This window comes from Lichenostomus cassidix, chromosome 8 (genome assembly GCF_008360975.1).
Source record: "Lichenostomus cassidix isolate B80296 chromosome 8, HeHo_3.0, whole genome shotgun sequence".
NCBI lineage: Eukaryota > Metazoa > Chordata > Aves > Passeriformes > Meliphagidae > Lichenostomus > Lichenostomus cassidix.
In genome coordinates, this window is record NC_139489.1 from 22866753 (window position 1) to 22989465 (window position 122713).

General features: G+C 40.6%; 5 protein-coding genes and 1 long non-coding RNA gene across 11 annotated transcripts; 1 reads left to right on the forward strand and 5 right to left on the reverse strand.

Annotated features, from left to right (window-relative positions):
- Nucleotides 1–4201: 4201 nt before the first annotated feature.
- Nucleotides 4202–7140, reverse strand: RGS2 (regulator of G protein signaling 2). The gene is made up of 5 exons (XM_085068355.1): nucleotides 6978–7140; nucleotides 6744–6845; nucleotides 6581–6642; nucleotides 5561–5727; nucleotides 4202–5174 (listed from the first exon to the last, which is right to left on the reverse strand). The coding sequence occupies exons 1-5, from the start codon at nucleotides 7085–7087 to the stop codon at nucleotides 4980–4982; spliced, it is 636 nt and encodes a 211-aa protein (XP_084924481.1). The 5' UTR covers nucleotides 7088–7140; the 3' UTR covers nucleotides 4202–4979.
- A 19827-nt stretch (nucleotides 7141–26967) lies between these two features.
- LOC146434062 (uncharacterized) lies at nucleotides 26968–86688 on the forward strand. 2 transcript variants are annotated; one of them, XR_014853833.1, is made up of 3 exons: nucleotides 26968–27581; nucleotides 28535–28581; nucleotides 85375–86688. It is a non-coding gene; the product is annotated as an uncharacterized LOC146434062 (long non-coding RNA). The 2 variants fall into 2 exon arrangements; XR_014853834.1 differs by lacking the exon at nucleotides 85375–86688 and adding an exon at nucleotides 85117–85347.
- Nucleotides 43906–51779, reverse strand: RGS13 (regulator of G protein signaling 13). Its single transcript, XM_085068358.1, has 5 exons — nucleotides 51640–51779; nucleotides 49168–49236; nucleotides 46759–46820; nucleotides 45267–45433; nucleotides 43906–44163 (listed from the first exon to the last, which is right to left on the reverse strand). The coding sequence occupies exons 2-5, from the start codon at nucleotides 49230–49232 to the stop codon at nucleotides 43966–43968; spliced, it is 492 nt and encodes a 163-aa protein (XP_084924484.1). The 5' UTR covers nucleotides 49233–49236; nucleotides 51640–51779; the 3' UTR covers nucleotides 43906–43965.
- On the reverse strand, nucleotides 59899–63324 carry RGS1 (regulator of G protein signaling 1). 2 transcript variants are annotated; one of them, XM_085068356.1, is made up of 5 exons: nucleotides 63109–63320; nucleotides 62650–62733; nucleotides 62116–62177; nucleotides 61389–61552; nucleotides 59899–60742 (listed from the first exon to the last, which is right to left on the reverse strand). In XM_085068356.1, the coding sequence occupies exons 1-5, from the start codon at nucleotides 63210–63212 to the stop codon at nucleotides 60557–60559; spliced, it is 600 nt and encodes a 199-aa protein (XP_084924482.1). In that variant the 5' UTR covers nucleotides 63213–63320; the 3' UTR covers nucleotides 59899–60556. The 2 variants fall into 2 exon arrangements, with proteins under 2 accessions (XP_084924482.1, XP_084924483.1); XM_085068357.1 differs by lacking the exon at nucleotides 62650–62733 and having other exon boundaries at nucleotides 63109–63324.
- A 3104-nt stretch (nucleotides 86689–89792) lies between the features above and the next one.
- LOC146434065 (regulator of G-protein signaling 21-like) lies at nucleotides 89793–102098 on the reverse strand. Of its 3 annotated transcripts, XM_085068363.1 has the most exons (7): nucleotides 98263–102098; nucleotides 96717–96801; nucleotides 96002–96084; nucleotides 94574–94650; nucleotides 93281–93447; nucleotides 92093–92323; nucleotides 89793–90673 (listed from the first exon to the last, which is right to left on the reverse strand). In XM_085068363.1, exons 3-6 carry the CDS (start codon nucleotides 96010–96012, stop codon nucleotides 92120–92122), a joined length of 459 nt encoding a protein of 152 aa, XP_084924489.1. In that variant the 5' UTR covers nucleotides 96013–96084; nucleotides 96717–96801; nucleotides 98263–102098; the 3' UTR covers nucleotides 89793–90673; nucleotides 92093–92119. The 3 variants fall into 3 exon arrangements, with proteins under 3 accessions (XP_084924489.1, XP_084924490.1, XP_084924488.1); XM_085068364.1 differs by lacking the exon at nucleotides 89793–90673 and having other exon boundaries at nucleotides 91762–92323; nucleotides 94574–94635; XM_085068362.1 differs by lacking the exon at nucleotides 89793–90673 and having other exon boundaries at nucleotides 91762–92323.
- Nucleotides 102099–102223: 125 nt separating this feature from the next.
- RGS18 (regulator of G protein signaling 18) lies at nucleotides 102224–110614 on the reverse strand. Of its 2 annotated transcripts, none has more exons than XM_085068360.1 (5): nucleotides 110307–110614; nucleotides 109523–109624; nucleotides 106873–106934; nucleotides 105649–105815; nucleotides 102224–103828 (listed from the first exon to the last, which is right to left on the reverse strand). In XM_085068360.1, exons 1-5 carry the CDS (start codon nucleotides 110423–110425, stop codon nucleotides 103574–103576), a joined length of 705 nt encoding a protein of 234 aa, XP_084924486.1. In that variant the 5' UTR covers nucleotides 110426–110614; the 3' UTR covers nucleotides 102224–103573. The 2 variants fall into 2 exon arrangements, with proteins under 2 accessions (XP_084924486.1, XP_084924485.1); XM_085068359.1 differs by having other exon boundaries at nucleotides 106873–106937.
- Nucleotides 110615–122713: the final 12099 nt, after the last annotated feature.

The window sequence follows — 122713 nt, forward strand, 5'->3', positions numbered from 1 at the left end:
GTCAGCTTTGGGATCGTGAGCTGATGGGCTCATGGGGATGCTGAAAACAGGCTGCCTGAAACAGAGGCCAAGACAAATAAGGAGTATAAAAAGCGGACAAATTTATTTGAGGCCTTCAAGGTACATTCGGGCAAGCAAAGTCCCCCTTGAGGGGACTACACCCAAAATGTCACCCAAAATGGGCCACAAGCCCTTCACCTTTTATAGATTCTGTCCTATTAGCATATTGGTCCCTAATTCTCCAATCACACCCTCAGGCAATGATGTTGACCACCCCAGGCCTGCTCCCCCCTTTCACCATTGTTTACATATTTTTGGGCCCTAGAGCAACGAATATGTCCTTGAATCTCTGTCCAGAGAGCTTTGTTTTGGCTGAAGGTGCTGGGAACAGAGGTTTTCAGCATTTTGTAAGCACAGAACTACACCAAGTTACCAATACATTAAGAGAAAAAAACCCAGAAATCATGAGGACATCAATGGGGACAGCAGGGGAGCCCTCAGAAAAGCACTGTCCGTATTTGTGTGAGGGCCTGAGGGCACTGATGGGCCTGACTGCCCTGACCAGTCCCACCTGTGCCCCACCTGTGCCCATTGGCCAGGGCTGCATTTAAACTCAGCCTCGAGTTACTTCTCTTTCTGCTTGAATGCTGTTGTGGGTAATAGCTGCCATACAGCCCTGGCTCCCAGCTGGATCAGCACCCTGCACTGCAGGTAAGTCTGTCACCAGCCCTGTTCCTGGCCTGTCTCTGGGGTGCACCTTGGACTGATGTAAAGCTGTGCTGGTGGGATAATGAGGAGTCATTGGGAGCGTTTTGCCACCTGAAGGAAGTTGAATTTGGGATGCTATCCCAGCTTCTGACCAGTTTTTCCCTCTTGAATTGCAGTAAGTTAAATCTGGAGGGAAGGGGGGAATCTATGAGGGTCCTAAAATGACTTCTAAAGGTCACGTTTCTGCTTTATGCAAGTGGCCAAATTATGAAGTCTTATCCAAGAAACCGTTCCACACACATACATGCATGCATGCCTGTACAACCCTTTAAATCATCATTAGTGTTCTCTTTTCCAAAGGGAGAGCTGCAATTTCAAGTGGAAAAGCAGATTGATTGTATTTATAGTCTGGTTTTATCTTTCACCCACAATACACAAAGCCATGGAGCAAGGGCCCTGCGCTGCCATTTGTTTACTGCATGAGTTGCTTTCCCATTCTCTGGGAGTGAGGAATCATCGTCACTGCTGAGCTCCCCCTGCTCTCAGAGGCCTCTCCAGTCTCTGGGCCACACAGTGTTTGATGAAGGTCAGCTGCCTTGGTAATGTGTTTTAGGAGGTTAATTTACATGTTGCCTCTTGGCAGCATGGAGGATTCTCCTTCAGCTTGCCCTATGCTGTGGTGTCAGGGCAAGCCCTTCAAAACCCAAATTGTTGCTGGATGTGGTCAGTTGAAACTCCTGACCTAGTTTCCCAAAATCATGTGGTTGGCTTAGAAAATTAAGTTTTTTTCTTAATGAATGTGTATTCTTTCACTAAGTTCTGGTTTGGGGAATTACTAGAGATACTCCAGTTGCAATTTTGAATTTTTCTTCATTACCATAAAGGTGATACAAAAATAGGGAAATGGTTTGCCTCTAGCAGCTATGAAAAACACTAAATATTGTGAGACTGTGGTTTAAAAACAGTGATATGGTCAAGGGTTAGAAGTTGCTGTTATTCCAGATTTGCTGGGGTGTTTCAGCAATTCCAGATGCTCAGACCTACATGCAGGTATCAGGTGTTCTAGGAGGGCAGGAGCTGGCAGTGCCTTGCTTGGGGTCAGCCAGGGCTCGCTAGGTGGCTGGAGGCTGCACAGAGCAGTTTTATAACCTGATGGAAGCTAAAACAGGGAGGATGCTCTGGCCAGCAGCACCTGCAGCTTGTCCTGCAGGCCCCCAGCCGTTCCCATGCCAGTCCTTTCCCTGGCATGGTGGTGTGTTTGGCTGTGGCAGCCCAGTGGGACAAGGGTGTGTGTGAATGTGGATGGGCTCTGGAGGAAGGAGCAGTTTATTAGTTGTTGCCATTGGATACTGATAGCAGAGTACCAATTTTAACTGCAGCTGTAAGACTGCCCAGAGATCAGAACCAGCATCTCTTAAAGCAATTGTTGAGGTTTTATTTCCCCAGGAAATGTTCATAGCAATCTCTTGGGTTGCAGCACTCCCAATGTGCCTGTAGCATCTTTTTTCTGATGGACCTTACTCCTAGCAGTTGGGAAAACAGGGCTCTGATTAAAAATGGAAAAGCAGCAATTGGAAGGAATGTTGTGTTTTGTATTATACTAAAAAGATTGGGGGGTTTTGTGTCTTTTTCTTTCTTTTTTTGTTTCGTTTGGGTTTTTTTGGGTTTTTGTTGGTTTTTTTTTTTTTTTGCTGTTGATAGACCAGGGTGTTTTGCTGCACAACTTGGCCTTGGAGCCAGGACTCTCTGGTGCTGCAGACAGACTGTGTCAGGGACTCAGTAGGGCTTGGCTGCTTTACCACCCTGGTGGCTCACTCTGTGGCAGCTGCAGAGCTGCCTGCATGGCCTTCCTAAAGCTCAATGTTCATGATTCCAATTTTACAGTACTCCAGGGCAGCCTCAGGCAGGGATGCCAGGCCTAACAGCCCCACTTAATTTCCCCTACATACTGTGCTTTAAGTAGTTCAGGCACCTGCTGAAACTAGAAATATTTCTTCCCTTAAAACCAGACACCAGCAGTGGTTAATTACCACATCCCAAATGGGCACAGCTGAAGCTTAATGGAATTATTCCTGCCCCAGGTGAGAGCCTTTAATAGGTATGCTTCTAGCTATTTTTATTATTTTTTATATTACAAAAGCAATTATCAGCTCAAATCTGGTTTTCCTTGTTAGTAAAAAACCTCTGTTGCAGGAAATTGTTGGGCTGAGTTTTTCTTGTGCTTGCTTTTTGTGCATTTAACTGATCAGCAAATGTAGCTGCATGAGAGGCAGCTCTCACAGCCCCACAAATGGGGCTATGGCCAGGTGGGGACTGTACCAAATTAATTTCTGTGCATAGAGTCAGTGTAACAGATATGTATTCCTATATGTATGAATGTCTGCACTCTGCTGTACATAGAATCCTCATATAATCATAGAATGATTTGGGTTGGAAGGAACCTTAAAGATGACCTAGTTCCAGCCCTGCTACTCTGGGCAGGGAAACTTTCACTATCCCAGGTTGCTGAAAGCCCTGTCCAACCTGGCCTTGAACACTTCCAGGGATGGAGCATCCACAGCTTCTCTGGGCAACCTGGTCCAGTTGTCTCACCACCCTCACAGCAAAGAACTTCTTCCTAATATTTAATCTAACCTACTCTCTGTTTGAATCCATTCCCCTCTTTCCTCTCACTCCATGCTCTTCTAAAAAGTCCCTCTCTGTCTTTCTTGTGGGCTCCCCTCCTGCAATGTATATATACAGACCTGAAGAATTTGCTTTTGGATGTGTTATTGAAGTAGAAACTCCTATAGTTAGAATTTTCTGGATGCTTGGAAGAGTGGGCTGTTATAGAAGTGTCTGCTGTGGATATACGTGAACTAAGCAATTAAAGCTGTGAACTGAGCATTGGAGTCAAAATAGCTGGAGCCAGGATGTTAGAAGATCTGAAATGCAGGTGCCACAAAGCTAACTAGGGACTGGTTTGAGATTAAAAAAAAAATTTAAAAATCATGGAATAACAATGACCAGTAACTTTCCCCCAGTAAACTGCCATTTAGTTGGGAGTGAAATGCCTTTATGGTCCTACTGCCTGTCCTGACTATGCACAGGTTTTGCAGCCTGATGCTAAAGTCGTCCTAAACCCTTTCTGAAGCAGAGGTCTTGGGCAGGATCCTAATGGCATCCTGTGACCTGCAGCAGCACTGCCGCGTTGTTTGATCTGTCATTGTGTGGAGCTGCGTGCATGCCTTGTACTGCCTTAGAGATTGGTTTCAGACATGTTGAGACAGAGGATATGGTTGAACATGTCTCCCTGTTAAGCTTTCAAGCTCTGAAGGTTTTTATTCTATTGAAACCTCCCCCCCCAAAAAAAGTCACTTCACAGATTGAGAACTAACTGCTTTAAAATTAGCCCCGTTAAGGTCTCACCCAGGACCCACAGTCCCCACACTGTGGAGTCCAGTGCCCACAGTGTGTATCTCTGTGTACAACACAAATTAGGCAACAAAAGAAGTTTTGTATCAAAATAGTTTATTAAAAACAATAAAACTTCACTGAAGCTTGCTGTCTTCAAGACAGAATGATGACATTGCAGCATTCAACACAATCATTATCCACATATAAATATAATACTATACAGCTCCTGTTCGCCTTGGCCAAGTTCTGCCCTCAGTCTGGCCCCACGCAGCCCTGCTGACAACCCAGCCCTGCATGCTTTAGCTGCAGAACCTGTTCCTCTGGGAACTGAGTTATTCTATCCCTTCCTCCCTTCACAGGGCTGGTACTGTGAGGAGGTTGCACAGAAACCCAGCGCAGCTCTTGGCAGCTCGAGGCAGTAACAGAACCGGTGTGAGCACCCCGAGCCACCCACAACAGAAACGCCAGGCAATGTTTAGGAAAAATAAATAGGCAACCAATTAGTCAAGTTCCCAGCAGTGCCCGAGTGCAGAGAGCAGCTTCTGTTCCCAAGAAGGAGGCTCTGTCTGGACCTGCAGCATCGCTCCTCAGCTGGGACAGAAGGGCTCCTGCACAGCATGCTGCAGTCTAAAGCACTCTCAGGCAGAGAAGGGCAGTGCCTGCAGCTGGCTGGCACTCTCCTGCCATCACCCTGAACAACCTCCAACAGCGTCACTCAGGGCCAGCAGCTCTGCACCAAAGTCAGTGATTGTCCTTGTAGGTGGCAAACAGACTGAGTGCTCAGTGCCTCAGCCTTTTGGGGCAGGATGCTGCTCATGAGCTGTGGCTTGGCTTCCTCACCAGCCCAGGGGCTGCTTCTCGCTCCTCTGCCTCACTCATGTCCCCTGGGCTGTTCTGCTGATAGGTGTCTTCTTGCACAGTTCCTGGTAGAATTCAGATTCCAAAAACCGCGGGTAGGAGTTATTCTCCATCAAGCTGTAAACTCTCTTCTGTGCCGCGCTGAAGCAGGTGTGGGTGGCTTCCTGAATGTTCTGTGCAATCATGTTCTTGGTCTGGAAGTCTATGTTTATCTGAAATACAGAAAGAGGGACATTACTATTGAGAACTGAATTCAACAAAGTGTAATATACAGCATAACTTCTGAAGAGGTAAAAAAGGGAAGATCCTGTCACTGTGGGGTTAAATTAATGGAGAATTTTCTTTAAGAAAATTCTTCTTTTACACAAAACTAGAAGTAATTCAGGTATGTCTTTTCTCAGTTAAAATTCAAAATCTCTGCACCACTGCTTGTGCCATTTTCCAGGCTGATGAAAAGGCAGTTGCATTCAGACCCAGACATTAACAGTGAGGCATGTACAATGCAGTTTGATGTGTGCATCTTAACATGAGTTCAAAGAAATAACGGCTGCAAGAACTCATACAACAGAGCATTTATGTTTGACCAGGTTTTCTTTACCTCTTTGGGAGCCTCCTTTTCAATGAAGTCATTGTAGATTTTCTTTGCTTTCGATGTCAGCTTCTGGGGGGACTTTGTCTTCTTGAAGTCCTCACAGGCCAACCAGAACTCTATGTTCTCTTCACAGAATTCGGACTTCAGGAAAGCTCGGAAAGCAGCAAGGCCATCTAGGGAAAGGGGGAAAAAAAAAGCAAAACTCAATTAACTATTTCGAGAATCTTGATTTTATCTATTGGTCACATCAGTTTCTACCAAAATGTTTTGCTGTAGGTCTGTTATTTTCAGCGATATCATGGCAATAAAAAATTTCCATAATTTGTATTTGCAAGTAAGTTAATGCTTTAATGGTTTGGCAGGTTTCACTTTGAGTTTGCCATTTCTTAGGCAAACACAAAAATTGAAACCATTTCTAGTTGATACATTTCCTCCTGTGATGCCTGTGAATACACTAAAATACCCACTTATCTAGATAAGATCTCCTCTGTTAACCTTTACACTGCAGTAAATGTGACTGCTACAGTACTCTGGAATATTTTTTCAATGGAAAGGATGACTCAAGCTCAAAGAGCAAACAGTAGTATTATTTGTCTTTTTGCTTTGCTGTTGAATGCTGCTTCTTGCAGAGCTACAGTAAAACCCTGAGATCACTGAACCTGTGGTGCAGAATCCTTCCCACATTACTGGAAAGCATTTGTCTTGGTTATGCAGTGAGCTCAGAGGAGCAAATGCCCTTTTTCCACTTGGCAAAGCCAAGCTGATAGGTATGATTTTAGCTACAAGGGTTATGGGGGAAAAAAAAATCTACTACAATGATGTGTTCTCTGTTCTGCTATTAGTTTGCAATTAAAAAAAAAATTCTATGTATTTTGGCTTTGAACTGTTAAAAACATTTAAGTTACAGAACCAGAATCAAAGCTCTTTACATGAGAGGTACAATGCTGACATGGAAGAAAACTCTTACAGACTATAAACTTCTCCATCCCTTTGCTCCCAAATGTTACTTTTTGAAGACAAACTTACATTTGTTAGCAAGAAGTTCATCAAAGGCTTCTGACCACAGCTGGGCTTCTTCAGGGGAAGGTCTGCAGAAAGAGAGGGAGAACATCAGACTATACCGCTCCAGCTTTACTGCTTTTGTAGAACACTTGAGTTATTTAAACAAAGTCCCTTTCTCATAACTCACCTGAAGTAGTTGCGGTGTTTCCCTGCCTTCTTAGATTTCCTTTTATTAGAGTTGGAAGAGTTCTGCAGGAAGTAGCTCAGTCTCGTTTTCCAATCTTTAATGCTGCAAGAAAGAAGAGGGAGATGCTCGTTAAAAACGACGGCTCGCAGAGCCAGCAGCGCTTTCCTCGAGGCGGCTCCCGCAGCAGGAGTCACCCATAGCCCCCGAAGGCAAGCGAAACGGGGGGGGACTCACATGGTTCTCTTCATCCTGCCCTTGTCGGCCTCCTCGGGCTCGCTGCGGCGGCGGCTGCCCCGCTCCGTGCGCCCGCCGTGCCGCACCGCCAGGAACAGCGCGCTCTGCATCTCGACCTGTGCTGTGCCGTGCCGTGCTGTGCTGAGCCCGCAGCGAGCGCTGCCGCTCTTATAGCCCCGCGGCCGGGCGGGACCGCAAGGGGCGGGACGGGCTGGGCTGGGCTGGGCGGCACCGAGCACGCACGCCTGCCTGCCTTTCCCACTGGAGACAAGCTTGCCTCCCCCCGGCATCACGGCTCTTTTCCCCCTTTAGTTTGTTTTTTTTTTTCCCTTACTTCTTGGAAATCTGTTGGCGTGTCACACCGGCAAAGGGTTGGCTTTCCTGGCTGTGCTTTCCATCGGTCCAAAATGTACCCCGCTCTTCTGGAGGTGTTTGTTTTAAGGTTGTTCGGATTTTTGAGCTTGGCCAGTAGGCGAAAAAGGAAGGACTCAGCCATATTTCTTCAGCAAATGAAGTAACTCTATTTGAACGTGAAGTGCTTTTGGTTTCGCCCCTCAGCTAAGCCAGGCTGTGGATCCCTTCAGCCCCCTGTCTGCACGGGGTTTAGCTCTGTGCAGTGTTGCCACCTACCAGTGAATCGTGTAAATTACTCCCAGCCCTGGAAGCTGAAGCTGTACTGCCTTACGCGAGTCCTCGGCTTGTTGCAAAGGCCATGTGGTCCTTCTCAGCAGTGTCCAGCTGGAGGGTATCACATCCAAAGAATTTGGATTTAGGAACCAAGTGAGTTTCTCTTTAGCCTCTCTCTGCTTTTCTGCCCTTTTCTGTGCATTTTCTCTTCCTCTCCAGAGTATCCTGGAGCATGTCTTTCTTGCCACAAAAAGCAGTGTTCAGAGAAACTGATTCCCAAAACACCAGCTGACTTCAACACAATCATGTATCATAAATGTCTGATCCTTTTAGGTAATCACTGTATTCTTACAATTTCTGCTTGCTGAATGCTCACAAAGATGCACGGAGGCATTTTGCTTTAAAAGATGTCTGGGGGAAAGGAATGCTATTTAATTTGTGGCAGCATTTAAATAACTTTCCAGTGCTGCTGGTTTTAAGTACTTTGCAGTATACATTGATGATCTGATAGGAAAATAAAGTTCCATCCTATAAGTTTTACCAAATCACTCTAAATGGTTTTTGCAACAGGTAGATCTTCGTCCTGTGTATGGTGCACATTTCTTAAAGGGAAATTATTGTGAAGGTGGTTACCATGGGAGAAAGTATGGAAAAAGTAAGGCTCTAAGTGCTGTAAAAGCATCAGTTCCAGAAACTTTACGGGGTGAAGTTGCCAAAGCAAAGAGCAGGGCAGGCAGTGCCTGGCTGATGGATGGGCGTGTGCTGACTGCCTTCCAGGCGCTTCCATCATCCCTGGAGCGCCAGGCCAGGCGAGCCGTGCAGCTGAGAGCCCACCAGGGGCTGCGGGACAGCCTGGGACACACGGCAGCACGGAACACTCCCCGCACGTGCGGACCTGGCACAGGCTGTCTTGGAACAACGCAGGGAAACCCAGCCCTTGAGGCTCTGCAAAGGATCAAATGCTCGGCAAAGGAGAACAGCACGTCCCCACCTGCCGCCCGACTTGCAGATTTCCTCAGTTTGGATGCTGGTTTCGAGTTTCTTTCACCTGATTCTCAAAATTAAATGTGCCAGCTATTGGGAAGTGGAAAACTGCAGAGTCTAGTAAGCTACAGTAAGGTTTGGTTAAGCAATTTTATTTTGGGAGCTTATCCATTGCAGACCAGAGATCCTGCAGATGTTTGAAGCCTGACAAAATGTTTTCTTGTTGGTCCTAGAGGAGGCTTGCAGGGCAGAGCTGGGATATTCCCAGCATCTGCCAAGTTGTAAAGTTGGCAGTAGTCAGCATATGGAAAATTGCAGCATGAATCATATATTCATCTGATACTTTCTATTTCAAACTTTTTAATTGCTTCTTTCAGAAACCCATTAAATGGAAGTGCGAGTTAAGGAAGGCAGTTACAACTTGTGTAATATCTTTCAAGAGTGGAAAAAAAACAGGTAAAAAAATAAGCTGAATTGTGACGCTAGATGACCTCATAAAATATTCTTATTTTAACACTTGGTTTAAAAACAATTTAGATTAAAATTCAATTTTATCAGCTGCATTAGGGTATATTTCTGTTTATATATTTATTATACTTTTAAAGCATGGATATTGCTGTTTGTTTCAGTAAAAGAGAAACTTTACAAAATGCTTTCTTGCTTCGCCATGGTGCATTTTCTGGCTGGGACACTTACGTTTGCCAGGACATCAATTACACATCTGCGTGATAATACATGTTTTCCATTTGTGTTTAAAGACCAATTTCTCATTTTTCAAAGCAAGATGGCAAGATGGCTTGGGTTGTTATCTCACCTTTCTGGAGGGGGATCTGTTTCACAACAGTGCTGCCATACATTGAATGGGCAAAGGAGATTTGGCATCTCAACCCTGTCTCTTGCAACAGTATATTGAAAATTTCAGGAAAGCTAGGAATTGTGGTTTTAAAGAAAATTGGGTTGCAACTGCAGGACAGGCTCAGGTGTGTTAGTGCAGCACAGTGCATAACTGCTGGAAAATAAGTGCCTCCGAGTTGTGAGTCCTTTAATTGGGAATGGAGCTGAGTGGTCCAAGCAGTGTCCAGAGCAACACTCCAGATGGGTGTGCTGACCTCTGCCCTTTTGGAGCAGGGAAGCTCCTGGTGGCTGAGGACAAACGCAAACAGAGTGCCCAAGCTTTTCCTTTACGTCCTCCTTAAAGCTTCCGTCTATTTCTGTCCCACTAATCTCATTGGCAAGGGGCAAGGCCAAGGGAAAGTGGTGGGAGGAGGGAGTCTGGAGCCCAAAGTTTGCTATTGAAGTGGTGACAAATTTGCCATTGCCTGCAGCGAAATCTGATGTCAGACGTTTAATGGCACAAGCGCTCACCCTGGAGATCACACTTCACTTTTCAGAGGTTTCTTGAGAATGTTCTGTTCTTTTTCTGCTTATACAATTCCTACGGGCACCAGGGATGGCTGGATATACAGGGGACTGTAACATAGTCAATAAACAGCCTAGGGAGAAGATTAGGTTTTTCCATCTCTGTTACATCCTATGTCGCAATAGCTACGCTGATCTTTTGAAGTCCCCAGTGAGTTGTTCTCACTGAATGATACTTATATCCATGCCTGCATTTTGTGAAATGCCAACCCTTGTTTCTTTCTCTTACTTGGCTGGTAGGACACAGGAAAAGTGTGAGCTCAGTTTCATAAAGCCACGAGGACAGAACATGCTTTTCTATGGTAGCTCAAACCATGCACTGCAATTGTTTGAGGGATGTCTTATTGAGCCCTCAGCTATGACTAGCTGAAATATCATCTTCAAAAGAAGGAAAAAGATGTTGAGTGATGTCTTTTTGTTTTGTAATGCAAATTGCAAATGTCACAGGTAAACGTTCCTGTATTTTTATTGTTCTTGAATGTACAGCTGTACAATCCTGTGCTGTGTCTGTGAGGTGATTCATGAGAGCTTCAGAACAGGAGATCAGCAAAGCACAGCACTCTGACCCTCTGTTCCCACCTCTCTTTTGGTCTGTGTGCTGTCTGAAGTGCAGAGACTGATGTGCATCAGTACAAAGGAGCACAGAGGTGCCCAGCTATGGGTGCCAACGAATGCTTTGTGCTGTGCATTGCTAAAAAACAGCAGCCCAGCATGAGCTCTGTGGTAGGGCACTAATTTCTAGATTAATATTATGATTATGAGTATTAAAACTGCCACTCTGATTTTTTTGTATAAATGAAGGAGTTTACTCAAACCTTTAGTCTGATACTAATCCTCTTCATGGTATTCTGCCTTTCTAGTCCCTGTCAGAATTTCTATTACATGTAGTAGGGGGTGTTGTTTTCTTCAGATTTTTTGATGGTTGTTTATTTTGGGTTGAGTTTTTAATGCATTTTCCGTTTGTTTGGGTTTTTTTAATTGCTTGAAGCATGCTGAAGGCAAGTTGTTGCATTCTCTGACTTTGGCCATGCAGGCTGTGCCTGGCAGGCTGTTGTACTTCCCCCAGTATTATTTTCCAGTCATAAAGCTCAATACGTGCAAATCACCAGACGCCATTTCTGGATCTAAATTTAGCACTACTATGGATTAACACTAACCTGGGCCAATTAAATGCTTGGTCTTTCCTAAATAAAAAATTAAATATATCTCATTACAAATGGATCTTCTTTCACTTAACAGCAAAATCCTGAGTAACGTCTAAACCAGACAGAGCTCTCTGAGAACTCATCATTCCCAGCCCTCAGCCACCTTGTTTTACATAAACACTGACATTAGTTTATAGAAGTTCTAATAATAGAGCTGAAATTTGTCAAGTGGCTCAGCTGGGACTGTATGTCTGCTTACAGGGGTGCTGTTGTGTGGATGTGCACATCTCTGTTTTAGTGATGCTGTGAAAAGAATATTAATTTAGGCATTGAGCCGGAATTGTGATTCCCCCTCTGCCCATGGACTTTTGGAAATGTTGGTGTTGAAGGGGAGATGTGAACAGTGTAGTGATGGAGTGGGAACAGCAGGTTCCCTGGGAAGCAGGGATGGCTGTGCTGCTCATGGCAGATCAGCTTTATCCCTTCTGCAAAGACAAGCTGAAAGCAGACCTGTTCATACAGTCTGCATTCTAAAGGACAGGACATTCTCATATTCTTTGTGCCTTCTGTCAATACAGAAAGCAAACAGCTTAGCAAGAAGCAGGGTATTTTTAACAATGAAATTTTCTTAGCTGGGTTACACCACCTCAGGTGAAGAGAGATGATTAATCTTGTTTGAGGTGAGCCAGGTGATGCAGAACACGGGCTCCAAGTTCTGTTCGGTTGCAGCCTATTTTCTCCCCACCTCCCCAAAGGCTGTATTTGTTAACCTGGGTGTGCAAAGGGACATTAAACAATCAAATATGTTAAATCTGGATGAGGGCACCATCTTTATCATATTATCTGCATGTAACACAGTCAACACCCAGCCCTTCTGATGACTATTTAATCCATGTTAATGGAAGTCTCTGTTAATACCTGAATGGTGTTAGTCAGACATTGATTCAGAAAGTCTCCATGGCTTGGAGAATCAATCCCTTTTATTGCTCCTACAGGTGAATTCTGTCAGGAGCACAACAGCAAGAAACCTAAAGATTAGAGAGGAATATAAGCACTTTTGCACCACCTTAAAGTTCAAATTAAAATAAGCCTTGAAAATAATATCTGAAAAGTAGCATTTCCTTTAAAGTGGAGATAGGTCTGCCTTACTTTGTGATGGGCAAAAACTTTAAATAAAACCACTTGTTGGAACACCCTGATCTCCCTGTTGCATAGAACTAGCAGAGGTTTAATTAGACTTTCTTTGCAGAAAACAAAAACAGTAGCAAAATACCAAATTTGTCCATGGAAATTTTTTCATTTCTTCAAAGTTATTTCAGAGTGGTATTTTCTTTTTATCACTTTTGGTGTTATAGTATAAGCTTTTTGATGAAGAGTAGAAAGGCGATGGATGTTATCACTTTCAGTGTTGCAGTGTAGGCTTTTTGATGAAGAGTAGAAAGGTAATGGATGTCTGTCAGATGTAGTAAAGGCTGCGTGGTAATGGTGAGGAGAAAAAGCATTTTCTGAGAAAATCTCCTTATCAAAGTCAGGAGACATCTCAGAAAGGTCAGCCTTACACCCTTTGTAGTCATCATACTGACAAAAACTATTCCTATGTTTGTGAGTTAAACTCTCTGGAGTTAGAAAAGGCCAGAATGAAGGTTTCTTCTGCAATATTATTAACCCCATGGTTTTCCAGTGGCACCCTGGACTACTCCCAGAGTGAAGGCTGGGTGAGAGATGAAGGACAGGGTGAAATTTGTCTGTCCTCATCAAAGTGTGGAACTTCCCTCCTGGCTGTTTGAAGAGTGCACTGAGGAGACCAGACCATAACCAGGGTGTGTCTTGGGCAGTCTGGAAGAGAGACAAAGCCAAGCAGCTTGGCAGATTAATCATTCCCTTAATGACAAGTGTTGCAAAATGATGTTTCCATCCTCCGAGCACTGTAGGCAGGTGCATTGTTCCCCTAGAACGTTTTGCTATTAGTTCAGCATTCAAACAAGCCTTCAGAGCAGAGAAATTCATTGCTGACTTTAGGCAATGAATACTAAATCCTTCCATGTGGAAAATAGCAGTCCAAACTTACAAAAATATATGGAGAGAATGATGCTGTCATTTCTTGCATTTGAATGTACATTAAACAGGTAAAACTCCACAAAAATTCATAAAGTTCTATCTGCTGATATTGCAGAGCTAGATATATTCAGAGCATTTATTGTCATAAGAAAAAACAGTGACAGATGATTTTGCATTAAAGAAATGTTTTCTGGGGTTCTTGCAGTGCTAAGAAAGGTCGGAGCAGGACTGGACATTACTGTGGGTTACACTCAGAACTTTGAGAGGCTGCAGAGAACTCATTGACTGTTCTGGTAAGCTCCTTTTCAGAGAGACTGTAGTTAGTGCCACTCTGTGCCACAGCCTCCAGGCAGGAGCTGTGATGAAACCTCTACAGTAGCTACTTGGTATTTCTCAAAGATGCTCTTCAAGGATTGCTCGTTGCATCACTGAGAATTGAGAGCAAGAAACCTGAATTAACAAAAGAATCAACAAAAAATCACAATTTCTTCACTGGCTATAAGTACTAAAATGTACCAAATAGATAATTTAAAGGGGGGAAAAAAGGAAGTCTTGCCAGTTCTGAAAGGATGGGGCAGGTTAATTTGAGGTGGCAGAGAGGAGAGTTGAACGTGTCTGTTCATCTTTTCTGAGATGAGCTCCTGCAGAGGAGGGGCTGCTCTGTGAAGTTGGCTGTGATTTCACCTGTTCTTTCCAGGATGCTTCTCTGAACTCTTTTAGAAACGAAACCAACTGTGTGACAGTTTGTAAACACACACTTCAAAACAGGATCCTTCAGTGCTTTTTCTGATGCATGTTGCTCTGAGGGGTGACACGTGAGCTGCAGTTTGAGCTCTGGAACAGTGAACTTATTTCACATTTAACATTAAACTGCTGTTTAGTTGCTATGGATTTTTTATTTTTTAATTCAAGTTGTTTATTCAATGTCTTTCTTTTAAGTAAGTTTGTTTTTCTGGTAGTTTTCCAACAAAAACTGTTATTTGAAGACTGGGACAACCTTCCTGGCTAGTTTAAGACTGAGAATAAAACCAAGGCATGAGATGGCTCACATCAGCTCTCTGGGATATATGTGAACATATTAGGAGGAATCATGGGATGCATAGGTAAATTGGAATGGGTAATGGGAAGAAAAACAAAAATTATCTGAAGGAAATGACTTTCTGCTGGGCCATATACCAATATCCACTGAATAACCAATGCCCACTGTATTGATTATCTTCTGCTTGCTTTGGCCACAGGAGAAGTGAGGACCATTTTTCCCCATGTATTATGGACTTATTCCTTCTTTGCATGGTGTATTTTCTTTATTTCAGGCAAACACTCCAATCCATACACAGTATGAAGCGAAGAGAGGTTTGGAACTGGGCACAGATTAAATACATGGAAAGCTTGTTGAAGCTAGAGGGTATTTTTGGATTGACAGTTTTTCTACATGTAGTTTGCAAGTAAATGGAGAGAGTAAAAAGGACGTGGTGATGTTTTCTGCTGTGCTTTCGGGTTTTTAACAGGGTTTTCACAACTGCCCTGTGTGCATCAAGCAGGCATGGTACTTTGAATATTATTTATTCAATCTTCTGTCTGCCAGTATTTTTAATTTGCATTTATTAAAACAAATTGAAGCAAGAGATTAGTTTGTTACAACTCAAAGTGTCTGAGCTGCTTTTGTTTTCTTTGCCAGTTTGCATTTACATTTATATAATGCGTTCCTAGCCAGCTCATTTTCTCTATTAATGGACTTTTTTTCTAGTTATAAGTACAGCTGAGAAAGCAACAGGTTTTTATCAAACTACATCCATTTTTTTTTTCTCCCTCATGGGAGGAAATCTGGTCAGACTGGGTTTTGCTTGTGGGTCTGCTTGCTTTTTGAGATTCTGACTGAAGAATCAACAGATGTTTATAGCATGATTACAGTGAGTCCTTTCTGAACTGGGGGAAGTGGATAAGATGCAGTCAGACCCATGGGGTTTTCCTGCTGTCTCATCGATGGAGCTGGGTTCCCATGATGGCTGTGGCAGGGAAAAGCAGCATTTCTCAGCTGTGGCACACATGGTGCTGAGGCTTTCCTGCTGGATCTGCCTGACATGCAGCCAGCTGGCACCTCTGGCACAGCACCTGTGAGATGGCTGAGTCTCTCTGAGCAAAGCAGCCTTCAGGAGTGGACAGGTTGTTCCTCGTTCTCCCTGAAGCTCCATTTCCCCCAGCATGACCGAAAACCTACGTCGCAAATGTATGTTCAGACACGTTCATGGCCAGAAAGGGGAGCGATTGTATGGAGGGCTGAGAAAGGAGCATTTGCCATTCTGTGCATGTGCTGAGTGCTGTTTATCTGCTCCTGAAGGCAGCCCAAGAGCAGGGTTTGTGTGAAACTGCCTGGTGCTCATGTCCCACGCAGCTGTGCTGAGTCCCAGTGATGCCTGATGATTTTTGCCTTCTCTTTTTATATGCCTTTTTTGTATTTTCTGTACCCTTTATACATTCTTTGTACCCTTAGCCCACATGCTTGTAATTTTTGTAGTCTGATATTCTAACTTAGTTTTGGAGTTTTGCAAGGCAGAAAGACCAAACATTCACAATAAGAGGGCAGAGAGCCCTCTACTATCTCAAAACTCGAGATTTCAACCTTGGTTGGAAGTTTCTCTCTGAAACATATTTTGTAAACTGAGCTCTAGCCTCATTTGGAAGGGGGGATTCTTAGAACAGGGAGATATTAGGATGCTACTTCATTCATTAAGTATCTTATTGGAAAATTTCAAACAAATATGCTAATTTGCAAAGCCCATTAGATTATATACATGTTATACAGTAGAGAGTGTACATCTCAGTGTGTTCCACCTTCGAAGAGCTGTGCACCTAAGATCCTATTAAAATACTGAGGTAAAACCCTTTTACCCCTTTAACTGTGTCTGCCTCATAATTCTAAGACCAGCCGAAAAACAACAGCAGCAGCTGTGCCTTGGCTTGGATTGGCAGCCCTGGCTGCAGCTTCTCTTGTCACAGCTGGCTGTCACCTGGCACAGGCTGTGTCAGCCTGCAGGGCTGGCAGCTCCCTTGGGCCCCTGTCCCATCCCCACACAGGTGTGCACTCACTGCTCCTCCTCTCTAGAGAAATCCAGCTGTGCCTCTTCCCTCCTGTGCTCAGCAAGCCCTTTGAAGTGATGCTGGCAGCTGCAAAGTGCCTTCTGAATAATAAGGCTGAAAGTTTTTCTTGTTCTCTATTTTTATTATTTTACTTTTCATGGGTTTTTTCTCCACTCTGAGAACTGTGTGTTCTGTGCTGCTGTGATTGTAATTCTTTTTTCTTTTTTCCAAACCCTCAGTGAAATAGCAGTACTGGCCCAATGTCTGAAGCTTTTAAAAGCAGCAGGTTATTACCATTTGCAATGGCTCAAGTTTAAGAGCATATTTATTTATAAATATTTACCCAAAGGATAATGAGACGAGAAACTGAGAATGTTTTCCCCAATCCCCTATACTGACTTGGTCATGTGGTACCATTTAGCAGATTTACAGCAATTTTCCAGCTCTGTGAGCTCTCCTAGGTAAGAAAGCTGCCAATGAGCAGCTCCCAGATTTCCCTTTGGCCAGGGAATACACTGGGGAAAATGGGAAGGTCTGAAGCATCCTGAAAATTTCTGGGTGCCTGTTTTGGTTATTCTAACCTGTGCCATAGGTTTGTCCTCTTTGCTCATACTTCATGTAGCTGAAAGTATGCTCTGAGGACTGGATAAGTAAGATTAAATAGTAATTGAGATTTAATTACATGAACAAATGATATACTGCTTGGCAAGGGTTTAAAAAGTAGATAATGTAAATGCCAGCAGATATTCTTTTTGCAAAAAAAAAATTAACATTAAAGACATTCTTCTTTGCAGACTCTGAGTTAAAATAGCTCTGTCTGGAATGTAACCTCTCCTGGAGTACATAGTGGAGAGTTGAGTCAGGTTTCTCCTTTTTTATTTAAGAAATCTAAAAGAAATTGTTATCTGGAAAGCATCCTGTTATTTTTGCAGTAACAGGGGACTGTTAGATTTTGCAATCTCAGAAGTTTCTATATTGGCCTGTATTTTGCCCTGCTGTTAGTCACCACCTTCCTCGAGGGTAGTGATTAGCTTTGACTTAAACCACAGAGTGCTGGGATGCATTTGAGAAACACAATGAAGTTTTAAACTCACTCTGAACAGAGCAGAAGAAATTGAATTGTACTAAACTTATGCAGCTGCCTTGACTTGCATCACCTCTCAGAGACGTAGTGGTTGCCCTCTGTCTTTTGTCTGTTTTTGTCATTAATTACCAAGAGTTTTCATGCTCAGGGACTTCTTTTCCTTAAGATACATGAAACTTTGGAATGTTTGCAGCCAGCAATATAATTACCTGAGCTTCCTTATTGATCTACTTGAGGGTTTTAAATCGCTCTATTTTTTTAAAACAACCTTTTCACAAAGCAGACTTAAATGCATGTGAAATTATCCTCATCTACATCCAAGTTCAATTGGAACAGGAATGTTCTCAGAGTGTGATAACAGCATTTTGTTCTCTCTGGAATTTTGGGTAATTTTAGAGAGGGAGAGATTGAGAGCTCCAATGATCCTTTTTCTGAAACCATTTTGAGGTGAAATCCTCTCTAGGTAGAGATATCCATTAGTGTTGTTTACTTTGCCACAGTCAGCCTTTGTTCAGTCATTACCAGCTTGGGTTTTCATCAGCTCTCGGATAAATTGCGCTTCTTTTCTGCTAGCTCCTTAGTTACTCCAGTGCCATTTTCAGGGCTGCACAAGGCACTCTCCATTTTCTAGGCATGCATTTTGTGAACTACTGCAACATTACGTCTGCTCCTCTTGCCTTTTTCCATTTTTCCCAAGCAGATTTTAGTCAGTAGTTAAATGCGGATGAGCTCAAGGAATGTTGCGAGTGCTCAAGATGCAAAACAAAGACATTACTAAGTAATTAGTGATTCATGCTTAATTGCTGCCCTTTTTGGAATGTCATGTTCAGAGCCACTAGAAAAATGCGGTGATGGTAAATCTTCCTTAATTTTTTGTTGCTTCATGCATTATGTCTTGCTGGGAGCAAGGTGGGATGTTCATGGGCAATGAATCTGTAAATGGCTACTAAAGGGCAGTTTGGGGCTTGACTGGCAGGAGCAAGGAGATAGAGAAAGCAAAGAAGGGAAATTAAAATGACCAAAGGGATGAAACTTCACTTCATACAAGCAGTAGGAGACCAGCTAGAATAAAAGCAAACCTGTTCTCAGGCAGCAGGGAGTGACCGCCTGGAATTTGCTTCCACAGGAGGCTGTGGAGATGGGGCAGTCACTGGGATCAAAGTTAAGGAAATTCATGGACAGCAGATCCACAAATGGATGCTGAATAGGATGGGGATGCTCTAAAATCCCTATTGTAATAGTTGGGAATGCTGAGCAACTGTGAGGGGAACAGGGCAAGAAAAGAGTTGGATTTTTGTACTTTTCTCTTTAGTTACTTCACCACCTATGGAGACTGACTGCAGGGAAGGACAAGGCAGTGCTCTGCCCCACGGTGGCATTTTCTATGCCCTTACAAGTTTTATTTATTGCTCAGACCACCACACAACTGGGACTTAAAGCATTTACCCCTGAAAACTCTACAAGAAAGGACCTTGTATGTATGCAAGATTCTGCTACACTCGGGTCTTATACTTTATTTGGTTAAACAGGACCACGAACATTTACACAGCTATATAAATAATCACATCCAGTTAGTCCTGACAGCCGAGCCAAAATAGAGATTTTAAGTGCCAAGGACTGAGAACATCTCTTTCTAATTTTACCCTGGCTCAAAGTATGTTTAGAAGATGAGGTATAGATAAAATCTGATAAGCAAAATTATTTAGTATCCTGTCACTTGTAAAATGTTTATCAGTTAAAAATAAAAGAGGTGAGAAAAATAAGTTAATCTTTTACAAGAGACAAAAACACATCTAATGGCTGGGTTAGGAGCCAGTGTTTAATAAGCAGCAGGGGATGATTACAAACAGTCCCGAGAGACTGCTGACAGACATCCTGTTTTTGGCAGTTTGTGCACAGCTCACGAAGAGATGCTACCTGGAGAGGTAGCCAATCTCCATGTGTTCTCTTAGCTGGAGCTAATTAGCTGGAAGATGGGTAGAAAAACATGAATGACTCAACTGGATAGCAGAGCTGTTTGGAGATGTTCCAGCTGATTGGTTTTCTGGTAGAAAACGCTGGTTCTTTCAAAGGAAAACGTCTTGCTGGGCTGTGTAATCTCAATAGGAATGTCTTTTGTGCTCTGCCCAGACTATTCCCCCACTTTGCCAGGCTCTCTGGCAGTCTCCAGGTAGGTGGCACAGAGGTGAGCTCTCCCCCTCTTCCTCTGCTGGATTTGTAGCTCCTCCTGGCTGGTCTTGCAGCCAGGGAACAAATCTGTCCTTACAGCCTCATCAGCTGACTCTGTTGGCTGTCCAAGTCCACCAATGCAGATGATGTTTTTTCATATGTTTGAAATATTTTGCAGGCTGCAAAATTGAAAAATCTTCCAGGCAGCTGCATTGATATACAAAGACCCTGGAGGCAAGAGAAGCCCTTAGAGAAAATACAGCAGATGCTTTTTTTTTCTCCTGCAAGAAAAATGTCAGGAGGTTCTTGTTTATTGATTTGGAAATCAGGAGGGATTTTTAGTATTTTTCTGAAATATTTCCAACTGACACTGGGTTATTCCTGCCCCTAGCAGTGCAATAATATCTCATGGCATATGCTAAGTTTCACCCTTAATTATGAAACAGGACTTGTGGCACAAAGGATGCTGAGAAAGTTTCCTATGCAAAAAAATTTATCAGTGGGTTTCGTACCTTTTGGCATACATCAAATCTAATGATTCATGCTACTTTTGGGGAGACTGGGGAAGAAAAGAGAAAATGAAAAGCCTCAGCAGCCATCTGAGAAGAGGAAAAAGCACTGCCATGGCACTTCAGTGACAGCAGTGCAAACAGAGACCTTCCAGGAAGGTTCCTTGCTACACCAGGCTGCTGCATTCCCTCTTTGCCAAGTCTGTTCATCTCTTTCAACATCTCTTTTCATATCAAACACTCCTTTTAAAAAATCATTGGATCGTCCCTAAAGGCCTGTCATAAGTTTGGATGATTTTGAGTGTTTTCTCAACGTAAAATGTCACTTTAATTGAGTGTTTTACTGCTTTTGCAACCATGAGTATCGCTGGAATGACACAAACAACTGTGTGTTCCTCTTGACTGGGAAACAGTTCCCTATTTCAGTTATAATACTTGTATCTTTTTTTGGCTCCGAGGTGTGCAGGTTCTCCATCAGAAGGATTTATTTTGTGCTTGGTAATTTATATCTTTGTGTCACAGATGTCAAAACTTTGCAACACACAAGGCAATGAAAGTGTTGAGCTCAGCAAGTCATATTCCAGGAAGAAGATTGGAAGAAATATCAGCCATTGACTTGCCCTTCCTGGAAGGCAAGACAAGGTTTTACCTCAAGGTGACACAAAGAAGTCACTCAGGTTTGTTTATCACAGTGTGAGGACTAACTTATCCTGAGGGTGGGAAGTTCAGATTCATCTTCGTCTTTTCTATATGAAAACTACTAATAAGGAAGAAAGGAAAAAGAAAAATGGGGCAATTGCTAGACAATTAATTCTGGCAAAAGAGAAAAAATATGTTTACAGAACAATGTTTATATTATGGGATGAAACAACCATTAGTGACTTTAAACATGATCCATTTCAGCCTCTATAACTCCCAGATGTTTCTACTGGAATAGACTGGTGCTTTTGTCCCTTTCCCAGTCACTGGATCTGACAGGAGAGAAATCGTGGGAGGAGGGTGCAGGGTAAAGCTCCTGTCACTGCTTCTTTATGTCCTGCACTGCCTTGGCTGGATGACATTATACCCTAAGAAATGTGGAGATTGCTCCTCTGCAAATTCCTTGCCTGGAGTTTGGGACACTGACAAAAGGATATTCTGAGGGACAGACATTTAGAGGGAGAAATAGGTATTTTGTGGATCAAATATCACCTCCTTTTTGGTGATACCTGGTGAAATAAGGATGAAGCCAGTTTTTAGAAGTGTGTGTTGTAACAACATAAAACAGGGTTGGGTTGAAAGACTGGAGGTGGTCCCATGGCACAATGTTTAATCTGCATCAGGAATCATGACTCTTCCTCTTGTTTTCCTTGGGACTCTGTAATTAGTAAAAGAAAATAAAAGTCCAACACAGCAGCTAGATTAAGCAAAACGTTTAAAAAACTTCCCTGCCCTGTGAAACATTTCCTTTTAACCCTGAGCTGATGGACACTGGAGAAGCAAGTTATTATTCCTTTCCTTCACAAGCAGAAAACACCAGCCTCTCCATATTTCTGATCAGCAGATTTCACCATGGATACAGATGACATAAAATACTTTTTTCCTTTTCATTATGTGCACCATTAAAATACACTTGGCACAGTTCAGAGCACTTGTGAGATGGCCAGGTTTTAACCTTCAAATAAAAATACACCCATGCTTTCTGATTTATTGTCCTATTTATTGACTTTTTTTCTTTTCTTCAAGTTAAAAAAAACAGCTCTTGGGAATGAAGCAACACGTGAGAAATGCTGTGGCAGGAATCCCATTGCAGTGCAGCCTGTCCAGATGTTCCAGGAGCAGCTGTGAGCTTTCAGCTGGTGCTGAGCAGAGGGCTCAGCACAGGCAGGCTCACAGCACTGCTGAAATGGAGCCTGGCTGGCCAGCAAAGCTGCGAGAGCAGGTGGTGCTGGTGACCTCAGCTGGGTTTTATTGATAGATGGAGCTGGAAATATTATTGATGGGCTTAGCATGGCCCAAAGGCTTGGCTAAAAGGACCCAATAAGACAGGAATGTTTCTGTGTCTGTGTTATAGGGACTGAGCACTGCAGACAGCATTGCAGATCCATTTCAGAAAGCAGGTGCTTTAGCATCACATCCCATCACCAATGCAGGGTTGCAGCTTGGGATGGCTCCTGCTGTGCTCAGGCTGTAGTGGCAGTGGCTGAGTTTTAGTGCTGGTTTAGTACAATGTTCATCATCCACAAGGCACAGCAAGTTGTGTTTGGGGTGCTGGTTAAAAATAAAAGCAACTCACTTGTGCAGTGAAGAGTCCAGTTCTGAAGTTCTCACATTCCTCCAGTCCCTGGGAAGGAACAGAAGAGGTACGAGCTCCATGAGGCAAGAACATCTTGCATTTTTAGAAGGTACTTTTGAGAACATTAGTATTATTTTAATTGCATGCATTCCAAAATCAAAAAGAGATAAGGAGTCTCACTGCAGGAAGATGCTAAAATAATCCAATCTCATATTTAAAAAGTGGAAAAAAAACGTTCCCAGTATGTTATTTAAAGGCTCTTAAGGCTGCTTGTATTAAATGTTCCTGTCTCTTGCAGTGCAGTATCAAAAGAACTGACCTTCTCAGGACCACAGGTAGATTTAAAATAGCAGAGAAAGGATGACTGCCAGAGCTCCTTTTCCAGCAAACTTTCTTCTTGTGAGTTTGCTGGGAAAGAAGCAAGAAATAATAACAAGAGTGTTGTTTTAGCTCCTTTTCTCCAAATATATTCTAAGAATGACCTGAAAAATATTTCTTCTCTCACCAGGCAGTGAGTGTGCTCTTGCCTCTCCAGGCTCACTCTAACAGTGTGAGAATTGCTACAACAGGAATAAGGTCAGCTCCCTGTCTGGGTTTTTTTAAACTAGAAATTGATTGTTAAAAGAACAGATCAACACCAAACCTGCTACCTAATATTTTGGGGAAGTGCCAGCTTTGCAGGATGTGTGTGAAAGTTGTAAGAATATGAAGGTCTCAACAACTTGCAGACACTGATACAAGGAAAGTTTTCAGAGCCTACAAGAGTGTAAACAGCACTATATAATCTGGTTTCCACTGACTGTGTATTTTGGCTTGGCTTTGGTGGTACAAACATTGCAGTTTTGGTTGGTTTGCTGTAAATGGATGTCATGGGCATGCTGAAAATTCAAAATTGCTCTATTTCTGTTGTGTGTCATTTTCTTCTCATTGTGTAGGGTCACTAACAGTCACCTTTTTTACTGCATAGCTTTGCTGCTTGGAGTTAATTACATATTAGTGGTGAAGTTGCTTAAGGAGTTCAGGAGGGATTTCTCCTAACGGGAGCCAATCTCAAGGACCGGATTTCCAGTTCTCAGGAAAAGATCTCTCTTGTCTCATTTCCAAAACATTTGTCTTCCATTTCCCTTCTAATTGCATGATACTTCTAGGAGACACTCTGTCCTAAGCCTCAGCTCTTCTCATAACCAAGCAGAAGAGCCTTTCTAAAAGCCTCTTCCAGAGGGATGTTTTTTGAACAACAGCTCTCTGATACTGGAGCAAAGTTGAAAACTAAATGCATTGTTTAGTTTAATTTATTTTTGGAGAGTTGTTTAAGATGGGAAGTTCATCCACTTTTGTGCAAAATCACCGTGTTGGGCCAGAAGATTTAGATGGTGCCACTTAACATCAGTGTGGATTGTCTGTAAATAGGGGAAGTAAGGGAAGAATTATGAGGAGTCACTGGCTTGTTTTCTTCATGCAACTCTAGGCTCAGTGCCAGGGAGGTCTTCCTTTCTGAAAGGACCCAGGGAAGGCTTTTTGGGCATGAAGCACATCACGATGACCGGAGAAAAGAGAATTCTCTGATATAAACTCAGAAAATTCAGAAGTGCCAGGTGGGCTAGAGAAGATGACACACTTGGGGTGCATTAAGAAAAATAAAACTTTCACCAGAAATAAGCCCGATTCAAGGAATTGGCCATCAAGATTAAAAAAAAAAAACCAAAAAACAACAGCAAAAAACCAAGCCAAAAAAACCCCAAAAAACAACAGCAAAAAACCAAGCCAAAACAAAACCAAATTAAACAAACCAACCAAATGAGAAAAGAACAGGATGGTTTGCAGGCAGGAGATATTTTTCTGTACTGGAGGAGGCTGGAAAGGGTGGATGTGACAAACATTCTTCTGTCTTCATGAGAGTAAACATTCCCAATTTATCATTGTCCAGGGTGAGAATTGCTTGTACACCCAGCAATAAATAAAAGCATATTTAAGAATAGTAATAAGCAAGGTGGGATTTGTTATTTTAGCAAGAACAGCCTCTCAGGCATGACCTCACCAGGCTGGTCAGGGCTGGCTGGAGGTCCCACTAAAGACATTTAAAAACTTCTTCAGTCCGAAGGCCAGGGGCAGCAGGAACTGTAAGGAACTAATTCTGGGAAGACCATCTCATTACAGCCCTCTACTTGTCCAATTGCAGTTCCATTATTCCTGAAGCCAGAAAAGTCAAAGAATGAGTCAGAGGACTTGTTTAACCCATAAAATATAACAACTTTTTCCTGTTTGTGATTTCCTGCCTTTATCTTGCTAGTCGCGGTGTAAACATTGGACATTATTTCCAGGTAAACTTATCTGGTAAGTGTTACATTGCATAAAATAATATTTTACATTATTAACCGCAATATTTATTTAGTCCTCAATTCAGAGGGGTGAGGCTGGAAGTCTTACCCAGAAAGAGACAGTCCAGGTCTGAGTGACTTCCTCTAGCATTTGTGTTAGCTTATGACAAGCTTTAATAGCAAACTCATGACAAAAACACGGAACTACTGCAATCCTGTAAAATTCTGTGAAAAAAAGTCCATAAAATTTAGCTGTAGAACAGAAACTTCATTCTCTGGATGAATACAGCAGTCCCTGCCTTCAGCTGTCTGCAGGGATGAGAGCTCATCTGCCAGAACCTGACACCCTGTCAAGATTTGCAGCATGTCAGGTCAAGAGAAACTAAAATTGCTGGTTTAGGCTGTGAGGTTTTAGCAGTTGTTCCATTATCAGCTCAGCCATCCCTGCAACAGGAAAGGAAATCTGAAAGAGTAAGTTAGGTAACTGGATACAAACTGTCCTTTCCTCTAATAGGGGAAAGATAAAATTTGGAGGTAATTTATTTGGAGAACATAAGTGCAGAACAGCAGAATGGTAGTAAAGTTGTAAGAGGTAGGAAAAGAGGCATTGAGAAGAGCAGAAATTATACTGGTTGAGACGTGGGTTGCAGAGGGCCATAACCTCTTGCTTTCAAGTGTGCCTGTTTATAGGGGAATAGGAAATGGGAGGCCAGTTTTGGAACACTAAATTTGGCAAGCAGCTCCTCAGAGGATGAATTTGTTGGTTTCATAATGGCCCTGCTCACAGGCAGGGTTTGCTGCATAGGATTGAACTATATGTACAAAAGGAGGCCTGTAGGGATTAGTGGGCTCTTGCAAAAAAATTTCTTTTTTTTCTCAACAGAAACATTTTCCCTACCTTCTGTTAGAGAAAAGGAAACTTAAGGAATAGGGGCAGTGTTTGTGGATTGCACCAAATATTAGAAATATTACAAATACTGGAGGCTGGACTAAGTAAAAGATAAGCAGGAGAAAATATTCAAAATTCTGTTTATCCATCTCCATGAGCTTGGGGAGCTCACACTGTAGGTGAGACAGTTCCTTTGCGTAGGATATGCTGAGCTGAGCTGAAATTGCAATAAATCTGAAAAAGCTGCAGTACAAACTGAATGTACTGAACCACGAAATTTATGAAAATTAGTCTTATCTCATGTTCTCGTGTAAGTTCAGACTGTTTCTTAGCCTGATGCCAGAATTTAGTCAACGAGGCATTTTTTAAAGGCTAATTGAATTTGGAAAGAAAATATTTTCATGGGTATCAGATGCGCTTTTTGTTCCATCCTCTCTCTCAAACCGATACTGGGGATGTGCTACTATTACTGGAAATTAATACACCATTTTTGGACAAAGCTATACTACTATTTGGCAAGACATACTGTAGCAGTCATGTGTGATGTGAAAATCACAGCAGCTCTGAAAAATCAGTTTATTACCAGTACTGCCTTGGCCATGAGCACAATTGTCAGTTACCTGCTAAACTCCAATCCTTTGGCAAATGAAAAATGGTGGTGAAATGATTTCTTATGCTGCCTTGGGGGTTCGTTATCTGTTACTAGCTTGGGAAGGTTTATATATTTGACTTTGCCTCCCTAAAGTTTCCAACTGTGTGTATAAGCATGAAAGGAAATGGCTGGAATTCAGGAAAGGGCAGAGTGACCAAATATCTAATTAAAACCTTGCGCAGTTGGGATTCCAACCTCCAAACTAAAATCCTCTGGAGCTAATCAAATGTGGGTCACACAACTATAAACACAGACAAGAATCTAACTTTTGGCTGCTGGTTTTTGGAGAAGTTTGGCACAGATTTCTTGAAGTGAAGTGTATAAGCCATTGCTACTTGATGGATTCTCCAGACAGGAGCCATGATAGTTGTCCTGTGATGAAACTTGTCTAAAGAAAACAAGGACAGCCTCCGATCATCACATTTTAATCTCCTGCTCTGTATTCTCTATGAACTGAGAAGGAATTTGACCAGGGCTCTCCATGGGTCCATCGTTACTGGAAATTTGTGCTGAATTAATTGGCAGGCTCTGCAAAGCTTTTCTACTTTTGCTGATAGTGATTACAGATCAGGAGAGAAGTGAACTACAAATCAGTGCAAGAGTGACCGAGAGATTACAATTGCTCAGCTGCTTTACTGGAAGAGCAGAGAGCTGCTCTGTGTTCTCCTGGGGGCAGAGACTGCAAGCAGAAAGTTTTCCTTTAGTTCATGATCCTTCATGGCAGGGCTGCTTGATGTTCCTCTATCATTCCAAGTATGTGGTTATGTCAAGGGGTCTTGCAAATCCAAGTTTAACACCGTGTTTTCTTTGCATGCCAAGGATATGTTCTTGCAAATGAAATGCAGTGCTTCAAGGTAGACAGAAATGTGTTTCAGAGAGCACCATAGGCAGGAAATACCAGGAAATAATAGGCCCTACTTTTGGGTGGATATAATGACATCTAAAATTAGCTGTGTAGGTCGTTTGAGTCAGAGTAGCTTGATGTGGACCAAGTAGCAATTCCTGCCCTACAGTAGGTGGGGGTTAACAACTCATTTAGCAGCTGCTGCTGCTCACAGTCTTCATCCCCTGTCAGTTTACCTAAATGGTAAACAGGTGATTTGATAACTGCTAATTGAGCAGTTAACTGCTGTTATATAAAGATGCTGAAGGTGCAGGATGCTAGGAGGAGGGCATGGATTTGGGAAAGATGAAACTTTGTAAGTTTTAATGTAAAGGGTTTATTTTAAGACATTGATGAAAAATATATAGTGGAGTGTTTTAACATTTGGAAGCTAGGCTGAATTAATTTTTTAGTTCACTAAGAGAATAATTGCATCAAATAATCTGAGCAGCTGAGTCTAGAACATTCCTCCAGGAAGCTCTTCCAGTACAGGACACTGGATGTACAACTACAGGTCAGTTCCATGGAATTCTAGTGCCCTGGCTTTAAGTAAACATGTTAAGCAGTAAAATATAGTTGAAGTAAGTAGGTCAAGTAGGTGATCAATTGAATAATCACTCATAAATTCCCTGCACTGTGGGCTTGAATCCCTTCAGGGAGAAGAAAAAAAAAAGGCTAAGGTATGTCCAGACAGAGTATGCAAAAGAGATGGCTTTTAAGAGTTCTCTTTCTATATTCGTATTCTCTTTTAATTAAGTTTTTAATGTAATATTTCTCATAACCACTGAGAAATTAATTTGGTGGGCAGGAGTACAGATTTGGGCTGCTACCAGGGAGACAGAAAGTACTCACTGCTGGTAACTTATGGTCAGTTAATAAGTTAATTAACTAGTTAATTAAGCTCTGCAGAGTTTATAAAGCCAATGCTTCGAGTCTGACCAGCAGCATTTTCCAGCACTACACAGACCTGCTTTAAACCTGTCTTTGTGCTGTTTCTGGGGAAAGAGCTTTTAGCCAAATTCTTCACTTTGTTCCTTAGCACTTTGTGAGCTGCACTGGCTGCTTACCCATGGCAGGCCTTATGTTCCTGAAGCTGTTTACCCATACCCTGTCAAAAATAGTAATAACAGAAAATAAAACCAGGGAAAATATTGGTGCTTTACTTTTATCATCTAATATATTTTCAGAATCTAATGCAGAACGTGGGAATGTCTCACTTAAGAGCTGTAGCACTTTGATTGCATCATAGTCTATATGCAGTGATGTCTGACATAAAATGCAACACCTTCTTTAGACTGGATTTAGGGATGAGTTTGCTACTGATAGCACTAAACTCATCACAAGGAAATGGGAATGTTATTTTGTTGTGAGAGCTGTTATTTCTGCAGCTACTTAGCACAATACAGTCATAGGAGCCTCTGCCTTTGGTGAGAATACTATTAATATTCCTGTTTCTTACATTTGCAGCTCTGATTTCCAGGCTTGGTTGTCTTCAAATCCATGCATCACAACAGGTAGGTCAGTTTTTCCACTGAAATAAATCATATTTATACAAAAAACTCACTACCTGTAGATGTGTGCAAGCCATGTTATGTGTTCTTTTTGTCCTCCTTTGTGTTTAAGGTTTGCATTTTGTAGCTATAAAGAAGGAGAGGGGAGAAGGAAAAGAGACCAGGTTACATCACATGTGTTCTTGCATAAAAATTAGGTTGTGAATGACTTTTAAAATCCTTTCACAGATTACAGGGTTAAAAAAATTCATTGGGATATACTATTTAAAAGTATGAGGGCTTTTAGTAATGGAAACTCACCGATGAGAATATTGAAATTGTCACTCTATGTTTTCTTCTTGAAGAAAACTGATGTTGGAGCACATTTCTCTATTTTAATCGGAAATATTATCATGGAAACAGAGAAAGTGGATGTAGATGAAATGTTTTTGATACTGCAAATGTTACAAAATGATGTCATGTTTGTTTGAGGTCACAGAAACCTAGCTGGGCTTAGTCAATTACCCCTTCTCATTAGCATTCCTTGAGGTAATTTGGTACTTGTTTTATTAGTTAAGGTTTTGCATAATTATGGCTTTTAATATATCGCTACTGAATTGGAGAAGATAATATATGTAAAAAAATACAGGGCAGAAAAATAAGTATCACAGAGGATTAATGTCCCAGTTGTAAATTTGCAAGCAAATTTGAACAGTCTGTTCTAAACTATTTTGTACTTCTGGCATAGACAGAAAAGCAAAGTTGGTAAGCTGGAGCAAGTTTTGTGTTTGTGGGATTTTTTTGTGTGTTAAGTCTGGCAAGATCTCTGTGGACTGAAGTCAGCACAGCTTGCTTGTCAGGACCAGGTCACTGGGAACATAATTTCTTTAATTAGGCCTTTAATTTCTTTGCAACATAGGGCCAAAGTATCCTTAATCTGCAAGAAACCTGGAAGGAGTAGGCAAAAAGTTCCACAGCAGAGTTTTTCCTGAGGCTGCAATGTTGGTGTAGGGTGGAGTGTGATTTTTACATCATCAATACTACTGTATTAATTTCCATGTTATTGCAACAGCTCCCCTTTTGTTTCCTGCTGCTGGGCTGTGGTTCCTATCCCTGCTGAGAGGTTTTCTGAATGGACAAGCCTGGTGGATCTCCCCAGGTAGCAAATGCTCTTTCTCCTGCAGTGGGAATTCCAAAGTCCAGGCTTCAGGACAGGCAGAAAAGCCAATCAGAAAACCTGAGAGGGATCACACGGATGGTCACCTGAAGACACCCCGAATAAATGTTTGTGACAGAGACAGTTCTCTAAATGTGCAGTGCTTTTCCAAGTACTCTGGAAGGAAGTATGCCTCATTGGCTGGGGACATTCATGGTTCCACTGAAAGATGGAAGAATGAATAAATAATGCTTTATTTAAACAAACAAAAAAAGAGAAAAAAGTAAAACGCACCTCCCGGCAACCAGAGGCTGTTTGCTTTGATCCTTTATTTGCACAGTAGGGAGACATTTTCATCTCTCTTATTCCAATTACAGTGGCAAGTACATGTTGCCCATTTCACTTTTGTTGTTGGGTTTCCTGTTCCAAGTATTGTAATTCATGTAGGATTGCCTGGAAATGCCAAGTTTGTTCTTGATTTAAATAACTTTGCTTCCAGTTGCTTTTGAGTAGGGTTTTGGCTCATATCTGGTGGCAAGGATAGAACAGCCCCATGGTGAGGAAATAACTGGGGCAATCTTTACATCTCATCTAAGCCTCTGGTTGAGGATTCTTGTACTTCAGCATCCCTGACTTTTAACCTGTGAAAGGATGGATATATTTTAATTACACCTGGAATCTGATCTGTGCTTCTAAATGAGTGTGATGATTCCATGTAGCAATGGTGCTTTTTCTTCCCCACTTTGGGGGGACTCAATGACAAAAGGAATTTGAACCTTGACATAAAGGAGCTGAAGCTTAGCATGAAACAATTCAGCAGATCCATGTGATAAGTAATGGAACATTTTACTGAGGGCAAATATCTCTTGGAGATTGGTGACAGTTAGAGATGTACCTGATGAACCTCAGCTTTCTTGCCTTTCCCTTCTCTTCCTGGTCTCATACCCTGCTAAAAACCAAGTTTGGGTTCCTGTGTTATTCCAATTCTCAGGCATAAACACATCCACAAGCCAAAGGCAAAATTCATGTGGATGTCTCAGTTACTTGCTTGCATTCTTTATCAGAAATGAAAGTTTTTGCACAGCTGAGCTCTTCAGTTGCCCTGGCTACAGGCACTTTGTATATTCATGTTTTCTCCTTATCAGAACCTGTCAGTAGCTTTCTTTGAAAGAAGAAAATTACAATTTCACTACTCTTTTTGTTTTGATAAAAATCAGTGGTATATGAGCTGCTGCCGGCAAAGATTTCTTAGCTCTTGTGGTGCAATTTGTTTTCTGGAGTTGAAAGGAAAACACTTTAAAAACCTATCGCCTGGACACTGAGGTGGCTTAAAACCCTCAAATCCTCCATTTGTTATTCAAAGGCCTGTCTAAAGCAGCAGATTCCTGACTGACCCTGGCTGAGATGATTTTGAAAAAGCTGATTTTTTTTTTTTTTTTTTGAGGCTACCGAAAAGCTCTGCTTTGTAAATGCAAGTTTGTTTGTCTGATGCTAATATATTGGAACTGTGTCTTGGATTATTGCCTAATAGACCATGGCTTTGGAGCCAGTGTATCATAACAAATTAATTGAGGCATCTGCTTTATAATAGCCACACTTTTGTTCTTGGATTGATGAGCTATCGCTATGCGATTTCAATTTATTTCAGGATATATTACCATTTAGTGCTTTGATAACTTGCCAAGCATTAGGTGACTGAGTTTTCCAGCAGCATTAGCACGTGAAACTCTGAATTCCTTGGTTTTGTTCCTTTGAAGTGTTACTCCATGTCACCAGCACACTGAGTCACCCAGTACACTTCAGCTATTTGGTAATATTCCTGGAAGACTGTATAAAACAGTTTATTTGGAGAAGTTACAAACTAACAGTGACATATTCTTACTCAGCAGACCAACTTCTTTTACTCACTCCAGCTTATTCCAGCTGGCACCAGAGGCCACACACCTCTTCCTTTGTTTTTTGTTGCTGGGAAATTTTTGGTCAAATTTGTCAATTCTCCAGACTGTGGTATCAGCACGTCTCTCAGGAGGTGCTGTCAATTCCCTGCACAATTTCTTGTGGAAAATCTGTGCTGCTCAGATATCTGCATGAGGAAAGAGAGCTTTGGTGGCAGTGAAGCAAAGTTTAACCTTCTTACCCAAAACTGCAGTGTGTTTGTGCACACGTAGAGAGTTGAGGATGAAAAATGAGACTTATGAGATTGTGGCTGCATTAGAAGAAAGTGAAGCATTTCAAATATAGAAAAGTCCACCATATTTACTGACACAGATCCCAGCTATGTGTAGACAGACCAACAAGGAATGCTTTCAGTTTTACAAGCAGATACTGGCTGGGTTTTTATCCTGTCCCTGCTTCCTGTGAGCAATGCAAGAGTGATTTGATGCCTAAAGGCAACAATTGACTATGCAAAATGTTATGGAGTGGGAATTCCTCTGATGAAAATTGTTTGGTGGTAACAACTTTTGCCAAAATAGACCCCTGAGTTTTATATACCCTCTGAAGTGATATTTAAATACCTCCCTTTAAATCATAACCAGCATATTGTGGTAGAGGAAGGTATTATTTAGATTGGCTAGTTCTGAACTTGTGTGATTTTTGGAGGAGATGTAACCTCTGGGAAGGAAAGGATCACTTCTGAAAATACCTCTAAGTCTGCTATCAGGAAAGAAATGTGCTTCCAGGCTCCTTGCCAAGCCTCAGGGTTGCATCTGTCCTTTTAGAGTATGCTTTGTTAACGCTAGGGAGACGGTGTGCTCTCGGACGTGTTGTCTCTTCTAACTGGAGTAAGAGAAGTGACCTTTCACAGGATAATTAATTGCATTTTCCTTCCTATTTTGTTTGTTGGTTTCCTACTGAACCTAAGCTGTAAGCTCAGAGATCTGCTGGCTCTGTCCAACTGTACCTTCACTGAATCTCCTCGAGGCAGCAAATTATAAAGTTCTAATATCTATTGAGATTGAAAGAAGGGCTCAGTGGGAAGTTAATTTGCCAAAATTCCTAGGTATCATACACATGTGGAGAAGCTTTTAACAAACCTTTAACTGCAGAATTTCTGTACTCTGTGTATAATCAGGCAATAGCAAAGCCTGAAGGCCCGCTTTCAGATCATGTCAATGTGGGGGTTTTTTTCTTCCTTGTTTATACTGGCAGCAGTGGATGGGATTGGGGAAAGGCCAAGAATCCAGGTTTCATTCCAGGCACTAAAATATGCTTTCCCATATGATGATGGAGCAGGCTGTTTTTTGTGGTGGGTAATTGGAGCACTTTGGTAAGCAAGCAGTCAGTGGTGGGAGTGCCCAGAGGAGCTGGGAATTCACCTTTGGTGCCACACTGCAGGAGCAGCAACCAGGTGGGAGGTGCTGGAAAAGGTCAGAAACATGGACCTTTGTGGGGGTGGAAATGGGCACAACTGTCATGCAAGTAATAATTGGAAGAAAAATCCACATAATGTTGGGGCTGATAAGTGATCCAAGTGAGAATGATAATGATCATGTAAAGAAGGTGCTAAACATCTAGGGAACTTGCAGGGGAATTTTGAGAAGTCCACTTCCAGGTTCCTCCCTTCAAATATGGGCCCTAAATTGTTGTAATATGGTGATCAGTTTGGGGTGATATTTCGTTTTGATGCTGCCATTTTCTATATGATTTTTCAGTTTCTTCAGAGAGTCAAGGAAATGTATCAATACTCCGTGGAGGGGCAGAATTTCAATTTGTGTTTATATAAAATGTCACTGTATGCTCTTTGGACACAACACTGCTCTGACTCTCCTTGAGCTTGTTAGAGTTCATGCTTGAACTTAAAAGTTTTTCCCTTCTTTTGCACATATATATCAGTACTAATACATTTATTCAGGAGGAATAGCTGGCAAGTTTCCAGAATGTAGAAGCCTCTGAAGAAATGTAATGCAGAGTCACATTTCCTCTGGCAGTGGGAAGGCAGAAATGAGGTGCACTTCTGATAACAGCATCTTTTCAAGGAATTACTGGAGGAGAACAACACAAGTGACACATCTTAGTATTTATGAATGTGTTAGAACTGAGTGAGGTGCTTGCTTGGTGCTGAGCATCCTGCAATGTGTCCCCATTAGGGTTTGGGTAATGTCCGCTCTGAGCTACGTCACCTTCCCCTTGTTAAACAAACTCGCTGCAATCTTCTCAAAGTGGAGGTAAACACGAGTTTCACTCTAAACAGGTTGGTCTGGCTGCCTTATATGGACTAAACTGAGACAGGACCAACGACAAGCAGAGCTTTTGGCAGCATTACAGTCTCAGTGGGAATAAGACAAGAAAGAATTTGGCTTATAAGAGAGTTTTAATAGAACATTATTAATTATTGGGAAGAATTCCTATAAGGAAGATGTGGAGGTTTAACAAATTTGAGGTCTTCAATGTGAGTCTGTGGGCAAGTCTAAGAATTAGACGTAGAGAATCACTTGGAGTATCTCCCAACTTTTTTGGCTTGGTTCATTAACTGAGCTCTGCACAACCCTCCCACTTCAATTAAAAACAGACAAATCAAACGTGGCTATCATATTTGAAGTCTTCTGTTATGCAGAATATTGTGTAGTTGTAACAAAATGCAGACCACTCCCCATGCTTTTCTTGCTTAACAGAAATATTTGTGCAGTCTCTGTATAATAAATATATATAAATATTGTGGGTATTGAAAATCAATCCTCCCTAACAATGCCTAGCAGCTCTCAGCCACTCTTTGAAGACTGACAGTTAATAGTCTATTATTTAATCAGCACTAGCATCATCTTAGCATGCTGAAGCCTTCTTATGTGCTACATACCTGGAATAACAAATAAACCTGAACTGATCCCCAAAACTGGATGGCAGTGATAAATGGTCTCTCTTGAAATTTAGGCATTGTATAAAATATCAGATTTGTCTCAAAGCAGGTAGAAGTAACTTAAGGAAATTAAGGCAAAACATGTGACTACTCATGTTGAGAATCTAGCGAGGCATGTACAGCAACAAATCAGTGTAAATTAGCTTGAATTAACTGGGCTATTCAGGAATTTTGCCAAAGCCACATGCTTCTAATACTGGGGAGTAGTAAAACCGAAACAGAAAACAAAAACCTTCCCCTGGGTCCTTGAGAATGTACTGGTCGAGGGAGAAGTTGATGCAGTGAGAATTTGAAAGGTAAAGGAAGTGTGTGGGCTTGCTGTTTGGTTTTTTTGTTTGTTTGTTTTGTTTTTAATTTGTTTTTTCCCCTCTTCTCCACAGACAGTACCTATCATATCTTCCCATTCTGAACACAGTTCTGGGAATGACATCATCTTCACTAGATAGAATTATTTTCTTGCTTTAGCATGCTGTATTACCCTCAGGAACAGGAAAAAGGGTTACAGCAGCAGGCTGTGCAGATGTGGTGTGGTTGTGAAGATGCAACTATACTTGAAGTAAAACTTCAAGTTTAGGGAGTTGTAATTAAACAAGGAATATTGCATATTTCTGAATATGATATGTAACAGAGAATGAGAAGGGAAACAAGAAAATTGAGTAACAACAAGCACAGAAGCAAATAACAGTTTAAGAAACAAATAACTGTTTATCTAAGCCAACTACATCTTTTTATACACCAAAAAGGCTATGATTTTTGTTGACACTTTTGGTGAGTTACTCATTTTGGGAGTCCAGTTGGGGTTTTGGGGTTTTTTTGTGTGTGAGATCAGCCACATGTTCCCTGGGAACTGCTGTGACAACTGTAGTCCTGCTTTGAGCAGTGTTGGGTAATTTCTTTCTTGCTGGGAGCTGATGAAGCCTTCCAAGAGTCTTTGGGGGTGCTCAAGCAGATGTCTGACAGGAGTGCTGCTTTCAAAAGCATGAATTAGAAAGGGAGGGAAGCACAGGACCTACAGCTTCATGACAGAAGTCATCAGCTGTATCCAGCTGTTGGCTCTCCCTTCTCTCTGGGCAGTTTGGGCACAATAGCAATGATGGCAGCAATGGTTCCAACTGGGCTTCACATTAAAGACACTGAGTGACAGAACTCGTCCTTTTTGCATGTTGAAATCAATGCAGCTTTGGAGAGGCTGGAAAAGAGAACTGTGGAAAGGCATAACTTGCGTGTTTCCCCATCATTTCCTTAAATGGTGTTCTCTTTGTGAAGTACCTTTGAAATCTCACTTCTGTGTCACAGGGAAACTTCTTTTGCTCCCTCAGTTCATGTCCAGGTGCAGCTTCTAGTTCATCACCTTTCCTGATCACTGTGGATCAGTACCAAGCAGGACAAGAATAAAATATAGATATAGTAATCATAAAATTACTACAATATATAAAATATGAGTAATATAAAAATCAATTACTTTATATGAAAGGTATTCACTTTGTATTTGGCTTTTAAAGCACCACTCTTTGGGGGTTTTTGTTCTTTTTTGGCTGATGTTTTAGACATAGCCACATCCCTCTTGTGAGGCTGCATTTCTTGTTTCTCACTTACCTGAGAATCCATCTGGGATTAATTCTGCACTGGATAGTGTGGTTGCATCTGCCATCTCATTTGCCATGCTGCACTGAAGCAGAGTACACCTTGTGCTTTTAGCCTCAGTGAGCTTTATCGCTTATTAATTGTCACAGACCTTACTAATTTGCTGATGTAAATTCTTTTCAAGTCTTGCACTTCACATTGGAGAGGTTAATGGCAAGCAGCTGAATTTGAATGACAAAACTAATGATGCAATTGTTTCCTGATAGACGAGGGGCTGTAACAATTGCCATTTCCTGAATGAGTTTGGGGACCATATTTTCATTGTCACCTGAGACAAAGCTCTGCTCTGTCTGTCCAGGCAGGTCTGCTTTGTACATCTATCAACAGAGCTGTTTGGCCAAAGAAAAAAGAGAAGAATGGTGCTCCAAACAAAATAAAAATAGCAACAGTGGAAAACTAACCAAAAGCCATTTTAATTCATTGAAAACCAAAGGAATGTTGAGTTTCTATAATGGTATTTCCCATTGGATTCAAATTTCCCCCTTTACAGCATTGGTCACAAATACCTTTTTCATTGCCTCAGTAATATTATTGCACATCTGGACTAAATATGATCAGTCTTGGATATTGCTGGTGCATGTGTAGGAATGGACTGTGCACAAGTTGGGAGGAAGAAGAAAACTTCTGATCTTCTCCACATGTGGTGGATTTTAAATTGTTTGTGAGGGTTTGAGAAAGTTTTATGTTATGCTAGATGGGAAGCCAGAGTCTTTTTATAGTTTTGTTTCTCTGCTTTCCTAGCTCTTGTTATTTCTGGTCTTGCAGGAGTGGTGTCCTAATTAAAACATTCTGCCTTCTGAGGCCTGTTGAACATATGTCAATTGTGTTTTTAAATGAAAAAAAAGGTCAAATAAAATGGAATGAGAAAAGACTGTTGGAAACTTTAATTTTCTGATTTATGTTTAGATGTTTGGTGCAGTTTGCTTCTCTAAATGCCTCTGTGTAATTAAATGATTATGAGTAACTGTTTTGTGGGTTTTTAAGCTGTACATATTAAAAATAATTTTCTAGTATAAAAATACAGAATTATGCACTCTTACTGAAATAGAAGCAGTAATTTAAGATGTCTTGATGTGGTAATATGGATATTCTGTCTTTAGTTGGAAATCTTTGAAGACTGTGTCCTAATAAAGAGCTGAGGTTTATTTATATGTCCTAATTTTTAACCCTGTTTCTTTGAATATTAAAAATTAGTATTAATATCATGTTAGCAACCCCTCCAGTGTTCCTGCAGCTGATAGATTCACTAAGTGACACTTAGGTAACCCTTTTTTTTTGTGTGTGTGCAGTATTTCTCTGGTTGGTTATAGCAGGTAAAGAATCCCCAGGCTGCTGTAGTTTTCCCATTTCCATTCTCTTGTGAGGCAGAGCCTGTGCTGATGGAAACTCCTCCAGTTCTCCTACAGCTCCTGGGATATCTGCAGGGACCCTTCCCAAGGGTTTGCTGTGGCTGGGACTGGGCTGGCTAAAGGTGTGGCCCTGGAGAAAAAGGAAGGTGGAGGCAAGGTCAGGTTGGGGTGAGCTGCCCACTCCTGGCTCCTTTCTGCTGCATGTTTTCTCTGGGGCAAAATTCCCCCAGGAATCCTGGGGTGCCCCTGGCTCCCATTGTTTCTTACCTCTCTGCTACTGCTTCACGTGTGTTTTTCTAAGGCAGCATGTGCTAAAGCCCCGGGGCTTTCCATGAGGACTACCAGCATTAGCAAAATGTAAATATACGACTGTCAAGGCCTCTCTGCCCAGAAATGCTTCCAAGTTACATCACTACTAAAGCCTAGCAGCCTCAGAGTCATGAGGGTTTTTACCAAAGCAGCTTCTCAGCAATGGTTATAAACTTGTGCTAGGGGGGTCAGGTGGCTCTTGGCACTGGAAATGATCTTTCTTCTGCTTATGTGAAGTGCAGATGGAGCAGATTAACACCTTTCTACCAGTGTGGGTGTACTGCAGCAGGCTGGCTTCACTTGTAAATCACTGGATGCTGGGGGGAAAAGCTACTTTTACAGTCAAAATGGCTGGCAGGTCCAGTGCAGGTACAGAAATTGAAAGAATTCTTTCAAAAAGCTGTGGAAGAACTGTCTGGATCCTTTAGACAATGAGCTTCATGCACCACTGCACAGTAATCAGGAAGTCCAGGCTAAACTGCTAAAGGCAAAATTATTAGCTTAATCTGTTGGACATTTACCTATTAAAACAGATAAAATCTTTGCTAGATTTCATCTTCACTCATTTGGATCTCATTTCTGATCACGCTTATAAAAGCCCTCTTTGAAGTTCTTGCAATGCTGTATTTTTCAAGTTTTTAGAGAAGCAGAGCTAGACAGAATATAATTATCTTAGTAATTCTTTGCAATTTATCACTTCTATAATTGACACTAGAGGTAAATTCTTCCCTAATCCAAATTTTAAATTTAAATTTCCCACTTTAATTTGGTTGGAGGAAGTGTGGAACTGTGGGCTTTGCTATGCACCGATGTTTTAGTGGTGCTTTGGTACAGGTTATCCAGGCTGATTATGAGGAGAATGTGGTGATGTTGGAAGGATCAGTAGGGATAGAGTGGAGAGAGATCTTTAAAGCAGCATCAGGTTACTCCTGAGAGAGTATGAACTCATCCAAAAGAGCTGGGATAGATGTTAATCTGGAATTAATGCCATGTACACAAAACAAACATCAAACCCTTTAAAATCCTGAAATCTGTGAGTGCTAAATATGCTTTAAAAGAAGAAAAGTCAGTATTGAATGTAAAAAAATATGGAAGGTAGATAGAAAGGAAAGGCATTTGTGGAGCTGCTGATTAAAATGTATAAAGAAAATATGTTCCAGGAAATAAGAGCAGGATGTCTACCAGCAGAAACTGTGGCAAAGATACAGCTAAAATGAAAAGTAGCGAGAGTGCGAAGAAGATAATGAGGAATGAACAAGTAATTTCTGCATTGATGTCTGAACTGAAATGAGATTACATGTATTAGTTATAGAATTTTCTTTCATTATTAAAAGATTATTTCAGCAACAGACACAATTATGAGTGAGGAAACACGGGCAATGGTTCACAGGCTAGGTATTTCTTCCTTTTGTATTTTTTTCATTAAATGGAGATTTTTTAAAATTACATTAAAAACTACATACGTAATTGTTGGTAGAATAATTAATAGAAAACATTGGTGGTTACTGCTGTTGAGAATTAATGTAATCTGCCATGGTCCTGAAAGATTCATTAATAACTGACTGAGTCATGTGTTGGGAATGATAAATCTTTAGAATTGCAAATATCAGAAAGCTACTTTTACAACTTTTGGGACCACTTTCCTTGTGAATTTTTGCAGGTGAAGTTACAGTTCTGTCCTCTTTTTTCCTAACAAAAGTTAAAGCAGATCATGACATAGCAGGAAGGAAACCAGAAAGAAAAAACATTTATTCAGGGGGGAAAAAGAATCTTGTTCTTATTTACTCACCTGTTTGTTTCAGAGGTGATTACTGGAATCAACACTTGCACGTGAGGAGTGTGGGAGAAAAAACTATTTGCCTTGGCTGGTGCTGTGTGTGGTGACAGCCTCAATGACGGATGTTCTGGGCAGGTTTTGACTTATCAGCCTGTGAGTTTTGAGACAGGCAAGCCAGGACACAACACAGGGCTAGTGAATTAATTCTGTCACGAGATGAATGCCGTGTTCCTCCAGGACTTGGCAAATGCAGTGCCAATTTGTCATTTCTCACTGTTGGCATTCCTGGTGCTCGTGAAATGCAATTTCCCAGCTGTGGTCTGGTGTTGGAGCTCATCAGGAAAGGTTTGCCTTGCTTCAAACCCCTTGTTTGTGTCAACTTCTCAGGGTGGACCTACCCCATTTCCCAGTTTTGTGGGGTGCATGTACTCACAGTGAGGAGCTGCTCTTAGTCCCTGGATAGATGCACCACGATTTGAATTGAGTGAAATTTGATGTGCAGGCCACTTGAGATAAAGTCATGGTGGTTTTGGAGAGAAAAATCAAGTTATAGATGAACCATTTATTGAAAGGCTGTTTTAAGATGACAGTGGTGGGAAAAGGCTGGCAAATGTGAAACCTGCAGCTGACAGAGTTGAGAAAGCAAGATGTCCCATTCCATGTCACAGCTTTTGTAAGGATGTGCAGGCATGGGAAAGTCAATGGAAAGACACTGCCTGGGATCCAGAATGTGAAACTACCACCGTCTTAATAATTTGCATTCCTTTCTGAAGGGCCCATTGCACATTTTGGCTGCAGTGGCTGAGATCTTGTTTCTGGTGTGATGAGAATTCACAGTTCTTAGGATCTCTGTTCACAAGTATCTCAAAGAGTGCTTGGCTATATGATTTGCTTCCTCAATACATAATTTGCTCCTCTTGCATATTTGTGTCTTTCTTTCTACATTGCTTCATCTGTTTCTTTTTAATTTAAAAAAAAGTTAGAATCCTTTGTGTATTCTAATCTGACCCTAAGCTGGGTCTGCTGTTTTAAATAAAAAATTTTAGAAGTTTATGTTTTCTAAAGGTTTTTTAGAGTTTTAAGATTTTAATAGCAAAGCTTCTTAAAATTACTGCCATATTATTAAATGTGTAATTCTACTGAGATTACTACCTCTGTGAGGCTGTGTTGTAGGAGACTGTAGGTAAACCTGTGATAGGGGGCAGTCTTTGCCCAAAACCAGCTCTGCTCTGTAGCCATGGGTTCCAGCCAACCAGCACGAGCAGCAAAATGGTTTTTTTTGGAGGACTTCTTCCCTTGCACTCTGTTTAGTGAACCTTAGACCAAACGTCAGTTTCTGAAGGGCCTTGGGATTGCAACAGTACTGAACATTTGGTAATACTTGCAAGTGCTGCAGTCATTTCCCTTTCCTGTGAGGCTGTGAGCTCCCAAACATCTGCCTTGCAATTGGTGATAAACATCTCTGCTCACCATTTGTTTGGGTCACTTGTCTACTGTACCAAGTTCTGTGGAATGGCTCATTGCTACACTTGGAGCAAGACTGCTTAACATTTATTTCTTGGGACTTGAAAGAAGGAATATCCAGAGTGAGTGTGGAAGTAGAAAGAAGGAATTCCCAGAGTGAATGTGGAAGTACAAAAATAATGAGAACTGGAGAGAGAAACCTCCTAACAACTTATTTTCTGAAATCTTTGGAATGTACAGTGGAGAGACATTGTATGTTCTCATTTACTACACATCTGTATCAAAAACATTAGGCTATGCTATTCTGAAAGTTTTATTTTGAGTGACTCTAATTATAAGCAGATTTTTACTTTGTTTTATAGGCATGATCCACAATCTGCATTTTTTTATCATACACTTATCGTCCATACATGAAGAGTAGATGTAAAACTCATGGAAATAGCAGTATAATGATAGAGTATAAGTTTCACAGCTGTTATGAAGAAAGTAGGCCAACACAGCTCATATTTACAAAGGAAGAGATCTAATTGTCAGCTCTTTTAAAAACAAAACAAGACCCAAAAAACCCCTAGACCATCTGTCCAGTATGGGTTGTTTTTTTTCTTAGGCAGCCTCCTTGGGTCAACAATTTCCAGGCTTGAATACAGTTAATTGCCATAGTCTTTTTATTAATCTGAATTTTAGTCTTGCCAAACTTAATGTCTGAAGAGTCACCACATTGATGATTGGTTTTTTGGTTTTTTTTTAATTCTTGCTAAATAAATGCAGGAGGAAGAAGAATTCTGCCAATTTAGCTATTTTCAAGGTTTTTTATCTTTTTTTAACAGTAGCTTTGAGTGATTAATGTGAGCAAATGCCTTTTAGGTTTATCTGCCAGTGGAAAAGTATACCTGAGCTTGTTCAAGTGCTGTTAATGAAAATGATAAAAGCAGTGATTTGTTATTGCTGCTGCCATTAGTTACTGTTTTATGAATCATATGATCTGATGAAATACTGTGTTATTGCCCTGCATCTGGTACCACAAAAGAAAAATCAAGCAAGAGAAAGGTTGCTAACATTTAACAAAAAATCTATTTTGGGAAAAGGACCCTCTTCTTTTTCCCAGCTGGGGAATGTGGGATGGATGTGGGGGACAGGAAACCAACCCCCAAAACCCAAACTTTTATTTATTTCTAGAAGGAAATATAAAATTAATAAGCCCACCAACAGTAAGGGGTGGTAGGCTCATGATCTGTTAGTAAAATAGCCACTTAACCTTTCATGCCATAAAAATGTGTTTGTGAGTCCCTCTGTGATGTCCCTAAGTATTCTCTGTGGGTGGGGATTGCTTCTTCTGGATAATCTCTTTTGTGCAGGGAGGAAGGTTCTGTCCAGGATCTGCTTCCCTGCAGAAATTGTTTTTTAAGAGTTCATATGGTTTTTTTGTTCTTTGCTGTGGCATCTTGCAGGTCTAATCAAACTGAAGCCCCATGCTCTGTACACCCATCAGAAGTTAACAGCAGCAAAAGCTATGCTATCCTAACTTGAATTTCCTGTGGAGTCCTTTCTTGCTGAGTGGTTTTATGAGCTGGATAATCCCTTTATATGGGCTCAGTGCAAAAGGAAAGGATCATCTCCTATAGTGGTACTCCCTTCTCTTAAAACACTGAAGGTCTCTTAAAGCTTTCCGTTCTGGTGGAGGTTATGCTCAGGCTTGCTTTGTTTTCTGCTCTGGACATATATGTGAATCCTAGCTTGAGAACAGAAAAAAGAAATGATGGATGCAAAGAATTTTGGGGGTTTTAGATAACTGATAAGTTAGAGCATGATCACTTACATCACATCATTGCCATGTTGTCATTAGGGCACACAGAGAGTTGCCATTTACCAATATAACTTCATACAAAGCCAGACATTATATTATGCATTTGATATTTGTTAATTAACATATTAATCTGTCATTAATGAATCACTGATCTCTCTCCAGGTGTCATCTGTGCTGTGCACCACAATAATAATGCTGCTTAGAGGCCCTAGAAAATGAATTTTTTTTGAAGGATTGGAACTTTACCTTAAAGTAAAGTTAAAACATATTCACATGTGATGTGTTATTACACCAACAAGAGGAACATCTTAAAAGAACAACTATGGTTTCTCCTCACTACTTGTTTTTATTCCTTGGAATAATGCAGCTTGAGAAGATGCTAGAAAAGTCCCTGATTTCCTATGGCTTTCAGACTGTGCTGAAGTCTGCTCAAAGAATCAAGAGATTCCAGTTTTAATGAGATTTGAGAGGATCAGATTAGTTTTTGATGGAAACCAGGGTACTGTAATAATTGATTACAGGTCAACAAGTTGCCTTTGACATTTTAGGCATGAGAGAGAGACCTTTCTGTGCTACAGCAGGATGTTCAAGGGTCAGGCCTGCTTGCTGCCAATTCTCAGGGAGACTGAAGGGAAAGTAATATGCTTGTGTGTCCATACCCAGAAAAAAAAAAAAGCCAAAATACCAATGAATTTTGTCACTAGAGAAAATCCCAGAAGGCACTGGTAGTATTTTAGTATAGTATAGATCAAGTGTCTTCATAGCATATGGTTTACATAATAATTCAGCAAAAACTGACCCTACCCTGTATGAATAATATACTCCATAGTTTAAGCAAACAGCTGTATTTCAAATGGATCTTTTTACTTTGGAAGACTATAAGACTAAAAAACAACAAATGCAGCAATGCAGATATTTTTTTCTCCTGTAATGGATAGTCAAATAAACATTTATTTCCCAGCAGTGAAATGCTGCCTTTTAAAAAAAAAATTATTTCAAACCTCTGTAAACAAGAATACTGCAGCCATTTTGCATTTGCAACCGTTCTCTTTAATTTACCATTGAACTGTTGCCATTAGTTTGAAGACTGTGTTTGAGCTTTTGGTAAAATGGTGACTCAAGAAATCGTGGGTAGGAATCTCTTTCCATGTGCCTGTAGATTATTCTCTGTGCTTCATCAAAGCAGGACTGTGTTGGCTCTTGAATATTCCTTATAATTGCTTTCCTTGCAGGACTGTCAATGTTTATCTGAAACACAAATGGAAAAAAAAGTTTATCCTGACTATTGTGAACAGTGGAGGTCTTTCATGGGTTGAGATCTTCCTCTTCCAGAGCAATCATTTGAGTGCCCCCTTTTTAAATGCTGCTGTGATTTCATTATAAACTGTGTTTTATATCCTCATGAGCACCTAGTTTTTGAGTGGTACCTGGTTCTTGTGTTAATAGTGAATATGAAGAAAATATGAAATTGGTGTTTCTTGAAGATATAGAAACCAGACAGTAAACAGCAAGATTCAAATGCACACTATTTTAGAAAAAAATTGCACAGCTTATTTATAACTGTCTTGATTTTAAGCCCTTACATTTGATTAATGAATTTGTGGTTGACAATACTGACATTTCTCTTTTGGAAATGCAAGTGTCTTGCTGTGTTTCCTATAGCTGCACATACTAAAAATAAAAACTGGAAAAAAAGGACAAGAATGCATTGTCTTGCCAATTGGCCTTTAAAACCAACAGAGGGAATTTTAAAATTTGCTCAAGTTTTAGATTAGAGGGAGTGGTTTAGTCATTTAAAGCAGCAAGAGCTCTCAGCCAACATTTGGGAATCCAGCTGATTTGGGTTTGGCTTCTCCTCCAGTGCCAGCAGGGAGGCTGCATTTTGAGACTCTATAATAATTTTATTGTTACACATAAACCAGAAAATAATCTAGCATCATTCTTTAGTTATGTCAGCCTGCCAGAGGCAGTGGCAGGAAAAGCCAGTGCTGGCTTGGGTTTGCAAGGAGAGTAATAAGCAGGAATGTTTAAAGGTCATAGAGCATGTCTGGCTGAGCAGGAATTACTTTTTTTCTATAGACACTTGTCAGGGGAAAAGAAATCAAACATTTTGCATACAAATCTGCTGGTTTGCCTAGCAACAACAACAAAAAAAATCGAATCTGCTTTGGAATCTTTCTTTTCACCCATTTTACAAAGGGGACAGCATTGGGTAGATTTGTTACTTTGCTCATTTACAGTTACTCTTGCAAGGACCAGATTTATTTATACATATATGCATTTCTTGTGGGTCTGCTGCATGACACTTCAGGCATTTCTATAAAATAAAGAGCTCATGGTTTTGTAGTCACCTCGTTGGGAGCCTGGGGTTGAATGTAACTCGTAAAAAGCTTCCTGGCCATGGAAATCCTTTTCCTCTGTGATGTTATCTTCTTATAAGCTTCACAGGCAAGCCAGAATTCTATGTTTTCATCACTGTGTTCTGTCTTCAAGTAGCTCTTGTAGATCATAGGCCCATCTGTAAATATTTCAGAAGCCAAATATATGTTACCTGTCTGTTTGCATTACCTCTAGAGTCCTTTGGAGGCAATAGGGACATTTATAAAGCAGACTAATTCTTGATTGTACCCCTATCATTATTATTAGATTATGTCAAAATGGGGAATTAATTGCAATATCTTGCCCCTCTCCTTCAACCTTGCATTTCCCTGCACATCCAGGACTCCCTAGTAAATCCAATCCCAGAGTAAATCTAAGGTAGGCAAACACTTTGACCACCTTTCATAAAGAGCTGCAAATCCACTGGGTTTAGAGTCTCTGGCTTTTTATGAGAGTATACCTTTCCATTTTCTGATGTCATGAAGCTTTTCAATCAAAACTCAACAAGCAGTGTTTTTAAGTGTAGTGAAGGAGGCATTTTAAGAGGGGAAAGATTCTGAGTACTCCTGGGAGCTACAAGTGTTTTATTTAAAGGAAACTTTCCTGCTGGTGCAGCATTCTGGGCTTTCATACTCCTGAAGATGTTGAGCACTGCCTGTCATCTGGCAGAAGTGGTGATTGCATGTGTGCCTGCTGCTTCTGCAATAATTTTGTCTCTTCGAGCTCTTTCTGTTGTGGAGTCTCTCCCTGTGCTTCCCCTGCAAACTGTAACATACTAGGTTGTTTCCTGATTAAACTTTCAATGGCAGAATCTTTAGCATTACAAGTGCTGCCTATTAATCTTCTTGCTCTTTGTAATTTTTCTGCAGTTTGAAAATAATGCCAGTCCTCATGCATAGTTTTTAGAGGTTTGTACTGGGATATAACTTCTGTCAATATTTAAAAACCAGCAGTGATGCCCCATGAGAAATGTGGGAGACCTCTGAAGCCTGAGGGAGTCTGGAGTGGGAAAGTTCAGAATTGCTACTGAAAAAATTCAAAATTCCAATAATTCCTCCCATCCCTGAATATTGGAGTTACTTTCCATGGCATTACCTTGTATAGATAATGCCATTATATGGTGTCTTTGCTGTACACAGGACTTCCCAAGTCAACTTTCTGTCACTTTGCTGCAAATATAAGTTGCTATTCAGAGCTCTAAGTGGGGATGTGGCAGACAAACATGGCCTCATCACGTGTCTTCAAAGGAATTACATGTGATTGCAAAAATGGCAGTTTTGGGAAAGCATTTGCAGCATACTGTGTTTATTTTCAGCCTGATGCATGCCAGGCATGTCGCACAAAGTTGTTTCCCATTAATTGTATATACAAGGCAGCATATATTATGCAGCATGAGCTATTGATTTTGCTTTGTGGGAATGTTTTTGAGCAATCCATCTGGGATGCAAACACACAATTACTTACATTTGCTTGTTAGCAGATTTTCAAAAGACTGGGACCATTGTAGCACTTCCTCCAAAGACAACCTTTAGGAGAAAAGGAGGACATTATTGCAGGATTAGCTGTGTCTCAAAGTATAAAAAAAAATTAAATTCCATTGCTGAAAATCTGTCCCCTAATTTAAATATGAGCTGTATGAAACACAGATTTTAAAAGGGTTTTCTGTGTCTCTCAGATCTTGTTCTTACTATTCGTTAGTGCTCACTAGTTCCATTTCAAGGTGTTCCATGTAATTCCTGTAGAAGTGGCATTCACTTATTTAAATTGTCTCTTACTACAAATATTTTTTCTTGCTGTAACAAATACAGTTCCATTTCAAGGTGCTCCATGTAATTCCTCTAGAAAGGGCATTCACTTATTTAAATTGTGCTTAGGAGAATCACCTTTCTAGACAGGAACTTCTTTGGGGACAAGAATCATCATAGACCTTAGGGAATATTGATGTTTGTGTTTAGCAGCAAAGTCTTCAGGGGCACAAGATCTTGTTGTAATATTTAAAAGCCTTTAACGTCTAAGTTGCCTTACCTGCTGGTAGCTGGATATAAGCCTTAAGTGTAAGGTAAATATTGAAAGGTTAATGCAATCTTAGCTGCAAGGGGCTTCTATCTCTCACCATTGTTTACAATGCAGAGTGACACATTATTACGAACCTACATGGCCCTTGGGGGTGGCTAAAATCAGATTTTACTTTCATGTTTGCTATTCTTAAGCAATAAGTTCATAAGCTTGCAGGAGTCTCCTGCCTGGTTCTGGGAAAGAGCGTGGAAGTAGTGAGGTGAGAGACTAAACAACCTAAGGAAAAACAAATGTTTGAGGGAACAAGCTCCATTTAAGTGCATGTAGCTCCATTTACACCAACTGATTTTTAAGCATTGCAGTTTTAGGACACCAATGCTGGTAACTTGGAAAAAATGCTTATGCTTATATTAGTAGAAGAAAGGACAGGGGATGTATTCCAGTGGGTGCTTTCCATTCTGCGTCAGCCAAATTTGGAGTAAGATCCCTTCTCATTGAGTATTTGGTTTTCATGGGAGCTATAATTTTGTCAACAGCTCCTTAGTAGCACAGTCCTTTTTTAAAATTTAAATTAAAATCAAAATTGGCTTTGGTGTGAGTGCTGCAGGATGCTTTATAGATTTCTGCTGCAGAACAGCCATTAGCAGCTCTGTAGCTTTTTTAATTGGTAATGGCTCATTTATTTCTAATTCGATATAATTTCCTCTTTCTCTTGAAAAGTTCTTGCTGTGACTAGGTGATTAGTTTGTCAGGCTTTCCTGATCAGTCTGACCTGGTCAAAGAAATACAGAGTAAGAGAAATGTTACCGCTACTGAATTGTGGTATCAATACCTCTCTGGTAACTCTTGCCAGTAAGTTGTTTGTTTTTTTTTTTTTTTCCCTTCGTGTGTGCTATCAGCTCTGTAAAAATTCATAAGGCATGTGGTTATGGGGAGTGAGAATTTCTAGTTCTTTGAATGATTTTTTTTTTCCTTACAAGCTACTTCTGAGTCATATTTGCTGTTCCTGACGCAGATAATTTTTCACCCCTGTCAGCACTCACACTTGTATAGAACGAGTGACAATCTCATCTGTCTCACTGAACATCAGCAGGAGAGCCATCTTATTTCCATTTCTGATTATTTGTCTTTAGTATTAATCTGTGAAGCAGAAAGCACCCTGCCTGATGGGACAGCTGACACATAGGAAAACCTTTTTACCTTTTTACTTTCCTTTAAAATCAGGAAAATACAATGGGCAATAAGGGAAGAGGTGATTATGATCTGTATTAATGCCACTTTAATAGCTGCTGTGCTGATAGCACATGTCTTGCTGCACCGATTTGCAACGATTGGATTTGCTGAAGAGCACGTATTACACCAGAAAGAAAAAGAATATTCTCCAAAAATAACTAAGGCTTTATGGCTGGCACTCATAAATTTAAATTGTAGTGTCCTGTGGGAGTCATCATTCACTTGCTGTACACTCTTCACTGAGAGTGGCTCCCCTCACACCATGGTCCAGCAGTCCTCAATACTCAACTTGTGCCAACAGCCTGAATTCTTTGAAAAGATTGACCCAAAATAGCTGGCTTACAAATTCTTCACAGGCCCAAATCTGGATTTAGCCCAGGGATGAGTTTGGGCTTCTGCCTGTGTCAGATAAAAGGAGTTCCCAGTGGGATGTGCCAGCTTACACTCAATATGCTGTTAAGGAATTGGCTGCAGGAAGGTGCTTGGCTGGGCCAGTCATGAAGGTGTTGCATTATTTTTCACAATCTTAAGCTTATAAGGAAAAGCTCCACTGTGAATTTTGAGGGTTTTGTCTCTCCTGCTCAGCTGCATGTCCTGCAGTACATAACTCTTATATTTACTTACTTAGAACTGATCCCATGTTCTTCTGCTCTGAATATCTTGCAAAGCCAGCAAGTGTTTGGACTCATTCTCCTAAACATGGAAAATATGTGAGTTTTGAACCTGCTATGCTCAGTTCTGTCTTTCTTTAATAAAAGCTTATAATTCACTCTAATAGTATTCTTATTTTGTGCATCTGATCTTTATCTATGAGTAATTTCTGAAGCATTTGGCCAAAATATATTTTTGTAACATATGAGAACTTTAAAAAAAATTACAAGGCAGTCCAGTGGATATCTCTTAGAGAAGAATAGAAATGTCAGTAATTTTTCCTCTTTGCTTCTCCAATTATGCGAAGAGATAGGCTCAGCCTCCTTTCTGCTGACCCAAAGCAGAATGAAACTAGAAGTCTTTTTTTTCCTGAAAACCCAGGGTGACCTGAATCAGAGATCAGAGCTCAGTGTAAACTGGACAACATTGAGTAAGTTGTTAAGTGTCTGAGATTAACACTGATATTTGTCCAGCATGTATCTCAAAGTCAATAAAAGTTATACAAAACTTGCCTTAATATAGATATTATATCCATAAGAGAGGGTGTAGTTTTCTATTAGGAATGAGGCAGTTAAAAATATTTATCTAAAAAAGACAAAAATAATAAAGTATCTTGTGACGTGGCGTATGTTTAGTGCTTCCCTTTTGGCTTTCAAGCAATGCCAAATGCTAAGTTTATATAGGACTGTAAGTTTGTATAGACCTGCCTGAAATCAAAATAGTCTTATTTATTTAAACTTGGAGTTTCTTTCAGGGTTGGGTTTGACTAGCACATATTATTCCACAACCAATTTTTTCCTTTAAAATGAAACATACAGTGAAACACAGGACAAGGTTCTATCTCCCAACTTTCTGAAGCTGTGAAATGTTTTCATTTGCCTGTAGTGTTATTTTCCTTCTTTCCCTGACATCTATACTAGTTTTATTCTCTGGTAGTCTTACCCAGTTCATTTCCTGCAGGGTATTGAAACTTCATAACTTTTATTTGTCACCTTATTTTAGACTATTTTGACCCATGCCCTCTATTTTGTGTGTTTTCATGTTGCAATCATTAGTTTTCTATCCACTGAAATATAAATGAAATACAGATTTTGTGGCTTTTTTGAAATCTGAAGAAATTAATGTAGGTTTCTTACTACACAGAGATGCTCAAGAAATATTAGATGAAGCAATATTAAGTAATCTAGTTCAGCTACTTTCATCTAAATTCAAAGTGTCAATTAGTAATTTTTTCTTCAGGTGGTTGCTGCATGAAGTAACTTTTGTGTAAGGAAATATTATTGTTCTGAGGAGCCACTTTAATTTGCATTAGAGGCTTTAAACTTGTGGTGCACACACATTTTCCAAGCATACACATCCAGGGCTTTGTGGTTCTCTCTGCTTTTGATGTCAGACTCATTTCCTAATAGACCAAGGAACAGAGCATACTGATTTTATCTTTTTCAGCACTGATTTGGAACATCATCTTTCACTGAAGCATGGTCTATGTTTCATTAGCCTGATGTTGCATTTTTCTGCTGACAATGTCCTTAACCCTAAAATAAGACAGCAATAGTACAAAAGCCACAACCCACCCTGGAGCAGAGTGTTCATTTTGGATTGTCTGACAGCCACAAGAGCAGCCTGTTACCTGTCACAGTGTCCTGTTTGTGTGCTATCATCCATTGTACATGGTGAATTCCATCTGAACTGCTCCACACAGCTTTGTGGTGTTCAGATAACTCAACTTGGCTCATGGAAGTCTTTTCACCCAATATTTATAGAGTGTAGTGTCCTTTCTCATTGCTCGTTGCAGGACTTTATTGCAACAAGGCCACAAGATCTTTAATGTGGAGGAGCTGTGGCTTCCTGCAGGACTTGTAACCCAACACAAAGTCACATGGCTTCAGTGTTTTTGCAGAAGGATTTGCCTGACTGATAATAAATGAATCTAACTGCTGGAGTTGTTCATGTCTGTAAAAGAGATAAGCAGTACTGATCTGGATGTGACTGTTTAACTGTTGTTATATTTTATATTAGAGAAATATCAGGAAAACTGAATTGGTGCATCAGAGAATGTGATCTATTTACCTTCCAAATTGCAACGTATATTTTGACTTTTCAGTACCCTTATGCTATGCCAATGAATCTGTAAACTATCAAACACCACAGTTTTTTAGTGCACTGCATAGCTTTCAGCAGAGAGAAACTGTTATATACAAGTTCTAACTAATTTCTCTTGCAATATTACTCTGCTTATTTTGCACTATTACACAAAAAAAAAAAACCCCAAACTTATATTCATATATATATAGGGATAAAGCTGGGTATACCTCAGAAACATTTCCAGCACAAACGCCTTTGCTATGCTGGGGTAGCTTTGCATACCGAGAGGAAAAACAGGTGTTCCCCTGCCTATGCTATACTTTCCTGACAGTATTTCAAAGTACAAAATCTCATACTTACAGAAACTCTTCTTGGATTGCTTCCCTTGGTTAAAAAGCTTCATTTAGTAGTTGCATTTGCAAGGATAACTTCCCAAATTTCTTGGCCTGTTTTTTTGTTTCATTATTTCCTCTTAGTGTAAATGGTCTTACTGCCCTTTGCCTGTGGCTATGGCAGTGCTCACACTAATGCCTGACTCCTTTTTTATACATATCACAGGCAAACAGTGGCTGTGGTTTCTATCAGAAAAAGCTCCTTTGGGCTCTGATGCACCACTGATAGAGCCTGTTTGCACTGAAATTATCTTGGCATCTCTGCTGATCAGCTGCAATGACATGAAGCTGTACTTTACTTCACTGAAATCTTGCATGTGTTGTCCAAGTCCTGTGACTAATGTTTTCCAACCCTTTATCAAAGTTCCTTGTATGAAATCTGAAGTCCATGTTGAAATGAGACAAAAGGCACAAGTACGCCTGCGCTGAAACCAATTTTCCTCTTACAGACAGTATTATGAAGCAGTTTAGGTTGCTCAGGGAGAACTTTATTTTCTGCTCTGACCCATTAATGATAAGCTTTTATGTGCTCCTACTGGCCAACCTGCTGTTGCACAGCATCTGAGGGGTGTTGGGCCAGAACTCTCTTTAAACTTATGGGAAGTCCTCTCTCATTTTTCTCAAGGCTGTTGCCCAGGTTATGGCCTCATTTTAGATTGAGCCTCAGCTCCTCTGTGCTCTGCTTGTTCCTCTCTAGCCAGGAGTTTGAAAGGAGCCATGCAGTGCAGTAGCACTAGAGTTGCTGTTTGTGTCAGTGGAAAGCTCATTTGTAGTGATGCTGGGGCTTTGAGAGTAAGCAGTACCTCCATTCCTTACTGCAAATTAGTCACAGGAGGGGATTTTTCTGCAGGGCTTTCTGTCCTTCCTGGGGTAGTTGTGATCTTTGAGAATTTGCCACTGCCTACAAGGCCCAGATTGACCCTGTTGGGAGGACAAGGTGGGTCTTGTCCCTGCTCCCTCTGACAGCCCAGCTGTGCACACTGATATTTCTTTCACTCTTATCTCTCTGCTCTGACTCATCTTTTCTTCTTGCAGCTCCTCCCAGGCAAAGCATGAACTGTGTAGGATTGGAACTTAAATTGAGGTTTGAGCCTACAACAACACAGTACACTCATTTATTTTCTTGCAGCTCACCCTACTGGTACACAGGCTTTGTGGACGACATGTGCATCCCTTTTCCCACAGCACTGGTGCTGCTAGGGAGGAAATGCTGTGCTCACCTAGAGCAAAACCTGGTGTGTGAGCAGGGCAGCATCACACCTGAGACCTGCTCTGTGCTTAGGGAAGGGAAGAGCAAATGTCACTGGCATCTATTTTCTATTTATTGCTATTTCATTAAACCTCACTCTGTATTTGTTGTAACTTTACACAGGATTTTGGAGTGTTTTGTTCCGTTTCTACATTGGGAATGGGCAGGAGCAAATATCTGTGCAATGTCACTTGAGTTGAGAATTGAAATCCTCACAAGAGTGAAGCTGTTTCCAGTTTCACCCATCTCTCCCCATACTTCTAATGCTTCATATACAGGCAGTTCTATACTAATGCATCTGAGGGCCAGAACCTGACAAGCTAAAAAGTGTCGATAAATAATCTCATTTGTAGAACTACTTAAATTTAAAATAAGAAACAAGCACTGTAATAATAACTGTGACTGTGGAAAAGTTACAGAATGAGAATACCAATTATGTTGATAGTCTCTAGTAATTTGTATCCGTATTTATCTATTTTTTCTACGTATATTTTGTAAAAACCTTATATGTTCTTATGCACGTTATTTTTGCAAAAGCCTAAATGTATTTTTTTACTATAAATTTTATTGGCATTAAAGGAAAACTCATCTAAAACTCATTATTAAAATGAGTGCTAATGAACTAATTGGGTTTTTTTCCCTGTCAGTTGATGTCCAGGGGACCACTATATAAGATCATACCTTTGTAAATTTAAATTGTGAAGTGACTGAGGGTCAGCAACCAATGACTTTGCATTCAATTATTCAATACAGACATTAAAAATGCTGTAATATTGCTTAAAATTGAAACAAACTTGTTCAGGGATTTTCTCCCTAAGTTTGCTTTTACTATTAAACCAAAGAAAATACTTCTGCAAACCTCTCTTGCCTTGTACAGTGGGATGGTATTTAGGTGCAGGATTTGTTGCTAATTCCATGTGTTGTTGTATCCTTGACCATACTCTAAAGCAAAATGTGAAATTTAATAGATTGCAAATATGATTTTACAATTTGTTTCTCTGTGTCAGCTTTTTCCACTACCATCATTCATAGCCTGACACCCAGAAATGACCCATCTGCTTCCCTTTCCAGAATATTTAAAGCCTGTAAGATTGGATAGTTTAGTCATTAAGCAGCTGTGCTGCCTCACTGTAAAACTGTGATTTAACCTCAATCACACCCTTCCTTATACTGCATATAAATGCCACTAGATGTCATCTGGTGTCACACTGAAGGAGAAGGCTGAGCTGCTGTGGTCGTCACTCAGGCTGGCCTCGAGAGGGTGGCTGTGGGTGCAGGCTCTGCATGGGGACACTCCCTGCAGTGCCACATCAATCAATGGTCTCTTCCATCCTGAAAGACTCCTGGTGCAACACTGAGCCCTGCAGCTAACTTCTGACAGAGCCTTTTCCCACCTTGTGTTGCCAGGTGTAGGGCACAGGACAGCCCTAGGTTTATGGAGGGATGTGATACACAGGAATCAATCATTGCTTGGTTTATTCAGGGGTTGAGCTGGATGTGCTTTTCAGAAAGAAAATAAGGGAAACGGAAAAGTAACAAAGCTGAGAAAATGGCTATATCCTATCAGAGCTGCTGAATTTGTCAGTTGTCAGACCTGTTCTTTTTCTAGGGATTAACCCTTAACTGCCTGCTAGTTTAGACAATGTATGCTGACCATCTTGCTCAGTGAGTTCTTGCTCAGTCTTCCTTTTCTGTTTTCCTGCACTCACTCACTCACTCACTCACTCACTCACTCACTCACCTAGTATTACCTTTCTTAATTTATCTGCATTCTCTTGGGGTTTTTTCCTCCCACCCCTATATTAATTATTTCCTAATTTTGCTTCTGTTTCAATGCTGTTATGCTCAATAAACATCTCACCCACCTACATCTGTTCCACACTAGTGAATGTGGAAGTACTGCCTGTCTCATTCTCGGTGTTGTACCCATTCTTTCCATCTACCCACGTGTGCTCCCCGCCTGCCCTTCCCTCTGTGGGTGCCCTGGCATTTGGGAATGTAGGAACACTGCTTGCCTGGGGCTGATGTTCCTGACAGTGTCCTACAAAAGCATGTTCAATAGCAGCACTGAAATCCAGGTCCAAACACAGGGAAAGCAGTGAAACATCAAGAGGCCCTCGCTAACCTTGAGGAGAACACAAAGCGGATACTCTGATCTGACTGCTACTCACCTTCATTGCTGTTTGAGTGGGTTTAGTAGAGAAATAATCAATGTTCTTGCTTCTCACTTAGTACAGCCATAGATGTTTCCAGAGAAGGGTCCTGGTTCTCTAATTACATCTTATTGGTAGCTTTGACAAATTCTTTCGGGAACTTTCTTGATATATGTTTGAAAAGAACCTCGAAAAAGTGAGCTTCCATGTGCAACAAAATTCTGCTCACAGGGCAACAGGGAGCAGTGTTCAGTGGTTCATTCCTTACAAAGGTCAAAACAACCAATAAATTGTCAGCAGACATGGAGATGATGAAGTGGTTTTTGTTTCTGAGTAGAAGGCATGGCCTGCTAATAGTCACTGGCTGAAGGATTTTAATAGTTTCTGTATTCATGGCTTTAGGTTTTATCGATAAGGTTGGACAAATCTTACCTTGTGGCCCATTTCTGCAAACTCTATTAACCATTGCCTGTTGAGTGAGAATACACAGAATTCTAGATAGCACTTCTGGAAACCTGACCTCAGTTGTACTCAGTGACCTTTCTGTTCCCTTTTTATTCCCAAAAACTGATGTCATTGTGTGAGCCTGATGTTCTGCAGCCATCTCGGTAGGAGAGGAAATCATGCCATGAGAAGCTTGGACTAGTTTTTACGAGAACTTTCACCCCACCCAGTCAGTCAGGCTTCCCAGAGGGGAGTGCTGTGGTTTAGGCACGAAGCACTGTATGCCCTGAACTCTGTCAGGCTCTGCATTTAGTGTTTCCACCAAAGCTCAAGGTGAACAAGGCTTCTCACACCCCCTGCAGCTGTGTACTCCTTTGGAAGATGTCAGTTCTTTGTCTTGACATAGTTGAGTGTCAAATAGTGTGAGCCAAGTCAGAATATTTGACTGCATTAGTCCAGTCCAGGCCCCCCCTATCCTCCAGATGTTCATTCCAGCACCTGGAGAGTTCCTGGCTGGACTTTGGGCTTTGTTTGAACATCCAGAGGGTGTCCACTGTTTCCTCAGGCTGACATGAACAGCAAGTCCACTGTCCAACTTATGGCTGCTCCAATTCTGTTCAATGTTGAGTCTCTTCTCTGTACCTAAAGTTGCCTTCTTGGCCTTCATGGTTGACAAACCATTTGCTTCAGTAAATACATTACAGATCCTTTCCATAGGTAGTATGGAAATCATGGGCTACTGAGTTATTAATTATGCAAAGCATGTTTATCCGGTTTTATTTTTAAAGCTTGCCCTCTAATAGCAGAAACCTTCTGACCACAGTGACTTTAAAAAAAACCCCAACCCCTTGTGACTCCAGTGATGTCGAGTTTGTAGGCAGCTGTGCTGCCACTTCAGTACTTTGGCTGTGTCACAGACTTTGAAGAGAAGCAATGCTAATCTGCTCTGTTTCCCTCGGAACACAAGACTAGAGTGGTCCTGAAAGGTTTACATTTCTGCACTTCATACTCTACTCAAGCTATTTTTAATTTTATTAGTGAAAGGGACCATGTGACAGCAGGTCACCGAACTACTGAAGTGCTTTAAGGCAGTGTGGTGCTCAGGCTGTTTGAAGAAATTGAAGGAAAATGCTCAGTAGAATGTAAATGTTGATCATCTTTGGGGTCTTTCAAGAGGGTACTTTGTGGGGATATTTTGAGAAATGAGGGGGAATGAGTTTATTTCCAAAATAGGCACGTTGGGTCTTGATTGATATAAATCTCCTTTTAGTGACTAAAGCCTTTGAGGCTTTATCTACCCAAACAAAGCCAGGAGATAACCTTAAGTCCCCTCTGACTTTGTTTCTGAGCACCCAAGATAAGTTTAAATCATCCAATGAATAATAAGCAAGAACTTGTTTTTCAGTGTCTGCCTCTGTTTAATGACTAAAAGATTTAATTTCAAAAGGCTTCATCTGTAGACATTACACATTCTGATACAACCAACTCATGTCTCTAAAGGGAAGATGAGAACATCTAATTTTTCCACCTTCTATTATCTATTTTTACTTTTCAAATTCATTTCACAACCATAAAGGAGGTGACATCTGAAAAGCCTGTTACTTCAGAGTGTGGGCAGGGATGGGTGGCACTGTCTAAGGTGATGAATTTGTACTATTTGTCACTATGTCGGCTTTAGTTTCCTTCCTGTTTCACTGTCCATAATCATAGACTGTTTCCACAGATGGCCTGTTCAATATATGAGAGAGATTGCTATTATGTTATACTGTATTTTTAACTGAGATAATATTAAAAACATCTGTTTCAGGGAATTAATTTTTCCAAATTGGAGAGATCAAAGCTAGTCTTCTAAATACACATTCAGGGTCTGCTGGATTCTTGAGTCCTTCCATAAAGAAAACTGCAGCAGAGAAAGTTAATTCACTTCAAAAATGTACCTGAAGATGGTGCAGCAATTGATTTTTTTTTTTCTTTTTTCCATTGGAACACTAACAAACAATGAAAATGTTTCCTTCAGGGGGAAGGTAGAACTCTCAAAGAAAAGTCTGAGTCACTACTGTCAATTCTTAAACCTTTCCCATGTATTGCATCCTGTTTTTCTGTGCTGTTCCATAGCTGATGGCCAACCCAATTCAACCGTTTCTTTTAGAGGCACTGAATGGAACAGCAAATTTCCATTCTCTCATGGTACATTTTTTCCCAAGAGAGAAAGCAAAATCTAGTTTAAAAAAGAGCCTCAGCCCACAGGTGTGAAACCAAAGTGTGACACTGGGACTGTTCCTGTGCAAGTGTTGGGAGATGAGGGCACCCACCTTGTACATGAACCAAGGGTGACAGAAAGCACGGAGTCCTTCCATCTGTGTGTTCTGAGTCATCCAGACCCCTCAGACCTTGTTTAAACAACCAGCTTTGTCAAGCCCTGCTCTAGCAACAGATCTGTAATACTGAGTTTCCAGCATCCCAGAGCCAGGCCTGAATTTCTGCTGCGCTGTTATTTGCTTGGTGAAATGTGGTTGTGTTCTCAGGGCTGCTGGAGTGGGCTGGAATAGCTCTGGAATTAACAATCTGGGCAATTGACCTTTGCAGTTAATATTAGGCCTGTACTGCAAACAAGGTGAGAGGCTTAAAAATAACCATGGCTGTTGGGTTGTATAGAGTGGAATAGCTTCTTTTTGTAGAAGAATAAAAACCTTTCTACTCTCTCACTGTACCAAATTATGAAGTTGGTAGGAGCTTGTGGAAGAAAGTCAAAAGTCCCTTCTTCCCTCCTCAGATTCTCTGGTCTATACTAACTGTGTAATACAAGTGGATGAAATTGCTCTGACTGTCTTCTCTGCTAGCAACAAGCCAGTAAAAAAATAATAAAACTATCAATGCTATGAAATATGATTTTTGTCAGAAATTTCATGAGGGTGTTTGGTTAAATCATAACAAACTTGTGAAACTGCAGGGCAAGCAAATGAAGATACCAAATCCCATAATAATTTAAGGGATTTACAGTCAAAAGAATAATGTTACTTGAAGGCAGTGTCTGTTTAGAGGGTGGCTGATATTTCATAGTCCTTCTTTGTTTTCTGTGAGCTTGAAGTTATGCAAACAGAGACATTTGGTCCATGTTAACTGTGTCAGAGCAAACATGGTGATGGCACCTTGTGTGGGAGGCACAGTTGTTATTCCCACTTCACAGCAATTAGATTTATTCCTAATGATCCTGGAAAATTAATTCATGTCAGGGTGCCAGCTGGAGACTGGTTTACATTGTTCCAGGAGCATTCAGGTTTTGCAGTCAGACTCTCTCAGGAACACATACTTAATAATAATTCTGAAAGACCAGAATTATTATTAAGTCTCTTTTTCTGCATTTATTAGCCTTGAAAGGAAGATGTGATTTGCAGTGGCTTTGCTTCTAACACAATTTTGTCCTCCCCTGGAGGTCCCAAAGTCCCCAAAGGGTGGCAGTAGGAGCACAGTCTGCTCTTGTCAAGAGGTGACGTCTTTGAATTTGTAGCTTCTCCCTTTGGTGCAGAATGGAGTGGGGCTTACAAAGCTCATGTTATTTTGGAAAAATGGAAAATCTGCTAGGCTGAGATAAAATCTTGTATTGCCACCCATGTGATGTCAGTGTCTCATGATGGGAACTTGTTAAGACCAAGGCATTCTTTGATTTATTTTTATAAGTTCTAATGTCACAAGGCCTCAAACACAAGAGTTTGGGGAATGCTCTTGTTCATAGTTACATATTTCAAGCATAATCACATCTTTTTTTCTTTTCCTTTAGTTCTCATCACTACCCACTGTGGCATAGGCTGCTCATAACATTTTAAAGTAAATTTAATGCAACATTTGTGGGGAAATTAAATGCCCTTTGATGCTAGTATTGGTATTGTATGTCACATTCTGGATCTTCCTAGGATTAGGTGGAGAAATGCCAGTATCTCAAACAATGGGGTTGCTGGGGAGTTTTTCCAGTTGCTGCCTCTCTCCATAAGCAGACATGGGTGATCTATGTGCTCCTCACCTCTTTAGTGTCAAAGGGGATTGAACTGTGGGGTCATGGGCTCCAAATTTTCTGTATTTGAGATTTGACTTGGATGCTGGTAGCTGAGGCAGTATGAAAAATACAAAGAAATTTTAGATCCGCTCCTCTTTATTTATTAATTTATTTTCTCTTTTTTGGGGGGGGTCATAAGGGTGGGTCTGTGTAAGGCAGTATCACCTTCTCCAGGTAACTCAGATTATGGTTGTGTAAAATGGGAAAAAAGAGAGAAGTGGTGGAGGTAGAATTAGTATTTGAATATGGAGATCAGAAGTAGTAGCACAGTGAGACTGAAGGGAATTGTTTCAGTATTTCACTAATTACAATGGAAAAATCACTTCAGAAAAGAGGTAAAACCACTATGAAAGTTTATTTTTAACAATATTTTAATGAAGAGTGGCTTATTATTTTTCAATAAATTAAACAGCAAAGATGCTACATACCTGCCCATTGAATACATACTTAATAAAAATACAGCTTATATACTTCTTATATAATTTAAAACATATCAATTTTAAGACATGTCAATTTAGAATATATTTACATAGCACAACAGCATCATGGAGCTCACACTCACACTTATTAACACTTCATAGATTTTTAAGAGAGATGTCAGTCTTGTCTTGGCACTTTCTTGTTATGCCCAAAATTGTCAGTCATCCTAGCTTTCCTTCTGAACTTGGTAATCTCTTCCCAATACTCATCTTGCAAGTCTTACACTTGCTAAGAACCAGCAGTTCCTTGGGATCGAAGACATGGTTCAGTGTTCACACTGCAGTTCAAACCACATTTTCCACATCCTGCCTTGACTCCATAGCATGTGGGAGGAGGGGATTTTTTCCCTCACCAGCTTTTATCCTGCATTTACTTGGAGCTGTTTGCATCTCCCTCACACTCCTCCTCTCAAGGCAGGGGTTTCCCTTGGCAAGATCCAACCACAGTGAAGGATCTCTTCACATGATATTTGACAGAGTCTACTTGGCTCTTCCCTGCCTCAAACACTTTATTTGGAAGGGTTGGTTTGCAGCTGGTTCAAAAGGTTCAGGTAGGATTTGGATTTTAAAAATCTGGGATATGAATCCCTTTCCATAAGGATGTACACTGTTTTCTGGGCTTCATCAAAACTTGTGTGAGTTGGGTCTTGAGCTTTTTTGGCTGTTGCTTCCCTCATCTGATAGTCAATATTGATCTGGAAAGGAAAAAATAAATGTCATTGAAAACTTAACTTAAAATTATAGTCTCTTCCTATATCTATCACTTTGTCTATACATGGATTTGCAGCCCTAGAACTCTGTGATAGTACAATGTCAGAACTGCAAAATGAGGGAAATTAAATACCTATATCCCAGTTAGGCACTAAAATTGCTGTTCTCTATAGAAATGTAGATTGTTCTGGAGTCAGAATTAATACAGTGCAACCTTGAGGAACAACCTCTGGGTAACAAGAGAAATCTGCTGAATGTCTCTAATTATGATCAACATACAGAACTTTTAATTTTCCAGAAGGTCCAGATATTTTAAAAGACAAGAAATGTTCTGTAGTGTTTCCACTCTCAAACACCATCAGTAATTCAAACTGGGCTGACTCAGCCAGGAGCATCATGTGCTAAGCTGCTGAGGGCTTTACTGAGCTCTGCTGGTGGCTCTCCCAAGTGTCAGCCTGCATCCTGTGACTGTGTGTGAGATCTGATAATGTCACACTGCAGACAGCAATGATGCAAGAAGGCTCCTGAAAGCGTGGCTCTGTCTTCCTCTTATGCAACCGAATGAGTGTAGGAGCATCTCAGTGAAGCCACACTTCTCCCTAGCTCTGCTCAGGCTGACTTTGTACATACCTGCTTGATGGCATCTGACTGAACAAACTCCTCATAAATCCTCTCTGCTTTGCCATGTAGGTGGTCAGACTTGGTTTTCTTGTAATCCTCACAGGCCAGCCAGAATTCGATGTTTTCCTCACTGAACTCTGACTTCAGGAACTCCCGAAAGACACCTTGACCACCTAAAGCCAACACAAACACATCATCATTTATGGCACGATGTTTGTGACCAGGGTGGGTAAAATAAATAGCGGGGGTTGTGTTGAAATCTGATATAAAATCTCGCCAAAATCCACTGTTCTTCCCTTCTTCAATGTACTACAGGTGTTCTAATATGAAGGCTGATGGGAGGGAGTTTTCCTAATTGTATTCAGTGTTTTTAGATCCAAACCCTGGGCACCAAATTATAGCAATGGATTCTAGTCCTTCTTAAATGGACAGTCTTAGGGCAGAAGTAGAGAGAAAATTCCAAATTAAATGGATGTATTTTCCAAGGATCAAAGACTGATCAAAATGAGCTGTTTGGGGGTTTGCTTAATTGAAAATGGAAAAAGAATAATAAAACCCAGCTTGGAAGCCAAGCTGTAGCAGTGTCCATGTTACACTAGAGCTGTAAAAAACTGAAGTGCAGCTGCCCATTGTCTGACAGTATTTATACAGTGCTGCAACTTTGCCTGTTTGGTGAGATTAGATAAAATTTTGTCCTCAGAGTAAGAACAAAGTCATACTGAAGTAACAGACTTACTTTGGCTGGCCAAGAGCTTTTCCAAAGACTGTGACCACTGAATAACTTCCTCTGCAGAAAGCCTGAGGTGACAAGAAAAAGAAAAGACTTTAGGCAAGAAACCATGTGGTTTAGTTTGTGTGTCTGAAGGAGACAAATTTTATAATTTATTATATTGCAGGAATATGTGCTAGGTATTTACTAAATTTATGGCTTTGTCATAATCTGAGATCCTGGAGACAGCCCACATTGAGAAAAATAATTTGACATGGAAAAATATGGAACTGTGATGTTATCTTGAGTTCTGTTCCTAGGAAAATATGTAAAACTTTTTCTTCTCCCTCACTGATGCAAACATATCAAATCACTAATCAAAAATCCTTAACTCCATGAATAGTTTCTAATTACTAATGTTCACCTCCCTTGCATTTTGGAAATTCTAGATATTTTTACACTATTTGTTGTTCTATAAGTAGTTTAGAAATGAAGTATAATTTACTATACAGTAATCTAGTTATAATCATGTTTTATAAATTGGTGTATTTCTGTACTTACATGACATTTCTAGAGTTGGAAGTCTTGATCCCAGATTCGATATGTGGTACCATGCACTTCAAATAATTTTTGAGATCTGCCCCACTGAAACAATGAACAGACATTTTTGTAATCCATTAAAATTGCAGTTGCATTTCAATTCCACTTAAATATTCTTCAAACTTTCAGAGACAGAAAGAACCAGAAGACTGAACTCTGGGAATTTATGTATCCAAGTAATTTTTTAAAAAGTCTGAGGCCCCCACTCTATCCAAATTTTACTTCTGATTACTTAAAGCAATCAATTAATTGGTATTCCTCAGCTCAAGTCTTTTCTAATGATGTTGCAGTCTTGGGCTTTGAGCAGGTTTTGCAGTCATTTCGGCTGAAGCCCAGTGCTAATTCTTAATCTCCAAGATTAGCAGAGTGTTATTTTCACCTCTAATACATTAAATTTCATACAAAGTTGTATATACTTACAAAGCCTTCTGCTTCTTTTTATGGCCTTTGCCTTCTGCGAGCTTGCAATCTTCCTTTCCATTTAATTCACTCATGTTGTTGTGGGAGAAAAAAAATCCTGGCATTTTCCTCAACTTGAACGTGGAGCGCCTTTGGCCACGATAATCCTCCGAGCCCCAACTGACAGCTCTCTGCCTCTGCTGCCGCCTTTTATTGACGCAGCAGCCTGGCGAGCTGGTGTGAACAGAGCTGTTTATCGTGGATCTTCATCGCAAACTCGGGAAGTTCCCTTTTTCAGTGCGCAGTGACGTCTTTTTGAGAAAGAAAACAGACAGCAGTGTCTCGTGGTTGAGGTTAAGCCAGATGAGGCTGAGTTAGTTTGGGGTTGCTATGTGTGACTGCATGTCTGTTACCAAAAAAAAAAATCTAAAAAAAAAAAAATCCCCTCTAGAACTTTGAATGCTTGTCCCCTTCTCCTTGGTACCTGCAAATCAGAAGTATTTTTTGGTTTGATCAAAAGAGCTGTGAATCCTGCCATTTTTTTCCTTGACAAAATTCACTTGTTGCATGCCTGTGTCCTGCAATTTCATACTTTTCAATTGGTTAGGTGGGCTTGGCAGAATACTAGGAAAAGATACTTTAGGATAACCCAGTATTGAAGTTCTACTATTTGTAAGTCCCCAGCTGTTCTTCAAACTAGAATATTACATTAGGCAGAGGCATCTGGTTTGTTTAGACACATGCTGTGAAAATATTTAAAGTGGTTTTCTCAGGAAAGGGTTTTGAAGCAGGGAGAACTTATATAATTTGGTTTAATTTTTCCAAAGTCAGGTTATTTGAAAGCACAATGCCGTATTTTGGGAATACTTCCCTAATTTTAAGTGACTTGTCATGTCTTAATGTTGATTAGGCTGGAGCTGTTGTTGTAAACACAATGTTAATATTACAACTGGTTTGAGGGAGGTGTGAGTTCTTTGTACTTACTTGAGTTCCACTTCAAAGAACAAACCAGGGATATAAAGCAAGATGAAGAATTAAGTGTAACTTTCTATTAACCTGTCCAGGATGGTGATTTAGATGTTAAAATACTTAATCTGATCCCTGAGCATCTCAATTTCTGCATTGTTCACTTGAGGTTTTTCCTGTGGTATCTCAAAGGTTGTTTTGCTAATTACATGTGCAGCTTTGATTACTTACAAGCTCACGAATGATGTGCACAGGGCTGCATGTGAGGGTGCTAACTGCTGACACATCCCCAGCTTCCCAGGGAACTGAGCTCTGAAGCACTGGGAGCCCGAGAGCTGCCTGCAGACAGATGTGCATGCAAGGACAGACAGACAGCAGCAGGGTGGTTTTACCCACGGCAGGCTGCCTGTCCCCTGAGTGCCAGCAGTGACACAAATGTGTCTGCCTAGGCTGCTCTGCAGGAAATATTTATCTCCTTGCTATCAGGTGAACATTGACCTTTGAGCAGCAGCAGAGGTGTTTACTAACTGCTCTTGCCCCCCTGAACAAGGCAAAAAAGGAAGGAAGAGATGGTATCGATGCCGTATTTGTTTTCACATCTGACGTGCTGGGTTTTGACATTCTGCCCCCTCAGCGTCTCACTGGTTCCCTCAGTCAAGAGCTGTCCTCGGTGGGAGGTTCCATTGCTGGGAAGGTTGGAGAGATGCTGCAGCCAAATTCTTCTCAGAGAGTGCAATAAAAATGTAAAAGACGCAGGGGAAATCATTTCCTATCTCATCTTCTATCAGAACTTTGTAGCCTCAGGCTAAAAGTGGGTCAATGTCTTGAACTTACACCAGCCTGTAATTATAAATAAGCCACCAGTGACATTCTGCAAGTCTGAGGGACTAAACAGTGCTGATTCCTTGAAGAAAGGGGTGGTTTGCTTGTTTTTACCTATTATCAATGCAGGGCTGCTGACAGCTCATTTACAAGATGAGGAATGTCTTTTCCTCATTTAAAATGAAATTACTATCTTTACCTTTGGGATTTGTTAGACATACCAATGCTCATAACAGGTGTTGAGTCATTCCTTCCTCTAGAAAGGAATTCTCTCGTGCCAGTGAGTGGATTTTGTACTTCACCTTCTTGCAATAGTATTCTGAGTAAAGAAAGAATAGCATTCTTGTCATTTACATCAGGGCTATGCTGCTGTCCTACAGCATTTGAATTGCTTTCCAGGTCACACAGTATTTGAATTGCTTTCCAGGTACTTTATTTGGTGGAGGAGATCCGTTGTGTTAATATGGGATAACTTGTTAGTAACTTGTGTTGCATGTAGAGATACTATACCTCAGTACTCTAGGGGAGGTGGTAACCTTTGCTTTTAGGATCCTGGTGCTGCTGGACTTGAAGACAGTCAAAAGGGAAATTGTAATAGGTGGAATACTCTGCTGTGAATGAGGAAAAAGTTTTGGCTACCAAGCAAACCACCTGGAATTAGCTGATATTCTTATGTTCTGCTCTTCTCATATCCTGAATTAATAGTGCTCTTAATATACTGGAGGGTCCTTTCCCATCTTCCAAATTACTGAACCCCAGTCTCTGCCTCTCTGGTTCACCCTAAGCCAGGTCTGTTTGTAAACTTGTGTAAAGATCCATGTAAGACCAGCAAACATAAAAAGGTGCCTGGGAGTTGTGAGTGTCTGATTTGGAGAAGGGATGAACAGTGGGGACCTAGGAAGAGGTTTGTCATGTAAACTTCTAGCTTAGGGTCATAGGAAGTGTAAAGACAGCATAAAGCACCTACACCCTCCTATCTTCCTGTAAGCACTGCTCAAACTCTCCAAAACCAAAGCTTACTGCACTCAGTAGCAGACATAACAACATGGAACTGTGATTATTAATCTTTTTTTTTTTCTCCCACTGTGGACAAAGCCTTTCTTCCTCTGAGTAACTCAGATCTTCAGGGCATCCTTTTTTTTTCTCAGTGGAATATTTCACTGACTCTGATTCACTCTTTCTCTGCAAGCCTACTCATCTTTCAGATTTTACTTGTTGAGCCAAGTGCAAGTTTCCCAAATTCAAGAATGGAAAAAACTGTGTACAAGACATAGGTATATGTACAGCTGAAGTGAGAGGGAAAAGAGGAACTGTAACATTCATAGGGCTGACAATTTTTTTTGTTGCTTGTGTAACATTCTGCTTCTGCAGACCATAGAAAACCAGGGAGACACCTGCATGGAATTTCCTAAGTTAAAAATACTTTGCTAACTGTGACTTTGGTTGTTGGAAGGGGTTCTGCTTTGTGCAAGAGCTGGACATGGTCCCACACAGGGATTACGTGTTGGTTCCCTACACCTTGCATGATCCTATTGTCCTGAACACTCTGGCTTGACTTTTGTGGTGTCAAAAGTGCTACTTATTTTCAACTTAACTTTAAAAATACCATGCTGCAAACCTATGTGCATTATTCATATTTAGGGTCACTATTCTTGTTTCCTGTACACAGAAATGTATTCCAGGCTCTGGTGGGTTTAACATGATATCATGAGGAATAGTTACATCCTGACCCAGCAGAAAGTTTTTCAAATAACTTCTTCCCTCCTAATTTTATGGATTTTTTTCAGTTTCCTCGTGAGATGGTTGTTAACAGACCTGTCTGTTCATCTTCCCCAACCTTAATTTACCTATATAATGCTTTTCTTTATTTCATGCAGAGCATGATGGCAAATTGCTGCTTGAAATACTTTCTTGTTTAGTAACTATTATGACTATTAACTTTATTATTACAGGAAATTCATTGAATTTTAAGCCTTACACTTTTAGGGCTTATTGGAATAATCTCATCATTTGATACAAAACCCTCTTTGTCCTATGGCTGGCTTTGCCTCATTTGACTCTGTCCTGTGAAAGGACAGAGGAGCACTTTTTGCAGCACCAGCAGCACAGCTGGCTGTCACCATCTGGTTTCTACTGTTTTCCAGATCTTTTGTGGGTTTATGATGAGTAATTAATCCAATTTTATGTGCATAGAAGATGCTTGCAAATATTAATATTCAACCTGTTTCCATGCACTGTTTTCTATTCTTTCTGGTGACCACTTGGGAGAGTGTAAGAGAAAGAATGTGAGAAAATTTCCAAGGTTACAACACTGGACAAGTTTGGTTAAAGCAAAGAGGACAAAAAGTTCTGTGAACGCCAAGTCCCATTTGCTGGTCAAAATTATTTCAAGCTTCTCTTTCTGACTTCTGCATTTTTTGTTTCTTTTTGGTCACTTTTGTCTGGCTTTACCCTCATTCGTTCTCCATTTCAGCCCCATTTTGTTTCTGAACATTTCGTTTTGGCTTAGGCAAGATGTTTTCGTCCACGTGTAGCCAACTTTCAGCTTTGCTGTACTCCTGTTGCTGACCATAAACTTCTCTGGAGTTAATCTGGCCACATCTGAGCTGAGCTGGAGTGCCCAGCCAGACATTGCTGCCCCTCTGCAGAACATCCCCTTGCCCATCACACAGCTGAGCATTAGCTTAGCTATGAAAACAAGTGATTTCTTTGAAATGCTCTTGCCTTTTACGTGACCTAAACAAATCAACTACTGATAATCCATCTCTAGCACTTAAGGGAAATAGAAACTAGTTTCTGTGGGAGAGGAAATAGCATGCATTAAAATATAAAAAAATAGGGTTGGGCGCTTTTGAGCTGCTGTGATATTATTTTGAAATGTTAACATTTTTTCTCGTGTTATGTAGTCAGCCCCTAACAGAGTCATGGTAGCCATTATAGATTATTTTCAGAATTAATTTCTGCTACAAATGAAATTTTTCTGGAAAGAAATCATGAGGCCACTAAGATGAAAATCTTGCTATTGGTTTTAGTGGTCTCATTTTTGGTGTTGTACTGATTTGATCGAGAATTGGGCTTTTTGAGGACTGTTTCTTTTGTTTTAAAGATGTTAGCTTTTGTTCCTGATCAATTCAATGACAGATTCAATATTGCAACCAGTAAGGCATAACTAGGGTTGAATGGCATCAGACTTCTCAAAACACAAGACTTCTATGTTTGAAAAATAAGTGGAGCTTAATGCCAACCTACATCAAGGAATGCCACGAGATAAACTTTGGGCAATGATCACCACTTGAGAAAGCCTTGTGGCATTTACTCTGTTAGAGACCTGATTCTGGAGAACAAGGGACCAGAGCTTTCCTGTAATGTTTTAGCTCTTTCACTTCCTCACCATAAAATGGCATCAGAGAAACATTCCTGCAAGATTCCAGTTCTGCCTAAAACTGTCCTTTCTCTGAAGTATCTGCAGAATGCTTTTAGGGGATTTTTTGTTTAGGGTTTCCCCTAGCTTCTGAGGGAACCTTATGGAGTTTTGGGGGTTTTTTGTACAGTGGCAGTGAAGGAGGGACCTGGCGGGAGCTCTTGAATTCACTGTGGAGAGCACACAAGTGATGTTTTCCCTGTTTTTATGAATCATATGAGGATAAAAATACAGCCAAGTCCCTCCATCCATTCTGGCAGGTCTGTGAAGGGATGACAACAGCTCTGTCCTTTTCCTGTAAACTCCTAAATGTCTCCATGGGTTCTGTGCTCTCAACTTTTGGGACTTTAATTGTGTCCCTAAACTCTCTGACTGCTCTATGTGGCTGTTGGAAGTCACCGTTAGCTACTGGAAGCCTTCAGTTTGAAGCTTTGCTGAAGACAAGTTGTTCTTATGGTTATTATTTTCTCTATGGCATCTTTTCAAACTCTCATGACTTGACTTTACAGAAAAACATTATCAATATTGTTGGCATTAAGGATTGTGTTTATATGACAGTCAGTGCAAGGAATTAGATGTGTGTTTCCTCAGCACACTGAAGTACATTTCACTGACATACATATCCAGTAACTCTCTCTTTCTTGTCACCATTTCTTAATTAGAGGGTAATAAGCTTATACAGTTTATCAGAAACCTGGTCCTTTCCTTCTGGGGCTTTCCATCTGAAATAAATTAACTGTTGAATTTCTGTGAAACCAGGGGACTTCTGATTCTGAACTAGACTGGCTGACATCTCGATGAAGAAAAAAAAAGGAGACAAAAACTGCAGTACAGTAACTTTTGGGTGCTGATGGTGATGCTTCCTGTACCTGCTGTTCAGTAGCACAGGAAGTGTTCATCACTCACCATCTGGGAAATGCAGACATTTCTCCTTACCTCCTCACATTTTTATGAATCTCACCCTGCAGTGAACCAGGGCCTTGTTTCTCATGTGTTATTGAGCAAAACAGAGCAAGAGCAGGGCCTGAGGCACTGGGGTGTGAAGCAGAGTGTGCTGAGTTTCCACCGTCAGCATGGAAATGTGATATGTGAGCACAATGCGAGCTTAGCTTTCAAAGCTTGCAGGCTTCTGTTTCATCTGAATCTTAGTGGAGAAAAATCAGGTGCTTTTTCTCTCTTAGTGTTGTAATAGATGGCAAAATTCTGTGTCCTTCAGTATTACAATAACAAATGGTTTGATTGAAAGCAGCAAGCTAAAACTCGTGGTATCCATTTTAAAAATGTTTTTAAGAACTTTTAAACAGGAGAAGTATTACTGAAGCTTTTAGTGGAGTTATGCTGATGAAGGTTTCTCGGAAGAATAATCACAGTTTTAAAAGTCTGTTTTATGCTTGGTGTTTTGAATTTCCTGGCTGAATTATCACTTCAGTGCCAGCCCAGACACAACACTCTGACAAAAAAACCCTCCCAAGGATGGGTTCATCCAAACACTGCCTGGTTATGTGCAACTAATGAATAATAGCTGAATTGTAAAATCCATTGTTGAATTCAGTTAGAAGAATCCTACTTAGGAAGAAATGGTAATTTTGGAAATTGATACAGGTTTCCAGCTTGACTTTTTGGAATGAGAACTACACACTGGAAGTACATCATTCAAATCACTATTTCTTCCATCTCCCTCTGAAAATACTTGCCTGGTATATAGGCAAAGTAGCAGAAAGATAGTTCAAGAAATGGGAAGATAGGTCTCAATTTAAATTTATACGGATTTAAAAGCTGCACATTTTCTGTGATGATCTCAGAACCAGCTCTTCTTGTGATGAACCAGGAAAGGAAGAGAGTTCAGTTGTATTTCCTGTCATTTACTTTGAATCTCACCTGCTGTCTAATTTCAATTCTCAGGAATTAGAATGTTTGCAACAGAAAGACGTGAATTTCTTCATATTTATCAAATTTGCAGTTTTATGTTAAGTCACAGGGACAGACTCCATCCATCCTATTGGTCAACCTCCCTCCCTTCCCTATGACTTGCACCTGACATGCCCTGAAGCACTGGGACATCTGGAAAGGTTCAAGGTCAGGCTGGACAAGGCTCTGAGGTACTTAATGGGGTTGAAGGTGTCCCTGCTTGCTGCAGGGAGATGGACTAGATGGCCTTCAAAGGCCCCTTCCAGCCCAAACCATTTTAGGATTCTATGAAAAGCCTGTGCTGGTCTGGCTGCAACTTGTGAGCTGCTGGCACCTCTGTGCATTTGGGGAAAACCAGCTACCAGCAGTTAGCTTATCATTCCTGGGAAGAATGAGGGCAAGGGCTTTATTGAAATGCAAATCTCCTGTAGTTCTTTGAAAGCTGAACTCCTGGATCATACACTGTTTAGTTATAGACAGTTATTTTTAAGAAACAAATGGGTTTGTGTTTGACAAGACAAATGTTCCTGAATGTATTAATCCATGTCACTGGTGCTTGTGCTCACCTGGGCTTAAGCATACATGAATGCTTAACAAAGCCTTTGGTGTATGACTTTGACCAAGAACAGCCTGATCCTTCACACACCTTTTCCTGGCAGGGTTAGGAACAGAGTTTATGTACATATCCACATTTTTACTAAAATGGAGATATGCTCCTTTGGGTCCCTGCATACCGGTCTCCTCTCTAAAGCATGTGGGAAATGACTCTGCTCTAATTTACATCTAAATTACAGGACATGAGCCCTTGTAATCCAGACCCACTGCTCAGTTCCTCATTAATGATCTATCTGGAAGCCCACAGACCTTGGCTGACGAGAGTACTGAATGTACCTTTGTGCAAAAGAGGAGCTGTCACATCCTCGGAATGGATTTTCCTAATATGTGTCATTATGAAAAACCAAACTCCCAAGTCCCACCAGTTCCACACCTGTGGTGAAAACTCACTATCTCAGCCTTGTTCCTGTGACCTCCACAGGCAATTAAAACTGCTATTCCAGCAGTGTGGGCTGTGTTGCCAGGTCTGGAATTCCCCATCGGCTGTGTGCTGTACATGTCAGTAAACCAGGTGAGCTTTGATATACGTGACCATTTCCCTTTAATTTTGAAATGAATTTGAAGATGAGCACAAAAAAAAATTCAGACTGCAAAGCAAGATAACCAAATCTGGAGGGAAGGTTTCATACGAGCAGCAGGAAACGGAACCTGCTGAGTTTCATGACAATAATAGTTCTGCTCTTAACTGCTGAGCTTTCTTGTGCTGCTGAGTTACTCTGAAAGAGTCATCAAATATTGATATGTGTTCTTCTAGCCTCAGTCTCAGACGTGGGGCCTGGAAACCACAGGCTAACAATCCTTTAAAGAGCTGGCTGGCACTGCCTAGGCAAGCACTGAAATGAAGCAAAGACCATTTTTGAAAAGATTTTTCTCTCTTATGAGTGTAGATATTTGTAAAACCATGTGTGGGTATTGATACACGTGTATATAATTTGACATTATCTCTAACATCCCTTTAAATGTAATAATAGAGTGGCTTTCTTTCCACACATTATACATAGCAGTTTATTCTTGGTTTTCATTTAAACAATATCATATTTAACACTCAAGCAATGTATTGGAACACACTATGTTAGGTGACTGACAGAAGCACAAAACCTGCTGATGTTAGAAAATATAATACAATTACTGTTGTTCTCTGTAGAAGTATGGGTGTAATTTTCTTAGAATTGTTTAGATTTCGATTGCACCCTTCAGTTTTCTCATTAATCACTTGATGTAGGAATAGCCACAGCAAGTGAAGGAAAGGGAGGGTGACTTAAGACTTCTGGTATTACATTCTCATTTTTTCGTGTGTGTTAATGCCTTTGAAATCCTAATGCTCACTGTGTTAGGGGGATTTTTAAAAACTGCAGAATAAGACCCCCAGCTATTTACTCTTAATGAAAAAATCAAGTAATGATGCAGTTTGAATTAAAATCAGTGGAGCTGGAATGATGGCTGCCAAATTTCCTCCTTAACTGTGATGCTAATAGAGACTTCCCTCAGCTTGGAAGTTCTTTTTTGTTGCCACTTCCTTCCTCTCATTGCTGTTACTCTGAAGGAGGAATCTCAAATTTACAGTACATTTTTTTTTGTTCTGTTAAAATTTGCATGGAAAAGATATGTCCTAGACCTTTTTAATATAAAGCTTGGGATCTGTAACCAAAATAAGTAAAGACAACAATTCAGCAAATAAGAGAGCTCACTTCTCAACTGAATAATAAATAAGACTTCACTTGCACCAGGACAGAGATAAATTGTAAAATTTCTCCCATCAATACAAAATGGGCTTTACCTGCTTTATGGCTGTCTTCCTCTAATGAACTGGCATGCCATGCCACTTACTTTTCATGTAATAATCAGTTATGAATTACTAGATTCTTTCCAATGGGAAAATTTTCTTATGGTGATGTTTTTATTTGGTGACGTTTTGCTTAGAATCTTGCATGTGGCATCTTCCCCCTCACACACACAAATATTGCTGCTTGGAAAATGGCAAAATAAGGATGTTTTATGGCTGCTGGATGGGGGGAAATGCATAAAAAAGACGTGCTGAATGACATGGCCTTCAAGGATGGTATAAGCAGAATATCCTAAACAAAGCTACACTCAACCTCGATGAATATTTAAAACATCATTTCTGTGTTCTCATGGTTCATGCAAAGAACCCTGTAAAGCCAGGTCATAATAAAATGGAGACCTGACAACATGAACTTGCGTCATTCGAAGTGCAGAATCCTGTTTGCATATTGTTCTCTTTTTATAACTTGCTTTGTCCGCTATTGTAGCGAGATTTGCATTTTACAAGCCAACCTCTTTTTGATTCCTCTTACGTTCATTGAAAGCCCAGCACCACTTTCCCTTGTCAGCTGCTTTAGGCTCTCTGCGGGTTGCTATGGAACATTCCAAATATTAGGGAGCTGCGGAATTACGGAGCCCCAGGCTCCATGTGGTTTCCAGTCACAGAGCAAAACAGTTGGAAAAATATGATCCCTGAACCCAAGAGACTAAAACAGACCTCAGAACACTATAACACATGGAATATGTATTTTCTGAAGCTTATGGTTTACGATGGAGCGAGGATGCTGTTTACCTGATCTATCGATTGACAGGCTCAAGTCAAGACCAAACATGTTTTCAGACTCTTCTGCTCTTTCTGCAATTGCAATTTTTGTGAATTTTTTTTTCTTGCTTTCAGTGGCTCATACTGACACCTGTTTCCTTTTTGCCTAACTTGTGTTATGCCTTGGACTCATGTCTGATTTTGCAGCACTTTATATGCTGTTTGCATTTTCAAGAAGTGAGGGCTGATGTCAAGACTAATTATGAAATAACATAATTGCCTAAAAGTTGTTTGTTTTATGCATTTTTATGCGCTCTGGATCTGTAGTTTATTGGGGTTGTTTTCTGCTTAGATCATCGACTTTTGCCTTTCATTCTCTTCTCCCTCTCTGGCATGTGAATGTCAAGGTGATGGCAGTGTGCAGAAGGGCTGGGGCGAGGTAATGGTGAGAGGGGACTGAAACAGTGGAGCTGCTAAGAAAGAAAAAATAAAGGAATGAAACTGTGAGAGGGCACCTTTGCCATACAGTCTGCTGCTGTGCTGTGGGATGGGTTCCAACCCTGTACTTTCTCAAGGCAACAGAGGGAAAATAATGGTCTTACATTGATTTTTCTCCCTAAATTTGGTAGTAGAGTTCAGCTTCAAACTTCATATTCCATGAAAATAGCAATGACAGCTCAGTACTGTCCCAAATGCAAAACTGACTAAGGATGTGTGAAGTGTGGTTTTGGAAAATAAAAAAAAGACTCAATATTAAACCTCTCAGTCTTCTGTGAGGCTGGCAGTGAGATGTCCTTACCATCCAGTGGTTTCAGGAGTGATGGAGAGACCCCAGCCTGCAGAAATCTGTTTGTTCCAGAGTTCATGCCAGAGCTTTAAGGCACTCCTCTCATGCATAGTGCTTGACTCTCAAAAACACCTGGAGCAGCTGTGGCCACCAGAGCATCCTCAGCAGCTGCTCTCCCCAGGGGCTGGCAAAAGGAAACCACTTCAGAACGAGTGGTTTTCCTCTGTCTGGGCCATGTTTATCAGGTTTTTTCAAAGGTAGCTGATTTCTTTTCATTGCTACAGTCAGGTGTGCTACAGAGTATACCTGAGATTTAGGACAAGCCCCATAACAGGATTCTTGGGAATAAACCTGAAAATCTGGCACATACACATGGCACCTGTCTAGCAGAGTCACATTCCCCTTCTCCACTTCCTTCTCCATAAATGAACTCTGCCTGCCTTTGGTGGCATCTCTGCTAAATATTAGCTTACTGCAGAATATACTGTAGATGAGGAAGTTTTATGCAGCATTCACAGAACTCTAGGCTGCGCTATAAGTACAAATAAATTACTCTTGTGAGCTTAACCTGACAGTGAAAAGCATTGACCTTAATTCCAAAGCAGACAAAAGGGTCTAAGAAAGATAAAAGGGTCTCTAAGAAATCTGTGATATTGCTAGAGTAGCTTTAGGAAGCTTATTCATCATTCTTAGTAGACAGACTTGGAGTTTTCCAGTGTATTTAGTTAAAAAAATCGAATTAAAAAACAATACTTCATTGAGTTGCAGCTATATTAATGAGAAAACTCTCTCAACATAATTTGGGACAAATTTTCTGGTTCATTATCAAAAATCCAGCTCGGTAATTCCCTAATCACTGTTGAACCTAGCTTGTGTTTCTTCAAACATGAGCAATTTTTGATACAAGCCTTCTTATTTTAACATGTTATCCAGCCCATTTGCCAAGGGTGTAATTTATCTAACACTGAATTCTGGTTAGTTGGTTACTATTTATATAGATGCATATTCTACATAATAGACAAAATTTATTTGCTTTTTATTTTGCTGAAGTTTTACTATAAGGGGAAAAAAGGAAAAAAGAGAGAAAAACAAAATTACAGCAAAGTTTGGACACTGTGTTCTGTAGCATATTGATCTTAAGTCCTAACATGTATACAAGTCTGTATTTGCAATGCAAAAAGGCACTCTGTGTATTCCTGGGCCAACTGTTGATATGTAACACAGGACACTCCTGGTGCCACTGGTTAAAAAAACCAAAGCAAACAAAAAAATGTTAGATGATGCTATATGCTTTGGGCCTTGGGCCTGTAAAAGTTGAACACATGGGTTTTTGACAGAGTTTCTCTTTAAGTTGTAATCTCTTTAAAGTTTTGTGGAGAAGCAAGTACCCAAAAGTGGAGATTCTTGCACAGGCTTGTGAACCTGCCTAAATATCAAAGCACATAGAAGACATTTGGAGCTGGTGACAGCATGGCCTTGTGCAGATGTGAGGGAAGAAAGCAGACCAGCTTGCCACCTCCAAATAATTAAAGGCTTTTAAACGTGGATCTTTTGAATTCAAACCCATTTGACCTGGTTTTATTTGCAAGCTGAGGTTTCATGCCCTCAGCTGGCCCCAGTTTCCCTGGCAGGGAGAGCTCTGCATGTGTGATGCTGCAGAATTAGATGTGCAGATATGAAACTTCGTGCCTCAGTGGGACCTATTCCGTGTGTTGGTCACACATCAGCATTATTTACTGATACAGCAGTGAGAACAGGACATGACAGAGAACAGAACATGACAGTGCAGGAGACGGAAGTAGATCAACTGTGGGGTACAAAAATAGCTGAGAAGTCATGTTGGAGTGATTGGGAGACAGAGCATGGGGTTTGGGGTGTTAAAGCATGCGTAAAACAAAGGCAGTTTCTCACCACCAAGAGGGGTGATCTGCCTAAACTAGTTTCCTTGCAGCAATATCAGAGGTCACATAGTTCTGGGCTGAAACTTGAGTAAACTGGGTCTAACTCCTGAGTCTGCCATGGGTTTCCTGTGTGAGTTAGAGCAGAACTTGGTCTTTGTGGGTTCATATCAGTCACATGAGCAGGGTGTCTGGAAAGGCTGGCAGCACTGGCAAATGTGACCCAGCAGCTCCTGTGGTCTCCTGAAGGGATGAGTGAAGATCCTGTGCCACATGAGGGGGTGTCAGGTGTCAGTATATCGCTGTATGTGGGCCACTGAATGGAGTCTTTTATCTTTTTTGACACCTGTAAAACCAGGGAAGGAGTGGGTGCTTCTTGTTCTATTTAATTTCTGTCCTCCCCACTGAGTTTATAAAAATAAGCTTTTCAGGGGCTATACAAAGGTATAAAGGGACTGTGTGACCTCAATGCACCAGTAGTCTTTTTTCTGAGCATTCACAAAAATAATTCAGTCCCTAAAGTAATAGCAATGAGGAGAAAAAAAAAAAAACAACAGCCAACCTTGTCATTGTTAATAGAGGTTTGAAAAACAGAATAGTGATGTCATGCTGAAGAAAAGTTCAATTTGGAGCAGCAGGGTGTAAGCATGGGCTGCTTATTCACGTGCAGTGGAGGGGATTTTCAGCTCTTCAATAATTATCCATTTTTATTGGTAGCCTGAAAAAGAATATATTTCTTTTCCTAACATAGCAGGGAACAATTTGCCATCCTTGGTCAGTGCAGGGAGAGGTTTGGCCCTGTTTCCATAGACTTTAGACACTGGAAGACTCCTTTACAAGGAATGTTTCTCCCGTGAGCCATGGAGGAACTTGTCCTCCCACCCTGTGTCTGGGAATGGAGGCACAGCCCAAGATGCTGTACATCACTGCGAGGAAGGCAGAACCTGGCATCATTTGTGGCCATGAATGAAAAAGCAGAAAGTACTTACACCTGCAGTGGCTATCTAAAAGCTAAGGGGAAAGAACAGAAGTTGGAAGAAGGAATTGGTATGGGATTTAGCAGATGTGCTGCAAGTAGAAAAATATACAATTTTGAATTACTTTTTTCCTCCCTTGTTTCATTTTGTACAACTTTTAGATATAACATGACCACAGCTCCTGCTTTCCTTAATTTACACCCTCTGCTGCTTTATTTAAGAGGTGAATGCAGGGAGCCTGTGCTTCCTTCTGATGGGACATGCTGATGCAATGTCCCATCATTATAACAGAATATCAGAGAACTCCTGGAGGTTCTTCTGCCTACACAGCTTTTTGCTAAATCTCATCGTGAGGTTACAAGCGAGTGAGATGAGTAAGACCAGTCCCTGTCTGATTAGTCAGCCTTTTAAAACGAAAGCAGACAACTTCCATCCAGCCCCACTGCAGGGGAGACCAAACAGGAAAAAGGAAATTGAGGACAAAAGTCTGAAAAAGTGCATTCAAGGCACACGTCCCACAAAACCGCACACCAGACAGACCCCAACCCCTCTTACGCACCATCTCCTCATATGACCAAAGCCACGTTTATTCGTCAAAACTATTTATTTATCTCATTGAATGCAGAAAATAAATCAATTTGTTTATCGAATCAATATTTATAAACCTCTTCCAGCATGAATTAAATGACAGCACATGTTCACACCATTTGTTAGACCTTCATACAACCAAGATGTAATTTCTTTTTTAATTATACTCTAAGTAATTTTGTAAGGAGAAAAAGAATATTCTTTGGTTTATCAATAGTGTGATGGACTGTAGTTCATGCTAGATACTAAAGCAATAAGTCTGTATTTTCAATATGTATAATGCAATTTTTAATGAAAATACTATGCCATACTAATGCTATACTATACTGTGCTAATAGTTTAACAAATATTGCAACAGTTAATTCTGAGAAAAAAGGTTCTAACATGTTTTAAAGACCTGGTCAAATGAATTTCTAGTTCAGTTATTCTAGCATTTGCTGAGGATGAAGTAGATTGACATTGAAAGAAAGGGTTTCCATATATTTAAATGAAATTTCTTTAAAATGCATCAATTATAGTATTATGACTATGAGCCCAAGTTCAATCATGTAATTGTGTTTCATGAACAAAAAAGATGAAAAAGATCAAATAAACTGTGACTGATCAATTTTTGGTTTAAACTTATGTAGTTCCAATGTATGTGACATCTAGTTGTGCAGTGAGGTGTAGCTGGAGAGTGAGGAGGTTTGGGTTGGTTTGGTGTTTTACCTGACTAATATCTGCCAAAAAAAAAAAAAATTATTAAGTCCCCCTAATACCACTTCAGTGTGTTGAAAAATATTTTGGAAAGTAAAACATTTTAATAAAAATAGTTATTTGAAAAGCAAAGTCAGACAAAGGATAAAGAGGATTTTACTCCTATCACAGAAGGAAGCAAATGTTTGCCGCTGGCTCACCAAGTGTTCCATCTGCACAGCCCCATCTACTTCCACTTACACTTTTTTCTGGAAAAAGTGAGATCTTTTGGGGGATATATAAATGCAAGACCACAAAAGGAAATATTTTAGACTGATCAATACATTCTGAGCGTCCATGCAAATCAGTAATTTCAATAAAAAGATAATTAGACTAATACACTGCAGTTCCTGGACTGGAAAACTAATGCCTCCCTCTAAGTTCCTTCTGTCTCCCTCCCCACTTACCAAGCATGGAAAGGTTTAAAAAATACATATTCACCAAGTCACAGAGGTATTGGAATTTCTCTCTTTTCCCTCTCTATAATGTTTGCTAAGCACCAAACCCTGGGGAAGGGAATAAAGTATTTCCTGTGTGCAGAATTGTCTGTGAAGCATCTCTCTCTGATAACACCAATTACCAAGAAAGAAGATGCTCAACACACTAAATTGATACAAGTTTTTGTCTTATGAATATATGTGCAGACACAGTCAAGTTTATTAACGTCTGCCTTGGACAGGACTACATAAAGATTTAAAGGACATGTCAGTCAATGTTGATATGTGTGGTTTGGGGTTTTTTATTGTTTTTAATTAGACAGAATGGGGACAAGACTGTCCTGGTTCAGAGAACTATGGCTCCAGTTGTAGGTGGCCTTTAAAATTTAGACGCATTCATATGTATTCCCTTCCACTTTAAATGCACCATAACCTGGTCATCTTCATGTACTTCTATATTAATATCACACCTCAGATAATAAGGGAAAGATAAGATAAACTCTCTAAGAACTAAAATCCCCTGGTTCTGTTCCTGTAGTTGTTCAGACCTCAGACCTTCAACCGACTTCACTGGGATCTGCAAAAATACAACTCTAGGAATGCTCCCTAACCAAGGCCATGAATCACTGCCATGATTTTTCATGTTCTTACAAATCCTGTTGACAATGCAACAATACAACTGCCAGGAATTTAAGGCCGTTTCTAGCTGTTAATAGCAACCAGTGTGTATCACACAATAATTTCCAACAGCCAGGGTGTTCTGTGTTCTCTCTCTTTGAGCGTTATTTGATTAATGTTGGTACACTCAGCTTGCATGAGGAAAGATTTACTGAGGGGAAAACAGATGACAGGCACAATGCTGCAATTTAATGTATCTCATGAACAGCAATAAACCAAAAACTGATTCTGAAGTCCGAATGAGGATTTCTGACGTTCATGAGGTTTACAGCAGGCTCTACAGTGAGTCTAGATGTCAGATCACAGAAGTATAGAGAAGATTGAAGGGCTAAAAAATACTTGCAAAATAAATTCAAATAGTAGATTCAAAGTTTTTCAAAACCCTAAAAGACCTTGATGACCTAGTTTGATGTGCTGCAAAATAAAAGCCTTACAATTGTATGCAAGTAAAACATTCTTAAGAACACTATCCAGTTTGGATTTAGAGCTTAGTACCAGTCTATTATGTCTTAACGTGGTCTTGTCATTAAAAAGTGTCTCATTCCAGTTTGAACTGGTCTTGCCTTTGTATTTCAATTTCTATAATAGACTATGATGACGTTAGTTGTTGATCTGTTCCGTGACAAATTAAATAGATTTAATTTCTTTGTGTCTTTACTGGTAAGGAGATTGCTGGGCCCCAATTCTGGTTCTTTCTGTAAGCCTTTTAAATTTGGAAGTGATGGTTTTCACACATGGAGATCAAAATTAGGTATGGGATGGTATTTATGTCTTACTTTGTATGTGAGGACATTAATACCTCTGTGTGTGAATAATCAAAATACAAAAGCAAACTGCCTAATCACTTTTGAAATGCACATGAATATGCTGTATTGCATTTGGAGATGGTCTCATTTATTTTTCATTGTTTTGAGATTTTACAGAGTAGTTCATAGTTTTGGAAAACATTTTTAACTAAATAAAAATGTCTCATTGAGTGTTTCAAAAAGGACACTCCTTATTTTCCAAGCTTGAAAAGAAGACTCCTTGATTTTCAGTAGTCCTTTAAAGAAGATATCTTTGTCCCGATTTTTCTGGCTGAATTTGAGCTTGGTGATGGAGGCAAACAGGGTTAAGAACTGAGTCTTTCAGTATCCGAATGATGCAATGGTTGTGCCAAGTGTCCAACACAGTCATTTCTCAAGAGGTCTTTGCTCCTGGAGCACATTTATGTGCAGTCTTGGCTCTGTCTCTTGGGAAGCCTTTGCCCAAGGATATCTAAACACTGACCAGTCTCTTCTCCCAGAGCAGAGAAGAGAATCAGTCTCTCTGCATGTATAAAGCCTTGCTGTCCTCTGCTGGTAATGGACATAAACTTTTAATTTTTTGAAAAAAACTTTAGGCTTGTCTGAGCCCACTTTTCTGCAAACTTACTGTTCTTTTTGCCCTTTCTAATCTTGGTAAAGTTGGTGTTTGTTTTATTTTCATGCCTGTGCTTCAGTGCCTGGGGACATTGAGGCCCTAATGTGTCTCTGAATCTCCTGCTGCTCTTGCCTCGCCAGAGGTCTGCAGGCAGAGGGCAGAGAAGGTGTGGAACAGAGGGGTTGTGGGTGCAAAAAGTGGAACCTTTTGTAAGGGTGAGGTGGTAGGTGGCAGCAGGGTGAGACTTTGTGGTGCTAAGAATAGAAGACACAAGTTTCCATAGAGAAACCAGGCTGCACTGGCTTCAGGGCTCTCAGAATGGCTTGGCAAAAATGGTGTTGCAAATGCTGCAGTTAGAGTTTTACTCCCAGGCTGAGGAAGAGATGTGTCTGAGCAGCAAAGGGGATTGTGCCCCAGCCTGGGTCAGCATGGGCAGCCCAGGAGTGGTGACAGGGGGAACACAGCAGGGTGATTCAGGCGTGCAGCATAGCTGGGCATGCTGGCAGAAACTTTCCATGCAAGGCATCACCTTCTTTCTGGTTTTGTGAGCTGGCCCTCACACCCTGCACTTGTGGAAATATCACAAGTCTACATCTATATATAGTTGGAGAGGTCGAAGTGTGGGCCAGAGTGCCATCTCCATCAGCCTCCCCCACATCAGACAAACCTAAAAAAACACATGAGGCCAAAGTCCACCCCCAGGCTGAGTAACATTCAGCCTCTGTGGGCAGGGACAGGCGTGGGATCGCATCACCAGGACCTCAAAAACCCAAATCAAGGAAAAAACCAAGAGGGGGCAATGGGAAGTTGGGGGACAAAGGGTTTGGCTAAAAAAAAAAACCAAAACCAGAACTGAAACTATGTTCACAGAAGAACCCACACCACACCAGTCAGACAGACACCCCGTAGTCACGAGATAAGCAGGAGCTGGAGTGAGGGAGACTTGAGATAGCTGTCCTGGGCTCTGCTGCACCTCCACACATCCCAGCTTGCTTTGGAAATCACTGGTTATTTCCAAATGAGGGAGGAAATATTGTAGTCATGAAGAAAAGAATCTTTTCTTCTTGTTCTTTCCCCTCCAACCTTAACCTGAGAAAATTTCATGACAGCCCTTTTGAAACCTATGTATGTATATTTTTGTTGTTGTTGTTGTTAGGAAATCTGGGGATTCACTCACAGTTTTCTCATCAAAATGCTCCTGTTGAAAAATCCTGGCCTTGACATAGCGAAACAGAAATTTTTCAGACTGTTCATTTGTATTGTAGGGTCTGAACTTAGAAGGGTCTTGCTGACAAATGAGGTACAAATAAGTCAAGAGTAAAAAATGTTCACTGTTGCAGGTATATCTGCTGAAAGGCTCCTCCAGATCTGTGTCTCTGCCACTCTTTTATGCCCCACTTTGCAGATGGTTTGTGCACAGTGTTTGTTTCTCAGCTTCCTTATGCATCCCACTCAGACAGCATTCAGCCCATTCTGCAGCATGGAAATATAAACCAACCCAAAAATGCTGTGTTTTCTCCAAATGCTCCCTCTCTTCCTCAGGCTTTTTCAGTGAGGACTTGACTTTTTGCTCACCAGCTGGGAGGTGAGCACATGTTTAAACACGTTCTGAATTGGCCTTCTTTTCAGGAGGGGAGAGGACATGTGACGTGGTCTGTTACAAGCACAGGATGATAAATGGGTGCATGGTGTGCAGAGGTTAAAGAAACAGTTTAAGAAACCTTCCTTTAATTAGCTCTATCTGTCTTCTCCTTCTGCTGCTTCTCTTGCCGTGAGTTATGAGTTATTTAATAAAGCATCAAGGCACAGGCTTATAGCTCCCATAAATGATGGATATTTGCGAAGATTATTTGACAGGTCACAATCAACATTGCCTTATAGAGTATGCAGGAGGGCTTGGAAAACACATGTCCCAGGTACATAAGTGCCTACTTAGTGGAAAAATGTTTTACTATAGCAACAGGCTGGGACATTCTCTGGTAACACAGTGGTGTGAGCCTTTGAAGGGGAGCTTTTAAAAGTGAGGGAAATAGGAAAAAGTACACATCTGATTATTCTGGCAGGAACCAGTATCCATCTGGGTGCTTCAGGAGAAAGGGGGTTTGGTCCTCCAATGGCCACTTTGGCACTCTTTTGTTATCTCTTTAAATCTGAAGCAGAGGGGTAATACAGGCAGTGGGTTGAGAGATTAAAAAGTGTGACATGAACATACCTAGACAGAGAATGTTCTTGAGAGGCTGTCAGAGCCTTTGTTCACATCTTCTGTTGCTTTGTATTTTAGCCTTATGCTGTACCCAAACCTATAATCATTTTGCACTTTTATATTTCACTGCTAACCTCAATCAATAGCTGCAATGCATAATACCAACACTTGTCCCCTGGGGGCTCAGCTGGGAACTGAAAAGCAGGGTGCTGGAGAACCAGCAAAGACAAAAGCCCTTGCTTCAAATTTGGTCATTCATGCCAATTTCTGTGCCAGGTTTTAATCTTTTTTTGCACTAAACTGGTGCTTACAGTTAGTGAATGAAAGAGGAGCACATCTGAGTTTAAGCTGCTTCATCTTTGAAGCATTAATTTGAAAAGAGACAGAGCTACCTTGTACACATAATAAACAACCTGTGAACTCCTGTTTTCAAACAGGACAAGCTCTTCTTCCTGCTCTGTGTTTTCAAATCAGTCAAAGCTGTAAGAGATTAATTTGTCCCTAAACTTCAATACCCTGAGAGAGTCCTCAACCAAAGCACAAAGTGTAAGCAGATGGTTCGTCTTGTTTAAGAGAAGAAATCTCATTTCCTGCAGTGATTTGTAGAGGGCTGAAGATGGGTGTGGGAGGGGCAACCCAAAAGGTCCTGGAAAGAGTATTGTTTGTTATACTTTGGAATCTAAAAAGATTCCAAACCAGGAGAGTACAGAGGAGCTAATTAGCTGCTGGCCCAGCCAGGTCAGCTAAAATAAGTGCTTTTCAGTCTGATGCCTCCAGTTCACTTATTTTTCCAGATTTCTGTGTTTTTCTTTTCAAAAGCTCGTTTTTACCGTGGCGGCTCAGTTATACATCTGTTTACCTTTCAGAATTTCCCATGCCTTCCTTTAATCTTAATCATGAGATCAGAAGATGCTGTCTCCCCCATGTCACCCTTCTGTACCTGGTGTGGCTTCCTTCTCCTTGCAAATCTGTGAGACAGCAGGAGCAACCTGGGCTCCTCTGCTGGTTCCCTCTGGTGCTGCTGGTACCTGCAGGCTCTCAGCAGCTTCCTGAGCTGTCATTCCTAGCTGACACCCATCATGGTGCCTCAAAAAGAGGCATCTATCTATCTGTCTATCTGTCTAATCTATCTGTTTTTAAATGGTGTAGGAACATTGATATCCAGCATTCACTGAAATACATTTAAAATTTACTTCAAATGTCAGGTATTCGAATTGGTAGGAGGATGCAGATGGTTCTGAACACAGCTCAAAACCCTAATGAGAGCAAATGCTAGCTGTTCTCATTTAATTTTAAAAAGGCATTCACAGTCTTAATGCCAGCAGAGCTATCTCAAAAGCTGCCACAAGGTGGTACCAGAGTATTTCATAATATTTTGAAAATTTTTGTATTAAAACAACTTTTCTTAATAGAGGTAAAGTAAAATAGACCTGGATCAAAAAAGATACCTTTATTTTAAGAAAATACCGCCTAAGTGCTGCAGAGGGTTCTCTGCAGAACCTGGAACTGCTCCTGCAGAGGCACCAGCAGTTGGGTCTGTCTGACAGCACCAATTTAAGAGGGCACTGATATTTGCAATGTGCTCTCCTGCCATAATTATGCAAGCTGGATTGTTTACGTGTTGAAAATTAAGGTGATTAAATGTTTTCCTAATAATGATAATATCTGCCTAAATAAGTAAATTAATTTTGATGTCTCTCTTGATTTTTCTCTTTCCTTCTCCCTTTTGTTAGCCACTCTAATGTTTTCCAGTTCTTCAGTAAGGGCAGCTGTGCCTGGGTTATGCAAAGACATTCCCCTGAATATCCCAGAATATTTAAGTGCCGAGGGAATAAGAAACCTGGGCAGTTTTGCTGTCTGGGAATTAAGCACCAGATTGGTGTTCCATATCAGGTGGGGTCAGTGTCCAGCTGGGGTATGGGCAGAAGGGAATTATTTAGTGGTGGAAGGCCAGCAGCTGTGCCAGTGAGGATTACTCCTCTGGTCCATTATCTACTTATCATTCCAGTGAGTATCCATGCTCACAGGAATTCTGTCCTTTCCCTCAGAATCAACATGGAAAATATTACAAAACCCTGAGTATCATGCAGCTGTAAGCCCATCGCTTCAGTTCCTTGAATCACCCTCCATGTGACAAAACACATCACATCCTTTGGTTTTATGCCACTTTAACATTCATGCTTCACATCTCCTTGACTGAGACACTGTATTTATGCTCCTCTCTTCAGTGTTTCTTCATCAATCAAACCTCTGCAGCCCTAATTACTCAGTCATTGAGTTCCTGCCTATTCACTTACATCTTTCAGATAACTGAGGTGCCTCCACTTTCAGAATGCCAATGTACAGAAATTTTGGATAGCAACAGTTCTCTGCCTGTTGCATGCTAATAGGATTTTGAAGAAGAAATGAGCCCTTAACAGTGCCAGACTGCAGCATTCAAGACATATATTGAATTCTAGGACTGTGTATGTTCAGATCCACCTGAACTGCTTTCCATCCTTGGAGCAAAGCTCAGGGGGTTCTCAGTGCAAGGCCATGCCCTTCTAATTCCATTTCTGGACTCTGTACTCTCATTGAAACCTAAGGGGGTATTGCATAAATGTTATCTATGGGTTCATATTGATGGGTTTGGTGAGAGTTAACACAAACATGTGAATAAATTTGTTCTTACACCAAGGCACACAGTGTCTTTCAAGACACTGTGTCTTTCAAGAACATTGCTACGAGCTATTGCTGCCCAAGGGGCTGCATTTCAAGCTGTCTTCCCTCAGTTATATTGACTTAACATTTATGAAGCATTTCTATTTCTCTGTCATTATCCTGCTGCCTCTCTGCAGCTTCTCTGCAATTACGTTGTACCCACCTCCCTTTTTAATGCCAGTGGATTCCATTTGCATATGAATTTCCCTTGCTTTTATATAATTGAAGAATTTAAGAGATCTCTAGTGGGCTGTAATTCCTTTTTATTTCTCATTTGTTCATATGGATTGTCAACAAAAGATCAATCCCTCGGTTAGTTTTAAATACACAGTTTTAAAAAATGGATAGTAACACAAAATAATATTGAAATGTATTACAAAAATAAGATGTGAAATACAATTTTCTTGTACAATAAAGCCAGACGATTTTGTAGCACAGACTGCAATGCTGTGTGAATATTTTGGCAAGCAACAGCCCATCAGAAATTGAAGTCCATCAGACAATTCCTGTGCATAAAACCCTGCTTATACAGAGGACAGTAAAGTATTAATTAATTCCTATTTCCACCCATTCTAAAAGGAAACAAAACAAAGCAAACCACTCCCTTTGTTTAAGAAAGAAGCAAAAGTATATATTTTTGTAAGTATTAAATCCATTTATACTGTTGCCCTGAAAATGCATAGTCCTACTAAAAATGGGAGAACAAGCTTGGAGGATTACAATTAAAAAGTGACTGCAACCAGCAAGCATTTTAAAACATGTTTTTTGATTATGCTGTGTTAAAATGTATGCCAAAATGCAGTCTTGCTATGAAAACCAATGTCTTTCTGGCAAATGTTGTCACCACAGAGAGATCCACATACAGTGTGAGAGTAAGTGGAAAACAGGGAAAATATCAGGAAGTATAAAGTATGATTCGAGTACAGTGTGTTCTGGTAATTCCTGTCTCAGAAGATATAATTTCCAATACTGAGTCACTATCAACAGTGAAAAACATTTGGGGCTGTAAAAGATGTCAGCATTAATGAGTCTGTCTAGTTTGGAATATGTTGTACTTGCCATTTGACATGAAAAGATATCAAGTCACAAAAACCCTTTTATGCTATTTAACAAGCCACACTCTTCATTTTATTCCCCTGAAAAGCTCAGCTCTGGCAAGAAATTCAATAAGTACAAGAGCTTTTCACTAGTGCCATTTTATCTCATTACAACAGGCAAAATGATTGCATGGAGATCAAAATCCAGTCCATTTGTTCTGGAAATTAAATTCAAATCAATTTGAAAGCATTCACATTGTATAGTTGCTGATAGCACTTCAAGGCAAAGTGATAGCACTGTACAAATTCAAAATGGGCTTGAAGCAAGATCAGTTCCTTCATGGAGAGGAGCTTGGGTAAAAAAACCAGGAAGAGAGAGTGCAGGACTTAGGAAAATGCTGTATTGCAAGCAGTAGTGTCATCCTTTCAGGTAAAATGCCATGGGGTTACATCTTCTCATTTATATGATGTCCCTTCACAGAGTCAGGAATATTTCAGAGGCTCTCTGCTGTCAGCCCATTCAGCCTGCATTTGCCTATGCATCTTCTCTCTTGGATATCATGTTTTAAATAACAAACTAGTTCAGCCTTTCAAAGGAGCTTCCCCTAGTCTGTGATGGGAAGAAGGAGCTTTCTTGAGTTTGTGATATTTGTACTTCCTTACCTTCTTTGTATTTTATATAATCTATTTAGAAGTGAATGCCCCTTGAGCCCTGGATATCCCATCATTAGTGGGAGAAATATCTGTAACCAGATGAGAAAAACTATTAATAACATTTTTTACATGTGGTGGTTGTTAAAAACGAAGGACTCTGTAGTTTATAGTTAACACAGCACAGTTATCCTACATTTTAGGAGGATTAAAAATTATGCATTTTAATAAAAACCTTTTTGCTGCTGGAATTTGGTTAAGAACTGCCAGGTGAATCCACTGCAGCTTAGCCTTGGGGGTATTGACTGGGCTGGGTAATCTCCCTGTATCCTGCCTTGCTGTAATCTCCACACTGTGGACTCATGGAGGGCTTTCTGCAAAACATTTTTTTTGTCCAAAATGCCAAATTATATAACTTCATTATTATTTCTTCTATCCTCTCCATCATAACATGACATTTAGAAGCACAGCATATTTGAAATTATTTAAGAAAGCACTTATTTATGGATTCCCCTCCTCCTCTTCTTCCCTGGTTTATGAGGCTGTAAGTTATAACCACTGTATTAGGGAAAAAATGTTTTCCCTACAGTTTTTACTGAGTACTTGCTTTTGTTTGTCTTTCCAGGACTGTTATGCATAGTAGGGAAACTATTCACAAAAGTAAAAATAACCTCCATGCAAACCTAAATGGAAACAGATATGGATTGAGAGACAAATCCAGCTCTACTCATTTTATATGCAAATCACCTAACCCATGCAGTACAGAGAAAAAATAATTTAAAGGCAGTGTCTCTTTTAGCACAGAGAAATTATGATATTGCAGCTAGAAACCATAGCAACAATATAAAAAAAAATAAAGTAAGGAAGCATTTGATCTAGTATTGACTCATTTTTCTTACTAAAGATCAAAGCATCCAGGGCCTCCTTTGAAATATGTAATAATACATTGAGGCTAATTTTTAGGGCCTGATATTACAGAAGAGGAAAAGCTGGGGGAAAAAATGGAAAAGTAACTTTTCTGGGAGGTGATTTTTCTCAAGATGAACAACTTCAGGATACTTAAAGTAAAGCTTTTAATGATAATCTTAGTGCTGCTTGTCAGTTTGCCAAAATACTTTCTGTTACTAAATAAGTATTTCAAATTAATTCAAAATTACCATCTCAAACAATTACCGTTCCTAGGCAGCACACTATTTACTGAATGAAGGTGAATATGCATGAGGATCTCTTTGCCATTACTAAGTTTAGTTTTTTGTTAACGAGCACAGGCTGCTTGTTGAGTTTCATGAGACCTTTAATTGGTGTCAACAACTGTGACAGTGCCTCTCTTCGTGTTTTCTTCCCTCCCCTTGTTTTTCAGTAAACCAAAGGGCAGAAAACATGTTTCCATTTCAGATCCATAATGTGCTTTAAAATCCCACCAGTGCTGCAGAGTGTAATTACTATCCAGAAATAACGATATCACCGTGATTTCATTAATTTAATTTCCATACCTCATCTTTGCAAGAGTCAAGTTATATATGGGAGGTTTGCTTTTCTTAGGCATAGCAGTAAAGCCTAGATGTAGCAGTTGCTCTTCCCCAAAATTCAGGGAGTCTTTCTGGTTAAAATTGGCTAATTTTAAGTCTGGGATAGTTCTGCCATAATGTAAGCATGGTGGATATAGTGGGATCTGTGCGTGTAGATGCTGTTGGAGTTTTAGGATGGGCACTGCATGAAGAGATTGGGATTTTTTTTTTTAATTTTTATTTTTTAATACATGGTATTCACTTTGCATTTTTTACTCTTATTTCTATTTGGTAGGATTTTTTGGTAAATCTTCCTTTTTGTGCTGAACAAGATTGAGTCTTTTTGGCAAAGTTCAATCTAAATCCTCTAAATCACACTTCAGTGCTTGGCCTTTCCCGAAGTCAAATTACCAGAGTTCGGACTCTAAGCTGCGACCTTTTTTTGGTGATTTAGGAGCATGAAGCAGCAGTTTTAGACCTAAAATAAAGAGAAATGAAGACTACTTTCACATCTGGGTGCTTTTAAATACTTTCTGAAATAGAAAGCTTTTCTCTTATGAAGCTAAAATGGTAAGGTAGATTACAGAAGTAAATTTGATTGATAAACTCCAAACCATTTCAATATGCTTTATTTTAATTGCATATTATATATACAGATAGTGCTCTGAGAGTTTTGAAAATTACTTGTGAATGGGCATCAAATTACCATTGGATATATATGAATTTATAGTGATCCTTTATTCACATTTTGAAAGTTTCATCTCATATTTACAATCTGAAACAGGTTAATAAAAATGTTGAAAGGCTTGATGAACAGCAAAGGCTTGATGAACAGCAAAAATTAACATTGTCAATTAGGAGTAACGAAGTTTTCATTAAGATTATGAAAAAAGTAGTGCTGTTAGTTTACCCTTGAGTCAGGGATAAGCCCTAAAAGTGCCATTCCTGTACATTTCTCTTAAAAATCATTCATAGTTCTTTACTATGTAATTATTAAAGTTAATGGTTTTTGCTAACATCTTCAGAATTCTGCCCTCTTTTGACAATAACAGTGCTGTTGCTCATAGATAATCAGCCTGACATCATATGGACATGATGCTTCCTGATCCTGTTTTTATGCAGTAATCAGAATAATCACACACATTCTTTTTACCATGCTTGACTATTTTATATATGCTTTTATGTTCTCCTCAAGCTGTGTTTTCAAATGGCCAAGAGCTGGAGCTCACTGGTGCCATCATTCTGGCACTTTCTCTCTCTGTCTGTGATGGGATAAAGCCAGAAGTGTGAAAGCTGATAGGGACACAGAGAGAATTGTGAGATTTCATCACCACCTGAATTTTTTATCCTTAGGTCCCAGACGATTGGTAGCAGAGAAATTTTGGGGTTCTACTTTGCACTACTATGAAGGCTGATGTGATCCCACTGCTTCCTTTATGTGGGAATTTTCTATTGTGAAAATGAGAATTAGATCTGCAGGAAGGGAAAACGACTTGCTGCACTTTTGAGTAAATGACATAATTTTGGCAGTCCTGGCTGCTGCCTGTGCTGAGACTTCAGGCTGCAGAAATCCCCTGGTGCAGAGAGGCAGAAGTGGTGATTTTCCCCAGAAATGTCACTGCAGGATGAATGGGGAGGCAAGAGAAACCCACATCCTCCTTGTAGCTTCACCTCAGCCATGGTGTGCATTTCTCTGCTAACCACCAGTGCTGGGGGAGAAAGAAAGGAAAAGAAATGCAGACAACAAAAATTAAAACTAAGTGATGGACTAGAAGTTTGGTATCAAAGAATAGGTATTTTCACCCTGTCTGCTTTGGATTGGCAGGATTTTAACCTCAGTTTGTAACTGGAGGCAGTGCATTCAGGCTTTCAGGCTGCTTAATATCTTTTATAGCCTAAATGAATTGGTTGCTTAATGTAGTTTGATAAAATGGAGAGGATATTGTGCATAGAGGATGTGGTGGTGTGTAGAAGGTATGAGCAGAGCTCCAAGTAGGGAGAGATTCTTGGAGATTTACAGCAGCTCCAAAACATCAAATTTAAATTAAAGAATTTTTTTTTTAATCTTATTGCTGTCTCTTGTATTTAGAATTTTTTTCCATAGCAAGGATTACTTCTGCCCCATATGGTTTAAAGTATTTTTTCTTCAAATACCATGACACAGCTCCTTCTTTCACCTAAATATATGCAATAAATCCTCTAAGAGCAGTGTATTTGATCAGTGTGGGCATCTGCAGACACTTGAAGATGGCAGGTTCCAATCACATCATTTTGGTTTGAAGGATAACACCACAACTAAATCCTGATTTGCACATTTACTTGCCTAAAACTGTTTCTTCTGCTTATTGCTTATCTGTATTTCATTGAAATTAAATTGGCAAATGAATTTTATTAGTAATAATGAAATAATTTCTTCATGAGTACATGGGGACAGTTACACTGATACTTGGAAGAGCAAAGAAAATGAATTAATTGACAATGTACAAAGGAAGATTCTGTTTTGTGTTTTCAAAAATGCCTGTGCAATCATGAGACTTTTCAATAAAAAATTAAATTAACACAAAGAAAATTGAAGACCTTCATATTGAAGACAGCTGTATTATGAAACATTAATTTGCTCTGAATGCCAAGAACATTTGTTATAAAGCAGCTGCCTGTTTATTAAATATTATCATAGTGTGTTATCGACCATATTTCTACTTCTCCTGTTTTGGATTAGTATTAAACATGTTTAAACAAGGATTTAAATTTTTTTGCAAGCTACAAATAAGATGACAAATGAAGGACTAAATGTATTCAAGTCCCCTAAAAGGAATTTATTTTTGAAGCCATACTTTTAAAGAGGAATCAGCAGCAAACCAGAAAACCAAAACATTCTGCTTTAAAATGTCAAATCTCTTTGACAAATGAAGCAAACACTGGAAAAAAATAACAATGGCAAACTTCTTTATTTAGAAGGTAGCTCAAATATCTAGCATATTCCATCCTGTTCCTTGAGTATTTTTCTACTGTTATTAGAAAGTATTGTGCATTTTGTACTTAAAACCGAGCTGGCATATCGGATTCTTGAATGTGGCTTCTGCAATCACTTTAATAATTAATAATTATCTGTTAATGGGAGGCATTACCAGTTGGTAAAGCCTCGTGTTTTTTCCTCACAGAAACGGGAGCCATTTCTTTTGATTCCTGTCCTGGTGCTTCTTTACAAGTTCCTTGTACACTTCTGACCTCAGGAACCTGGGGAAAGAGTCCTTGGCCATGAGGCTGTAGATTGAGCCCTGGGCAGCATCGAAGCAGCTGAGGGTTGGATCAGAGATGTTCTGGGAGATGTCGTTTTTGGTGTGGAAGTCAATATTGATCTGCAGGGAGAAAGGAGCATGAAAGCAGAGTCAGTTTGCTGGGGAAGCTGAGGTCTGTTAGTGGGCAGGACGCAGAGGCTGCATTTGAATTTCCTCCCAAATAACCTGGCTGATGCAAATAAGCAGGAAGCTCATCCCTTCGTTTTCTAGCATACTGAATTCTTCCTTTTATTTGGCTCTTAAAAAGAGGGCATCACTGGAAAAAAAAAAAAAACTTTCTTTTGATTATGTCATTTTTCTGCCAAACCAAATCCTGTAAAATACTGATTATCAAGTAGTAAATTAAAAATGAAGGTACTCAGCATTGTTTTAGATTTTGGCCCTATGTATTTTGTAAGGATTTTTTGTTTTTAACAATAATAAAATGGACTTCAATCACTTGTAAGATATGGGGACATTCAAAGTGCTCTTGCTAGCGAAGGCAAAAGTATCAGTGTAAAAGTTTAAGGTGCAGAAAGTGAATAATAATAAGCAATTTGTTCTTTCGCAGTAAGCTTTTTTGGAATAAAGAAAAAATTGAATGCTGTGATGGAAATTTTTGCATTCTTATCGTGTCAAAAATAGCTATGCAAAAGAACAAATGCAATCATGAACCTAACAATACTCTGGTACCTAAAATACAGCAGAAATGGTGCTTACTGCATTATGAAAAATGGTTATGAAACATTGTATGAAACATTATATGAAACAAATTATATTGAACATAAATTTCCTTAAAACTTCAGGTGGAAGTTTCAGAAGGTGAGGTAAACTTATTCCCATTGTGAAGAATGTAAAGTACAATAATGTCTCTGTCTCACAGTTCCACGAAGTGTTTCCTACCTGGTAAATAATGGACATGGAATTAATTACAGCCAGGTTGAATTGTACTTTCTGTCATTCCTTGAAGTCTGGATCTGAACTTGCCATTCATCCCTGCCCTCAGCACCCAAAGTACACACAGAAAAAACTCTTTACCTCCTTTGGAGCATCAGCTTGTATAAAGTCAGAATAAATCTTTTGGGCTTTCGAGGCGATCTTGGTGGAGGATTTGGTTTTCTTGAAGTCCTCGCAGGCCAGCCAGAACTCCACATTCTCCTCGCTGAACTCTGACTTCAGAAATGTCCGAAAAGCTGCCAGGCCCTCTGGGGGAAAATGTGTAGTAATAAAAAGCCCAGTGCAATTAATGCACATGTATACACACAGATGTGTGTGTGTGTATATGTATTTATGCTGTATATATATAGTGTAACTTGTGTATTTGCCACTGTTTTGCATGTCAGCCAGCAGTCAGGTTTGAGAAGCTGCTGCAGGGAAAATAAATAGGAGATAAAATTGTAGTGCTGAGAAGGGGACTAAGAGTTTTTCAGGGAGTTACCAACTGAGGAACATTCCCAACAGCTGCCTGCTGTGGTTTGGTCTCTTTAGCACTGATATGTTTGTTAAAAGGGGATTCTGGAGGCTTTGGACTTCAAGAGGATTTGGAAATTAGAGATTTGAGGCTGACCACTGGGTTAAGGAGCAAGCAGAATTGTAGGTCACACCTTGGTAATGTGCTCCCCTTACAGCTGAGGTTCCCTGCCTAAATGGTGCTTCCATCTCCTATCAAGGAAAGATTAAAACTTGGATAGAAAGATGGATTTGTCATTACTTCTTTGTTCCTCTTTTTTTTTTTCCCTTTGAAGGGGAAAAAAAATGAAACAAATAAAGGGTTGTTTGGAAGAAACCATTTTTAAATTAATCCAAATGGCAAGTTCAAAGCTGTCAGTACCCAAATTTAATTGTGTTAGTTGAGTTAATGCTATCCAGGAACAGTATGGAGGCATCCCAGGGTCCAGGGCACAAAGTTACTGCAGAGAGATGGGGAAGGGACAAGGAAATTCCCAAGTTGCATGTGGTTTGTGGTGTCAGGTCTGTAGAAATGGCATTTCTAGGAGAAGTGACTTTAGATACGTCTTTTTTGTTTTGTTTTGTTTTGTTTTGTTTGACTGGAAGTCACTGCACTACGTGTACATTTGTGTGAAACAGAAATACCTAAGAAAACGTTTGTGGGTTTTTGTTTAAAAAATGATGAAAAATGAAACCATTGCAAGGGGAAATTAGCAGTTACCTTAATAAAAGCTATTTCACAGCATTTCTGCCAGCCATTGAGCTCTGGCCAGGAGGTACATTGTGTTTGCAGCTAGGACAAGTGTGAAAACCTGTCGAGATGTTTGGCAAAGGGGATGACAAATTTAAAATATATATATACATTTCTCATTTACTTCTTACCTTTACTGGCTAGTACTGCATCCACAGACTCAGACCAGGCCATGGTTTCCCCAGTATTTGTCCTGTGGAAACAACATCTACCCTTGAAAATAGCATTGTGGTCTTTGCCCTGTGCAGTCTGGGGTGGCTGAGAGCCTAGGGGGTGGCTGTCTGCTTGGGAGAGTGGGGTGAGTAACTCATCCTGCCCTACACACTGAAAATCAGCAATATTGGACTCTGCTGACTTGGCTATTCATCCTGGAAATGCTTGCACTGTCTGGAGCTCTAATAAAGCATAGGAGACATGTGAATGTTCTAGAGCATTTACTGAAGTTCTTCCCGAGTTCAAAAAGATTAACAATTAATTTATGAGACACTTTTTGCTTGGAATTACCTAAAATGTTATCAAGCTAACACTGGTAGGAAAAACATGGGCCTTATACCAGCTTCTCAGTGGTATAAATAATTGAGTAGATTCATAGTTTTGGCTTTTCCACTCTAACTTGCAGTAGGCTTCTGCTGGACATGAGGGCAAACACTTTGTTCTGTATAAAATATTGCCAGTTTTCTTAATTAAATAAAACAAACTCAACATAAAAAAATTCCAACCACTCTTGAATTCTGTAAAAAATATTTGATGTTCCTAAGGGGACTCTGAGGAGTCAGCTGTCAAAACTCTGCTCTCTGAATTACACAGGTGAGTTTGAGAGCTGTGTTCTACAGTCACTTCTCAGCATCACCAGTAATGGTGTTTTCTAATTGCAAATTCATAGAAAGATTATAGAGCAGTGTCAGGATATTATGTAGCTGTAGTTATAATTATTACAAGAGATAGTGGCACAGACACCTTAAAAAAGCAAGCTTTTTTGTAGCTCTCAATTTACTTGTATCCAGAGTGCAAAAATAATATTTCAACAAGAAAAAAATCATGCATATTTTTAAGTATATATAAACACATACATGAGGGAAACTGGAGTGCAAATATAGTGAGTCTGTGAAAACACAAATGAAAACTAAACATAGCATTATGTTGTGCTTTGTGAGACATCATGTGATGATGGAATCAATCAGCAGAGAATTTGTTTTAGCAACTCTAAGAAACTTTTATCAAATATATAACAAATTTTCAGGATTTTTATTAAATGTTTATTAGCTTTCTTGTCAAACAAAAAAGCGAAATGAAAGACCAGGATAAACCAGAGAGTTTTCCTTCTCGTTCTTATGGGCAGTATCAGTTGTTTTAATATTTACTCACCACCCCGAGAATGATCTCACTGACCTCGTGGGATTTACTTGAATGGGAATGGCAAGCAGAATTGACAACAAGGAATTAAAATAGCCATGTCCCCTTCAAAGGGGGAAGGAAAATGAAACTGTGCAGATTATTCAAACTTGGTCACCCATCACATAAATCTCCTACGATTAAAATAGCCATAAACAGCAACTCACTTCACTGGCATTTTTTGTTCCACTGTTTGTTTGTCTGACTGTCACAGGGAAGGCAGAGTTTCTTTTTCTGACTGATCTTCAAGCTGAAGGTAATGTGACAGCAGGAACAGCACAGTTAGCATGTGAAGAACCAAACAGGACAACACACATCCACAAACTGCTTCCAACACTGTCTTTAAAATGATTTCTTCCAAGCACATGGCCTGTTTTTTACCAGTGCCATTCACCCCTAAGAGTGGCCATAACACAAAGGGACTGTAGCCAGCTGGGGGTCTAGGTAACTTGTCTTTTGCTCTTGACAATAATTCTTTCATCCCCAGCTTGTTTCTTCCTCTGTATAACCCTTGCTGTCCCTGACTCTCCTGAGCAAGCCAGGCTTCACTCACATTACCCACATTCTTGGTTCTCAATGTCTCCACTTAACATGAACTCCTGGTGGTTCAGGAACTGGCATCCCAGCTGTCCCAGCTTGCAGAGTAAGGGACTTTTTTTGTCTTAGTTAAAATATTTTACACCTAGTAGAGCAGTCTTAGGAGTTTAGGTCCCATTTGATTTTCCTCTATGGTACAGTCAGGAACAAAGCTGCCTCCTGCCTGCCTGAGAACATCTTTCTTATTTTAACCATGCCTATCTTCTAAGGTAAGAAAGGAAAACCCAAGCAGCACATGCCAGGTTTCATCCTTAGCAATGTTAAGAGGTTATTCCTTATCCTTACCTTTTGTAGATCTGTAAAGGAAGTTCCAGGTCAATCTATTTGATGAACTTCACATGGGACAAAAAAATAGCGAATCTGGTCAATTCTGCTCCAGAAAGATGAAATCAGATGGAAACAGATATGGAGAGGTGCATTACTGGGATGAGCAGGAGAATTGCACCGTCTCACAGGAGAAAAGTAAAAGACCAGTTTGTCTCTAAGATGAAAGCAAAGAGGAGCTATGATTGTCTTCTGAATATGGAGGGGTAACCCAGTGAGAAAAAATAATGGTTATATTGACAAAAGAAAAAATGTATATGAACAGCCAGTGAACAAATTCAGGCTGAAAACCAGAATAAGGCTTCACAAAATGTTACATTTTTACAGTCTCCCTGGATAATTTTTTGCCCTCTCTTCTCCTCTGTACTTTGATGATAGAGCTTCATGTATCTATGAGATTATTTTAAATTGTTGTCTTTGTTAGTAGAGCCCTAGAAATGATGACCCAAGATACTCCTTTTAGTCCTACCTATTCCTAAAAAAAGATTCCTGGCAGCAAAACACGAATCCTTTCTGTAATTCCTTTGCTTTGCATCTGCTTCCTTCTGAACCTTATAGCAGAAGAAGAGAAATGTTAATTATCATCCTGATTTTCTGCTTCTTTCCTGATTCTTCTTTTATTCAATTGTTTATTTTCTCTTATTGGGAGAGTATATACTGTGGGTGGTAACACTGTGTCAGACAGGACCAAAAGCCTTCCATGTATTATGCTAGTGAGACTAACTTCAGCATCTGCACTTACAGTAAATCCTTTGGGATTTATTCAATCCCAGGTTTGAGCTTTCGTAAAAAAAAATAAACATAATACAAAATCAAACCAATATTTATTTGCAGAGTTTCTGGCCTGGCAGAGTGTAAACAGCTCACATTTGAATTTTCTACGTATCATGCCAGAAAAGTGAGTGCAGTTGTGAGGACCAAGATGACACCAAATTAGGCAACTTTCTTGGCTGGCTCTGTTAATTTCTCAGTGTTTACCCTCTGTCTAATCCCAGTGGTTCTACTATTTACCCACCTCAGAACCGTGATGGTAAATTGACTTATTTTGCTTATGAGAGGGAGGGTTGCAGGATCTCTGTCTATTTTTTCTTAATATCATCAGATGATACAGATTTCCTTCAAAACAAAATTCCAAAGAGTGAAACACATTTTTAAAATTTGTATCTAATAGCCTGATACCTGAATGATGCAGACATGACCATCTCTTAAAGATTTTTTCAGAGCTGATACTTTTTAGGTCAGCCTTAGCAGCCACAGAAGGATGCTCAACCCAGGAATATTGTAGCATATATAATAACTGGATGGATGCAGTCTGATTGCTCTTGTTCTTTATGGGGTACTGCTCACAATTCACAAGATTTTGTGAGGGATTCTCATTGTTGGGCTGTCACCAAACATTCTGTCAGTGGCTGCTCAGTGTATGCCAGCTGATAATATTTCAGGTACACAGCAGGTAATAGGGTTGTTGTGATATTTGTATTGGGGCAATAACAATAGTTTCACTAACCAAAGTTAGGCACAGCCACTTCTTCCCATAGAAACCAGCTGGTTGTATTTCTTTGTTCTTCCTCTCCTTGGAACTTAATAGTGTCTGGAAGGAAAATCGAGTATTTCACTAAGGAGAAAAGGTGATCTTAGTATTAAATGCATCAGCTGCTTGTGCAAGTGTATTGGCTACTCATCATAAACTGTATCAAGCAAACAAAAGGAAATATGAAAATGTAGTTGCGATGGGATGGAAATTGCACACAGAATTATTTCTCAGCTTTTTGTGACTCTGGACGCAGCTGACACACACAGTTGCAGCTTCAGTTCACTCATTGCTGGGGCTGGACTTGCAGAGTCACTCTCTCAGGCTATTTTTCAGGGTAGCTGGGAGGCCTCCTCTGACTTCACATTTCAGGAGCTCTGAGCACTGTGCTGTGGATTTTTGGGTCCCCTGCCTTTGATGACCCAGGAGACCTGGAACTGTAGGACAGGGAATGTGGATCTGACTGAACGTTTCCAACTTTGCCAATGTTACTTGCTAGGGACCCCTGCTTTATTAAATATTTAAATCTCCAGAACTTTAAGGCTCACTGTTTGACTTCTACTGATGCTCACCTTTTAATCTTTTGCTACCTTTGGGCATTAATTTCACCAACTTATCTTCCTGTATGAGAAGCTATTGGTTATTGAGGGGCATAAGACAGGTCATTTTTTGTTCCTCTGACCCAAAACTGACCCTAGATACTAATCAGAATAGACAGTCAAAAGCAATACTACATGTTCAAGCTATTGAGGTATTAACCTAAGAAATATTCTTCATTTCTATCTGTTCCTAGAAGGGCTGCCTTGTACTCACCTGAGCACAATGTGAGAAAAGCTCACACTCTCCAGAGGATGTTTGGCTGTGCTGGTGTTTCCCTGGTTCAGGTTCAATATATTAATGCTCTTCAGCACTTGGCCTCTGTTAATCCCATTCCATACAGAGATTTGCTTGGATTGTGTTGTCCTGTCCAGTGTCACCTCAGCAGGACAAAAAGTCACCGTTCTGCTGCCCCAGGCAATCAAACCCAGAGGGACTCTACTGCATCCCTTATGTCAGGAGAAGCCAACATGATCCAAGCACCGCTGGCATCCTGAGAACATGGAAACTCCTGTCCCACAGGGATGCAAATCTACCCTAATCACAGCCCTATGTAAATGCCCACCTTCCCACAGGGCTGCACAGCACGGGCAACTCACAAAATAATTTATTTTTTCCATATGAATAGCTCTGTGTGCCTTCAGTATGCCACTCAGTTGTTTTGCATAAGAAAATGAGCTGTTATTTTCCACCCAGGCAAACTGTGCCCTTCAGGTGAAATGTTTTGATTTCAAGAACAATCTGTCAAAATATTTTACAGCTCTCTGGGCTCCCCATATACAGGATTTCCAAGTACTATACCAACACAAACCTACATTGGAAAATAACTGGAAACAATTCTCAAGAAAATGTGCAACCAGGAAAAACTGGAACAGCATTAGGTACAGAAAGTTGAAAACAGAGCAGGGAGATGTGAAGAAAGAAGGGTGTCTTAATTATGAGCAAATTTTATGGTGAAGAAATGAGAGTTCAGATTTGTCCTTTTATTAGGCTTCAGCATTATCTTCTGTCCTGTTTGAAAACTCTCAAATGCCTGCTGTAGGATTGTGTTTCTTGCTAGTTAATTTTAGTTCCCTTTCATGGAGAAGGCAATGGTAGAGGTTAGATTGTAAATTTTGCAGTCCAGATAATTTCCTGTAAAGCATAAGGAAGAAATAGGAGGAGGTTACGCAAACAGATTCCATTTAGGAAAGGAGAGGGAAAAGTTTTGGTGCAAAACCAGAGGGAGCTTTTATGAGACCAGCCCTAAGTGATCAGAGTACAACAAATGGAAGAAAGAAACACATTAGTGAGGGAAAAAGTAAAAATGGAAGCAAGCTTGGGTGGCAGAGAGAGGAAATACATTTTTATCTTTGGCACTGAGCCACCCAGGAGCTTAAAGGGCATTTGATTGAGGCATTTGACTAAAATGCAAAGAACAGAGTGAGATCTGGGATAGGCAGCTGAGCCAGGCATAAGTTCATGTGCATATGAATCACTGATGAGAGGAAGACGATTTTCTGCAATTTTTTTCTCAGTTGAGGTCTTTGGCAGCATATGTGGAAAGGAGAGGGAACTGCATTCAAAGCAGTAGCTAATTAAGGCAAGCTGAGCAGCTGGGGACAAAAGGAGAGGAAAATGATCTGCTGTTAGTGAGTCACTGAAAAGCTGTAGCATGTAAAAGCATGTAAGAGCCATGTTACTGATTGCCTGCGTCACTGGGAGATGAAAACCTGTCTTCTGTGAGATTCTTTCTCCTAGATTTCATTCCTCTTCTTGTCAGTTCAAAAATCAATCAGGTTGTCTTTGTATGTGGTCATGTGTATTTCCATCTCCCTCAAGATAAAGAAACAGATCATAATTCAGCCAATTTGAAGCATCTAATTAGACTGAGGTGCTGAAACAGGAGTCAAACCTTTGTGCTATACAAGCCAGCAGATTGTTTCCCTCATCCTTTGTGTCCTGAGACTTCACCTGTGTAAGGAGAAAAGTGCAGTGTTTGTGTTGGGTAAATTATTGTGTTGAATATTCTGGGAGCTGTTCCTGGATGCTGAATGGCACCTATGAATATTAGAAGCTGCTACATAAAATAACCCCCAATGAAAACACTTGCCCAATAGGCTTTGTATATGTATTATTTGCATTAGGGCAGCTCAACAAGAGGATTTGCATAACTATGGCAATGATTCTGCCAAAATTAGGGAAGCCTGACTGCGTTTTCTGGTACTACCCAAAGGTTTGGGCTGCAAATGCATCTGTGCAGGGCCAGCCCTGAGTGTGATCAATCCTGGAACAGCATCACAGACTTGTACTGAATCCATGCCTAGTTCATCTTTGAGGACAGCACTGAATAGTAGAGTGCTCATTTTCTCTCACTAAAAGGAGTCTCTTCTAGAAAAAAAAACCTCTTTGCCATATAATTATGTCATTTTGGTTTATCTTTGTGTCCTTTGCCTTCCTTTCTCTGAGTTTATCTTGACTTTCTTTTTACCGTGGTTCCCATGGCATTAGTCTGCTGTAAATTCAGCTAGGGTTCATAATTATCTTTGGAAAACACACATGCAGAAATAGCTACCAGGAATATCTTATTTGTTTGTTTTCATTATAAAACTCATAAGAGGGACTAGCACTGTCAGTACCGCAGACTGATGGGTTTGAGGAAGGCCTCCCTGGAGATAGGCAGAATTTTCCATGTGTCTGTGAAATGAAATAAAGGGCGCCTGCTGACTTCTATTTATCATTGCAGACCGTTCTGACTAACAGCTGGGCTTTTGCTAGCAAGAAAAAGTCTTGCTCAGGGTACTATTTTTATCATTTGGTTGGATTTTGGTACAGTATCAAAAATATGTATTTTTTTTCATATCTTTCCTCCATGGCAATCTGTTCAAGGTATGAATTCCCAGCTGATATGAAGGGAAGAGTCCTCCAAGATCCAGTCCAACCATTAATCTACCCCCACCACAATCACCCCTAAACCATATCCCCCAAGTACCACAGCCAGAGGCCTCCAGAGCATTTCCAGAGATGGTAACTCCACCAGCTCCCTGGGCAGCTTATTCCAATGCTTGACCATTTTTCCACTGAAAAAACCCCTGTGCCCAGGTTCTGACTGCTCACACATGAGAAAGAGCATGTGCTTGGTGGTTTTTGATCAGGGGAGGAGGATGGAATAAACCAGCAAGGATCTGGAGATGGCTCCTGGGTCATGGTGGCTCAGCAGTGTTTCCTGGTGAGTTTGGATCTCTGTGCACAGGAACAATTTGATTAACATTGCAGTGATTACAGCTAGAATTGAACCTTAGGTGAAGTCTTCACATCTTACTCATCAATGTGCTAGTGATAAATCAGATGCTGACAACCCTTTAGCAGATCAGATTTATTGAAAGTGAGTAAAGCAGACAGGGAAAGCTGCAGGTCCAGCAGGTCATACACACCCCAAATTAGCCATGAACACAAAGTCCCATCCTCAGGAACTACACCTCTTCTCCTTCACCACTTAGAGAAAGGAGAAGAAAAGGGAGAAAGCTTAAATTCCATGCAAAGCTACTGAATTTACAAATCAGTTACAAATAAATCCTGAAGCCCCTTGCTAAACTGAACCAATGTGCAAGGTTTTAAGAAATGCACCAAGCTTCAAGGTATGGCTGCATCAACTGTGAAAGAAAAGTACAGAATAACTGTGTGTGCTAGCTATAAAATATATGTCTGACTTTGACAGTAAAGAAATAAAAAGGGAGATTTCTCCTTCCTCTTCTATAGAGAGTATATTAATGACCAGCAGAACTGAAAGTTGTTCTGCTGAGTCCAAGGGCCATTAATTTTCAGATACATTTTCAAAACAAAAGGCAGAAAAATATTAGAACAAAGTTTAGTAACAAAGTTGGTATACCATGGCTATTTATAAATAAAAGTAGAAATATTATATATATATATATATACACATAGACATGACCTGATATTTAAGGATACACATTGTGTTAAAATAGCATTCTTGGCCCTTTGTTACTGCTCATTTAGTTGCAAAAATTAAAATACAAGTATTTGATGCCATAGCTAATCTATACAGCATAGCTTTAAAACAGAGAACAGACATGTGGAATAAGGAAAATGTACCCCAAAATATTAAAGAGGTATTTTTATGTTCCTCTTAAAATAGGCAATGGCTACATTTTAATTATACATTTAATTAGGCAGTGTCTTTCGTTAAAATTCATGTAACTTTGCATTATACCAAGTAATGTTTCTTTGTGCTTTACAGTGGGAGAAAATACCACAAATTCTCTTTGCTTAGTGTAGGAAATATTGTAGAAACATCAATATGTGCAAAGACTGGGTACAGAGATTCTAACTGTGATGAAACCCTGGCCTAAGTGATACAGGCCCAGGATACCTGTTGGATAATATCAAACTGCACTTTAGGAGACATTTTTATACAGGAAATCCAAACTTTTCCCCTCAAATCTGATCAAAGCTTTTTGCCCGAGCTTGGAAAAAATGAAATGAAAATGGATAAATTAAAGTTCTATACAATCTGACTTGCCAACATGTTACCTACTTTTCTACAAAAATGAGATTCTGTTACAGAGCTCTGACTTGGTTTAAGTGCATTTAACTTTCGTTTACCACTTATTTACAGTTGTTAAGGGTCTGGACTTTAAAACACACACAAGTGGCAGCAGTAGCTGGGATTTCCAAGGGCCGAGCTCTGTGGTCACCACCCAGACAGCTGTGGCCGTACGCCCTGGAAGTCGTGGCCAGTGAAGGAGCGGGAGCGGCGGCGGAGGGTGGGGCGGGCAGGATTGCTGCCCTTTAGCAGGGTCAGGTAGGGGTCGGAGCGCAGGAACCGCGGGTAGCTGTCCTGCTCCATCAGCCTGTACACCGTGCTCTGCGCCGCGTCAAACGTGCTCAGCAGCGGCTGCCCCATGCTCTGGCTTGTGGCTTCCTTGGTGTGAAAGTCCAGATTCACCTGAGAAGGAGGAAAAGTGTGCATTAATGTGCATTGACATAGACCCTCTGTTATGATCCATAGCACTGACGGTGTATGTTAGCGAAAGACTTTTCTGATAAGAGGACCTCGAATCCCCCATAGACAGGATGTGAACACACAGAATTGGTGTGTTCATTGGTACCATGGAAAACTGCTAAAACAGAAGACAAACCCTAATGTTCAACAAAAAGTAACTTTCTAATAGTGATCTTTACATTGCAGCTCCCAGGCTTTGCAACACCAGATTGGTACAGAACTCCCCCTGTTCTCATTTAGGATTAATGTAGAACTTTTCTGATGAGATTATGTTAGTGAATATTTAAAATTTCTGGTTTCTGTGTAGTGTGGGTAGTAAGAAGGTGAGAAAATTCTAATAATATTTTTAAAATATATCTCTAGAGGTTTTAGATTGGAAAAGCATATCAAAGTGACTATTCCATACGCTGCTGCATTCAATGTTGCATTCATCCTTGGAAATATTTAATAGCATGGGAATTTTATTAAAGCCACACACACTGATTTAAGCATGTTATTTTGAAAAATAAGATAGCATATATATTTTAAAAATGGCTGACCCAGTCAAAAAGTGACTTCTATGATAGGCTTTTCTTTTCCTTCCTGAGAGGCATCTGTAATTTCCATACAACTAGTTAGAATAAATAGTTTAGATCTGAGCTGCAGGGCAATTAGCAATGAGGGAATGATCCACTCATCCAAGATTTTTATCATCCTATCAAACTGTAGGCTCAGATATTCGTGCATAAAAGAGTTCTGCTGGGCAAGGAGTCAGAGAAGTGGTGCAAGCTCAGAGCCGTGTGGTCTCAGCTGTCAGCTGAAACCAAGGGAGGAAGTCTCACCAAAGCCAAGTGCCCAAGGTGAACCACAGCATCTGCACTGCCTGCACCAAACCAAAATAAACCAGAAAAAAAAATTGTTCTATTGCTGTGACTTCCCTGCCTTGTCCTCTCCTCAGCTTTTTTCTTGCTCATCTGTTTTCTTCCATCGATCTCAAGTGTTGAGTGGCAGCACTTGTTACCTGCCCAGAGCTGCATCCCCACAAAGGCACACAACAGAGAAAGAAATGAAAAGGGACACAAGTCTTTGAAAGTGGGCATTTCCTGGGAAAAACAGATGTGAATCCTAATGTAATCTATGGGAATTGCAGGTGGAAACTGCACCACTTTGCAATCCTTTCACTAACATGAGAGTTGCACGTTTTTCGCCCTTGTTACAAGGAAGCAGAAGTTGGTGTTTAACTTCTGCTATTGTGGCAAATAAAAAAAATAAAACAGGTATCAGATCTTCTCAGGCTTGATAGAATTACAGGAATCTGTAAGTCCAAAAGATCTGTTGAAAGAGTCTGAACTTTTCACTGAAAAGTTCATACTCTCCCAACCTAATCTCCTTCTTAGGGCAGGCAAAAAGTACTTTTTGCTCATTTATGAATCCTTTATAACACACTTTGGAAAAATGAAAAAGTTGTAAATATGAAAACTATTTTCCCTGTTATGATACTACAGAAAGGCCTTAGTGCTGATGAGGATTGTCATATGCACATATTTTTGTGCTGACAGTAACATACCAAGGATATGCAATTCGAGGTGGAGGGGTGGAAAATGGGGAGGGAGTCAATCAAGTCAAGTCCATGCTCCTTCCAGAGTTTTGACTTTGATGATACAGTCTTCATATGTCAGTGGACTGCATGATTGACTCCTGAACCTGTGTATGCACTTCTTAAAAGCAGATTTCATAGATGCAACTGTGTCAATCAAACATTGTATAATGAAGAATGTCTTTACCTCTTTTGGAGCATCTTTCTGTATGAACGTTTCAAAAATGGTCTTGGCTTTTGGCAGAAGTTCATGAGCACTTTTGCTTTTCTTGTAATCCTCACAGGCTATCCAGAACTCGATGTTCTCCTCACTGAACTCAGTTTTCAGGAACTTTGTGAAGGCATCCAACCCAGCTACAAAAGGGAAAGTTGAATTGCATTTAAAAATACATCCTTATCAGACAGTTAGTCTTTTCACACAGTCTGTGCAAGGTAGTAAACTATGTCTGGCTCCCTTTGAATAATACCACATTACAGATAATTATCTTAAAATACATAAAGGTTTTAAAGTAAGTGCAGTTTTTCCATTATGATCCTGTAACTCTCATTACAGAATTCGCAGCATCAGTAAAAAACCACTACCAAGACCTCATAAATTTAGAAAGAGAAGCAAGCAAAACACATAGATGTATTTGAAAGTGACGGATTTTATTCCAGCTGGATATCAATTGAGGTTGATCAAAACACTAAAATTTGAATCGTTGCTCAGAAGTAAACTGTTCTCCAGCAGCAATTAAAATGGATGGCTTTCAGCATCTTTACAATTTGCTTTATCCTGCTGTTGTTATGCTGAGAATATTTTCTTTCCCAAGTACACTTCTTCTGTGGAAGTAATGCAATTGTGTGGATGTGCACTGTTCAAGGAACAGATTTGAGAAGCTCACAGTGTCCAGCACTGTAGCTGAAACACACATGTGTCCCTCCACAGTGAAGGCAGGGACATATGTGCAGTGGATAATTATGGGAGCAGCAGAACCTCTCAAATGTTGGCCAGCTTGGATCCAGTCACTGGCTTGGAAACAAACTGCAGCAGAAGTGACAAAGTCTTTTCTTAAGTGCATAGAACATATGCAGTCAGGAATATTTGAGCAATATTCAGATTAAATGCTCCTGTTTACCGAAGGGAATTTTTGCTATCCGCTGTATTATTTTGTTCAATAAAATACTGGGATTAAAGATGATTTTCAACTATTTTCACAAGTTGACAGCATGCTGCAGCCTAAGAAGATGAGGAAAGCAGGAAACACACACTGGTATAAATGACCCATCATCCCTAGGTTAGGTAACTGCCACATCTATTTAAGGGCGTAACTGGATTTCATAATTTTCCATCCTTTACCATCAATTTTCCATCCTTTACCATCAATTTTCCATCCTAGCAGTCTGCATGGAGAGGGAAAAAGATACTAACCTTTCTCAGAAAGCAGTTTGTCAAAAGACTCTCCCCATTTCACTGCTTCTTCAGGAGACACACTGCTTGAGAAACAGAGAGGAGTTTTGAAGAATTGTGCATATTGTGCATTTAGGAAGCTGTGTAACATATGTTGCCTGTTACCATTATGGCTCAGGACATAATTCTCTTAGGGACTTCAGGAACATTTGCTTTCATTCTTTTCTGACTTTTTTTCCTGTAGAGTTGTACTTCTTTTCTCTTTTTATAAAAACATCAGAGCAGAGATGTTTCCCTGTGGGGTTTGTGTTGCTCTACTAATCTTTAAGGGAATTGAGAGCATGGTAAAACTCATAAGGGAGCCACATCTTGTCAGCTAATTCAACTTAAGAAATACTTATGCAGAGATGTGGTTTTGAATATGCTCACTCTGAGGCTGTCACCACAGTCTGCTTTCCATGAAATATGCAGAATTCTACAGCCTGAAGACAAAATTGTAGCAATATGGTTTAGGTGTCAGTCTTGTAGGGCATGTATGACATATGTAGTCTGGTTTGTTCACCACAAACATATTTCAAATGTCATGTTATTCTGAGACACTGTGCCTCATCTATGAAACTCTTCATATTCTTCATCAAGTATGTCAAGCTGCATGTGTTTGATTTCAAAAATTCTGCCCTAGGAAACAGTAAAGAAAGGAAAAAAACCCCAAAAAACATCTCTCTTCTTTCATGTAAATACAGTTTTGGAGAATCTGTTTTTTGTTTTGTATAGATTGAGCCTGAATGCACACCTGGACAGTCCCTGGATTTTTAGTAGGCCAGAACTGGAGCAAGCAGGAGGTCAGCTGTGTCATGCTAGGAGTAGGATTTAAGTGAAGGTGAAGTCAATTTTTACCAGTTGCTTCATGAAAATGAATGTTTAGAAGTATTTTCATTCCAGGGCAAAGCCCAGTACACTGAAAGTATCAATGAGCAACCTGTCCAGGATTAGTTGGTCAGATCAAGTTCTTATGGACTGAATGTTTCTGGAATATGATTCTACTTCCTTGTGAAGACTTGCAGTTCTGTTGCTTGATTTGCACAATTTGGGCTCCTTGGCAAAACCTGTGAAGTTTAGATGCAAGGAAATTCCAATCTCTTTGGGAAGGAATTTAAGCCAGTTATGACCCTGGGTTTGCACAAAACTCAAAAGGAGGAATTTCATTTTTATGTTAATAGGTGTCACATGTTTCATAGCTGAAGTCATTGCTTGCAGGAATGAAAATTTTAGCTAGGGAGAGGAAAACAGTTCATGAGGAGAGGTAGAAATGCTGGAGAAATGAAATACCCTAGTGTGAGTTCCTGGTTTTCCTTCAGAATTTGCATCAACCTAGCAGCCTCACAGATCCCCAACACCTGAGTGCAGCAATGAGTTTGTGCAATAAGAGACAGAAACCAAGACAGAAACCACTTTCTAAATATGGGAAGAAAATAATTAATAGATTAACATTTAAACTAAAGATTAACATTTAAACTAACAGATTAACTAACATTTCTACGATCACCTCACTTCCCATCTGCAGCATTTCATTAAATTCTCTTTCTACTTATTTTAGTAACTCTGTGTGAAAAATGGAAATCATGAAAGCTAAGTAAATACTTAGTACATTTCAAGGTATTATCTCACTTTATTATTTGAAAAAGAGTAATTTTTTTGTTTGGGTTTTTTTCCACTTTTTACAAATATAATTGTCATTTCTTTCTAATCTCTATATAAAGACCAGCAGAAATCTACACATTTCTCTTCCATGCAAGAACAGTCAAATCTGTTAGTCAGGCACCAGCTGAGAGTACCATGGTAAAAGACAGCTGAGTGAGGAAGTGATGGTCTGTTAAAAGGGGGAATTCCTTCAGAGAATTATTACTGCTCTGAAAGTGCCTTTTCACAGGTTGTAGGAATGCAGTGAGTGGCTGTACTTTGTATGAAATACCTGGGCTATATGAGCCACCCAACAGTGTCTGCATGCATCAGCTCTGCTTTCTCTTTTAAAGAGGCAATCCTCTCAGCGAGGACCTGCGAATGCAGTTCTTAATGTATTGGGGAAATCTTGGTACTGCATTGAAGGCAGGAATTAAACTCTTACTGAAGTCAGTAAACCCAAGATTTCACCCTGCACCTTTATGAGAAGTACCAGGGACAGTATGACCACAGTGCATAAACATCAGTAGCAGAACTTTGGAGACAAGAGCGTTCAACCAGTCATTGCAATTACTGAGGAATGATGCATTCAGTATTTAAAACACATATGGCATTTGTACATCACAGAAATCTTTGGAAAACCTGCTTTGCAAGGAGCTGGATGATTTTCCTGCTGGCAGTGATTTGTCAGATGCATTTCTGAGTGGATTATTGGTCTGTATAGTCAGTGGACTCATACAAAGGCTGCTGGCACAAGGTTTAAACCTCTCTCCAAGTGTATGGGGACCTGTGGTGTGAGAACACTCCTGGTGAGTTACCCTGATGAGCACCAGACAATTCTGTAGTGTTTGCATGCTTGGGTTAGATTGAGAACTTCTAAAAGTGTTACTCTCTTCCAAGAATGGACATATATAGGGACAGGAAACATTCTGAGTCACACAGGCACTTCTTGGAAGGAATCCTCATCAGCTCACTCTTTTATAATATTTACCTTGCTGCTTTTGTCAAGTTTCCAGGTTTGCCAAGGTGATCACCTTCATGGAATTCAGGTTTCTGCAGGAGCAGGCTCAGCCTATTTCTCTTCTGCTTAGCTCTACAACAGAATTGGAGTAGCCATTCAAGAAACCTTGTAGAAAGTTGGGTTTTCCCTCTCAGGCATTTTCTGCTTCTGTATTACAGATCTTCCTATTTTCATTTACAGTAATGTTAGTGTTAGTTCTCCTACATACATTATTCACATTAATGGTATTTTCTTCATAGGTTAGCACAAATTAACATATGACATACTGGCAAAGAGAAACAGAAATCCTGTCATTTTCAGCATCCTTTTAATTTATTTTAAAGACGAAGGGGCCAAATTTCCCTTTAGAGAACATGAACGGTTGGCTCAGTGTCTTCTACTTGTAACGTTTCGCAAAGAAAAAAGGAAGTATTTCTTCCTGTCATTTGAAATTTTTGAAGAAAAGCTTTCCCGGATCATATTTAGGCTTTAGAGAAGCATTTCTCAGAACTACTTGCAACCTCTCTTTCTTAGAATTTTTAGATCACGAATTTGATTTGTTTCTTGTCCTCAAAAACCAAGAGTGTCATGAGATAACGTTTCTTAAAGAGTTAATATTTTACACATACAATTTCTAGGACTGCAGTTCATGAGTTCTCAGACATATGTCAAAAATCAAATTATCCGTGCCCTAAATTTACACCCACAAGCTCTGCTGGAAGAATCCTCCCTATAAACAGAACACTCAGAGGGTCAGCATGACCTCAACACTTACCCAGGCTTGCTCGCCTTGTGTGGCTCTTCCTTAATGGCTGACTTCATGACTTTGTAATAGGGTTTATCCTTCGCAGCAGAAATGTTCAGCTGGGGGAATAACAGAAGTGGGTTCTCCATCTTCCTCTCACGAAGCTTCCGGAAAGGTTCCTTTTGCTTCCCTGCCCTGCTGGCTCTCACATGCTGCACCAGCCTGGTGCTGTGTCCAGAGGAGGTGGAGGGCAGAAGGCGCTTCCCCAGCTTCCCTGCCTGCAGCTGCACTCACAGCAGGCTCGAAGGGCAGTTCTGGTTTGACACTTGTCACTTAGGGAAGTGAGACTGCAACTCTGCAGGGCTCCTGCAGCCAAACCACAGCCCAGAGCGGCAGCGCCGGGGAGCTCATCTTCTGCCAGGCTGAGGGTGGCACCAGCATGTGCTCCCAAACACCTGAACACACCACAGTGCCCATGAAATTAACTTTAACGACAACGTCACAGAAAATAATATACAACATTGTCTTCAGCTCTTAGAGAGGTCCCACCTGCCCTTAAGCTCCCTTCTGCAGCCTCAGTTCCATATACTGCCTTCAAACTCAGGCTATCTCAGGGTCTCCTCCAAGCTGGGGTTGATCAATCATTTTGCAAGCAGAGATTTTAATTTTTGCACCACTCATCAGAGATGACAACCACCTACTTCTAATTTCCAGCTTGTCCACCAAACACTGCCTCTTTATCTTCTCTATCTGTGGATTTAATTTTACTTGCAATCTCCCACCCAGGATAGAAAGTCTTTAGTTCACCAAAAAAAAAAAAAAGTGGGTTTTCTTTAAATTTTATTTTGATAGTAAATAACCCCAAAATTCTCATTTCAGTTTGCATAAGATAAAAATGTATTAATTTTTGAGGCTGATCAGCAAAAATTACCTCTTCACATAAAAGCCTGATGTCAATTAAGTTTCTTTTTTTAAGTCCAACTTGTGCTGGAGATGTCACAGGAAGAATATATCTACTAAAGAAACACCTTCAGTGTTAGATGAATGAGGCACTGGAAAAGGATAAAATTATGCAGTAGTTAATTGATTAAGAATTAAATAGTTCTCATGTTTTTAATGGCAGTGTCTCATTTTGGTTACTCAGGTAAGACACTGAGCCTTGGGGAGAACACATGACCTCATTACCTTCCATAACTGTGTTGAGTTTTACTTACATAGGTAGTTCTGCTGAGAGTCCCACTGTGGCCTTTTCCCTGTGGCTTGCAAAGCTGAGGAGGTACTAATACTCAAAATACATAAAAAACCCCAACAACTCTGCTGGTACTCAAAATTTGTGAAAAACTTTTAAAAAAATTATGTTCTCTATTGTGTTTTTTAGAATGAAAAGCTGAAAGAAAACTCTCATGTGCTACATGTGTGATACAAATTTTAAAATCAGACTGAATGGGAAATAGTGTACAACCACCTTTTGTAACCCAAGAGACTTTAAGAAGCAGGGTGATGGTTTAAACTTTATTTTCAGTTTCAGAGTAGGCTTATGCATCACATCATTCATATTTTAAATTGGCTCTAACCACAGCTGTGTTTAATAATTTATTCTGCCTTTTACAGATAAGTAAACAAATATAGACTGCATGATTTTATTTCACTTTTCTGCAATTGTGGTAGTCACGTGAGCTTTTTTCACCTGTTACATGTGTATAATACTGTCTGTGCTCATCAGCCATAATTTTATTACCTGGTAATTTCAGCTCCTGGAAAATGTTAATTGGGGTCTGCATTGTCCATGTAAGCTGATTTAAGAAAGATTTGGAGCATGGAACATCACTCAGAAGTGAATTATGGTAGCCTGGCCACTGTGCCAGGTAACCTCTCGATAGGGATGAGCAGCTCTGTCACTTCTTTCAGCATCCACCAGCCATGGGAATACATCTAAAGAGCCTGTCCAACTCACTTTTAAATGACTCTAAAACAATGAGCTTTATGCCTTAGGTGCTTGAATTATTACTGTACTACACTGCAGCAATCATATCAGTCCTGAATGCAGCAGAGTGCTGAACGCCTCCTGAGAATTCATTTGGAAATCTGGAGGAGTGGGGAGAGGGAAGGAATAATCACAAACAAGCTTTCTCCCACACAGACACGTTTTTGTTGGTTTTTTTAAATCCCATTAATAGAAAGCTAATATTAAATCTAGGCCACGAAGTAGCCAAATTGCCTCCGAGTCAGTCTGTGTTTTGTCAGCTCTGCTGCTGGTGCTAATGAGCATCCCTGTTTTGCACTGTGGGCTACAGTAGTTATAGCAACAGTATTAATGACCCTGGAAAGCCTTCTGGGCCATCCTGGGTACTGTGAGATGACGGTATAGAAAAACGAATAAGTTATTTTAAACCAGAAAAAACACACCCAGAATATTATGTTGGTGACATGACTAGAGATCTAGAAAGCTCTAAAGAAAACTGTGAGGAGAACTAATTGTCCTGATTCTCAACTGTTTCTCCAACCACTGAAATATATTCACAAATCTTTTGGGAGGGAGGCTACTGATTTTCTAGCCCTCAAATCAAAATCCTCTCTGCAATGTGAGAACAATATTGAGTTAATGTTCTATTACTTGTAGAAATACATTTTTCAAGAGCTTTCATAGTTAGATGAATACAAAATGCATTTTCATAACAATCTTCATGTGACACAAAAGTAAAATTGAATAGACCATAAAGTGCAGGATGATGAGGTGATGTCCTTATCCTTTGGGCCTTGGTGTTCTTTGGTTGAAAAGTGTCTGCACTGCCTTCTGTTAGTATTTGATAAGGTCCTGTCCCAGCTGATGATCAAGCCATGCTTGATTTGTATATACACAATAGCTGCCCCTGGGAGAGAAATATTGACTGACAGTGTTAGCAATAAGGGCATTGTGTTGTACACTGAGAATGTCATGTTTCCTTTTCAAAGGGAGGCACTGAAAGATTCAGGCTTTCAGTTCAGCTGAATAGAAGTGCAGCCCCGATGGAGCACTTCAGCTCAGCACAAAGAGCTGGAGCACAATGAGAAATTCTCCTTTGTTAGGAATCCCACTGCATCTCTCTCCAGGCTATTTCCCTTACTTTCCAGGTAAGTTCAAACTTTGCCTTCTCTGTTTCCATTCTCGTGTTCTGGCACTGCCCAGGCTCCTCCACAGCCAAGCTCCAGCACTGCTCTTATTCAAATCCAGTCTTACCATTAAGGTTTTGTAGGTTTAGGTTTCTGCTGAAGGGAATCAATATTCATCTTTATGGGGGGAAAAAAAAAAACCAAAACCAGCAGTGTTTCTACTGTCCTGTGAGGAAATAAGCATGGAAAGAAACTTCACTGAAGAGCATGAGCTGAAAACATGAATTTCCATATTTCTTTTTCATGTAAAGACATTTGAAGGGTTGAAAATTAAAATTACATGTTTTGAATTGATTTGGTTTTAATAAATAATTCTGCTCTTCAGTAACTTCTTAACAGTTTATCACTCCTCAATATTTATATTGTTTATTCCTTACTGGAAACCATAATTGGACCTAAAATTTAATAATGATATGATCCAAGTTATGGTTGTTTTGTTTATCTCTTGCCCATGAAGCAAATACAAAAGGAAAGGAATTTTATTGGCAATGTTGAGTAGAGGAGCTTGCAGTCTGCTACTTGAGCAAATTTGTTTAGTGATGCACTGCAAAGATTCATCCCAGGGGAGGGGATAGGCATGTGAGATTTTTCAGTTTGATAGGGATAATCATTACAACACCTGCACACAGCTCACGTTAAAAACCCTCCTTGGTCGCTGCTGCTGCTGCTAAAAAGGAAGGAAACAAAACTGCATTGCTTCAGATGTGGAGCACTGACAACAGGAACGTAATGCTTTGCATTTGGGGTCTGCCAGCCAGGCGTCTCAAAAGGGTATTTTAAGCTTATCCATGATGCAAACTCAAGCTTGGAGCAAGCTTGGGAATCTTTGTCATTCCATCAGAACTTCTGCCGGGGAAAGTGTTTACATCCGCGCTAAGCGGAATGAATTTATTTTGTCTTTTGAAAGGTCAGAGTGAGAAAGTGAGTCTGCAAAGTTCTCAGCTGTGTTCATTTCCTGCCTGGCTGTGGTTCCACGGCCGGCATCTCTGATTAGTTCTATTTACACATGACATACATCACTGTCACCATTAATCTTCAGGAAGCTGCTTCCTCAGTGGAACCACTGGGTGTTTACAGCCAGCTCTGACATCAGTGCTCATTAGACAATGGCGTGTTAATTACCAGCTTCCGGAAGGGCTCACCTAGGACACCCACAGGCCTTTTTTAAAATGGGGTTTTTTTGGTGTGGTATTCAGAGGAAATGCTGAAGGCGGGAATGTTCTCTAAATCCTGCCCAAAATATCCTACTGGAGTTCTGCACTACTGGATTTATTTCTGTCTTACAGAAACCCAGAGGGACTCCTCACATGACAACCTGCTCTTTTTTTTAAATTATTTTATCAGCCCATGGCAACAGTGCAAACAGCAGCAAGTATTGGGCTGAGAGTTTTCTGTTCCTTCTGGGAAAGGTGTGGGGCTATTGCTTAGTCATGCACAAGAGGGCTGTGACTCCTAATCCACTGATCATTAACCATAAAACCAAACTCCCTACAGCAGGCGAGGGAATAAAATCTCTATTGCATCAGGACTGAGTCTGCTATCACTGAACAAATGTGTGGTTTAAGCAGAGCCAACATGCTTAATGTCAGGCATGTCCTCACTCAGCTTTTCCAGTCAGATTATCAGGAATATCTAGGGATGCTGCAGCCCAGGCTGAGCTACCAGAGCTGGCATTGTCAAACCGGTACCCAAAAAACTTGAAAATATATAGCCAAATATCTATATGAATATATACATATATTATCTGTAATATCTGTCAAAAGAAGACAGCATCTGAAGATATAAAAGCTACATGTCACTCTGATTTTTCTCTTCAGTAATTACCCAAAGAAGTTCATCACTAAAATTAGGTAAAACTTAATGCCACATCTCATTTCAATGGGTATGAAATCTTAAGAATGAGAAATTTTCCAGGAATGTTCAACTAAGTTTTGAGGTTTGAAAACTGCTGTATTCTAAAATGTAAGTTGGGGCAGTTTTATTTCCTAGATTATGCCACATCGAATTTCAATGGGTATGAAATCTTAAGAATGACTGAGAAATTTTCCAGGAATGTTCAACTGGGTTTTGAGGTTTGAAAACTGCTGTATTCTAAAATGTAAGTTGGGACAGTTTTATTTCCTAGATTATGAAAGTTGTGCAGTAGTAGTTTTCTTTCCCTACTCCCAAAGTGTCAGAAATCTTATGAGGAGGTTGGCATCAAGGCAGGGACTGTCATTGTCCGTGTTCACCAGTCAGTCATAGTCTCTCTTCCTCTTTGCTAATACCAGAATTTCCAACACAAGCCTTCTGTTCCCAGGCATCAGGGTACCAGCAGCTTTCCCAAAACTGCCATCCAATCTCTTCTTCAGATTTGCAGGAGCCCTCAGGAAAAGCTTGCTGGTTATCTAACACAGTGATACGCTGAGGGCTGTGAATCTTAGCGAGCCTTCAGGGAAGCTTCAGGCATGGCAGAGATAAAGCTTTGCTCCAGTGAAGTCCTTGTGTGTGTTTTTAATTCCAGTCGTGCAAGAAACCTTATCTGATTCATTTGCCGTGTTGTGCTGGAGACTGGATGATCTGGCAAAGATCTGAGACGTTTTGGGACACAGCAGATGTGAGCAGCAACAGCAGAAACAATTGAACCCATCCTTCATCCTGCACTCTAGGCAGCAGGATGGATTTTATGAATTCCTCGCTGTCACCCATGCTGTTACGACCATGACAAAAACCCTTGCCATTTGGGCACTATCCATGACTCGAATTTTTCAGGCTTTTAGCCTGAGTCATGGCATGCTTCATGATTATTGTGGGTTTGATGATGCATTTCTTAGCTTTTGCACAAGTTGTCCTTGGTGACCTTTTCACACCAGGTTCTCATCAGTCCCAATCTGCTCCTGTCTTTCCCCTCTGTGCTTTTGTGCCACAGCTAGAATAAGTGGAATCACAAAAATAAGTTTTGCAAAGCTTGCCAAAAATGCTTCCTCAAAAGAGAGGAAACATGATATTTGCACTTTGAGTATGCCCACTAGGAAGGAAGCTATTCTGGTCTCTCTGTTGAGTGAAAACTGGCGATTGTTTATCAGCTTCTGCTGTCAATTTGATAAACATGGAACTTGTAATAAGTTTGATATTGCTGTGGTCACCAAATCTAATACAAATGTCGCATTTCATCTGTTGCCAATCAGCCTAGATTGCCTGAGGATGGATACTGTTGGTCTGAAATGTGTCCTTGTGGCATGTATGAAATAATTTCCATTACAGTTTGCAGTAACCAAAAGCCAGTTTTTGTAATTCCTACAGAAGGGCTGCAGAGTGCTTTGCTTGATCCACAAGCACCTTTCAAATCCTAATTTAGAGATTGTCACTGAGGCTAAGTAAGTTTTTTTTTTTTTCCCTTCACCCTAGAATGGTCTCCAACTTTAAAATCTCTGCTTTCTGATTACCAAATTTCAGCCTCATCCTGGCAGTGTAGGTAAATGTTGCCCAGAGAATGGACATATGGGCACCAAATTTTTGCAGGGCCAAGATAAGGCACCTCAAGTGACTGTTGACAGCACGACTGTCCGTGTGCTCCCTCTGTTGGAAAAGTTCTGACATGTCCTTTCTCCTTTACAAAAAGGGGACAGGAACACCTCTGCCTGGGAATCAACATCCCACATGTTCTCCAGTCAAATCCAAAAGATCTTTCCACATCTCTCTGCTGCTGGTTCCTTCCATCCTCCTCATCTCATGTTGGTGAGGGGGGCTTGGTTCTCTAGGAATATACAGAGCAACCTTTCTCAAAGACTTAAAAAAAAATCAGTGTAATAGTCTGATCTTCCAGTGACAGACTCACCAATAACAAATTTCCATTTGTGTTGAAGGCCCTATTTATTTCTGTTTCTGCTATTTTTTTGTGGCAGGGCTGTGCAGACGTGGCCAAAGCCACAACTCTTCTCTTGATGTTTGCACCTGGAGTCGTTATCTGGCAACTGAGCGCGTGCAGGAACCCACGTAATGTCAGCTGTAAAAAAACCAGGTGGACTGGGAGCTGGGGTCCTTTTCTGGCTTCTGAAAGATCATCTGGCACTGCTCTGCCTCAGTTCTTGCTATGATGCACTCATTTAGCTGGTGTGATGCTTATCTGAGCAGAGCTGAAAACAGGGAACCCCAGCGAGCCCTTGGGGCAGAGCCAGAGCAGACACTTCAAAGTAAAATCCCATGTTTGTGCCTAGGACATGTGAGGGAAAGCCTCCTGTGCACAAGTGGGGCTCTCTGAAGTCTCACTCAGGCTGCTGCAAAACGTGCTTATCTTCAGGTGCTTTGCTTATCTGCACTTTCTGCTTATCATCACTTGAGGGCAGTTAAGCTCATGACACGTCCTGCTCTAGCCAAGCATGATTTGATCAAATTTTAGCATTTTAGCTGTTAAATTATGCAAAACCTAAGGAAAACCAAGGAAAAAGTCATTGCTTTGGGGCTGACTGTGGCCAGATTTTGCCAGGGAAACTGTAGCTGTTAATCAGCATCTTCCTGGGTGGGAGAGGATGCTCTCCCTTTGCTTGACAACCACCTGCTTCAGCATATTGGCTGGTGCCCCCTAGGATCACAAATGCTACCTGTCAAATTATCCTTCAGTATTTGTTGCCACAGTCTGGCCTGTGCAGGGCTAAACTTCTTGGACAGAAGTTGCTGGCAAACCATGTTAGTCATATGAAAAATCCTGTGGTCCAGTGACCAGCGTTCAGCCCTCAGTGTGTAACTGCAGCTGAATGCCACAGCAGGAACAGGAGGCTGAGTAAGTCCAGCCAAAATTAGTTGCCTGGAGAGGATGGAAATTTCTTATCTCTTGTGCCCAGCCTGAGTGACTCAGTGGCTTTGTATGGCCACTGTGTGGGGTGTATGGTGGCACGTGAGAAATGATCATCCAGAGGGAGGGATGCAGGGTCCAAGAGGGAAGGCCAAGGTGTTTGTGGGGCTGTGAGCCTTCCAGTCCCAGTGTGGTGAAAACCAGCCTGAACCAAACTGATGCTCAGTGGTGTCCATCTACCCTCCAGCAGGCACACAGCTGACTGCTGCCTCTTTACTGTCCTGCTGGCAGCCCTGGTAGTCCCTGTGCCATGCCTTCTCCCTCAATTTTTGCTCTCCCTGCTTTGGGAACAGAGGTGTGGGTGTTGGATGCACACAACTTCTAACCCTGGCCTTAGTGATAAACACTGGGAAAAAGTGTCAGGTGAAGTGGTGCAGTGTGATCTGAACTGATACTGAAAGAATGAGCAATATTGCTGTGGCCTTGCAAAGCCCTGAGTTGGCTAATTAGCTGGGGTGATGGCATGGCTAATTGGACGAGGCTGGGCGTGGTGCTGGTACAGCTGTTTTGCTCATTTGTACAGGGATGAAGCTTTCTTGATTGAAGTTAAATTGCCTCTAGATCCTCCCTAACATTCCTGGTTGAAATTTTTTGGTGGGACCAGATGGCACCTGATCCATGGAAAGGATACAGGATATCCTGTCTCTCCTTGCTTTGTGTGAGTGCTGGACCAGACAGGTTCTGACTCCCTTCCAGCCTTGGTTACCCTGCAAGACTTGAGAGTCTTCCCCAAAACAAACAAACAAGCCAACAAATTGCCCCCAGTGAACCAGAAAATTGGAGACCAACAATTAGCGCAAGCCCCATTGATCTTTGCCTCAACCCAGCATAGCAACTGAGGAGCTGTACCTTGGACTCTCCACCAGTTTGCTCCAGGACACTCATTCCAGGGGCTGCATGTCCCTGGTTTGGCAGGGAATGTGCATGGCTCTGCCTGAACCAGGTGCTGCAGATGCTGCTGCTGTGTCTGAGTAATGGCAGAGACTTGTGTTCCAGGGAGCAGCTGTTGAGCAGAGATCATGGGGAGTCATGAAGCTGAAGTTAAAGCAGAATCAAGCAATAAATCCTCAGCCACATCAGCTGTGCTGCTGCAGGCAGGGCTGTGCTGTGCACACCAGCAGTGGGCAGTCAAAGTCCATCCCAGTGTCCACCCAGTGTCCAACCCACACCCAGGGTGGGGGGCTGGAGAGGTGTCCCCCACAGCCAGGAGAAGGCAGAAGTTTTGCCTTGCATTAGGGGCTAGATTTCCCCTTGTTCTTAGCACTACCCTGGATATTAGCACCTGATAGGAGTCTGCTGGCCAGGCAGCAGCTGGGAAGAAGATTTCAATCTAAGGAAGAAGGTAAAGCAGCTTTGCTTTATTTTCTGAGATGAATGAGGTAATTTCTTCCCTCCATGTCACCGTCCCAGGCTCTTGTATTTTTCATGCTTCATTAAAAGTGTTTGTAATTATATGAGTGGCTTCAGAGGCCAATTAAGCCTTCATTTGGAGGCTGCTCTGGGTGCTGGAAGCCCTCCATTAGCCTGGGCTTCTGCCAGGGAAAAACACTACATAGTCTTTAACAACTGTACCAGCTCCTATCTGCTTAATGTTGATCTTCCTATTAAGTTCAGCTAATACTTTTCTAATTGTGTGAGCTGGGCCTGAAGCCAGGCTGGGTGACTTTTGCCAGCTGCTTTCAAGGCTGAATCAGAGATGAGCAAAGCCTCCCGAACCCTTCGCTGCGCACATGCTCAGCGCCATCCTAACAGCGATGCTCTCCCCAAAAGTGACTCAGCCTTTGATTGGTGCTGTTTCCCAGGGCAAACCCCATCCAGTCAGGAGATGTGGATGCTGGGGAGCTCACTCACCCGGGCACCAGGAGGCTGCCATTGCATGGAGATTACTGCATGAGGTGCCAGAAGGGATGCCACAGAAGCAAAGCCAGCCCACAGCTCTGCAGGAATGACTGTGTGCATTCTGGGGCAGGGGATACAGGAGGAACTGCCCAAGAGGGAATAGTTATGAACAGAACGATATCCACAGCTCTTCCACAACGTGGAAAGAAGAATGCGGGCACCTTGGTGGGGTAGGAGATTTCAGTCAAGCTCAGGGATGCCATTCACCTCCTGTGAATCTGCTGCTCACGAGAGGCTGGGGTGACAAACCTTCCAACCCAAACCATTCTATGATTCTATAAAACTTAAGCAAATGTATAAACTCGTTGCTGACTAGCAAAGAACCTAAGCACACCTGATTTTATTTAATAATTCAATTGCACTCTTAAAAATGGCCAAGCAATTAAATAATTTGATAAAAAAATCTTGTTTAATTTCAGTTAGCTCTAATTAATGGCTATTCCTTCGAATCAAAATATCAATGTGGTAGAGAGCACTAGTTTGGGACTTTTCATTCTGGAAACATTACTGTCTTTTAACTTTAAAACCCTTGCAGCTCTAATGCAATTACAATGTGCCAGCCAAGTTTTAATGCCTAATTACATCTTAACATTGACAAATGCAAGAGACTCTGAGCTTGTGTTTGGAGCTGGTTTGCTTCTGCAAAGTCCCTTTTGGAGTATTTGTTTTTCAAGAGTTTATTCCTTTACTAAGGCAGGATTAAAATTTACATGTTTGAAATAGGAAATAAGGTCTGGAAGTCAAGATCATATTTCTTCTGTTTAGCATTAAAATTAAAATCTAAAAAGCAGCCATATGACAGATTCAAAACCAAATTCTTCTCGGAATTTCTGGCAGCAAAACATGGCTCCTGTGTAAGGTGTTTGGTACACAGAGAGGGAAGTTTAGAGAGCATGTAATTCACTGCAACACAGCATTAGACATCCGAAGGAGTCATTATTGTAGATGGTTTCCTGGTAGCATAAAGAAGCAGGAGGGAGCCAGGGCTGTTTCAGAGCAAAGTTGAAAACACTAATTGACTTTTACTCACTGGGAAAGAAGATGTAGCATGACAAATGGCTTTGTGGTTTGAATCATTAAAGACTGAGGAGAGCTGCTGGCTAATGGGGCTGTAGTGGGCAGAAATGGCCGCGTTAGGATTGCTGGGAGCAATTTGCAAGATGTGCTCATAAAGCACGGGGGGGGGAGTCAGCAGGACCCTGGCTGGCAGCGCTGGCCAGGCTGGAAGAGAGGCTGGAAGGGATCAGAGAGGGACTGGCCAGCACCTGATGGTTGCCATGGCCTCTGGGAAGAGCACAGCTCCTCACAGGGAGGGCAGAGGTGGCTCTGCCCATCTGAGAAGCAGGCTCAGGGTGCAGATGTGGATCAGAGCCCCCGAGGGCACCACAAGCCCTTAGCTGTCCCAGCCAGCCCCAGCTGGGCCCTCACCCACACCCTGTGTCATGAAGCAGGAGCTCTGGATCCATCCCAGGGCTAGGGATGGAGCACTGCTTGGTCCCTGTGCAGCCTGGTGTGCCCAGGAGCTGTGGGATGCTGCCCTCAGTGAGGACACAGCTTATGCTGGGGTCATCCTCAGCCCCCTTATGGAGCGTCTCCCCTTCTGCTGCCTCCTCACACAGCAGGATTTGCAGCACAACCCATGAGAAGGTGACAGAAAGTCTGCTGGGCTGCACAGGGGTCACCAGACAAGCCCTGGCAGGAAGGAGCTGCTCTGTCTTTGGCCAGTCACCTGGAGGAGAGGTGCCTTCTTCTACAGCGATAGAGCGCATTTCTTTGTGGAAATAACAAGGTATGAGTGTAGTTCTCCTTATTTCACATCATACACATCAGGGTTTATTCTAGTTCTTGGAAGAAGTGAGCTCAGAAATAATCCAAGGGTCAGTTTTCTAACATTAGGCTGGAATTGTCTTTATTTACTTTTACAAAGTTGGCCAAAGCTCAAGGCACTCTAATGCTATGTATTCTTCAGTAAACACAATTAACTGGAAACTCAGAAACACTGATATCATCTTTTCCCTTGGGACTGGTCACTGTGAACTGCAGCCTCCAGCCAGAAAATTAACTTCCTTTTCCCCCAGGGTTGAAGAGTTGTTGGAAATCCATTTAGCTAAAAAAAAAAAAAAAAAATTAAAAAAAGTGAACCATTTTGATGATGCAGCCTAGCTTGGCTTATGGCAATGGTCAAAGGGTAACAAAGCTTGGGAAGATTGGGGAGGTCAGGATTTCAGGACTGTACAGAACCAGTGGGTTCCTGCTGTTCAACAGGAGCTGGGTGTTTGGTCCTGAGGCAGCCAGGTGGGATCATTGGGTGCAGGACACACTGTGCCAAATACTCAACCACAAATCTTACATGTGGAGATCAAAGGTGAATTTTGAACTCCTGATTTACCATCTCCCAAAAAAACTCTCTCTGAAGGAATGCAGAAAGGCCATCTAGAGCCTCACCAAAGTCCGAGACAGAGGCAGATAAATTATATTTGTAGAGGGAGCTCTTCAAAGTGGTGTTATAAGCCCTTGCCCAGGTGATCCAGTCTCATACTTCACAATCTTACAGCTG

Bases quoted from the DNA above. Each gene is read 5' to 3' on its own strand.
- RGS13 (XM_085068358.1), bottom strand. From the start codon at position 49,232: ATGAGTCCAAACACTTGCTGGCTTTGCAAGATATTCAGAGCAGAAGAA. The intron at 45,434-46,758 runs GTAAGTAATTGT...AAATATTTACAG, and splicing joins AAATCTGCTAACAAGCAAAT to ATGGGCCTATGATCTACAAG. The intron at 44,164-45,266 runs GTGACTACAAAA...TTTGTGTTTCAG, and splicing joins AACCCCAGGCTCCCAACGAG to ATAAACATTGACAGTCCTGC.
- RGS1 (XM_085068356.1), bottom strand. From the start codon at position 63,212: ATGCCAGGATTTTTTTTCTCCCACAACAACATGAGTGAATTAAATGGA. The intron at 62,734-63,108 runs GTAAGTATATAC...TCATTGTTTCAG, and splicing joins AAAAAGAAGCAGAAGGCTTT to TGGGGCAGATCTCAAAAATT. The intron at 60,743-61,388 runs GTATGTACAAAG...TTTCCTTTCCAG, and splicing joins AGTCAGATGCCATCAAGCAG to ATCAATATTGACTATCAGAT.
- RGS2 (XM_085068355.1), bottom strand. From the start codon at position 7,087: ATGCAGAGCGCGCTGTTCCTGGCGGTGCGGCACGGCGGGCGCACGGAG. The intron at 6,643-6,743 runs GTGAGTTATGAG...CTCTTTCTGCAG, and splicing joins AAACACCGCAACTACTTCAG to ACCTTCCCCTGAAGAAGCCC. The intron at 5,728-6,580 runs GTAAGTTTGTCT...CCCTTTCCCTAG, and splicing joins TGAACTTCTTGCTAACAAAT to ATGGCCTTGCTGCTTTCCGA.
- LOC146434065 (XM_085068363.1), bottom strand. The intron at 93,448-94,573 runs GTAAGAAGTAAA...ATTTTCCCCCAG, and splicing joins TGCAGTACTAGCCAGTAAAG to AGGGCCTGGCAGCTTTTCGG. The intron at 92,324-93,280 runs GTAAAGAGTTTT...TTCTCCCTGCAG, and splicing joins AAGCTGATGCTCCAAAGGAG to ATCAATATTGACTTCCACAC.
- RGS18 (XM_085068359.1), bottom strand. From the start codon at position 110,425: ATGGAGAACCCACTTCTGTTATTCCCCCAGCTGAACATTTCTGCTGCG. The intron at 109,625-110,306 runs GTAAGTGTTGAG...ATTCTGTTGTAG, and splicing joins CACAAGGCGAGCAAGCCTGG to AGCTAAGCAGAAGAGAAATA. The intron at 105,816-106,872 runs GTTAGTATCTTT...TCCCTTTTGTAG, and splicing joins CAAACTGCTTTCTGAGAAAG to CTGGGTTGGATGCCTTCACA.